The following is a 144,179-nucleotide window of genomic DNA, read 5'->3' on the forward strand; positions in this document are numbered from 1 at the left end:
TGCCCTTTGTCCCAGCCAGGAATTGACCTGCTAAGGCCCTGCAGCTTCTTTTATCTGATTCTGCTTGGCTCTGATGGGTTGGTTCCATGAGATCTCTGTAGGCAGGCCAGAAGGACACACTTTCACTGCTCCTTTCCTGTTACTTCACTGTTTCCTGGGGCAGGATATAGTAGGATTATGGGACCTCCTGTAGGGAGATGCTGAGGATAGGTACATCCCTCATAACTGCCTTCAGTGGATATGGACAACAGCTGATCACAGTCAGCTTGTAACTTTCTGAAATTACCCATTTGAGCCTGAAAATTTCAATTTGATATTTACCAAAGGTGATTTCTTTCACTGAATGCGATTTCACTGAATGCATGTTTTGTGTCCATTGATAGAGCAGGGGTTGGGGCATGGGATGGGGTGAGGCGGCCTCAGAGCGGCACTTACCTGGGGGGGCTCCCCAGAAGTAGCGACATCCCCCTCGCTCAGCTGCTAGGTGAAGGTGTGACCAGGCAGCTCTGCATGCTGCCTCCTCCCAAAGAGCTGGCTTCACAGCTCCCATTGGCCAGGAACCTGGGAGACCACTTGAAAGCTTTAGTTTGTGCAAATTTAAATGTCATCCTGTGTAGTGAATTGGGTACCCAAGAGCACAATACACAGCTGTTGTATATTCTCCTCTGGGTTTTCTTTTGCTTTTGGATGCAATTCAAGTTGTTAGTTATGTTCTTTAAAACCATACATTATCTGGGACCTGTGGAGCTGGATGGATGCAAAGCATATTACATCATACTAAGGTGGAAGGAAGACAATTCTGAGAAAGCGGCATGATCAGGGCAGCGAGGGATGCATCGATGGAGTGCGATTGTTTAAGGCCTTTTCTAGAGCACTGATCACGTCACAGGTGCTCTACAGAACACTGAGAGAATGTGTTGGTACAAACATTGTCTGCCATCTCCTTTTGGGATGAAGGGGGTGCAATTTGCTTACACACACACATGCACAAACACTTCACCACCACCATGGGTGAATGGAGCTCATTATGTTTTTCAACAAATATAGTTTGCCTTGATTACACTCTAACAAAGTATGAAGTGGTTATGACTTCAGACTGCATTATTTTATGACAATGTAAACATTTTTGATGCTGTGAACTAGATACATGTCTTCTCAAGTATGTGTGAGAAAATAGCTATTGGAAGACTGCCAACAAAATAATGAATGTTTGATAGCTACCACACAAAGGCTTTGAATGCTGTAATATATTTATTGCACCTATTTTAGAAGTTTCATTTAGCTCTAGCTGTATTATAGATCTGCCTGGTTAAGTGTGATGTAATTTTATTTACTGTGCTATTATTTGCTTAACCTTGATTTTTTTTTATAGACGATTACATCACCCCAGGCCTCATAATTCAGATATACCCAATCAGCTCTGAACAAAAATATGGTTACTCTTGTATGTTAGGAGATTTTGAACTTTAGCCATACATGGATTGCACTTTTTGGTTAATGTCCCTTATCTCTTTTGAACAGCATCATGTGAGCTTCATTAAAATGTTCAGTTTTATTTTACCATGCTCCATGGAACAGATTATACTGCTCTTGATGTTGAAATGTTATAGTTAGATCTGTGACACTTATTTATGCATATTGCCCATATATCATGCAAGCAAAATATGAGAACGTGTGATCTATTACTGCGTAATTACCCTTTTTAATTATCTTCTTGAACTTACCTTCTTTTAGCAGTGGAGACTTGAAAAGTCTGAAGGAGATTTGGTGAAAAATTATATTCAAAGCCATAAAAAAAAGATACTCTTTAGCCTGCTGGCAGACTGTTATTCATACATGGAGGTTGGGTGTCTTCTATAGATACTAATCTACGTGAGAACATCAAAATATATTCTAAGGGTTGCAACCCAAACACTGTCTACCTTTTAGCATTCACATTGTTCTGTCATTTTCAGAGCACAGTTAAACATTCAGGTGTTATGTACATTTATGATGCACATCTAGAATCATAGAGTTATAGGTTAGAAGGGACCTCAAGGGTCATCTAGTCTAGGATTTGTTGTGTCTAAACCATCCAAGGCAGATGGCTATCCAGCCTCCTTTTGAAAGCCTCCAGTGAAGGAGCTTTCACAACTCCCTAGACAGTTTGTTCCATTTTCCTACTGTTCTTACAGTTAGGAAGTTTTTCCTAGGATTTAATCTAAATCTGCTATGCTGCAATTTGAACCCATTGCCTCTTGTCCTGCCCTCTGTGTCAAGAGAGAACAACTTTTCTCCATCTTTTTTATGGCAGTCTTTCAAGTGTTTAAAGACAGCTATCGTGTCCCCCCTCAATCTTTTCCAAACTAAACATACCCAGTTCCTTCAGCCTTTGCTCATATGGCTTGCATTCCATTCCTCTGATTATCCTTGTCATTCGCCTCTGGACCTTTTCCAATTTCTCCACATCCTTTTTATACATTGGTGACCAAAATTAGACACACTACTCCAGCTGAGGCCTAATCAGCACCACGGAGAGCAGTACTATCACTTCCCGTGACCTGTATGCTATGCCTCTGTTAATGTGACCCAAAATTGCATTTGCTTTTTTTCCACAGACTCTACAATGTATCCTGCTCTTTTGTTGTGTGTGTTTGTTTTGGGGTGTTTTTTATTAAAATCCTAGGCTGTGGGTCCTTGTGCAATATAGATTTTAAGATACATTGAAGGGCAATTTCTGTTTTGTGTTGAGTTAGATTTGATTCTAGCTAGCGAACAGGAGTGGCTAATGGGAGTTTTGCGAGGGACTTCTCCAGGTGAAGGAGGAGCATGACCCGTGGGGTAAGTTTGTTGTCTGTTGTCTGTGTGATTGTGTTTGTTGTGGTGTGCTTACTGCTGGACTGAAATATACCATGTGGTCTGTTTGTTTGGGGGACTGTGTGCTGACCGTGTGGGTGCTGAGCCTAGCAACCTGCTAGGCAAGGCTGAGAGCTGAGAGCTTCTTAACAAGGCTTTGATCCCTGAGCCTTTTAGCACCCATCAACCCTTAACCAAGGGGCGGGGCTACTCAGGAAGGTCAGGGCTTTAAAAAGACCACGCCTAAGCAACCAGAGGAACTAGCAAACAGGAGTGGCTAATGGGAGTTTTGCGAGGGAGTTTACAGGGGAAGTGGGATTGTGGGAGGCTAAACACACATAACATTCCTTAAATTTCTTTAAACTTAAGCCAAAAACACCTCCTGATAAAAACGAAACCTCAACAAAGGAGCTAACTTCAGGAGTAAAAAGAGAATGCAGGCAGAAGTCCAGCAACAGAGTGGGGACTATCCAGTTTATTGCACCCAATCTCAGCATGTATGATTACCTGCCCTATGGGCAGGTGACGTATGTGTGCATTGGGTTCAAGGAACTCCTGGCCCTCAGAGACCATGTACGGGCTTTGGAGACCAGAGTGGCTGAACCAGAGGAGCTAAAGGAGACAGAGAGGTACATAGATGAGACTGTCCGGGACATAGTAGAACAGTTCCACCCCTGGTCTGACAGCCTCTGTGTTGTTGAAGAGGATGAAAGTCTCAGGGAAGGAGAACATCAAACTGGAGCATAGGGAAATGATCCCATAGTTGGGACCCTCCTTCCAGATGATGATGTGGTATCCTCTCGCACTGAGGATACCTCTCCGGGGAGGGAACTCCAGTTATTAGGAAGAGACAGGTATCAGTAATGGGCAATTTGATCATAAGAAACATAGATAGCTGGGTTTGTGATGACCGGGAGAACCATGTGGTGACTTGCCTGCCTGGTGAGAAGGTTGCAGATCTCTCAAGACATCTAGATAGACCTATGTGTAGTACTGGGGAGGAGCCAGTGGTCATGGTACATGTAGGTACCAATGACATAGGGAAGGATAGGAGAGAGGTCCTTGAGGCCAAATTTAGGCTGCTAGGTAAGAGATTGAAGTCCAGGATCTCCATGGTAGCATTCTCTGAAATGCTTCCAGTTCCACATGCAGGACCAGTTAGACAGGCAGAATGTCAGAGTCTCAATGCATGGATGAGACGAATGTGTAGGGAAGAGAGGTTAAAATTTATTAGGATCTTGGGAAATTTTTGGGAAAGGAGGAGCCTATACAGGAAGGATGGGCTCCACCTAAACCAAAATGGAATCAGATTACTGGCACTTAAAATTAAAAAGGTCATAGAGCAGTTTTTAAACTAAGGGCTGGGGGAAAGCTGACAGGTGCGGAGGAGTATGTGGTTCGGACAGAGACATCCCTTAGGGGAGGATCTATTAATGGAGATTGACTATGTCCTAGTAAGGAGGAGAATATGGAAGATGATAAAATACAGGTAGGATCTGATGAGAAACAGTCAAATGAAAAAAACTCTCATTCAATTAAATCATGTAATGGGAGACAACTAAAAAGTGACAAGTTTTTAAAGGGCTTATATACCAATGTTAGAAGTCTAAATAATAAGATGGGTGAACTAGAGTTCCTCGTATTAAATGAGGATATTGATATAATAGGCATCACAGAAACTTGGTAGAATGAGGATAATAAATGGGACACAGTAATACCAGGGTACAAAATATATCGGAAGGACAGAACAGGTCATGCTGGTGTGGGAGTGGCACTATATGTGAAAGAAAGCATAGAATTAAATGAAGTAAAAATCTTAAATGAACCAAACTGCACCATAGAATCTCTGCGGATAGTAATTCCATGCTCTAATAATGAGAATATAGCAGTAGGGCTATATTAGCAACCACCTGACCAGGATAGTGATAATGACCGTGAAATGCTCAGGAAGATTAGAGAGGCTATTAAAATAAAAAACTCAATAATAATAATGGGGCATTTCAACTATCCCCATATTGACTGGGTACATATCACCTCAGGACAGGATGCAGAGATAAATTTCTTTACACCTTAAATGACTGCTTCTTGGAGCAGCTAGTCCTGGAACCCACAAGAGGAGAGGCAATTCTTGATTTAGTCCTAAGTGGAGCACAGGATCAGGTCCAAGAGGTGAATATAGCTGGACCACTTGGTAATAGTGACCATAATGTAATTAAATTTAACATCCCTGTGGCGGGGAAAACACCACAGTGGCCCAAGACTGTAGTACTTAATTTCAGAAAGGGGAACTACACAAAAATGAGGAGGTTAGTTAAACAGAAATTAAAAGGTACAGCACCAAAAGTCAAATCCCTGTAAGCTGCATGGAAACTTTTTATAGACACCATAATAGAGGCTCAACTTAAATGTATACCCCAAATTAAAAAACAGAGTAAGAGAACCAAAAAATTGCCACTGGGGCTAAACAACAAAGTAAAAGAAGCAATGAGAGGCAAAAAGGCATCCTTTAAAAAGTGGAAGTTAAATCCTAGTGAGGAAAATAGAAAGGAGCATAAACTCTGGCAAATGAAGTGTAAAAATATAATTACGAAGGCCAAAAGAGAATTTGAAGAACAGCTAGCCAAAGACTCAAAAAGTAATAGCAAATTTTTTTTAAGTATATCAGAAGCAGGAAGCCTGCTAAACAACCAGTGGGACCACAGGACAATTGAGATGCTAAAGGAGCACTCAAGGATGATAAGGTCATTGTGGAGAAATTAAATGAATTCTTTGCATTGGTCTTCATGGTTGAGGATGTGAGGGAGATTCCCAAACTTGAGCCATTCTTTTTAGGTGACAAATCTGAAGAACTGTCCCAGATTGAGGTGCCATTAGAGAAGGTTTTGGAACAAATTGATAAACTAAACAGTAATAAGTCACCAGGACCAGATGGTATTCACCCAAGAGTTCTGAAGGAACTCAAATGTGAAATTACAGGACTACTAACTGTAGTCTGTAACCTATCATTTAAATCAGCTTCTGTACCAAATGACTGGAGGCTAGCTAATGTGATGCCAATTTTTAAAAAGGGCCCCAGAGGTGACCCTCGGCAATTACAGGTCGTTAAGCCTGACTTCAGTACCGGGCAAACTGGTGAAACTATAGTAAAGAACAAAATTGTCAGACACATAGATGAACATAACTTGTTGGGGAATAGTCAACATGTTTTTTGTAAAGGGAAATCATTCCTCACTAATCTACTAGAGTTCTTTGAGGGGGTCAACAAGCATGTGGACAAAGGGAATCCAGTAGATATAGTGTATTTAGATTTTCAGAAAGCCTTCGACAAGGTCCCTCACCAAAGGCTCTTTAGCAAAGTAAGCTGTGGTGGGATAAGAGGGAAGGTCCTCTCATGGATTGGTAACTGGTTAAAAAATAGGAAACAAGGGTAGGAATAAATGGCAAGTTTTCAGAATGGAGAGAGGTAAATAGTGGTGTTCCCCCCCCCTACACCCGCCCCTAGAGACTGTACTGGGCCCAATACTATTCAACCTCATATTCATAAATGATCTGGAAAAAGGGGTAAACAGTGAAGTGGCAAAATTTGCAGATGATAGAAAACTACTCAAGATAGTTAAGTCCCAGGCAGACTGCGAAGAGCTACAAAAGGATCTTTCAAAACTGGGTGACTGGGCAACAAAATGGTAGATGAAATTCAATGTTGATAAATGCAAAGTAATGCACATTGGAAAACATAATCCCATCTATACATATAAAATGATGGGGTCTAAATTTGCTGTTACCACTCAAGAAAGAGATCTTTGAGCCATTGTGGATAGTCCTCTGAAAACATCCACTCAATGTGCAGTGGCAGTCAAAAAAGCAAACAGAATGTTGTGAATCATTAAGAAAGGGATAAATTAAAAGACAGAAAATATCATATTGCCTCTATATAAATCTCCATCTCTAAAATTGGAATTGGAAAAGGTTCAGAAAAGTGCAACAAAAATGATTAGGGGTATGGAGCGTCTGCCATATGAGGAGAGATTAGTAAGACTGGGACTTTTCAGCTTGGAAAAAAGACGACTAAGGGGAGATATGATAGAGGTCTATAAAATCATGACTGGTGTGGAGAAAGTAAATAAGGAAGTATTATTTACTCCTCATAATACAAGAACTTGGGGTCACTAAATGAAATTGATAGGCAGCAGGTTTAAAACAAACAAAAGGAAATATTTTTTCACACAACGCACAGTCAACCTGTGGAACTCCTTGCCAGAGGATGTGAAAGCCAAGACTATAACAGGGTTCAAAAAAGAACTAGATACATTCATGGAGGATAGGTCCATCAATGGCTATTAGCCAGGATGGGCAGGGATGGTGTCTCTAGCCTCTGTTTGCCAGAAGCTGGGAATGGGTAACGGGATGGATCACTTGATGATTACTTGTTCTGTTCATTCCCTTTGGGGCACCTGGGATTAGCCCCTATCGGAAGAAAGGATACTGGGCTAGATGGACCTTTGGTCTGACCCAGTATGGCCGTTCTTATGCTCTTATTCGTATTCAGCCATGAAAATTAACTGAAGATGAGATAACTTTCCTGAAAATCTGGTAGAGGAAACATTTTAGGATTTATTTGCAATTACACTCAACTGCTAAGCACAACCATAACAGATTTAGTGTCAATTAGTGTACTTAGAGTAAATATTTTTTCAGGTCTCATTATTTGAATTTGGGTTAGAATGTTGGGTGAAATAATTTAATAGCAATTTTGGGTTATTTTAGATTTAAATTTTTGTTTGTTTGTTTAGTGAATGCTTTTTAGTTAAATGCAATGATTTGATCAGAATAACAAAAATAAGCAAATGAAGTACAACAAAGAATTGAGTTAATATAGTGACTGAGGCATTTAGTTTATTTTATAGGGGACTGCATTGAAATATTTTATGTGCTTAATAAGAAAGTTGTGATCCATAAGTTTCTGTCTCTTAGTAAACGGGATACATGTTTGTGTTGTGACAAAAGAGTCAGAGCTAAAGCACCTAGGATCTGGGCACATTAACTACATTAGTGATGCAGCCAAATGCTCTCCTCTCAATTTGTCAAAGTTATGTATTTAAAAAGGATTATACCCAATGGATACCCATTTTAGCGGTATGGGCAAGGTGGTGCTATAACTTTACTGGAAGAAAAGCTACACGAGGAGATGGGACTAGAAATGCACACCAAATAGTCTTGTCAGAGCTTCCTTGTGAAACTACAAATAATAAAAAAGGTTCTATCTCAATTACATTTAAAACTCCCTAGTTTGACTGTGAGAATTGTAAGTTTCCCTGTCCTCAACTCCCAATTTACTACCCCAACGCCCTCAAAAACAGTCCCTATAGTAGGCAGGCAACCATTGCCACAAAAGATAGCTTGGGTCATTCAGTTTGGCCTGCTACCTTCTCGGAGTCGGTGTTTAGGGCCAGATGGGACCACCCGGTCATCTAGTCTGATCTTCCGTATATCTTAGGCCACCAAAACCACCCAGCACCTGCACACTAAATCCAACAACCAAAATTACACCAAAGTATTACAGCTAACAGGAGACTAGGTTATTATGTGCCATAGACAGCAAATAGGAGGAGCAAAGGTACACCAGTGCCCGAGGCCCCCACAGTGGCAGATAAATGATTGTTAGATATACCCAGATAATCCTGGTATGTGACCCCACCCATGCACTGCAGAGGAAGGCGAAAGGAGCGTGTGAACAAGAACCAGCCAGCCAAGAACCAAAGAGGGAGAATGCTCGGTACCCCTTAGAGCCCTGGCCCTCCCCATCCAATGTCCCATCTTCAGCCATGGCCATTCCCAATGCTTTAGAGGAAGGAGATTAAGGGCTTCTCTTCACTACAGGGAGATCAATGCTGCTGCAATCAGTGCAGCGGGGGCAATTTAGCGGGTCTAGTGAAGACCCACTAAATTGACAGCAGAGCGCTCTCCAGTCAACCCCGGTACTGCAGCACTCCGAGAAGAGTAAGGTAAGTCGACCGAAGAGCGTCTCCTGTCGATGCAGCACAATGAAGACACTGTGGTAAGTCAACCTAAGTTACTTTGACTCCAGCTACGTTATTCACGTAGCTAGAGTAGAGTTACTTAGGTCAACTTACCCCGGTAACGAAGATAAGCTCTAAAAATAACATCCAGAATACATTAGAAGGGGGAAAAATCCTTTCCTGACCCCTGAGTTGGCCAGCTGAAACCTTAAACATAAGCTTTTAGGAACGTAAGACATACATTGGAAGTGAGCCCCAGAGTAGCTCTGCCCCCTACCATCACAAACAAATCCGAAATACAATCACACCCATAAATTTGTCTAGTTCTGTCATAAAACTAATTAAGTTGTTTGCCCCCACAACTCCTATTGGGCCCAGCACCAAAAAAGACAGCGAGGATAACTTCTGTCCATCAACATATAGATTATTCCCATTGTGCCACTCTGCCTTGTTGTTCCAATAACCGTGCATATATCTTAGTGACTGGGAGTCAGGAACCCCTTAGTTCTAACCCTGGCTGTGACAACGAGTTGCTGTGGCCTTTGATATGTGACTTCTAACCAAATTTTCAAACTTGAGTAGCTAAAGATAGGTGCCTAAATCCATATTTTAGCAACAAAATCAGCACTCAAAATGTTAAAATATTCGCTTAGAAGCCTCACACGGGCATTGTGTGGATTTATTAGCCAATATTTGTAAGGTAATTTGTAAAGGTAAAGACTTATATTAGTACTACATATGTATATAGTATTATTATTATAGAATGGTATCAAAAATTAGAGATGGAAAATAGAACATTAGCTCATCCAGTCCATCTCCCTTCTGTGGATAGATTGTTCCTTATACAGTATTGCCCCATGCTATCTGCAGTACTGCCCTTCATTCCCAAGCATTTTAACCATAGGTATTTCCAATTGTAAAGACTAGGAAAGGGAAAGTGCAGTCAGCATAAAATGTGCATATAGCATATGCTAGGGAACATGTAAAAGCAAACATACAAAACCATTAGTATTGGTGCATCAACATTTATTCCCGTACAGTGGAATGTTGAATGATCTTATAATATGAAGGAATGGTGCAAATTCTATGTAGCAAATAATTTTTACACTTTTTCTTTAATATCAAAAAAGCTATGGATAAAAGTTTGATTTTAACAGATGTAAAATAATATGTAATGCTGCTATAATTTCTAAATAGCAGTGTTTTATTCAACAAACACACTTATGCTCACAATATTGTATGCTCACAACAAAGCTTGTTAAAGTGAAGTATCACAGCTACAGTGCTGGTTTAACAATGCCATGTTAAGAATGTTGATCCTTTTTTAATAATTATACTTACATGTATTCACCAGCTTTCTTTTAGGGGTTAACTTGAGATTGATATGAAAACAAAGCATTAGAATTTCCACAATGCTCTAAAAGCATACTATTTTAGAAGCTTTTTAAAAATATTGAATTTTTTGCTTATGCTTGATTAGGTCAGTATTTTCAAACTTGGGTGTCTAATTTAGGCACCTCAAGGGAAATCCTGGCTCCACTGAAGCCAATGGGAGTTTTACTATTGACTTCAATGGAAAGAGGATTTCATCCATAATTTTTATTTAGGCACCTAACTATGTGGCCTGAGTTTCAGAGAAGCTGATCATCCCCCATTTCACTGTAATCAATGGGAACTATGGGTGCTCATCACTTCTGAAAATTAGTCCACTTGGGTGTCTAAACATAGATCTGGGACCCAATTCTGCAAGGTTGAATTCCTGCATCTGCACAAAGACAATGGCTGGAGGTGCCTAGCTTAGGATGCCCACATTTGGACATTTTGGCTGGATCTTTTTGTCACTTTGTTCTTCTAGTTGTGTAAATACACAAAGCACACATTTATTGCCACTCAGGGGTCTCGCAGCTAGAAATTGCACACATGAAAAGTTCATAGCTTGCACGCCAGCGAGCTAGCAGATTGTGCTGCACAGGTATGAGCATGGCTAACGAAAGTAATATTTTTGCTGGGTGCTATTTGGATTTATTTGTGCATCTTTTGTTTCTTGTGCTAGAACATTTTGTTATCAAGTCAGGGTGACAAATTATGCCCTCAGATAAAATGCATGCAACCTTCATTAGGATTCCTACACTAACTTAGATCAGCATACTAATTTGTTGACACGATAAATTGGTAGACATGCAAAGGATTTTTTTAAACTTGGGTTTGTTTTTGGTTTTTTTCTCCTTCTTATTTAAGATGGGTAAAGAAGGCAGGAAAGCTTGTCTGCTTGCTTGTTTTTAAGAATGGTATTTTGCCCCTTAAAAAATAGAAAATATCAGCGGTGTTAAGTCTAGTATTTTTTGGTTTTGCTGGAAGATTTTGGGGGTTCTCTGAGACATTTGTTATGAGCTCTAACACCTTAATTAAAGCTCAGAGGCACTAAAACTTTAACAGCCAAATGTTTAGTATGCAATGGCATTAAATAGGTGTTAGCAAAAAGCAGAGCACCCCCGTAGCAATGACTTGAGCCAGGTAGAGTGCAGTCAGGAGCAGTGTAAACTGCACCCCAGAGTTGTGCCAATGTACCTCATATTTAAGTTACCTCACCTTTGCGATTTTAAATCCTGACCCAGCAAAGCATTTAAGCACATGCTTATCCTTAAGCACATGAGTAGCTGCATCAGCGTTGTCCTGGTCCTTGTTCAATACAACGAGTGCCTTCCAGTTGTGCCAAACTGTGTGGTAGTTTAGAGGAGTTTATGAACAGGGAGTAGCAATCTCTTTTCCTTGTGTGATCTAAGCAAAATTTAAAATCAGGTCTCCAGTGGTAAAATGGCTAATTGCCCACTTTACTCCTGAGATACACTAGTCCCTCTCTTGAATATTTTAACATCTGCACTACAGAGTAACTTAAGGGCATGTTTACAGTAACAGAATAATATGTTTTCCCTCCAGTTGTTTTAAATCACTTTTCATAACAAAGCCATATTTCAGCAAATGGCAAACCTGTAAATTTTACTGTTATGCACTCTATAGGTTTGTTTCACTTTAATTTGTTCCTTTTAAAAACATTGATTTTTTTCATCTAAATGTTTAAATATATTTAAAGTTATAACAACAGAAGCCAGCCTGAAGTACAATAAAAAATTAAATGTTTCCTTTTGATGTGTTTTTGCTACACAAACACACACAGTTCAAACACTAATAATGTAAGCATATTTATGGCACACACATAAAAAAAACTGGATAATGCATATCCAGATGTTTATTGGTAAACTATGCATTCGACTGCTCTGAATATGATAAGCGCCATCAATCAGCTTTAATATGCCTACCACACATCGGTGCAAACCTACAATCTATGGTTTGCAGTGGCTTAAAATAAAAAGCAAACATTTAAAAGTAAAGTGCTACAAAAAAAGTCTATGCAGAATACCGCAGTTGATGAGTTCTGGAGTAATACACATACCACTCAAGCCAGCTTGTGACCCTCATCATGCAAGAAAGTCTTTCCTTAAGGAAATTCATAACTCATACTTTTTTGGGGGTTGTTTGTTTCTGGTCATTTCTTATTTTAGTGGTCTTTTTGGGGGTCCCCAGCACTTGGCTGGTGTTCTTAGTGTTCAATTTTGGTGCACCACTCCGACCAGTGCGTCCAACGTTTTGATTTTTATCATGGGCTGTTCGCACCTTTTCTTGCAGTCTCTGTTCCCACCTCTAGGGAAATAATGTCAAAACAAAACACTTAGAGATGTTACCACATTCTGAGTTAATTAGTAAAAGCTAACAAACTGTGAACTCTAGTGCAGCTCTCAGTAGCTTAATATTTTACTCTACTTACTGTCAATATGTCACCAATGTCTACAGTAACAGCCTGGTCCTGTATTCTTTGTGCAGTCAATTCCCATTGATTCAGTGATATTGTCAGTGAAATTGGCGCAATAGATAGCGACATACTATGGCCCTTACCCTGCAAAGGGACCTACACATGCAAAACCTAACAACTTCTTGGGACTTCAGTGAAGTCAGTAGGCATAAGGGTCTGTATGTGCACACACCTTTGCAGGACCACTACTAAATGACTTACATAACATGCCTACTTGGCCTATTGTTTCAGCTAAGTGGAGAGCAGCCTATCCTTTAAAAGTATATATATATACACATGATATATGTAAACATATCACCATATAGGAAAGTTGTATTTAATTTATGGATTAATCTTTTCACTAGACTAGAAATAACAGGGCTGATGTTAGCAATAAGCCAGCTAGATGACCACCTAAGCCACTAAATTTTTAGGGGTACAATGTGACACCTCTGAAGGACAATGTGTGTGCAGTTTTGCCTAGCGTTGACGAAATATCTAACATCAGCCCTGTGAAGTGTTGCAGAGTGACAGAGTCTTGTGTTATTCAAGAAGAACCACATACAACCATTAAACAACATCAAAAGTACCAGTTGGTACTTAGGGTTATCATATTCAAAAGCAACAGGTTTAAATGGTGATTATTACCTGTACTCTGGACAAAAATATACTAATCTCTGAAAAAAATACAGTGAATAAGCACCACAACTTGTAAGATATCCATGAAACATTTAGTGGTCTAAATTATTGTTTAAGCAGGTTTTGAGATGTCTAATTATGTATTCAGACATGACAAGGTGCTATCTGAAGGCCATTAAATTACACCATGGGTCAGAGAGGAGGCATGAGGTTAAAGGCTAAGTGTTTTCAAATGCCCAAGTCATATGTTAATATTTCCATAAATCACAGCCTGTGCTGCCTTATTGCTATTATAATCTAGTTTTACTTTTTTCTCATTTCCTTTTCTTTAAGACTCTTTTTAAAGTGTGTTTCCCCATTTCATAGGTAGTCAAAGGACTGGAGAAAAAGAATAATAAAACGTAGCAGACACACAGCTGCCTCAAAGAGTTGATTGGTAACTTAAAAGCTGCTTTAGTGAAAAATGAGCCTTCTTTCTCTCCTCCCTGGCATTCTCCAGCCAGCCAATAATTAAAAGCAAAAAAAAAATGTATGATCTCAGCCCATTATTTAATTCTTTGTAAACTTTTTTCAGAACTAAGAGGCAAATCCTGCCTCCAATTTCTAATGTGCTCAGGCTCCATGTTGAGCACAGCTGAATCAGGATTCCATAACACCCTAACACCATGGTGGATCTCTGCACTGGGACTTACAGGAAGATTTGTGAGCAGGCCGGGGGTGGTGGTCAGTGACCTTGTAAAGTCAGGGAAAAGTGCGCTATGTCTACTCCTCCTCCCCATGCTGAAGGAGGTACATTGTAGCTGCACAGGCATCCAGGCCAGTTAAGGTCAAGTCCCCAGCGCATTGAAATCAATGGGGCGACTCCCAATGAGTTCAGTAGACTTTGGGTAGGGACCTTGGTGCGTAGGAGTCCATGCCTCAGTCCTGCAATGTTTCTAAATGGATCAAAGCCTGTTTACATTGGCTTTATTCAGTGCAACAGGATTTGGCCTTACTCTCATATTCACTTTTTAATGAGCACTGTATACTTAACAATGATAGGTTATCATTCATAGGTTAATGCATTAGCAACTATATGAAAATAATTCACAATTTCATTGTTGTAACAAATCAGTGTTTAAGAAAAGAACACTAACAAAACATTTATATATTTGAAATAGTTTAGATTTTTATTAAATGTTTATAGATTAAATGTTTATAGATGTTTGTTATAAAAATTGTTTTTGTCTAAGAAAATTATAAACATATAAATGTCTCACCATGAGAGACCCTCTCCAAAATTTAAGGCCAAAATAGTCAAACTTACACACTTAAGTTTAGTCATCTAAATAGTCATCTAAATAGAAGTCCTGACTCACAGTGGTGCTAAACACCTTCACTGAAGACAGTAGTAGCTGCCACTGCTCAATATCTCTGAAATTCAGGTCATTTATTTAGGTGCTCAAATAGATTTTGATGGCTGACTTTCTATTAAGAATGTAAGAATTACTTTAATTGGTTATACTTACCTTATATCTTTTATCTAGCTGATCCTTCCATTTTTCAACTAAACATCCATCAAGAAGCATCAACCTAAAATTTTTAAAAGATGAAAATGTGAGCTATAGCTAGTTTCATATATACGAGGTAACTAAAAGATATGATCCCTGATTTTGTATGCTTAGTCATCATTCCAGTTGATTTACCGTAGACAAGAAATATTTTCCAAAATGACCCCAAATTTAAGTTTTCTACAAATAAACTTTTACAAAACCTAAGACCAACAGAAATGTTTCCATATATTAATTTTTAAATTCGAATGAAAACATTGTTTTAAAAAATATCAACGTTTCCCTGACATGTTTACAACCCATACAACATAGGCATTGTGCTGGTGCCTATGAAACACTGGGCTGTAGTCCACGAAAGCTTATGCTCTAGTAAATTTGTTAGTCTCTAAGGTGTCACAAGTACTTCAGGATCTGTGTCCTTACCTGCAATAGTGCTGTAGGTGAAAGATACCCCAGCTTCACCAGGTATAAGGAAGAACGATGGGTTGGGTAGCATGTCCCATGACACTCCATTTAATTTATCTCTCTCTCTCTAACTATATCTGTATTGTGAAGGACAGCACAAGGCCCAATCATTTTAGTTTCTCACTGGGACATTTGCTGGGCAGAAACTGAATGCCTCCATACCCCCACTGCCAGACAGAGAGGGTCTCTATGCTGGTCCAACACAGGCTGCAGCCGAGGACCATGGTGGGTTGGGCTAGAGGAAAGGCAGTCAGATCTGAACTTATGTGGCTCCAGTGGCTCTATCAGACAGTGACAGAGAGGGGCTTCTGCTGTAACTCCAGCTGGGAAATGTCACCAGGAGAAAAAGTACATATGATTATACACTGTGGTATAACGATTTCATTGGCACTTATTTATGACAATTGTATTACTCATGAGAAACATAATCCTCTGAAGCAGCTGGTAAAGACCACTATCAGACACAGAATAATAGTTTAGATGGGCCACTGGTTTGATCCAGTAGGACAATGTTAATACTCCCATGTCCCTAACCACAAATGAGTCATGCAGGTATAATAATTTTATACCACACTTTCCAATCTTACATTTTGTTTGTCTTGCATAACTGCATGTCACTCTGCAGCCTAGAATGTCTGTTGAGTCAGTCTGAAGTAATGGAAACAGCTACAAGCATGGTTGACAGCTCTTTTTCAGAATATCTCCAGCAGGGCTTAAATTCTTATAGAGTATTTCCAGGAGCCCCCCAACCCCAGCTCAACATGCAATAAACACTCCAGGGGAGTTGAAAACATTTACCAGCATTCTGCTCCAGACAGCTCCAACTGAATTTAAGCCCTGATCTCCAGGTTCAATCATCACTGGGATTTGCTGTCTGTTACCATTCAGTTTTTAAGCTCTCAGCCATGTTGATTTTATGAATTACACCCACTTAGTGTACAGCCATAGTAAGGCATGTATTTACGCCAGGCTAAGAATCCTAGAGTATTGTGATATCAGAGATAACTCAATCAATTACCAGCTGCTAATTTGCATGCAAGAATTTCATTGGTTGTATGAGGGAGACTGCACAGATGGTGGACTACTTGACCCAAATGCCACACCCATGCAACAGCACAGTCTTTCAGCTACTAGTATTTGAATTTTTTTTCCCCTGTAAAGCTGGCTGGCCATAATACAAGAGTGCTATAGTACAGGACTCAGAATGAGAAAAATAAAATTGTAACTACAGAATGCTGGAAGCGTCTAACAAAAGCTTAAAATAATTTTATCTAAAAATCATAATGTCACAGTTTTAAGGTCTGACATCTCACAAACTAGAAACGTGTTGTTGTCTCACTCGGAGACTGGGATTTCCAAACCTCCATGCTATAAAGCACACATTTCAGACCCTCATTGATCATGAGATATCGGACCTTAAATCAATTGACTGGTCGAGGCACTGCAATAATTTTCCAGACTTTGCAGATATCAATTAAGATGCACGCACTAATCAGCCGAAGAAAGCAAAACACTGATATAAATACACCTGATTCCATATGACATTTAACTGCCAATTGGGGATCTGCACTACCTAATATAGGGCCTGAGTCTGCACTGCCTTGCACCCTAGGTAGTCATGTACACAGTGCAAAGTGAGTATAAAATGGTACCATGCGGAGTTGGTAGCATTTTACACCCACTTTGCAGAGATGTAAATGACTACACAGATAGCAATGCAGTGGAGAATCTGGCCAGTATTATAGACCACTCCTTCCCTCCTCCAGTATTGACTATAGAAAAAATAGTAGCATTAAACTGAAGGGGAAATCATTATAAATGAAATCACAATGTGATATTTCCTTCAGTGCTGATGTCACTTTGGCTCAAAACTAGTTATTGGGTGAAATCCTGGTTCCAATTAAATCAGGTGTTTGCCATCAACTTCAATGGAGACAGGATTTTACCAGTTGTGATTTCTGACATTTTAAAAAGCCACTGTAATGCAAAACCTTCTGTTTACATACAACTGAGTTCAACAGGAAACATATAACAGTTTTTTTCGAATCCATTTTAGTAGAGCATATGAAAATAAAAACCTCAATGAACTTTCCAAATCATTCACAGCATATTTGGTAATTAGCTTGGTTTTCCACAGTAATAAAAAAGCAGATGGTGACCTTTCACTGTTTTTCTCTAACTAGTTCCTGCCGGGTAGTTTGGGGTGGTTAGCCCAGTGGGGCAATAACTTCAGATAAAGTTGCAGTGGCCACATTTTACCATGCTACATGTCTGAGTCTCGTTTCCATGTACACATCAAAGTTTGTAAGTATGTGTTGTAGATCAGAGTTCAGGTTGCTTATGAAATGTGTAAGTGAATTTTGAAATGTTAATGTTGCTACCTGAAGCCATGGACTTGTAAAAGTAATAGAATATTTATATATATTCCCCTGAACTGTGTATGGGATACTAATCAGGGGAATTAAACTCGGCACTAGGTTCACATTTGCTTCTGAACAGAGAAAATGGCCTTTACTTTCTTGCTTGCTTGCCTGCTTTCTATTAAATTTGACTACAGTAAATTTCTGCACTGCATTGTAATTGCTTACCTTGAATGCCTTTCATAACACATAATGAGAACATCTTGATTTGGGAGAAGATGTGGACACTGGCAGGATGAATTAGTAAGAAGAGGCACTTGAGACCGAGGAATGGGTATTGAAGATTTAAGTATCTCTTTCACGTCAACCACTGTAGTTATTTCATTGCAGCTACCTCTCTCTACACCCTTTACTTTAGCATGAATAACTGCAAGTAGGAAAATATATATGCAAGGACAATTATAATATAAATTAATAAGAACTATTCATATGAGTAAAAGTTGTTTTTTCAGTCCCTACATGTTATTATTTATGATTAGCTAAAAATATTTGTCATAAAGATTTACCATGAAATCCACACTGTTTTAAATAATAAACCATTTAAACTACTGATGTCTAGATGTAATCTAGACACTGAATACATTTTCCAGGTGTAAATTAATTACATCAAACACACTGAAAAAACTATGATTTTAAATGAAAAGCTGAAAAATTAATAGGATAAGGTTTTCACAATGTATATAGTTTATACTGTCTTCCTTCAAATAAAAGTCTTTGAGAAACTGGTTTAAAAGTGGTATCTCAACTGTGGATTTTACACAGAATAGAGATCCAGATACAATATCCATTGACTCTTGTTACCTAACTATATAAAGGAGAAATTAAGATTGTATTTGGGCTCTGGAGTGCTAAACATCCTGAAGAAAACTATACACCTACGTGGATTTAAGAAAGGGCCACTCATTACTCTCAAAGGACACACCTGATCAGCGGCACATCCTATACCTGAGCTGTGTCTACAATTTCTTTTTTAACATTTTTAATTCCATCTTCAATAAACAACATTAGTAACTAGCAAATTCTAGAAATATAGTAAGGTTTCACATATAGAAGGAATAATATCTATTGAGAACAGTAGCTATAACACAATCTGTGCTATCTGTGTTAACAGTAACTATATCAAAATCTGTAGCATCCACATAGTGTTTTAGGGATATTGGTGACATTATCAAAAGCATTTAAGTGACTTAACAGTCTATGTCCCATTTTCGAAAGTTACTGAAACATTATGGGATTTAGGGTCCTATGCAACTTAGATGCTTTTGAAAATGTCTACCCATAATCTTTACATGAATTTTTAGTTGGAAATTTGCTTTACAATTAAAAAGGTGAAGACTTCATATAGACTTACTATAAAACATGATTGTTGTTGGGAACTGTTTACAAAATAAGCTATAATATCATAGCTAAACCCAGATAACCATCAGTGATTCTTTTGTATTTACAGCTGAACAGTACCCACAATCAACTGGAAGAATGAGTTAGTTGCAGTGCTTAATTTGTGCCAGGACTTGCCAGCACTGAGTCCCAGCACCTCTAGGCTTGGCAGTTCACAGCTCTGGCACCTCTGGCTTACTGCATCAGTTATTAATTTAAAAATATTGCTTGAGTCCCTGCACCTCTTTCATTACAAATTATTGGTTAACTGCATATATTATTTAAAGGGGATTTCTAGCAAAACTGGATTTGTACTTCAACTTTTCTCCCATATTATCTCCCCATCCAACTTCAAATGGTAACTCTCCTATTGATTTCACTGAGGGCAGAATAAGGCCCTGCATCCCAAAGCTAAAATCCTGAATACAAACGTAGCCAATCGAATGCAGTGTTTTCAGGTCTTTTAATTGTAGGACCAGTACCAGCAGTCTTTCTTCACGCAACACTCCTGTTGAAGTCAATGGAAACAGGATTGGGCCAAACATGATTTTAAAAATTCTATTTCAGTTCAGAATATAAGTTACCATACATATTTATATACACTCACAGAGTATAGATGTATGTATATATTACACAATGCAGAATCTCAATGTTCCATCAAATGGTAGTGTGTGTTGCAGAGAGATAGATTAGGAAATTAGATATTAGAAAATATTAATGTTTCATAAAAGTGCATCAAAATGCAACAATTTAAAACAAATGTATTTACAGTTTGCTTTATAAAGTTAATGTCACAACTGTCTTGCTAATAGCAAACTGAATTTGAATTAAACGATTATTTAACAACAAAGACTTAAGCATGTACCCAAACATTTTTGTTTTAATTTGATATTGAATATAATACATTTTTAAACTGCCTATTGTGTGATATCCATAGTTTAAAATAACCAAATTAAAATAATATCCCTCCCAGAAACAGTCACTGTAAACTTGCAGTAAATCATAATATTACATATTAAATTAATAGCTCACTTTGCATTCACTGTTAATCATGCAGATTTGTTATTGAAAGAAAAACTAAATTATAAATAAATATTTTGAGTTCCTCTGGTCAGAAATCCTTTTTGTGGCTGGGCACTTGTATTGTCAAAATTTCATACACTGTATAATAAAACCCATGGGCCAGATCTCAGCTGGTGTAAGTTGTCACGGCTCCATGGACTTCAATAGAGCTATGAAAATTTACATAAGTTAAGTATCAGAGGGGTAGCCATGTTAGTCTGGATCTGTAAAAAGCAACATGTGTCTGACGAAGTGGGTATTCACCCACAAAAGCTTTTGCTCCAATACATCTGTTAGTCTATAAGGTGCCACAGGACTCTATGTTGCTTTTTACATAAGATAAGGATCTGGCCATTGGTCTCTAATGGCTAGTATGCAAAATATAGTAAATATTCTATGACTTAATTTGTGACTAAATAAAACAAAAAAGTTGCTTTTCAACCTTTTCATGTCTCTCCAATTTCATTGTTTTCACATGAACTCATTTCATGGAGTGAGAACAGCACAATAGTGCTTACTTGATCAATCAAGATTCCAATTTATTCCAGCTGAAATGGCAAAATAAAAATTGCAATTCATAGGATCTCTGGCTATTTTGTTACTTGTCACTAGACTGAGTTGCATTAAACAACGTCAGGAAAATTTAGAAACGGCTCACATGGCCCTCTCCATTTTTGTTAAACACTCTGTCCCACTACGTTTTGTTAGACCGGTCTGTATTCTAAAAATACTACAACAATTTAGCGATTTTAATGACCATTTTAGTTCTAGATATTTGTTTCTTGTTTTTCGGGAAAATAAGGTTTCAGGCGCAACATCTTTTAAAGTGCCAGATAAAAGTGATTCTTTATGATTCATTTATTGATTTAATCTTAAAACCTACGATGCGGCTTGTCATGGATTACAAGTAAGAGGAGCTATAATAATTTGATAATATCAAAAGAACCAGGGGGAGGGAACCAGAAGATAGTGCGATTCTAGGGAAATTTTACCAAGAGTTGAAAATGAAATTATTTCACTGGTTGACTTACTGTAGCTGTAGTTTTTGGTCAGGTATGTTGTTAGGGTAGGCTTTATCTTCCGGCACTTGCATCGAGCTTCAAAAAAAAATCATAAGGAAAAATTACAAATTAATGTCAATTACAGAATTATTTTCGAGAGAAATAAAGGGGAACCTTTAGGAAGACGCACCCTGGTTTAGATTCTTGCAGTTAGACTCTTGAGGTTTTTCTTGCACCATTACATCTTGAGTAAAATCCATCCACTTCACATCTATTTAAAAACATACACAATAAAATTTGCACAGAATTTGGTTTATGCTACCGAAAAGAAATGAACACAAGAAGATAAACGAAAAAAATCATCTCTGATATTTCCGGAATCACTTCACTAGCATACACATCTTGGGGAGCATTTAAAATAGTTAATCTTTCCTAAAAAACATTGATTCACTATATTTTCGAAAATATGTCTGCATCAGGTCTTATACTTGGTTTTTTTTAACAGCACTGTAAATTGTTTAAAAGAAAGGAATAAAATCTGCAATATATCATTGTATGGCTGCTAGTTCGATTCGTGGACAAAAGCCTGGTGTGTAGTTTTGTGTATTGCACTGCCAATTTGACATTTAAATTTGAAAGGCGTACTTAAACATCACTATTCAATGTTCACTTATGCCTAACTCTGAATCATCTCTCGTTTTGACTGGTAACACCAGTGAGATTTGGAGAGGATATTGGAGTCCTTCTGCCCAGATTGGCTTTTCAGTGTTCTCAGAAAAGCTGCCTGCCCATAGGAAATTCAATCTCTTCTTGTTTGGGTTTGTTTGTTTGTTGCTGAGAAGTCTTTTTTTTTTTAAAGACAAACATTTACCCGAGAGACTAGTTGCAGTCCTCGCCAAAACCTGTCCCTCTGTGTTATATTTGAGAGATAGATTGCCCGACACAGTGCTGGAGCTTCTGGAGCTCTGTGCTTTTGGAACCCATTTAACTAAAGCTTTCTGCTTTCCAGAGACTTGGTGAAGAAGGGCACAAATCTGAATTCAAAATTGCCATCTTATAATCAAGGTTCTCTACCCAATGAGCCCTGCCTTAGTGTACCCCCCCCCCCCACCACACACACACACACAAACACTGATCCCTCCTCACCTTCAGGGACATCGGTGACTATGGCTTCAGGGGATATGCAGACCCCTCGGTCGTACACAGGCAGGTCATCGCAAGCCAGGCTTTCGGGCCAGCTGTGGTTGTACCTCTTCATGATGGGCTCGCATCCATCTCGGGCTCTTTGGCACACCGATTTGCAGGGCTTGATTGGGTCGTGGAGGAACTCCAGGGTGCAGATAGGGGCATACATGGCGCACAGGAAGAAGCTGAGCACCTGGCTGCAGCTGATGTCCACCAGCTCCTGATACTGCTCGATGGCCAGGATGGCATTCTCCTGGGTACTGTGGTGCAGGTGATTGGGCATCCTGGTGATGTTCCAGGGCATGGTCTTGCACATGGGGATGCGCACAGCCTCGCAGGGGGCACCATGCACCCCCATGCTGACCCTGAGCCACAGGAAGAACGCTGCCAAGGTTGCTAGCATTTTCCCAGCCTTTAGCGGCGGGACTAACGTTTGGCGCTCCGGAGATTCTCTGCTTCCTCTCACGAAGTCTTGGGTAATCAGTCTCACAGGCTGATCCTGTCGCTCATTCAGCTTTCAGTGGAAAGAGCTAAAGAGATGCTGGTCTATCCCCGTTCCCTATCACTTTGGCACATAAAAACCACTGGCAAAGATGAACTTCTAGATTTCCTTGTGCCTCAGTGCTAAAAAGACACAGAGCTTCTCTCTTGTTCCAAAGTTCAAGCTATCTGAGACTTACAGACAGCCATGGAAATTGTAGGGCCATATTTATACGAGTGCCACAAGTGACGTGGGGGTTGAACTTTCTTCTTGGCAGCATCGTTCACTTGGTGTGTGTGTTTGTTTTTCTTTTCAGACAGGGTGACATCACCTCCACTCGGTTTAATCCCAGGGCGACATCACTAAATTTCTCATTGCGTCTCAAGATAAATTTCAACAAGCCATTCAGTGTTGATCTGTGCAATAAATTCTTTCAAGACGAGAGAGAGAAAAAAGCGCTTCCCTCATCTACCTCGGGTCTGCAAATTCAGTCGCAGAATTAAGAGAGAGGGAGGGGAAGTTCAATAGGAGCAAGGACGATACTCTTTTATGCCCTTTTCCTACATTTTCAAAGAGACAAAGCACAGAAACTTTTGCCGCTTTGAAAAAAGGTTGCTATTATTTCTGTCTATTCTAACTATTACGCAGTTACTGCAATGGCTCCAGAGGTAGATACGGCATGTGAAACTTAGACTTCACAAAACAAACATGAAATATACAAACTGGTCAATTACTTTTTTCTGGAAACGAACTTGGCTGGGACAGCAGCAGCAGCCGATCCGAGCCTGGAGTGAACCTCAGTGCACAGCTCCAATTGTCGTGTTGCACCTGCTGTTGCTGCTATGAGAAATCCCATTAGCTACCCACTTCGCCCTAGTAAAATCTCCACCCCACCCCCCCCATAAACCGGATCAGCAAAGGAATAGGTGGGAGGGAAAGATACGATATTATTTAAAGTTTTTCAAAAGCACTTTGTGTCACAAACCAGCAGCCGCCAGGGTTTTAGAAAACAGTGCAGACCGTTCACATTCGAGTCGTTTTGTCCCTTTCATTAGTCTGAACCCAGAGGCTTTCATTTGACTAAATTCTACGGTTACATCGGTGTAATTTAGGAGTAGCCCCATAGCGTTCACTGGAATTGCTCCGGATTTACAGCTATTTAAAACAGCTGAATTTCGTCCTTGATTAAGAGGGACCAAATTCTCCCCAGTTCAACTGTGCAACTCCGATGAGAGCAATGGCATATTGCAGTCTCTGGCATAGCGAGGATGTAACTGAAGGCAGACTGTGGTCCTCCTAGCGTAGCAATTTCCCATCCCCTCTCATTAAGATTATTTTGTAGGGTGCATTTTCAGTTGATGTGCTTTCCTGTTTGTAGTAGCAGCAGCAGCGCCCTGACCTCTAGTTCCGTGTGTGCTTTAGTAACCCATGTTGCCTCCCACCACCCTCTTTCCTAGGAAACTGCTCAGAAGACGATAAACCTAGGTCAAGGAATCTCCAAAGCAAATGGAGGAAGAACGGATATGTTTGAGGGAAAGGGGATGCTCGTATTAGTGACTGGAGAGCAAGTGTCAGGGAAAGTGAAATGTTTTCCCTCAAAAGTAACATTATAGAGAGGTCTCTCTAAGCAGATCATTCTTCAACTCCCTCCCTCCATGAGCCCCAAACACACAACAATACGACACGAATATATGTCGATATGATAAAATTGGTCTGCAGCGTCCAGTCCTTCAGGTAGTCGCTTTGCTTTGAGACTAGTAGGAGTTTGGGGTGCAGGCAAAATTGTATGCTCAAATGTGTGCGTTCACTGCCTTATACGAACCCTTGATCAGACACACGCACAAAACATAGTGCGCTGTAGCCCACGAAAGCTTATGCTCAAATAAATTCGTTAGTCTCTAAGGTGCAACAAGTACTCCTGTTCTTTTTTTTTTTAGAGGAAAAAGCGATCAGATTTGCTCACAATCAAATTCTATATCACAGATGCTCTTGCCAAAGACAAACCAAAAATATAAGGCCCAAATGGAAAGCAAGCAAACAAGAGACTTCCCAAACAAGTGGCCATTTTGCTCCTTGCTGAAAAGTGTCTACTTTCCTATTCTGGTTTATATATGGAACACGAGCATGAACGTATTTTAAACCACGTATTGTCCCCCCCCCCTTTTTTTTGCTGAATAAGAAATATGTGATCATTATAAACTGAGCAATGGCATTAACATATATATTGTTTGCTTCCCTTTTATCTTAATTAAGCCTTCAAGGAGAAAACTCACAGGGCTGAACAGAAAGAGGTATATGAAATAGCTATCAATAAAGGCTTTAAAAAGTATTTCTAGTCAGAGTCCTACTTCAGGTGCAGCGCTCCTAGCTGTGGCATTGGTATCATATGCTGCTACCCAACTATGACACTGGCATCAGATGATGTCTCCCCTCCTATTGCACTGGTATTAAATGATGTTCATCCAGCTACAGAATCGGGGCTATACCATACGCAATGCCTGTGGCAGGAAACGTATAAGGGAAGAGGTGAAATGAACGGGGAGAGAACACGAGGGAGCTGGTGGAAGGAGGCGTGTGTATCCTTGCCCATCGTGTCTGTTGTTTAAATAATTGATGCCCGGCGGGCTGCAGGCGGCACTCCGCCTCCGCAGTCCCTGCTGGCCGGAGAGAGAGAGAGAGGGAGATCAAACAGCCGCCGCCCTTGCTCAGCGTTGCACCCGCTCCTGTCTCTCTCTGCAGAATTTGCTGGGCCCTGGCTCCGCGCCTGCCGCTGCCGCAGTCAGCCAGACCCGCCTTCGCCTCCCCAGTCCGCGACGCAGAAGGGGCCAGAGAGCGAGCGGCTGCAGCTCCAGCGCCTCAGCAGCACCCGGCTTGCTCCCCTCCCCCTTCACCCCACCAGCGCCTCCGGACAGGGGCTCAGGGCGCCGGGCTCGCGCTGACAGAGGAGACACCGAGGATGGCGCGAGGCGGCGATTGCTTGGGGCAACCCCGGCTGCTGCTGCTGCTGGGCGGCCTCCTGTGCCTGCATGGCGGGGCTCTGCTGGCGGGCGCCCCGCAGGGCCGCGCTGGGCGGGGGCAGCCGCCCACCCCGTGCCAGGCGCCGCTGCAGTGGGAAGGGCGCACGGTGGCCTACGACCACAGCAGCGGCAGGAACACCAGGGCGGTGGTGTCTTACGACGGCCCCAACCAGCGCCTCCGGCTCCTGGAGGAGAGAAAGGGGCTCATCCCCTGCAAGAAGTAGGTGCTGCTGGGGCGCGCGTGCGAGCTCCACGGGATGGCTTCGCGCGGCCCCTCCTTCGGGGGGAGGGGAGAGCAGCCTTGCAGCCAGTCACTTCTGGGGAAGGGGCGGCTTGGGGCTGGAACTCCCCCTCCCTCCCTCCCTCCCTTTAGACAGTCAGTGACCTGCTGCCTCTGCAAACCTGCCCTAAACTCCTCCTCCCCCAGCCGGGCGGTGCTGGCGTTGGCGGGACAGGGAGGACCTCTCCGGAGAGTGCTGGAGCAGGGATTGGGTTGGTAAAGCTTTCAGCTGCACCCAGGGCCTGAGTCAGAGCCCATTGAAGTCAATGGGAGTATTTCCACTGACTTCAGTGGGCACTGAGACACGCCCCAAATGCCTACACAAATCTACTGGGGGGCACAATCCCAGAGACCCCCCCCCTATTCAAGGGCTTTAGCCCCACTCCCCTTCTTCCCCCCCTTCACACACCTACCAAGTGGTATAAACGCCCAGAGAGAAAGAGATTCCATTCCACTCCTCCCACCAGCAGCACATTACTCAGTTTGCAACCAGGGGATGCATTTTTTATTCCCTCCTCTCTTAGTTTCCCCAGGGTTTGTTCATCACTCTGTTGCTGCATGCTTATTATATCATTTATGCATCCCAGGCCACCGCTTTACCATTGTGCTGTGAGCCTGCCCAAAGAATGTCACAAAAATCATCTATTTCAGCCACAGTAATTTGGCAGATTTTGTAGCTCACTTTACAGCCACTCCCAAAAATTGGACTCCCACAGGTTGGTGGACATCCTGGAGCAGATTCTGCCCTGATCATTTAAATCAGATTCAGATCATTTACCGCAGTGTAAATCAGAAGTAACTTAGTTTAAGTCAGTGAAATTTCTCTGACTTTACACTGACCTAGTTGAGAGCAAGATTTGGCCTCCTGTTTTTATACTGATCTGATCAGTGATGGGTGTATGTAGTACAGTGAGATGAGGTGATTTCTGGTGGATGGTGACAAAGGGCTTCCCTTCCCCTTTCCCCCCACATTATATTTTTTTTCCTGAGGAGAGGGAGGTGATAGGGTTAAAAGCAAAGCCAGAAAGAGCCTTTTAAGTGAACTTAGCTGTCTTATCATGGTGATAGATACTTATGCAACAAGTGCCAGGAAAAGATCCATTAGGGACTTGACTGATGTCCATGCTCAATAAATATATTTTATTATATTTATCAGTGGCAGCTTGTGAATCTTACTGGGTGATTTTTCCCCTAACTAAAGAATTTTGTTTTGTTATGGAATTTAAACAGATTCCATAATAAAATAATAATAATTAATAAACGTGAGACTAGTGCAGGGGTCGGCAACCTTTCAGAAGTGGTGTGCCAAGTCTTCATTTATTCACTCTATTTTAAGGTTTCGCGTGCCAGTAATACATTTTAACGTTTTTAGAAGGTCTCTTTCAATAAGTCTATAATATATAACTAAACTATTGTTGTATGTAAAATAAGGTTTTTAAAATGTTGAAGAAGCTTCATTTAAAATTAAATTAAAATGCAGAGCCCCCTGGACCGGTGACCAGGACTCCTGGCATTGTGAGTGCCACTGAAAATCAGCTCGTGTGCCGCCTTTGGCACGTGTGCCACCTAGGTTGCCTACCCTGGACTAGTGTCTCAGGATTTTTAATACGGGGGTTTGTTAGTAAGTTTTGCCTGTATTTTAGAAGTTCTCTGGCTGTGCCTGTTTATGCAATTAAGCATAAATACTGTATTGTTAAATGGTAGTAATACGTTGCACTTATTTATCTGTATATTCATCTATATTCCACATACTGCCTTGGCATACAGGGAGTTTATTATGCTTAAAGAAAACAAAGAGTGTGTAAGTCAAGCCATTCACTGACCTAACAAAGTCACTGCCTCACCATCTTAGTTTGGTGAAAAAATAAATTTAGAAAAGGCTTGTTGGAACAAATCTTCTTCTCATGCTCTTCCACCACAATCTTAGGTTTTCCAGTGTCGGACACATGATATGGCCTGGTCTGTAGCCCTGCTGAGATCTTTCATAGTGCATAGTTCTTCCAGGAGCTGGTAAACCAACAGATGTTCCAGGGTTTGTGTTGTCAGGTGTCTGGGGGTTGCACCACTTCTGCCTATTGACTTTTGACATGCTAACTCTTGTTCAGAGGTGGTTTAAATATCTCCAGGTTGACCAATCCTTCTCCATGCCTGCAGGAAGGTGTTCAGCAATGTAGATGTGCATTTTGATGTCCTCCAAGTATTTCGAGATGAGTGTGCCATTTTCCTGTCGTGTAGCTATCGGTGATTTTTTAAGCAGTACTGTTGCAGCTATGAAGCTTTTCCGCAATTTCAGGTGTCTCACTGCCATGGTGTGGCCATTAAGGATGTTTGATATCTTTGACCTATCATAATCATTCCATTTTGCTTGTGACCATTCTCCCAATATCTGGTGGAGCGATTCTGGCAAGCACATAAAGGCTGTTCACATTTGTTGGTTTTAGGCATCCTGTGATATAGGGCAGCTGTTATTCAGCACAGGGTACACTTCTTTGCATGACCCAGTCTTTCCCACACCAGACATGCACATTCATCCGTTGAATAGCAAAGTGCAAGTGTGAGGGCTCTAAGTGTTCCTGGGTTGGTTCCCCATTCTGAATTTGCAAGCTTCCTGAATACACCTCTACCCCGATATAACTCGATCCAATGCAACACGAATTCGGATATAACGCAGTAAAGCAGCGCTCTGGGGGGCGGGGGGCTGTGCACTCCGGTGGATCAAATCAAGTTCAATATAACGCGGTTTCACCTATAACACGGTAAGATTTTTTGGCTTCAGAGGACAGCGTTATATCGGGGTAGAGGTGTATGTTGTTCCAGGTGCTAACTTTGCCTTATGTCTTCTCCACATGTGCCTTGAAGGAGAGAGCGCGGTTTAACATAATGCCATGGTAGACAGGCCAGCAGTGGGCAAGTGATACCCCATTCCAGATGATGTTGAGTTGTCTACAGGCCTCATGATTCTGAAGATGGAAGAGACTCACTAGCACAGCGGTTCTCAAACGTTAGCAACCCGAGTACCCCCATTTCGATTTAAAAATTTTCACAGACTCCCCAAGCCGGCTTCTAATTTTCCCTGCGCAACCCCCATTCAGTCCCAGGCCCTGCCCTCACTCCACCCCTTCCCCCAACACCCACCCCACCTCTTCCTGCCCCTACTCCACCCCTGCCCTCCTCTTTCCCATCTCTTTCTGCCCACTCCCCCAAGCATGCCCCGTCTCGCTCCTCCACCTCCCTCCCCAGCGCCTCCTGCACGCTGCTGAACAGCTATTCTGTGGAGTGCAGGAGGCACTGGGAGGAGCGGGGCCAGCATCCCTGGACATGACTTGAGGATCCCCTGGAGCTGGACATGACTCATGGACGCCCTGGAGTATCCTCGTGGACCCTAGTTTGAGAACCGCTGCACTGGTGTTTTGGCTGGGTTTGGCGCACAATTGGTTCTTGTTGTAATAGACTGAGAGACCAGAAAGTGCCAATGTTAATGCAGTTTCTGTCTGGGCAAGATCCTTGGCTTGGACAGCGACACAGAGGTTGTTGGCAGAGATAAAACTTCTTGTGTCAAGATAGATTAGTTGATCATTTGCAGGGCTTTGGAGCGGAGCCCAGAGCTGGAGCACGGAGGAGTGGAGCTGCAGGTTTTTGCCCGGAGCTGGAGTGGAGCCGGAGCACAGAAAATCTTGACTGCTCCACTGCTCCAGTTTTTTTTTTTTTCATTTTCAATCCAAAATGAATGATATTTAGCGAGAAAGTCCTAAAGGTGCCAAAAAGTTTCAGATTGTATAACAATTGATATTAACATCTACTTTACCACTTTACATAATATGTCACAATTATTCTCACTTCGGCTAAAATCAAGATTTAATGTACAGATACAAAATTACAAAGTTTTTTGGAGATATGTTTTATTAAAGAATCAGATAATTATCAGACATCTGGAAAAACTAACTTGCAATTTATAAATACAATTTTATATTAATGATGTATATTAAAATACTTCTTACTTCATTAAAACTGCAAGAAACATGTTAAAATATTAAAATATACTTTAATAATAATTTTGTGTAAAAAGAAAATGCGATCATTTTTGTACAGAAAATCCAAAATAAATTCGAAGTACTCAAGTGGTTAAGATATCACAAGCAGGTACATTATAAAAAAATGTAATGCTTTTGTTCATTGCTTTTCGAAGATAATAACAAAAAACATTTGGATGCGGTAGCAGGACAAGAAGATTTGGCCATGGCTTCAACAAAAAAATCAAATCTGCCCCCCATGATTGATAGCCGATTTACGGAAAAGAATCTCAACGACGTCTTTAGTTTTGAATTTGAAAAGCCCAAATTTGGGCTTTTGGGAAAAGCAAAGAAGAAATCGGCAATGTGCAAGGTGGAAAAGGAAGTGAATGGCGAGCTCAAACCATGTAGCTTCAAGACAAGTGAAGCAAGTGCTGTGAAAAGTTTCAACCTTTGGCGGCATGTAAAACGTAACCATCCTGAAAACTATGCGGCTCTGGTTACAAAAAAGGACCAGGAAGATGAGGCAAAACAGAAAGCTGATGCAGCTAGACAATGTTCATGTGGTTCTTTGAAAACTCCTGGAGAAAATATTTTTTGTGGAGATTCATCTGAAAAGAAACCCAAAATTGAGCAAACAAAACTTGACTCATATTTGAAGTCCTCAAAGGTTACGGTCACCATGGATGCCAATACTTTCCGTGAAAGGCTGATGGAAATGGTTTGCTTGAGTTCAACACCGCTCACTACCTTCAGGCTAAAGAACAAAGGATTCCAAAAAATTGCAGGTGAAATGGGTCAGCAGCTTGGCGATTCGACGGGGCATGATGCAGTTCGTCATTTAGTTGTTAGCACAGCTGAGTCTGGTCGTGAAGAGCTCAAGAAAGCTTTGGAGCAAAAATTGTGCTACCTGAAAATGGATGCGGCAACCCATGGAAACAGAAATTTCCTTGCAATCAATGTTCAGTACTACGAAGAAGGAAAAGATAAAGCTGTGGTAAAAACCTTGGACATAATCGACACTGAAGGGCGTCACAATTCTTTGTACGTGAAAAGTCAAGTAAAAGTTATTTTAGAAAAATTTGGGATCAGTGAAATGCAAGTGCTGAGCATCTGCAATGCAGCAAACATGATGTGTGCCATCAAAAATTTCAGCAAGGACAATGAAACCATTTCTACCTCTGAGAACAGGGATGGGGACAGAACTGAAGGTATTTTGCCTGAGGAAGGAACTAAAGGAATGGATGAAATTGAGCATGGATGCTGCTGTGCTGTGGGTTAATGAACCTAGTCTCATACTTCCAACATGGCTTCCTGAGGACGACTCAAAAGTCCAACTGATGAGGTATGGTATTCACACTCTTCAGTTGTCAATCTGGGATGGACTGAACAAAGAACATGCGAAGAAATTTTTGGCAAAAATTCGACAAGTCATTGTCAAACTATGAACCCCAAGTATTCAAAGTGTTCTGCTTGATCTACATGGGGTAACTCAATCATTGGATACTGTGACTCGCTGGGGTTCAACATTTGCGATGATTGATTGGCTTCTCGTTTTTCAATCTTACTGTGAACAAGTGGCTGCTGCTGGAACAAGAGAACTCAAGTTAACAAAAGCTGAATGGGACAAAGTGAAGAACGTGCGAGACCTCTTGGCAAAGCCAAACCAAACAACTGTGAATCTTCAAGCTGTCGATGTAACCCCAGGAGTTTTAATGAAGGAATGGTGAAAACTGTCAAAATTCTTGCAAGAAAATGGTGGACAAATTGCAGAAGGAATTCTATCCTCCATGCAGAAATGCGAAGGGAAGCTTTTTGATAATATTCATTTCCTTGCTGGAGTTTATGTTAACCCACGGTATCAGATTCTTCTTACCTCAAGGGAAATACCAAAGGCAAAGGAAGGGCTCCTTGATATTGCTCGACGACTTGAAAAACAAAATCTATTGCTACATTTGAACTCGGCGAAAGAGGTTGAAGAAAACGAAACACAACAAAAGGAGTCATCAACAATCAAATTTGCAGTTTTGGAAACTTCACATCCTTCAGAAATAGCAGGCTGTTCTCAAACGTCCATTTCCACTCTGAACTTGTTTGAGTGTCCATCCCTGAGACATCTTCAACCATCATGGGGAAATGGAGATAATTCAAGCATCAATTCTTCAGAAGGTGACTTCAAAAAGAAATTGGATAAACAAGAAAGACCCCAGCGAGTTTCTGTGATTCATAATTGTAATAAAGCATTATTCAAGAGAAACTTCCGGGAAGATTGTAAGGCGATTGAGTCTATTGGTAGGCTAAAAGTTAAGTCTGTTTTTGAGGCCATTCACAGCTACCCACACCACATTCAGGCTGCCTGTAGAATTGCTTCGAGCATGCCAACAACTCAAGCTAGTGTAGAGCGACTGTTTTCGGCTTTAAAGTTCATTTTAAATTTTGCGGCTGGCTATGAAAGATGACTTGATTGCTGCAATAATTTTTTACAGAATGAATTATGAATGATTCTAGTTTGTATCATTGTTGATGACATTTAAATTGTTTTAAAAGTCTGAATAAAAATAATGTTTTTTCAAAATTACAGTATGCACTTTTTTATTTAGTTAAAAATTAATTTGAGTCAGAGCGCAGAGCGGAGTCGGAGCTGGAACAGTCACTATTGCTGCTGGAGTGGAGCAATTCAAAAATTTGATTGCTGCAAATCCCTGATCATTTGTGTAGATGTTAAAGAATATGATGAGAATCCACTTGTGATAGGCTGTTTTACTATTGCCATCATTGGCTCTGCTTCCCACATAGTTTGACGTGAAAACATTGGTTCTCTAATAGAGATTGTATCAGTCGTAGGAGGTGGTGATATTTCATCACATATGTTTTAGTAGGGAGCCTTAAGTGATTCACTGTGTCGTATGGTGCTGATAGGTCAACAGACATGATGCCTGCTACCACACCATTTTCAAAACCATCTTTAGTGTATTGGGTGATGTTCAGCACTTGACTGGTGCATGACTTGCCTGGATGGAATCCATCTTGCTCTGGAATTAGGTGCTTTTCAGTGAGTGGCGATAGGCCTCTCATTATTTTCCAATTTGCCAACTGAGACTCAGGAAGACCTCTAGGGAAAACTGATTCCTGAGGTGAGGCCTTCAATTGAGAATGCCTTGTCACCACAATTGCCAACTTTCACTTGGTAAATAAGCACCCTGAGTTTCACAATAAGCCAAAAATCAAGCTAATCCCGTTTCAAAACAAGGCCAAAACAAGCCAGTCCCTAAGATCCCCAACACCCTATGTGCCTAGATCCCCCCAGCGTGCAGTATGGGACTGTGGTGGGCCCACTGTGCACCTGACTCTCTCTTCCCACCTTGCCCCTGCTTGCCCCCCCTTGCCCCTGCTTGCTGGGAGCCGATCAAAAAAAAAAAAAAAAGAAGCAACAAGCTGCAAGCCAAACAAACAACAAGCTATAAGCCAAAACGTAGCCAACAAGCAACTCACAAGCCAATTAAACCAAAAACAAGCCCAATTTTTGCGTTTTTTTTCATGGGTTTGGCATGTCTGCTTGTCACTGGTCCAGTGGAACATAATTCTAGGTATCAAAACAAGAGATTTCAGTCACCACGTCAAGACATATGAGGAAATATAAAAGTACCAAAGCTGTTCATTCCCCCTGGTACTTCCAACTGACATTTGTTTCTGTTATTTCTTATTTGTCTGGTGGTAGTGCCTGGAATGTATGAGGTGCTGTACACTCATAAAGGAAGATGAAGTCTTTGCCTCAATGAACTTACAATTTACTCTTCCAAACTAAGTGTAATCAGTTTTGCTCTCATCCTGCGTCAAATCCTGGGAAGGAAGAGAGAGGATTCTATATTGCCCTTTGTGGCAGATAGTCTAGTCTTCAAACGGCCCAGAGACATTTCTTCTGGTAAAATATCTCATGCAACGTATTTACAGTGTTCTATTCCACCACCTTTACAGATGATGCAGCCACATACCAACAGTACCATGGAGTTCTCAGCTCCTGAGGTGAGGAGCGGAGAGATCGTTTATGGTTCTGACTCTACAAGGCAACCTCTCTCTCTCCCACTCACTGTCTTCCTCCCTTCACACTTCCTTCCTGTGCCTTTTGTACCCTCTGGGCTAAAGAGTTAATTAGCCTTTTAACTCGAACAGTCCATTCCAGTCTATCAACTGGGCACTGTTCTCATAGTCAGGTGTGCACTGGGGCAACTAATTGGAGTTGCAGTGATCAGAGTGCTGGCTCAGCTGGTGTTGCCCAGCACTCCATCACACACCTCCCTGCCTTACCTGACCATCAGATTTTTCTTTTCCTGTCATCTTCCGCACTTACTGGAGGTGCCACCCTGCGGGGGTCTCTCTTGGTCCCTAGGCTGATCATCTAGATCATCTTTGTGGTGCCCACTCATTTTCCACCCATTGAAATCACACTTGGTGTGGGGAAGATACCTCCACAGTTCTATTTCAGCCCACAATTCACCACATCATGGGCACCCTAGGGGAGTGCTTTCCCCCTCTGTATCTGGCCGTGAATTGAGAGCACTTCCCTCATTCCCCTGATTGCTCAGGGTCTCAGACTCTCCCAGCCCTCTGAACTGCACCTGGACAGCTTTTCCTTGGCACTGTGGTGTGGTGGGCTCCATGGGTCCCTCAACTTCCACTATGGAGCTTGGATTGTCTTTCTCCACTATTTCTACTTCCTTAATTCCTATCCCCTCCCCATCAATTTTTGGGAGGACTCTCTTTTTCTCCTCTTTCACCTGAGTTATGCTCTGTTATATAGGGGTTGTTCCCTTTCACTTGGGCTCCATTTCGTCCCTCTCAGGTTTTCTGTTTCCCTGCCTGTGGCCCCCTAACAACACCTTCTTTTCTTAATGGGAACAGGTTCCAATTGATGCCCAACACAACAGGGTCAGGTAGTCTGTCCACTCCCCCAACTCGCTTCCAATTATTCCTCTCCCCGACTTCCAGGGTTACCTCTGCCACAGGGCAGAATTTTTTCATGTGTTCCTGATGCCTGCACTGGAAACATGTCATGTCGATCCCCAGCTGAAGCTCTTAGTTCTGGGCTCTTCCTTCTTCATCTCCACACCCTTGGTAGCTGTGGGTTCTCCAAATTTCCTTCCTAGTTCCAGTCCTTTATAGAGTTGACCCTCTTTCCTTGATAGGTCCACCTCCTCAAACTTCTCCATCAGTTTTATAGCTGCATCAAAAGAGATCAGTTGAAGCCATCTAACCCATTCCAATATATTCTTGGGGAGGCCCTGAAGGAATTGTGCCAACACCAGAGCATCCATTACCTCGCCCATCATTTGGGTGTCTGGCCTCAGCCAATGGGTAGCCAAATCCATCAACTTTTGAATGAATACCTGTTGCTGCACACACACACACCCAGTTCATCTCACGCCTCTGAATTTTTGGCAGTATTTCTCAGTGGAGAAACTGACTTGATCCATGATGGCTACCTTGACCCCCTCATAATCCCTGGCCTGCTCATCATTCAGGACCATAAAGGCCACTTGAGCTCTAGATAAATTCATGGAGGTTAAGTCCATTAATGGCTATTAGCCAGGATGGGTAAGGAATGGTGTCCCTAGCCTCTGTCTGTCAGAGGGTGGAGATGGATGGCAGGAGAGAGATCACTTGATCATTACCGGTTAGGTTCACTCCCTCTGGGATACCTGGCATAGGTCACTGTTGGTAGACAGGATACTGGGCTGGGTGGACATTTGGTCTGACCCAGTATGGCCATTCTTATGTTCTTATGTACCCAGTCAAATAAGGGGCTAGCTGGACAGCCTGGGTTTCCCTGTACCAGCCTACACACATGGCCACCCTCTGGAAGGTGCCCAGGAATGCATCAGGGTTGTCGGCAGGGCCCATCTTACAGAGCCCCAGGGCCAGTGCCCAATTGCTGTTCACCGCTGCAGAACTCACCACCTGCAGTAAAAAGCTGCATCTGCTTGTTGGCTTATTCTCTTATAAAATCCTGCAGGCTCATCTGTTTGTTGCTCAGCACGTAAGGCTTGCCTCTCCAGATAGTGGAACTGCTGGAAGCTTTGCAGCATCTTCTGCATCTCTGCCTGTTGTTTTACCAGTCATTGCAGGGTCTCCTCCACTGTCCAGGCCACTGAACCCTTGCACCAGCTAATATCCTGGACAAGTGTGCTGGCTCAGCTGCTGTTGCCCAGTACTCTGTCACATCCTTCATCCAGGTATCTCAAATACTTATTCTCACTGCACCTCATTTTACAGATGGGTAAAATGAATCACAGAGGTTAAGTGACTTGCTGTAGATCACACAGAACCAATGGCAGAGCTAGAAATATGGGTGAAATCCTGCCTCCATTGAAGTCAATAGCAAAACTCCCATTGACTTCACCGGGGTCAGGATTTTCCCCCAGGAGATCTGATCCCCATCCTGTGGCCACCCAAACTTCAGATCAATCAATTCAAAATTATTGACATTTACAAACTGTACTGTTTGCTTGCATGAATTGACAGATACTTCAACTATTAACACAGTTCATAGTGCACTAAAATGTAACATAAATAATATTTTTGCTATCTTTTTGTTAATTTCCATTCTTTCCAGCATCATATAATCATTTTTAAAATCTTTCTAAACTGCATGCCCCTGAATTCTTTTTCTGTGTCAGAATGGTTGTCACAACATTCTTATTCTGTATCCTGTTTTAAATCTAAATTTTCTTCCTCCTTTCTAAATTGTGGGTTTTTCTTTTAGTGATATTTTGAAAAGGAACAGTTTTAACAGTGTTAAATATAAGATAGGTCGAACGTGAAAGGTGGTAATTCATTCCTGGGATCTATTCCTTGTCATACATGTCTTAAATTGATCTCAGGAGGTCTATGAGGTACAAGTTTCTTCATATATCAGTTCTAGGTTGATTTTCAAAATAGAAACAAGTGTAAAACTGCATTAGAAAATCTGATGTTGTATTGTATTCTGATATGCAAATTATAACACATATTCCCATGTTTGCATAAACATATTTCTGTATTATTTGAAGATTCTGGTTTTAATTTTTTTTTTAATATTTTGAGTACTTTAAATATTTGAACTGGATTCAACTATGTCTAGGCTGATAGAGCTGGGCACAGGGCAGGCAGGTGCAGTCGAAGCCTCCCTACATTAGTGCTACCCATTCTATTCCTGGGGGCATTCTGCACCAAAAAATAAAAAATTCTTCACCAACAAATAAAAAATTCTGCACACAATAATTTAAAATTCTGTAAATTCTGCAAATTTTATTTGTCAAAATAACACTACATAATCACACCAGTTTCAATTATTTTGGTAATTTATTTCAAAATACCTATCAGCAAGTATGTCTGTAACAATACAAACACACACACAAATTCCCCCAGGAGTAGAGAGTTAAAGAAACCCCTGTGACAATCCAGTTCCTGTTTCTCTGCCCCCTTCCAACCTCCCAAGCCCAGTTGGGGGGCCAGACACCCACAACCCCTTCTTCCCAGGGTCCAGCCATGCCTCCCCAGCCAATAACCTGAACCCCCTCCCTCCAAGAACCCAGCCACGGGGACCTGCCGGCCCAGATACCCACATCCCCTCTCCCCCAGAGCCCAGCCACAGGGCCCTGCAGCCCATTTCTGTGGGGGAAAAGAAATTCTGCACATACATTAATTTCTGCAACATTTTGCATTCAGAATTCCCCCAGGAGTATACATTATGATGAGCCTTAGGGGACAGAGCCTGCCCTACTTCTACCTCCTCAGAAACACCCCGAAGCCCTGCTCCTTCATGCCGAGCAAGCCGCAATAACGAGCGAGAGGGACAGCATCACTCTGTCTCACATGCACAACCTCCTATCTCCCCCGGCAGTGATTTACATTTCTAACAGCTGCTCCAGGCGCCCAGATTGACCAGCCTGCGCTGCCTGTGACTGCTCTTGTGGCTTACCTTTGCTTCCCCATCAGAAGTAATTTTTCTGCAGGGAAGCAAAGAAATCTGCGGGGGACATGAATTCTGCGCACGTGCAGTGACGCAGAATTCTCCCAGGACTACCATTCATTTATTGCAGACAATCCTCTGACCTTCACTGTCTCTGGTGGGCAGATTTCCTGTCATACAAAATTGTAGGGAGGTTTTATCACGTGTGCAAATAGTGTCCACTAAAGGCCTGATCCAACTCCCATTGAAGTCAATCGAAAGACTTCCATGGATTTCAATAGGTGTTGGATCAGGCCTCAAGTTGTGATCACAACTTCATTTTACTTTGGACATAATGAGTCGTATCCTGAAGGCATCAGAAATTAAAATCAAAAGGAATTGTCCAGACTTTTGAAAAAAATAGTTCTGTCTCCCAACTTCTGTTTTGTTATTGTCAAGAGAAAGATAATTAGGCCAAGGCGCTGACTACAAAAACAAACAAAACTGCTATGCAACCCTCTAGAGAACTGTTAGTAACACTCAGAGCCGGCGCAACCCATTAGGCGACCTAGGCGGTCGCCTAGGGCACTACAATTTGGGGGGGGGGGCGGTGACCGCGGCAGTATTTTGGCGGCGGGACCTTCCACTGCCTCTATGGGGGGCGGCATTTCGGGGCGGGACCTTCCGCTGCCTAGGGCAGCAGAAAAGCTGGCGGCGCTCCTGGTAACACTTCCCATGATCAGCAATATACAAACTTTACTCACATCAAATGTAACTAAGATGCAGTAATCAGTGCTAACCAAAGATTTAATTAAATTGTAAATAACAAAATGTTTTTTAAATCCTACAAATATGGGCCCTAATCCTGCAAACTATTCCATGCTGTGGGACTCTTGTGCCAATGCCCAGCCCCACTGAAGTTGGGTGATATCAGTGGGACCCACAGGGGTACAAGGGTCTGCCCGCTTGCAGGATGGTAGCCATAGTAAGGACTATACTGATTAAGGCTTTCCATGTAGGCATATCAGTGGTGGGCAATCTGCGGCCCTTCAGGGTAATCTGCTGGCAGGTCGCGAGACAATTTGTTTACATTGACCGTCCACAGGCACGGCTGCCCGCAGCTCCCAGTGGACTTTGGTGGGCATGGGCTGCAGGGACGTGATGGCTGCCGCTTCCCGCAGCTCCCATTGGCCAGTAACAGCGAACCGCAGCCACTGGGAGCTGCGGGCGGCCGTGCCTGCGGACAGTCAATTTAAACAAATTGTCTCGTCACCTGCCAGTGGATTACCCTGATGGGTCGCAGGTTGCCCACCACTGAGGTATATGTTTAAAAATGAAATTAACAAATCATGTGGTATTTTCATACCCACTTCAGCCCTGATGCCTACAGTGAACTGCTTAAAGATAATAGCCAGGTAGGTGGCTTCTTAGGGTATGTGTACACTGCAATTAAAAACCCACAGCTGGCTCGTGTCAGCTGACCCTGACTCAGGCTCGCAGGGCTTGGGCTGTGGAGCTGTTTAATTATAGTGTAGACTTCTGGGCTTGGGCTGCAGCCTGAGCTCTGGAACCCTCACTCCCAGGGTCCTAGACAGAGCCGGCGGTAGGCATAAGCAAACTAAGTAATTGCTTAGGGCCCCGAGCAGCTCAAGGGTGGGGGGGGCTATTATTAGTATGTGTTGTGTGTTGGGGAGAGCAAAAATATTCCTGCTTAGGGTCCCCAGTGGGCTAGCACCACTTCTGGTCCTAGTGCCCAGGCTTCTGTCCAAGCCTGTAAGTGCACACTGCCATTAAACAGTGCTGCAGCCTGACTCCGTGAGCCCGAGTCAAGTGGCAAGGGCTAGCCACACGTGTCTAATTGCAGTGTAGACATATTCTTAGTGTTTCATTAATATCTTTTCTTCACTTACCTTATTTAAGAACAAACAAACTTTGAAGTCTGTGAATTGTGCAATTAGGCTGAGATTTACAAAGGATATTGAATTCAAATGGGAGCTCGGTGCCTAACTTCTTTGAAAATCCCAGTTTTAGTTAATAAATGCAACCCTGTATTCCTATTTCACTCACTCTTGTCTTTTGCCATTCTCCACTGCATTGTGTTCTTCAGATTATTGTAGATTATAAAATTCTTGGGGCAGGGACTGTCTTATTTTACATTTGTGCATCGCCCAGCACAATAGAGCCCCAATTCTGGCTGGAACCTCTGGGTTCTACCATAATACAAATAATAAATAAAACAATAATTTCCATTTACTAGATTGTGCCATCTCATGGTGTATTACATTATTCCATAATTCACTCCTGTAGTGCTGTCATATCATGTTCACTGAGCATGCTTAAAAAGTTCATCCTGGTTCTAGAGATATTACCAGTTATTGTGGTATTCCCTTTTTTAAAAATAGGAAATATCTCTTAAATCTTTACTGTCTAATGCTGGAAGGAACTTTAGTGTGCCAATAGTATATAGTAACAGTAATACGGTTCTTGTAAAGTGCTTTGAGATCCATGGATGAAAAGCACTATATAAATGTGGTAAGTATCATTATCCCTATTTTACACATTGGGGTCTGAGGCATTTGTTTCATTTGAATGTGATCTCTTTCAAAGGTAATAGGGTGAGTCAGTGAGGCATTGGAGAAGAAGCTCAGGTGCTATTTTACCTTCATGCTATATTTTGCAAGCTTCAACTTAGCGTGAGTGCATAGGTCTTTTTTGATACCTTTTGGATTCAGTTGAAAGGAGAACAATAGCTGCAAGACTCATACAATTTCACTCCTGGTCCCTCACAGCTTTTACATGCACATACAGAGATATACACAAAAAGGAATCCACATTGGTGTTAGCTTCTACTCTATAAGGAATACAAGAAAAATATTAAATTCACTGAATGGTCAGCACCATCAAGAGAGGAAGAAATTTCATTTTCAACCTTCTATAAGTGTATCATGAACAATAAACTCTTTGGGACAGGAACTGAAATGTACAGTATGTTTGTATAGTGCCTAGCATAATCGGACCCCAATACGGTCAATGTTTTTTGGCACCTATCATAATGGCAATAATAATGGAGAGTAAAAAAACTGAACTATTAAAAAGATTATAGTATTTATTTAATAACAAAAGCGGTTATTGATAATTTCTCTAGTCTCAGTGGTATTTGCAAGGGACAGACCCAAATTATGAATCTGCTTAACTCTTTGACTTGAGAACAAAAAGCTGCTGGTGCTGTACAGGAGGCACAATTCTATGATTAGGCAAGTGCATCTTGCATTCCTGTAGCCTGTCTGCATGCTTGTGTCAATCCTTCTCCCAGACTGATAAGAAGAACCATATGGTCAGGTGCAAATATAGCAGCATCTGTCCAGAGATGAGGTGCTCACTTTTCAAAATAAACAAGAGTGTGGGCAGGTGTCTCTGATTTATCTTGAGCCAATTCTTAATTGTTTAAGGATGTGCAGTTGTAAAGAGAAAAACAGTGGTGTCTGACCTATTAAAATAATGTACCATAATTCTTTTTGTTTCTGTGGCCATTATGATGACTTAACAGGCTAAGTCATTGAGCTCACAACAGTGAGTGACTGAAAGCTTGTTTCTCAGACTTGGATTTGAGAGTGGTTTTTGCTACTCAACATTTAGGAAAATAAAATGTGCCTATGAAAGAAATCTTTTTATTCATGATCTTATATTAGGTTCTAGTTCAACTTGAGGTTTGATGTAATTAAGATGGCACAGACTGGCAACATTACATTTATCTTCAGAGGGCCAAGTACTATATGTCAGAATTACCTTTATTCAAGCATGGGTTATAAACACCTCACGTAGGACCCATAATTGACCCCCCAATGCAGCTTCACCATTGGTAGCACTGGCAGAGGCTATAGTGTGGACAGGGCTCAGGTGTTTTCAGCACCATGTCATCTAACCCTGAACAGAGGAGGATTAGATCAGTGGTTCTCAAAGTCGGTCCGCCGCTTGTTCAGGGAAAGCCCCTGGCGGGCCGGGCCGGTTTGTGTACCTGTCCCATCCGCAGGTCTGGCCAATCGCGGCTCCCACTGGCTGCGGTTCACCGCTCCAGGCCAATGGGGGCGGTGGGAAGCAGCAGCCAGCACATCCCTTGGCCCGTGCCGCTTCCCACAGCCCCCATTGGCCTGGAGCGGTGAACTGCGGCCAGTGGGAGCTGCGATCGGCCGAACCTGCGGATGGGGCAGGTACACAAACCTACCCGGCCCACCAGGGGCTTTCCCTGAACAAGCGGTCGACCAGTTTTGAGAACCACTGGATTAGATGACAATGGCAAAAACTTGAGCCTCCCTGAGCACTGTTTACACGACAGCCTCTGTCATTACTTTCCCAGGTCAGGATTGGTGGTGAATTACAGGTCATTAAAATGAGAAGAGGTGCACAGGGAAGAAGGCAGGACTCCTTAAGTACATAAGTGAGGCTGTGTAAGGAACCTTATCTCTTTCCAGTTGATAATAAGGGTGTGAATGGAAGAAGGCAGTACATAGAAGGAAACCTACACCTTTCCATATGATAGGAGAAGGTTGAAAATAGACGGGTCACATGAAAACGAGTGTATTAATATGGACAGTATACACCTCTACCTCGATATAACGCTGTCCTCGGGAGCCAAAAAATCTTACTGTGTGATAGGTGAAACTGCGTTGAACTTGCTTTGATCCACCAGAGTGCGCAGCCCTGCCCCCCCGGAGCACTGTTTTACCGCGTTATATCCGAATTCATGTTATATTGGGTCACGTTCTGGCGAGGTAGCAGTGTACATAGTGTCACCTAGATTTAAAGTTGCCTAAGCTTTTAAAAAATCAGTAGTTTATAACAACCTCAAAGTTTGATTTTTGTCTAAAATTTGGTATGCTTGCTCTCAGTCAGGAAGCATTGTTTTCTGAGATTTTCATCAAAACCATCAGAGCCATTTTGTGGCATATAAGGAGTGAAATGTAGGGTGGTTTTTTCTTTTTGGTTAAGAGTGTATTTTTTTCTTCCAAGAAAAGTGTTGCAGCCTTTTTTGAGCAGCCTAGTGCTTCAGCAGTAGGTGGTGGGAACTTGAAATTTGACAAGGACTTAAGCGTTTGATTATAGAAGCGTTATTATCCCTATTTTGCAGAGGCGGAATTGTAGCTCAGAGTTATTTACCCAAGATAACACAAGAAGTTTGAGGCAGAGGCAGGAATAAAACCCAAGTCTCCTTTGTTTCACTCAAGTCCCTTAACCATAAGACCATCCTTCTTTTTCAAGTGGATCCCCTTCCTTATTTACAACACACAATACAATTAGAGCTAGATAACGTCCACCAAAGTCAGTAGAAATCTTTCTGTTGACTTCAGTGTACTTTAGATCTGGCCCTTAATGCAGTGACTAAGATAGAGGTGCACTGGAGCTCAAAAGAATTCACTACACAACTTTGCATCATACACTGTCCAATAGTGTATGGAGTAGTGTTCCTATGGGCAAAAGTGTGAAGTCATGTAAGTATTGTGTCATAAGGCATATATAAAGGGGGTAGAGTTAAGGTTGTACAGGCAACCTTAACTTTGTCATTTCCTGATTTTTTTGAGTGCTTCACTTTGCAGCCTCTGTGTTCTTTAATATAGATTCTTGTTATTGCTGATTCTTATGTGGACTATACATAAAATGAAAGAGGACACATGATAATATCACAAAGGATTTATCCACCTGAGATTGGGTGGACATATAATACACAACCAACGAAGCCCCGACTGAATTATTCCATTCTTTGGAGGCTGCCATTCTTGTAGTCTTCTTTGATCATGATAAGGTGACCATACTTGACACAGCCCAAACGGAAGGAGAGAGACATGAAGACATTGTATAAATAAATGTATTAAATCAGATTAGATCTTTAGATTGTGTTAGAAGAAGACTGGTGAACAAGTTAATACAGAGATAAATGCAGTAGAAAATAACTTAGAAACACTGGGCTGGAGACCCCAATACTCATGAGTCCGATACATACCATATTTATATTAGGGCCAAAGTTCTCTCTTTTATAGAAAACCAAGTAAATATGCCTTGTGCAGTAGAATTCTTTGGGGATTGAAGGAGAGAATCCTCCCCTAGCCCCACTGCTCTAGGGCTACTACTGGAGCAACTGGGTTGCAGCAGCCTCTGTGGCCACTAAGCCCTCTATGCACAGAACTTTGGTTGTGTATCTGTGAAGTTGCCGCTATGCTGATCATGATCATCACCCTTTTGCTGACCTTCCCCTTCCGCATCCCTACCCCCCCCCCCCACACACACACTTTATAGGGCTGCTGTGGAGGTCCTCTTAGGAAATATATCTGCAGCTCCTCTTTCCACAGCACTGGTCCTGCTGCATTCAGAACCATCAGCACCCTTTATCCGGCGTGTAGGATTTCCTCCTTAACATGTACCCATTAAATGAGTTCACATTTTTAGCATAATTTATACTTGACTGAAAGTAGCATTGGGGAATGTACCATTCGTGATATATATTCAATGAACCTAAATATCTCAGCTATTTACACCCACAAGGTCAGATTTGTAACCAGGATGGTAGAATGTGTACGTATAATATTTACATTAAAACTTAGATCCTGTAGGAAATTTTGTGGTGTTCCCCCCCCCAAAAAAATTGCTTTTCACTCACCTACTGGTTATGAGCCAAAACCTGAGAGCTACAGATCTAGAACAATCTTTTTCTGCTAAGAGTTATTTCCATGCATGAGTGTCCCATAGTAGCAGTTCCATAAAATAATTCTTGTGGCCAGTGTTCTATTGATTTCTTAATTTGGCTCCTTTACAATAAAATCATTTTCTCATGATTACTACACCTCTACTCTGATATAACGCGACCCGATATAACACAAATTGGGATATAACATGGTAAAGCAGCGCTCTGGGGGGGTGGGGTTGCACGCTCTGGCGGATCAAAGCAAGTTCAATATAACGCGGTTTCACCTATAACTCGGTAAAATTTTTTGGCTCCCGAGGACAGCGTTCTATCAGGGTAGAGGTGTACCAAGGGAATTTCTACATCAGCACAGCTGTCTTTGCCCAGGGAGACTAATTTCTGACAGCTGGCAAATAAAATAAAATAAGTTTATTGTTTCGAACACCCCAAACTGTTTTTCATGAAGATGTAATTTCTATATGTAAAGCACAAGCATAAAAGTAAATAAATAAATAAAATCTTTCTATAGCAACATAAGTTAGAGAATCTTGAGAATCAGGAACATAAACCTCAAATAAGCTTATTAACAAGTAATAGTGTCTTTAGTATATTGTATTTTTAAAAGGTAAAACACACATGCATATGTTTTGCTCCATGGCCAACCTTGACTGATGAAAGATTTGTTAATCTGCCTTACTATGAGTTATGGGTAATATTCAGTAGATTTAGAAGTGATTGAAGTTGATGCTGGCAAGAATATCATAATAATATTGTCCTTCAATCAATATAAAAACATAGGAACGTCCATACTGGGTTAGGCCAGTGGTCCATCTAGCCCAGTGTCCTGTCTCTGACATTGACCAGTACCAGAGCTTCACAGGGAGAGTACAGAACAAGACAATTTTGGAGAGATCCACCTGTCTTCCCCTCTTAGCTTCTGGCAGTCAGAGGTTTAGGATTGCCCTAAGCATGGGGTTATATCCCTGTCCATCTTGGCTAATAGCTGTTGATGGACTATCCTCCATGAACTTATCCAGTTCTTTTTTGAACTCTGTCATATTTTTGTCTATCACAGCATCCCATGGCAGTGAATCCCACAAATTAATTGTGTGTTATGTGAAAAAGTAATTCCTCTTGTTTGTATTAAAACCTATTAATTTCATTGGGTGAGCCCTTGTTTCTGTATTGGGGAAAAGTGTAAATAACACTTCTCTATTCACCTTTTCCACACCATTCATGATTTTATAGACCTGTATCCTATCCCCCCTTAATTGTCTATTTTCTAAGATGAACAGCCCATATTTTTTCAGTCTTTCTTCGTATGGAAGCCATTCTATACCCTTGATCATCTTTATTGCTCTTTTCTGAACCTTTTAAAGTTCCACTATATCATTTTTGAGATGGGGTAACTAGAACTGCATGCAGTGTTCAAGGTATGGGCACACCAGGGATTTATATAGTGGGACTGTGATAGAAAATAGGACAGAATATATCTGTTTCCTAACAGTTAGCCTGTTTCACCGCTGTTATGCATTGAGCTGAAGTTTTCAGAGAACTATCCATGATGATTCCAATACTTTCTTGAGTATAGTTTAGAAATTATCATTATATATGTGTAGTTAAGATTATTTTTTCCAGTGTGCATTACTTTGCACTTATCAATGTTGAATTTCATCTGTTATTTTGTTGCCCAGTCACCCAATTTTGTGAGATGCCCTTGTAACTCTTTGCAATCAGCTTTGGACTTAACTATCTTGAGTAGTTTTGTATTATTTGCAGATTTGTCCACCTCACTGTTCACCCCTTTTCTGAGATTATTTATGACAAACTGCACCAGTTCCAGTACAGATCCTTGGGGGACACTAGTGTTTACCTCTCTCCATTGTGAAAACTGACCATTTGTTATTACCCTTTGTTTCCTATCTTTTAATCAGTTACTGATCCATGAGTATACCATGACTACTTAGTTTCCTTAAGAGTCTTTGGTGAGGAACCATGTCCAAGGCTTTCTGAAAATCCAAATGTGCTATATCGACTGGATCACCCTTATCCACATGCTTGTTGACACTCTTAAAGAATTCTAATAGATTGGTGAGCCATGACTTCCCTTTACAAAAGCCATGTTGACTTTCCCCCCAACAAATCATATGCCTCAGTGGTCTTAGCTATGGCCATGTCTTTTTCCTTTTTTTAATTTTTGTTTTCTAATCAAAATGCACTTTCAAATGTACTTGTCTTGTGTGTGATGCATGAGAATAAGAAACTGTCATACACTCATTCTTGATAAGTATCTACATGATTAGGGATGTATTTATTAAGAATTCCAGGTTCAAGCTGGCAAGATTTTGTGAAATTCATCAACTACTCAGCCACTCTCTGAGTCGAACTCATTTTTCACTTCTTATGCCATGAGATGAAGACTGGCCTTTTAGGCAGGGAATTGATCATGTGGGATGCAACTTCAGGTGATCCTTAGTCAGAGCTCTATGAAAGGATTACGAAAAAACTGCAAAGTCTCTACCAGTGTGGTAGAGGAAAGGGAATGCTACTCCAAACCACATTGGTAATCAGGTCAAACTTGCACACATGCTATGTTCCAAAAGAAAATTTAATTAGCTAACACAACACAAAATGTAGAAGAAGGAAATCCATACTAATTGCACATGCACACACATGCGCCTGTGCATGTACACACACACACATACACACATATATTTCTTTTGCATATAACGCTACTTGTATCTGAGTTATCTTGGATACTGCTAATTTCATGTCTGTCAAAAAACTGTAAGATTAAACATTGGGACAGTCAGATACAAAATATTTGAAATTTGCATCCCTATAATTGGACGTTTTGTAGATTAAAAATGGATTCTTTTCCTTCTGTCATATATTGAAAATATAAATGGAATTGCATAATTGTCTAAAATCAACTGTTATGTCCCCAAGGAGCAAAATAACTGGTATTCAGTTCAGTATACAAAAGATCTACATTATGCTACAATTTTGGAAGGGCAGTATAGATTGGGTTTTCTTTTTTTTGATCTCAGATAAATTTAATCCCTACAAACAGTTTTGCTCAAGGTCTCAAATTGTAAATAGGAGCAATCTTAGTATGGTGTTTAAATTAAAAAAAAATCAGTGGAAGTGCAGTATTGTTCTTTAAAATGGAGTTATTTTCTCTTTGAGAGCAAATGTAGCTTGCATCTCAAACTGGGTATTATATTTTCTCTATGTATTATATACAGTGAAAGCCACTTTTACTAAACTCTGATACTGTGACTCTTACGGTGAAATAATATAAAGTCCAAAATTACCTCAGTGAAGTGTAATGTAAACATTTTAATAATGGCTATAGTGAACTTTTTCTTATAGTAAAGTTGATCTGTTAGAAAAATTTTCTCTGTAAAAAGGTTCCACTCTCCATTGATTTATTTACCTTACAATGGGCCAAATTCTTCTGTACTTACTCCAATTGAAATATTAAATTTCTCCATAAATAGTCCCTCTGAAGTCAATGCTTATGGCGTAAGGGGGTATTCAGAACAGAGGCAACTCCAGAAATTTATCACATAGTATGCACAACTGAACCACTCTCACGTTCAGGGCCGGCTCCAGGCACCAGCCGATCGCGATCATGGGTTTTTGTTTTTTTTCCCGCCGCTTGGGGCGGCAAAAACCCTAGAGCCGGCCCTGCTCACTTTAACTTAAAATGCCATGAGGGAGGAGCTGCTGGACCAAATTTCATGGAGTGGTGTTGCAACCCATTCCACAGAGTCACCGCACTACTCAGCTTTGGCCCAGCACTGGTCTGTCAAGGAGCCACTGGGGCAAACCTGAGTGGTGTGGCGAGCTCATACGCCATGTCACAACGTCACTTGGTTTGGTGGCCTTCTCAAATGGGGAGGCCTAGGGAAAACCGATCCTCACCCTGGGCAACCCTGCCTCACCCTCCCCTTCCCCCCGTTGGTCCCCTGGCCTATGATATAGCCAGTGGGTACCATGCATACAGCTTTGGGCACTAATGATTCAGAATAAGTAAGGGTATCATAATCTGGTCCTGTGTAACTAATTTCAAATGTTATCACAAATCCTTGCATATCTGTTTAAAGCACACTGTTGTGGGGTTTATTCAAGATGAAATGTTTTTAAAAGTCTATAGCTAATAGCCAAAGTGGCTACTATGATTTAAATGATGATTTCTTATGGAAGTTGTTCAGAGAACTAATGTAATTCTCCTTGAGGTTTTCATCATAAAATGCCACATCATTAAATAGCACCACTTCCCAACAGGAACAGAACAAAATAATTCTGTTTATTTTTTTGCTGCGTTCTTGTTCTAAACCTGTGGCTAATTACAGAAAGAAAACAATATAGAATGTCCACTCAGGTTTCAGGCATTAATCTTGTCCATCTGTTTCTCTGTAAGTTCTTGAACTTCCATATTTAGCATAGCAAAATCTATCAGCTTCCTTCTGTCATCTTCTTGCAGTTCAAGATAAGGTTGATACTTCATCTAGAATCAGGGAGATCTGCATATACGAGTGCACAAAAATGTAGCACTCTTTGCTTTTCTCAGTTCTTTAAAACATTTTGAATGGAATTCACTCCTAACATGAATTCTGTCCACCTCTTCAGTTCCACTTTAGTCCTCAAAATAAGGGGGAAGGTGGTGCATAGACTTTGTGCCAGGCTTCTGCAAAGTGGTAGCTTTCACGCTCTCTCACTAGGAAATATATACCTACCTGTGTCATATAAAACTTGGTTTTGAGGGGGAGAAGCTAGATTTCACCTGAAGAGTATAAAAGTGTAATGATGCACACGACCGTGCTACAACTTTTGAATGCTCAGGTGGAGAACAGTTCCATTTGTTTAGAAGTGCGAGGAAAGACATTTTGTTGTATTCAGTTTCATTACTTCCTTATATCATTAGCATCTGTGGTTTCTATGATCTTCAGATGCTTTTCTTGCCAGGAAACTTGTGTTTCTGTTACACTTTTAGGCAGACAGTACTGGAAAGTTTACTCATTCTGCGTGGATATGACTCTTTCTCAAGGGATTGTATATTTGGAAAACCTGTTTCCATAAAGTATCAGGCATTGTTGTTATAATTTAACTTAATCCAGATTCATTATCCCATACCTACTGTTGTAGATACATATTCGTTGTTTCTTACACTGTGACTCATGGAGACGTGTGAGTTTCCTGATGTGTTCACGGGCACAAACGCATGACCCACCCTCCCCCCCCCACCCACCCACCCAATCAGGCATGGTCTACACTAGGAGGTTATGTTGAATTTAGCAGCGTTAAATCGAATTAACCCTGCACCCGTCCACACAACAAAGCTATTTAGTTTGACATAGAGGTCTCTTTAAATCGATTTCTGTACTCCTCCCCGACGAGGGGAGTAGCGCTAAATTCGACCTGGCCATGTCGAATTAGGGTAGATGTGGATGGAATTCGACGCTAATAGCTCCGGAAGCTATTCCACAGTGCACCACTCTGTTGACGCTCTGGACAGCAGTCCGAGCTCGGATGCTCTGACCAGCCACACAGGAAAAGCCCCGGGAAAATTTGAATTCCTTTTCCTGTCTGGGCAGTTTGAATCTCATTTCCTGTTTGGACATTGTGGTGAGCTCAGGAGCACTGGCAACAATGCAGAGCTCTCCAACAGAGGTGACCATGCAATCGCAGAATAGAAAGAGGGCCCCAGCATGGAGTGATCGGGAAGTCTTGGATCTGATCGCTGTGTGGGGCGATGAGTCCATGCTTTCGGAGCTGCGATTGAAAAAACGGAATGCAAAGATCTATGAGAAGATCTCCAAAGCCATGACGGAGAGAGGATACAGCTGGGATGCAACGCAGTGCCGCGTGAAAATCAAGGACCTGAGACAAGGCTACCAGAAGACCAAAGTAGCAAATGGACGCTCCGGATCCCAGCCCCAGACATGCTGTTTCTACGAGGCACTGCATTCCATTCTAGGTGCGGCCTCCACCACTACCCCGCCAGTGACCGTGGACTCTGACGATGGGGTATTGTCGACGGCCGCTTCCTCGGAGATGTTCGCGGACGGGGAAGATGAGGAAGGAGATGAGGAGGACGAGGCAGTCGACAGCGCTTACAACGTTGATTTCCCCGACAGCCAGGATCTCTTCATCACCCTCACGGAGATCCCTTACCAACCCTCCCAAGGTGTTAACCCTGACCCTGAATCAGGGGAAGGATCAGTCGGTAAGTGTTTTAAACATGTAAACATTTATTTTGATCAGAACAGGAATGGAATATTAACAATGGGTTTTTCCATGATTATTTTGCCCTAGGCGCTTTACTTTTTAGTCCTTGCCAGTGCAACTACTGCAAAAGTATCTCCAAATGTCCAGTTTTGCATGATTACTTTGCCCTAGGTGCTCTACTTTTTAGTCCTTGCCAGTGCAGCTATTGGAAAATTGTGTCAATATGTCCGGGGATAGAGCAGAAATCCTCCTGGGACATCTCCACGAAGCTCTCCTGGAGGTAATTTGAAAGCCTTTGCATTAGGTTCCTGGGGAGAGCGGCCTTATTACGTCCTCCATGGTAGGAAACTTTTCTGCGCCAGGCTAGCAGCAAGTACTCTGGGATCAGTGCCTCGCACAGCATGGCCGCATACGGCTCCGGTTTTTGCTGGCATTCACGCTGCATGCAGTCTTTCTCTGTGTCCGAGATCCTCATCAGAGTGATATTACTCATGGTGACCTGCTTTAAATTAGGGGAATGTTAGTATTGGGACTGATTGCCTGTTCCTTTCCATAACTGTAACCGGCGGTTTACAGCCACACGGTGGAGGCAGGACAGGGGCAGCATACAGGGATCTTTCCCGGGGACAGCCACGAGGGGGGTGGAACAGGGGCAGAGTTCATGCTGGCCGGATTGCCGGCAGCAGGAACTGGCCAACGCTAGGGGCACTGCTTTGAACGTGAAAGGAGGGCACTGCTATAAATTAAGCTTTCAGCAGCCAAAAGTCTACGGCTTACCATGTCCACCTGCTAGCCGAATTCTGCTGTCCTGCCCTGCTTGTGTGATCTGTACTCCAAGACCCCAGGCACTGAATGCAAAGGCCGAAAATTCGACCTTGTCCTGAGTGCGCATGTTATAAGTGCTGTGCATGGTCTTGTTCACAGAGAAAGACTATGTTCATTGTTCACAAAAATGTATCTTTGTGAGGAATTCACTCCCTTTTTCCCATCCCACAGCTGCGAGTGTCTCCCAACCTACCCCGGCATCCCCCTCCCAGAGGCTGGCGCAGATTAGGCGCCGAAAGAGAAGGACACGGGACGAGATGTTCTCCGAACTTATGGGCTGCTCCTGAGCAGAGGCGGCACAGCAGACCCAGTGGAGGGAGAACATGTCACAATACCAGCCATCACACAGCGAACGGGAGGACAGGTGGTGGCAGGAAGACCAGCAGGCGACTTAAACGCTCCTTGGACTAATGAGGGAGCAAACGGACACGCTCCGGCGCCTTGTAGATGTTCTGCAGGACCGGAGGGAGGACAGAGCCCTGCTGCAGTCTAACCGCCCTCCCCCGCCACAGAGTCCCATCCCTCCCTCACCCAAAGTCCCAAGAAGGAGGGGCGGCAGGGGCCGTGAAAACAGTCACTCCACCCCTGCAGACTGCTCAAGTACCAGACGGCTCTCATTCCGAAAGTTTTGATAAGTCCTTTCCTTCACTCCAAAAGCACCTCCCCAAGCCCCCGTCCCAGTGTCATCCCCTAACTGTGTAGTTGTTAATAAAAAATACGTTTCTGTTCATTACTGTTTCCGTCATGTTCTTTTAGAGGAGAGTGTGTTTGAAGGGGGGAAAGGGGGCTGGTAATTGGAGAGGACAGTCATCTTTACCAGGGTTCAGACACGGGGGCAGGTTCAGCATCAGGTCACACACACATTGCAGTCACAAGGCACCCTGGTCAGTCTGGGAGGTGGTTTTCATGTTCTGTGTGGGGGGGCTATGTGAGTTTGTGGCGGGGGAGGGTGGTTACAGATCTTATGCAGCGGTCCTTAGCCTGGATGACAGAGCCACGCAGCAGGGGATCTGTAACCGTCCTCCCCTGCCACAAAGTCACATAGCCCCCACACACAGAGTCCCGAAAAGCAGGGGTGGCAGGTTCCGTTGAAACAACCAGTCCACCACTGTGGACCACTCTAGGAGCAGGAGCCTGTCATTCCTCGAGTTTAGAAGCATCCTTTCCATCACTACACCCGCTCCCCACCATAGTCTGCGTCCCAGTTTCAACCCTTTACCACGAAACCCTTAATAAAGAAAACGGTGTTAATGAACAAAGTTCCATTTATTTTATTTTTAAAGGTGTGTTGGAAGGGGGGCAACGGGGTGAAAGGGGTATGTAACTGGAGAGGATAGTCAACATTAAGTGGGTAAAGAAACGGGGGCAGGTTCAGCTTCTCTTTAAACAAACGTAATAGTCACAGGTTACCCTGCTCACTGTGGAACCTAGCTTTCAAAGCCTCCCAGATGTACAGCGCATCCCGCTGGGCTCTTCTAATCGCCTGGCTGTCTGGCTGGGCATAATCAGCAGCCAGGCAATGTGCCTCAACCTCCCACCCCGCCATAAACCTCTCCCCCTTGCTCTCACAGAGATTGTGGAGCACACAGCAAGCTGCAATAACAGTGGGGATATTGGTTTCGCTGAGATCAGAGGAGTCAGTAAGCTTCTCCATCTCCCCTTGAGACGTCCAAAAGCACACTCCACCACCATTCTGCACTTGCTCAGCCGGTAGTTGAGTTCTTTTTCAATGTCCAGGGCGCCTGCATAGGGCTTCATGAGCCAGGGCATTAGCGGGTAGGTTGGGTCCCCGAGGATCACTATAGGCATCTCCACATCCCTGACAGTTATTTTGTGGTCCAGGAAGTAAATACCTTCCTGCAGCCATCTAAACAGACCAGAGTTCCTGAAAACACGAGCGTCATGAACCTTGTCGGGCCATCTGACGTTGATGTTGGTAAAACGTCCCCTATGGTCCACCAGTGCTTGCAGCACCATTGAAAAGTAGCCCTTTCTGTTAATGTACTGGCTGGCCTGGTGCTCCGGTCCCAGGATAGGGATGTGAGTTCCATCTATAGCCCCACCGCAGTTTGGGAATCCCATCGCAGTGAAGCCATCTATGATCACTTCACGTTTCCCAGGGTCACTACCTTTGAGAGCAGTAGCTCAACAATTGCATTGGCTACTTGCATCACAGCAACCCCCACAGTAGATTTGCCCACGCCAAAGTGGTTCACGACTGACCGGTAGCTGTCTGGCGTTGCAAGCTTCCAGAGGGCTATGGCCACTCGCTTCTGGACAGTCAGGGCTGCTCGCATCCAGGTGTCCTTGCGCTTCAGGGCAGGGGACAGCAACTCACAAAGTTCCAGGAAAGTTCCCTTACGCATGCGAAAGTTTCGCAGCCACTGTGATTCATCCCAGACCCGCAACACTATGCGGTCCCACCAGTCTGTGCTTGTTTCCCGGGCCCAGAATCGCCATTCCACAGCATCAACATGACCGATTGCCACCATGATGTCCACGGTGCGGGGTCCCGTGCTTTGCGAGAGGTCTGTGCCACTCTTAGACTTAATGTCCTGACTGTGCTGCCATAGCCTCCTCGCCTGATTTCTCAGCATCTGCCTCTGAAAAAGGTGGATGATAAGGTGCGAGGTGTTGACAACGGCCATAACTGCAGCGATGGTCGCAGCGGGCTCCATGCTCACAGTGCTGTGGCATCCACGTTGTCACTCATCAGAAAAGTGCGCGAACTGATTGCCCGCCAGCGCTTTCAGGGAAGGAGGGCGGGAGTGACGGCTGAATGATGACAGTTATCCAAAACCACCCTCGACACATTTTTTTTCCCAGCAGGCATTGGGGGCTCGACCCAGAATTCCAATGGGCAGCGGGGACTGCGGGAACTGTGGGATAGCTGCCCACAGTGCACAGCTTCCAATGTCGACGCTTGCCCCATTAGTGTGGACTCACAAAATCGAATTACTGTTCTTAGTGTGGATACACATGTTCGACTTTGTAATATCGGTTCCACTAATTCGATTTAAGTAAAATCAAACTACTCTCATAGTGTAGACATACCCTCAGTCTGTTATGTTATTCTACATGCCTTACAAAAGAGAGAAAAGGAACCTTGATTATATAATTGACCAGGTGGTAAAAGAGTCAAGATGTTTCTTGTGTCTCTTGCACTTTTTGTAGCAATGAGGAGGAAATTAGGATGGATGGGAGACATAAAAGGAGTGAAGGAAAGATGAGACCAAGTGACTAGGTTCATTCATCCAGTTGTTCACATTGTATGAGGCTACCATCTTAGCATCAGGTGAGATGTGCAGATGAGATGCTTCCTTTTTCTTCACCCTGTGCTTGAACTGTCTGTGTCTACAATCATGTGTGAACATGCACAAACACAAACATCTTGACTCTCTCTATAAAGACTAATTTTGCAATATGTATTTTATTAATTAATGTTTACTCATATATTTGTTTCGATACTCTTTATTTGTTTATCTACAGATTTGTTTTTGTTTGTTACACTGTATTTAAGCTATAATGATTTGTAATATAGAACACTCATGGATGTGAAACCTATGACTGCAAACACAAAGTGTGACAGCATATAGGTTTCTGAAATGAAACAAAACGGCAAACTTGGAAGCACCACTTAGATACAAATCATGCATTAGGTGATAAAATTATATTATACAGTACTTTTATATATCCCACTGTTGTTAGAAGTGGTGACCTCCTTCTCTATTTCTAGGACTACTAGTATGGATTTAAAACACTGTTTGTTTGAATTTACTTTAAGTGCCTATTTGTGTTTTGGCTGAAATAAAAAAAAATCCTTCAAAACTATGTAAAGTTTGGATTATGACATTGCAGAATATACGTTGTAATTGAGATGCTTATATTCCATAGCAATAGGCACTATAAATGTAAAAAATGTTTTGGGGATTTAAAAAAAAAACAGCTGATCTGATTTTAAATTTGTAGTCTTTTGCTCTGGGGTCAAATTAGGCCAGCTCGCCCATGCTTAATTACCCATTCGTTTTAATGACTACCTACTTTTAACATCAACCTGGTCTTCATATTAATTCCCCCAAAAACTTATTCAAGTGTAATTTGGCTTTCCATGGGAAGTGCAATATAAACTGAGTTGTCTCTAAAAAGAAGAACAGGAGTACTTGTGGCACCTTAGAGACTAACAAATTAGTCTCTAAGGTGCCACAAGTACTCCTGTTCTTCTTTTTGCGGATACAGACTAACACGGCTGTTACTCTGAAACCTGAGTTCTCTCTGTCTTTATGTTCAGAAATATTACTAGAATTTTTGTTTAAAAATAGCAGATCATCATTACCATATTTATATGATGTCTATTATAATAGAGTATTAATAAACACAGAATATAAAGAACATATGTGTAAATCTGTGTCAGCCAGAACTCTATCTATTGAAACAGCAAACAGCATAGCAAACAACAAACATACATATTTAGCTCCATTAGCCATAATTACCTTTAAAATATCAATATATGCACATCAGTATAATTGTAAGATATATGTTATCACTATAATTCATTCCATTATAATGAGTGGGGGATAGGCAGTACATCAATGTAACTAAAAACAAAATTTGATCCAGTTTACACATAGGTGTCCATCTGTTTCTGTTTACCAGGTTAATAAATATACAGTTTGCTGAATCTACAACTCTGATGAAGCAGCCAGTAGTGTCTTACAATAGCAGCATAAAATCCTGCAGTTTACTTTGCATAGGTGCACCGCTGGTCCCACATGGAGTCCCATTGACTTTAGTGGGGTTCTCCATGCACACAGACCTACACAGGTGCAGCAGTGCACCCATGCATAATGAATTGCAGGTGTAACTCTCACCTCAAGTATGACAGCCATAACAAGCTGTTGGAGCTTAGGGCAACGGTTTCCCATCTGTGCCCCTCCAGCAGCACAAAGAAGGTCTTAACTAGCTACCCAGGAATTTTCCCAGCATAGGGGAAATCTCCATATGATGCAGTGTCATTTAGTGTAGAGGACAATCTGGCCTTCTGTTTTTAGATCCTACTCTTGGCCTCTGCCATATTCACACACAAACACTTCCTGCCAGAAGAGATGAGCCATAGCAGGATCTTCACCCCTCATATGCAATGAATTCCCCTCAGATCCTTGCTCTTTGATTCACTAACTCCTTATAAGCCCATCTCTGAGAAACTCTCAGTAGCCCCTATTACTCTCTGAAGAACTTCTACTACCTCGCTCCTCTTCAGGGTCAGCCTCGAGTCGTACAGAAATATGGAGTTTCTCTAGACCATGGCATCTTTGAGATATGGATTTATAATAAAATGCTACAAGAAGCAAAAAAGTCTCTTACTCTCCTAAATCTCATATCTCTAAGACATTGGTTTTCAACCTTTTTTCATTTGAGGACCCTTAAAAAGTTTTGAGTGGCAGTGCGGACCCCTTTGGAAATCTTAGACATAGTCCACAGACCACAGGTTGAAAACCACTGCCCTAAGAAGTTATCCAGTTAACTTTAAAGATTGAGGATAAAAAGGGGCGGGGGTGTCCCCAAAACCAGCACAGTTCTTTTATGACAGGGAATGTGCACCAGATAATTCAGGTGGCTATAATCAAGGATGTAAAGATATATTCTATTAGTTATTATTTTGCCTAAAATAAATTCTAGAACATTAAAACCAGAAAATTCAAAAGTTACCTTAAATTTGTGAAAAATAATTTTTTAGAAATTAAGATTTTACAAACAACGTTCTCTCTGCCCCCATTCCAGACTCCAGCATGCACCATGTAATCTGCATTATCCACTTGATAGACATTGGCATATGTGCTAAGTATTTCAAATGCCTTTTTTAGATTTTTTTTTCAACTACTCTTTGTTCTCCACATGTAACAGGTAATAAGGACCTGATTTAAAAGTCTATTGAATTCAAGTGACTTCATTCCACTGACTTCATTGGACTTTAGATCAGGCCCTAAATTTGTTTTGGAAAATGAGTTACAGGTCATTGTAGTCTATGCTGGTATTTGTACAGTAGCTGGAATGATAGTGATTATCTGGTTGCATTGGGATGGCTGGGTCTCATGCTCACACTGTGATGGAAAATGAGATAAGTATGTTGGTGTATATATTTTGCATAGAGAAGGTGCTGGAAACAGATCTGTAAATAGTAGCAGGTGTTTGGGGACCTGATGTAGATGATGAGATGTGAAAAGGCTCTTGATAGCCATTGTGGGAGGTTGGAGGTACAGGTCTCAAGTGTATTGGTGAATAAGTGGTTAATGCTGATGTATCTCTTTCTGAAGAGTCACCTACACCATCACAGATGCAAGAGTATAGCCTTTGAGAAAAGAATCCCAAAGGGTTGGATATACAGCCTCAAGAATGTGTGTGTAAAGAGGTAGGGGTGTGCCAGAAAAGCCTAAGCTTTGGAAGTCCTGAAAATGTAAGCCAGAGACATAAGACCTCCTCAGTAGGAAGGTTGATCTTCTGGTATATTAGGATAATAATTTAAGCAAACAATAGACAAGCAAGCAGCCCCTTGATCAAGATTTTCAAATTTAAGTAATGATTTTGGATGATTTTTGTCTTAATTTTTGGGTGTTCAACTTGAGACAACTTAAACAGACTTGATTCTCAGAAAATGCTGTGCATCCATGCTCATTTTCAGAAAACTCATTCTCTGAAAATCAGGCACCCCAAAAATGAGGTAGTCAAAATCACTAGTCACTTTTGAAAATCTTGGCCTTTACTTCTTATTAAATGTATCTGAAATTGGAAATACAAGAAAATTACAATATGCACACTTTGGATGATTATTAATAATAATTATAATTTGTCCACTTCAAAAGATAAGTTACCTTGGTAAGAATATTTGTTTTGATGGTGGAGGAAATGTTTCTTAGAAGGAAAAAGTAAATCACTATTGCACATATAAGAAAAGTTCTCAGTTCTTGTTGATGAAAAAAGTTCGAAGTGAACTGCAGCTCTTTTTTCCAGCTGATACCTGCCACAGATACTTTTATTTCAGGAAAGTTAGACAGTCTTACCTGTTTGCCAGAGACTTTGGTTTTGTATTTATGTCAGATGCCAAATGGTAAACCTATTTCTGTCATGTTTTAATCAGCATGGGGTAATCTAAACATATTCAATAGGTCTACTGACCTTTTCCTGAGCAATGGAAAACTTTCAGCAGTGCCAGTGCTGTATTTTTATACCACTATTATTTACAGGTCTTGTCTTCCTTGCTACTATTTCTTAGAACTGTCCTTGAATAAAAAATAAATGTGTCAGTCAGGCTTTTAGTCACACCTGTTTTTTAATAGAATTAAAATGGACATAACTTTCTTAAAAATAGAAATGTGTGTTTAGCCAATTTGTTTTATCTGAAAGTCATGTCTCTAGGAACAGTTGTTTAACAATGATGGTCAATTTCTGCAGTATATTAACAGGTAATATATGAAATAATTCTGAATCAAATACACTTTTATCAATTTACCTTAGAGCAAACACTAGACATTTTGAAAAAGTTTTAAAAACATATTTAAAAATTCTTATTTACTTAATTAAATATTTACACCTTTAAAGTCAACATTAGTTTCAACAACAAAGATTAGTATTCATTAATTTATCAACAATTATACAGTAGCAGCTAGATACCTATTGTCATTACAAATCTTAATGTAATAGAGGTGAAATTTAAAAACTGCTGTCCTTTTGACAGAAATAAAATCAAACAAATAAAAAAGCACAAATGGTCTGAAAGATACTTAACCAAATGTTGTTGCCTTACATTGTGCACTCACTAGACTCAGATTTTGGAAGACCTGTAAAGAAAGTAAATTCTCTAGGCAAGAGCCCTTTACGGAGAAAGCCCTGCAGTTGATTGTGCAGTGTTTAACCTCAAGAATAAACAGGAAAGAGCCTTCCAGCTGATCTAAATGTCACAGAGGGAAAGAGTGAGAGGAAACCTCATCTAAGATGGCTGGGTTACAGACTATTCAGGACTTTAAAGGTTAGGATGCACACCTTGAACTGACTCGGAAATGACCATGAAGCCAATGGGAAGACTTGAGTACAGAGTTATGTATTCACAGTGGCCCATTCCAGAGGTAGCCAGCTGTATTCTCCACAAGTGGGATATTCCAGGCGGTATACTTCAAAGAACTCCCTCCCAAAGCCTCATTTCTTTTGTAGCACCTAATAATGCTAGCCTCTGTTGAATGCCTCTTCCACACAATATTACATTATAGGAGATGAGAGTGAGATCAATGAAACAAAACAAAATAAATTATCTAATCCTGCATTCTAATCTGGCTCCCTCAGTGCATCTTGTTTTATCTGTGTGTATCTTTTAAACGGTAAGATTAGGGATCAGGATCTGTCCTTATATTTATCTCCACTTCAGCAGCAAGTAACAGTGATGGAGGTGACAAATGTGTGGGTGACAGTGGAAAGATCTCCCAATCAGAGGAATAGTTGCAGGTTTCCGGCCAGTTGTAGTTAATGAACAGTACAACAGATTCAATAGAAAACAAAGACTTGGAACCATTTTGGTGAAAAGCAGCCACATGTCTCCCAGTGCCAAGAAGCATCAATTCCATTGTAGCTATACAGAGCTCTCGCCAGGCTACTTTTGTCCAGGCCTTTAACTCATTCAGGCACTGTGTAATGATGTAATCTGGGTTAATTGAAAAAGACACATACAGCTGAGTATCCTCAGTATACAGGAGCCGCTGCAGTCGCCCATATTTCACAATCTCCCTCAATGTACATGGAATAAGAGTAACAAAATGGCTCCGAATGAATTGCCATGAGAGGACCCTCAAAGAGAATGAGCAGTTGCCCAGTGCTACTCTCTGGGAGCTCTCAGAAAAGCCATTTGGTCCACTCTGGCAAGATTCTGCAGATCGCAATACCTTGGTATCAAAAGCTGCAGATAGAGCTGATAACAACAACACTGACATCTAAACCTTGTCCATTTCAAGAAGGAGATTATTAACCACTGATATCCGTGCAGTCTCATTTTCATACCATTTGAACCAAGACTTAAGTGGGATCTAAGACACTGAAGGAATTCAGGGGCAGCTGAAGTTGGCCCATAACTACTTTCTTAATAGCCTTCCTTAAAATTAGGAGAATTGAGACAGGACAACAACTGGCAGGGTTATTCATGTCTAAAAATGGTTTCTTGAGTGAGATTGACACCTCTTGGATTATCTGATGAACCTATTGTCTCTTCACTACCTTTAAGGCAGTATAGGACTGCGATGGATTTGGAACTGCTGAATGTAAGTGTCACAAACTGATACATAATTACGAACCTACATTGTTTAAACCCTTGTTATATATTGTACCACACTTGCTTATTGCAATGATTGTCCTATGAATGCTTAATTATTTCTCTCTGTGTTGCTGCCTGTCTGTCTCTCACTCACATGCTGCCTCTTATCTCCCACGATACTCTTTGTTTTTCACATCTAATCAATGTTAATTCCACCCAGGGTGTAAATTTATCAAATTATGTGTGTTTGAGCCCATCCACTGGTGTATAAACTAAGCTTCGTAGGATGCACACAATATTCTCTTTGTTCTGTAGCAAGGAGAGACAGAGAGAGAGAGACCTGCACAAAGAATTCTAGATGAGGCAAAGGAAAGTTATTTTTAGGTTGTGAAGGAAAGTTGATGAAAGAGCTAGAACTTCAGGTTGCATTTATTTTCAATGAAGTGAATCTTCATCATGCATAGAGCTTATTTAAAAATAAACTATACTCAAAGCTTTGAATAAAGATGTTGAAAGTTAAAATGTATGTAACTTCCTTACTATGATGTCTGATTACTCAAAATGGCCTGTCTTCCAAAGTTCCTTAAAGATACAGTGCTAGTGTTTCTTAGTTTTTAACATTAGAATGATAATTACAACTGCCTGCATTGCCCCTCTCCCATGGAAATACCTGAAGGAGGAATCTTGGGCAAATAAACAGCTATAAGAGGATTTTTCCTGAGATAATTCCATTATGAAAGCATATTTTGCCCTACTAGAATGGGTGATCTGGGGATCCACAAGAGCTTATTGCACTCCCTTGGACTTTTCTCAAACTCCTGTGCTGTGCAGGTCCACTGGAGAGTTCATGTAATGTTTGTTTCACACACAGAAATGTATACACAAGATTTTCAAAACAAAAATGTCAAATACCATACAGGGTCTGTGGGACAGGTTCTCTGTGTAAATCAGTACAGTCCCATTGACTTCAATAGAATAATGCCGATTTACACCAGCTGAGAATCTGGCCCTATGTATGTACTGAAGTTAAGTTGTGTATGAAGCTACAGTCCACAGTCCCAGTTTAAAATGCGTATTTATTGTCAACTGTTCTGAAATAGCTTTCTGTAAAAACGAGATTTCGTGTGTAGTGTATGGGCCGCATTTTGCATTGCCTTTCTCACATGGAACATAAGGATTGCCATACTGGATGAAATCCAAGGTCCATCTAATCCAATATCATGTCTCCAACTGTAGCTAGTACCAAATGCTTCAGAGGCAAGTGTAAGAATCCCACAGTAGGCAAATGCAGGTTAATCTCTCCACAAAGATCTCATCCTAGTCTCTGAAAGTTAGAGATAATGAGGACAAGGTTTTAAGATTAATTTTGATAACTCTGGATACTCTTGATAGCCACATAAATATCCAGTCCCTTTTGGAATCTTGCCAACTTCAGTGAATTCCTCAGTTTAATCACCTGTTGTGTGAAAAAGTATTTCCTTTTCTCAGTTTTGAATTTCCATTTCATTGAATGTCCCCTTGTTCTTCTATTATAAGACAAGAAGAAGAGAAGTTCCCCATTTCCCTTCCCTATTATTCATTATTTTCTGTACTTTTATCATCATGCCCTTCTTATTCATCTCCTTTATAAGATAAATATAAACTATCCCAGTGTGATAGGGCCTTCAGTGGCCGAGCAGCCTAGTGGCTAGATCATTGGTTAGGGAGGGTCCTGGCCCAGGGTGCTGTGTCGCTCACCCCTAAGCAGAGGAGATGGACCTTCCTCCCAGCCGTGAGGAGGGCTTCGGGGCCTGTTTTCCTGGACTGCTTCCTATGCGAGTCCTTTTAGTTTGGCATGTGGCCCTGCTAGTCCAGTTTTCCCGCAGTTGGGGCTTGTTTGCAGGTTCCCATTGGCAGGGGAAGACTTACTTGCCTCCAGTGTCTGCATTGGCAGGCAGGTTGCTGACCTGTGCCTTCAGGCAGGCATACAGAGAGCTCCTGCCTCTTTGCCAATCAGCCCCTGACTGAGCCAAGCTCCCTTCTTTTCTCCCCCCTCCAGGCCTGGCATTGGGTGCAGGTATAACGGGGCGGGGCTAGCTGAACCCACAGGTGTTCTTTAACCCCTGCTGTGCCTGGATGCACAGGATTCAGTCTCTCTGCTCCTTCACACATCCCCTGCCCCTATGACCGCATTTGGGGTCTGCCCCCTCTAACTGCTCTCCACCATCCTGTGAAAAGAAGTCTGCATTCAGATGGGCTCTGGCTCTCCTGGCCTGGTGCTGAATGCGGAAGGAAAAGGGCTGGAGAGAAAGGTACCACCTCATGATTCGGGAATTTGTGTCCTTCGTGGCGTGGAGCCAGCGGAGGGGGGCATGGTCGGTAACAAGGGTGAAGTGGACACCCAGAAAATAATAATGGAGCAAGTTCATGGCTTATTTTACCACTAGGGCGTCTTTCTTGATTACTGAATAGGTCTTTTCTCACAGGAATAGCTTCCTGCTAATATATAGGATAGGGTGTTTGTCACCCCCTACTACCTGCGATAGAACAGTTCCTAGGCCCACGTCTGAGGCATCTGTTTGTAACAAGAACTACTTGGCGAAGTCAGGCTGTACAAGACAGGTTCCTGAGAGAGTCAGGCCTTCAGAGTTTGAAATGCCTCCTCACAGCCTCTGGTCCACAGGATCCTTTTAGGACTCTCGTTCTTGAGGAGATCAGAAAGGGGGGCCGCAATGGAGGAGAATCTTGGGATAAAGTGGCGGTAATACCCGGCTAGTCCCAGGAATCGGCATAAATGCTTCTTTGAAGACGGCATGGGCACAGCTGGAGGGCCTGGACTTTGTCAACCAAGGGTCAGATCAAGCCCTTTCCTAATGTGTACCCGAGCTAGTGTGGTGTTTAGATGCTGCATGTGATTATTAGAACTGGGAGCACTGGCTGTTGGGAGTCTGAAAGGACAGGAAACAGGAAGGAAGAGGGAGGAGTGAGGAGGCTGAGTGAGAGTTACAGAGCGTGCAGTTACAGCTTGATAAAGAGATTTCCACTGTAAATAAAGTTCTGTTCAAGTTTGTTAATACCTTGCCTGGGTGATACAACAGGTAGGTGGTCTCACTCTTCCCCAGGTGACATATGGTGGGGTTTGCTGTCAGGTCGGTCTCCCGGAGGAACTGCAGGATCGATGTCACATTTCTCCTAGGGAGGAAGATGCCGGCGTCCCTCACAATCCTAGGGTCCGTAGGTGGTTCCATCTTTTAGGGACATTGGACTCTTGGTTGCAGCCAACCCCAAAGGGGGTGTCATTATGAGGGATTTGCCGGCTAGATAGTTCTCCATGAGCTGGATGGCATCCGTCATGGTGTCAGCGTGATGCCGCAACACCCACTCTCTTCCCCCAGGGGGCAGACAAACTGCTCAAGTAGGACCTGCTTAGCAACCTGCGTCCCCATCTTTGCTTCTGGTTTGAGCCGTCTCCAGCATGAGTCATGCAGTTTCTGGGCGACCAGGTGGGGTTGGGCCCCCCAGTGGGTACCGCTCCCCCCGGAAGTGTTGCAGGAAGGTTTCCTCCGAGATATCTAGGGTGTTGAGGATCGCTGCCTTAACTTGGACAGCAGTAGGGTCTAAAGCACAGTATGCGGACTGTACTACCCCGGTTAAGTATGGAGCAGCACTGCAGCCCATTGGTCTCTAGGCCACTGGGCTACTGTGGCCACTTGCTCGAAAGTCTCTAAGAAAGTCTCAGGATCATCGTCAGGCCCTATTTTGGCAAGCCCGATGGGGCGGGGTTAGGCAGCTCTGCTGGAGCACCAGGTCGCAAAATGGATGCCACCTGTTGGACCAGCTGCTGTTGTTGGGCTGCCAATTCGCGAACTAGCTGCTGCTGCTGCATGACCATCTGCTGCCAGAGTTGTTGTTTCTGTTGATGGTGGGTGTTTTGCTCTGTCATCCATTTCAGCAGCTGCTCCATCTCCATTCATGTGTTTGTCCTCGGGACTTTCTCTCTCTCTCCCCCCCCCCCCCTTTCTCTTTTTTTTTTAAATTCCCTTCAGCAGGGACTAGGGCGATGTCCCCACTCTCCACCATTTGTGATAGGCCCTTCAGTGGCCAGGCAGCCTAGTGGCTAGATCGTTCGTTAGTGGGGCTGAAGGGGGACCTGAGCTCTCCTTCTCCCTCAGGTCCTGGCCCAGAGTCCTGTGTTGCTTACCCCTAAGCAGGGGAGATAGACCTTCCTCCCAGCCGTGAGGAGGGCTTTGGGGCCTGTTTTCCTGGGCTGCTCCCTATTCAAGTCCTTTTAGTTCAGGGTGTGGCCCTGCTAATCCAGTTCTCCCGCAGTTGGGGCTTGTCTGCAGGTTCCCCTTAGCAGGGGAAGACTTATTTGCCTCCAGTGTCTGCATTGGCAGGCAGGTTGCTGACCTGTGCCTTCAGGCAGGCATACAGAGAGCTCCTGCCTCTTTGCCAGTCAGCCCCTGACTGAGCCAAGCTCCCTTCTTTTCTCCCCCTCCAGGCCTGGCATTGGGTGCAGGTATAATGGGGTGGGGCTAGCTGAACGCACAAGTGTTCTTTAACCCCTGCTGTGCCCAGCTGCAATCTCTCTGCTTCTTCACACCCAGTCTTTTCAGACTCTCAATAGAAGACTTTTTCCTGACTTTCTGAACCCCCTCTAGTTCTGCAATATCCTTTTATTATTTCTATTTGTATACTGTATGCCCTAGGAGCCCCAACTGTGCAAGTTGCTGTACAAACTCAAAGATAGGGTGGCCAGTACTGTACACAGTATTGCAGATGAGGCCACACCATTGATTTATATGAAGGTATTATGATATTTTTGTTACTATTTTCCATCTCATTTCTTATGAGTAACTCCATTGTCTTTAAGAGGACTATTAAAGGCCCCAGTTCAGGAAAACATCCCTATTCAGGAAATCACTTAAAGATTTGCTCAAATCCATCCCTATTTAGGACAGAACATAAGCACATGCCTGAGTCCCATTGAAACACAAGACAGTGGGCTGTAAGCTTGTGTTTAAAGTTCAGAATGTGCTTTAAGTGCTATCCTAAATAGGAATCAATTTAAGCATGTTTTAAGTGTTTTCCTGAATCACATCTTAAATTAGAATGGATTATTAAAGTTTGCTAGATTAGGCTCTATATTATGGAACATCAAATGGCCCACAAAAAAACAACAAAGAAAACAATATAAATTTTTTCTTACTGAAGAACTCAGTTTCCTGTCATTTTTGGCAAAGTCATTAATCTAACTTATGTTAAAATCAAAAGAATAAAAGGCGGTATAACTTTTTATGAGTTTTGTAAGAAATATGTAATCCCCTTAGTTGATTTAACTTTGACTTTTCAGGTTTAGATGCTTTTCTTATATTTAAAATTTTCTTTTTACCTGAACTTCATCACTAACTGGAATAAAGCTGCCTATTTCTTCCAGTTCAAAACTCCTATTGTCAAAGTTCTGTTTATAACTTGTTAATTAGATACCCGATACAGAAGGCTCATGCTTCTTGGAAAAGAAAATCTAGTAAAATCTAAGAACATTTTTGGTCAGTCTAAAAAATACTGCATTGACACAATATTAGATTACATGTACTGCCACATGTAGATGTACAATACTGTATTTGTACAATATATTATAATCCTGCATCTTTGCCAAACATGTGAGATCAAAGATAGTAATTACTGTTGTTGAAGTCAGATACACCAGAAGAAAAACACAAGTCTGAAATTACTGAAACATCATGGTAAAGAGGAACGGAGTTCCCAGAAATATACCAAAAAAATGAATGCTTCACAGTTAGGAAATGAGTTGGCCAGAGATATCCAAAAGCAGATGAAGTCTTCTTGACCTGAAGAAAGTATTTATCATCTGTCTGAATGTCTACCCAACAACTTTTTTTCTCCTCTACAATATTCTTATTTAAAATAAAAATGTTGCAGAGATTAGCTGTTGCCGTCATCATTTAATGAACTAGGCTTGTGAAATACACTGATCTATATTTTGTTTAGACAACTGATTTGTAAAAAGAAGCAATATTTCTATGAAAGCTGTGGTATGCATTATCAAACAGGGCATTAGAAAGCCAAAGAATTAAGGATTTAGAGCTACCTGTAGGTTTTGGTATATTCATCAGCATAGAAGTATTTGTTTTTTAAAAAGTTAAATTTCTATCACTTCTAGTTGTGAAGAAGGCTTTTACAATGTTTTTAAATCAATTGCACCAATGATCTTTTTGAAAATGCAGCTAGACAAATCTAAACAATAACATCAAGGCAGAGATAGATTATCCACACTTCCAGTTATCTCAGTGGAGGTGAAAAAAATTAACTTTGAATTCATTTGCAACAATTTAAAATGACGTTCACATCTGAACAACACATCAGCAATAATGACAATAATACATAACATTCTGCCTTTCACCTTCCAAATGCTTTGTAAACATTATTAGCTAATATAAAGCCTGATTGAAGTGAGAGGGAGTTTTATGTTCACAAAAGGAGAAGTAAGCACTACATACATGCCATAATCTACTGGATTTTATTAATTTTAAGTCATATAAAAAGGGACCGTAAAGGCTGTTAACAGAGTCCCTTTAAGTCCATAGCATAAAGTAGGGGAGAGGAAGGGAAGTCTAAACCAGAAAGATAGTAACTGGACCAAGTAGCTCCTTATAAATTATATTTGAAGGTGAAGTATAAAGGATTTTGAGGGTTGTCTTAAGAAACTGTTTAAGAAATGAAATTATTAACAGAATAATAGTAATTGTAGATAAAGATTCCAACTACATTTACTCTTTAAAAATCAAAATATTTGAAAAATCAGTTTTTATTTATCTGCAAAAACCTACTTTCAGGAATCCATGCTTCCCTTTAAAAAGCCGGTGACATCTCAAGCACCTAAAACAACTACAGGGAGTACCTTTAGGACTTGGCAGGTAAATAAAGGAGGAAATAGTTTTCAAATATTTTGTTTTAAAATATCCCAGGTTGTCATTTTTAAATCTATGCACATTTTGTTATTAATGTTGACTGGTAAACAGTTCTTTTTGTAAAATAACAACTTAGCAGTTCACCTTCAATAATGTGTAATGAAATACAAGTCCTGCAAAATTGCAAAGTACCTTATATTCATTGTGTGGAGGCATATCGACATACACAATCCTCACTGTAAAAATTAGGATAAAAGGTATGTCTGATTTTTTTGTAAGAGCTAAGGAGAGTATATATATTTACAGTATAAACTTGTTCACTTGCTTCATTATCAAAGATTATCACTCACACCTCTGCAAGTAACCCCTATGACTTCACTGTGAGCATAGTAGTCTATTCTGTTCTATTTAGAGTCTTAGTCTGTGCTCATCACTTTAGTATCAGAGTGCCCTCCAGTTGTGTATTAAGCGACATTACTAACATCTGTCATGAGTTTTTCTCATCCTCTCTCCAGGGTGAGAAGTATGTGCAGTGGACTATCTTGTGGTGTTAGGGTTTTTTATTTTGTTTTTTTAATATACACGTTGCTAGGTATTTATGTTTGAGAAAGCAAAGTCAACAAAATGTATCCACAGGGTTTGGCTCCAATGCTGCACATAGCTATACGCACACTTAACTTTAAACATGCAAGTAGTCCCACTGAAGTTAGATTGACTACTCACGTGCTTAAGGTTGAGTACATCATAAGCATGTGGAGGATTGAAGCCTAAGGTACTCTCTGCTTGAGTAAGGGTGGCAGAATATATCTCTTATGTAATATCAATAATATATTATTTGATTTTACAAAATACAGAGTAAAACATATTCCCTTCCCCCAAATACCTTATAATATATGAGAGACAAGACGGAGAAGGCAAGACACTGGGTAACAGTTCAGGGAAAGGAAGGTGTGAAGAGATTATTGCTAGGGGAAATAAAGTAGGAAGAATTTCCACAGAAAATTGGTTTTGAGGAGGGATTTGAAGGAAAAAATAGAAGTGAAATCCTTTAGAACCAGATAGGATATAATGTGTATGTCACATCATTTTAAAAGATAAATCAGCATTTTTATCTTTGGTTAATTTGCAAATTTCCCAGATGATAATTCAAGGTCAAAAATTATTGCTATGCCATGAGACTCAGCTGCATGTGTGCAGCTCACTTTCCCAAAGGCATTCTCTCTCTCTGAATCTCAAGAAACCACTGCTGAACTTGTGCAAACAGAGGAGGAAGCTGAGCTGGAGTTAAACCCTTAAAACCTGATCCTGCAAACACTTAAGCATATGCATAATTGTACTCACATGAGTAGCTCCATTGAATTTAGTGGAACAGAAGTTACGCACATGCTTAAGTGTTCACAAATTCAGCATTTTACTGACCAGATACTAGGCAGTTCTCCTGACCCTTGTCACAATGGTGTGAACTTTTCTTTCAACAAAGAGAATGTAAATTGACTTTAGGCCAGTAATGATTCTGTGGCAATTTTCGCAAGAATCAGGGTGTCTTAATCCACTTCCAGTTGGTTTAATTACATTTTACTTACCTACATTTTCCCCTGTTTTCGGATACACTATTCTTCACTTTCTCTCTTGAGCTGCTATGAGTGTTGCTAAATGGCTTTTAATCACTGTTAAATGTTTTAACTTTTAAATAACTTCACCTGAGCAGTGGGTGAAATGATTCCTACCTATGTATATTTTATATGGTGAATTAGTAAAATTTTGAATTGCATTGACTTCTACCTGGTCTTATGTAATATTACATAAAAAATTACATTACAAGAATGTTCAGGTTGAAAAGTCAAGCACTCAAAAGTTAGGAAATGCCAGAGTTAAGCTTCCCCATATGTATTATGATACAGTCTTTATTACATAATCACATCCTATTTTTTCCACAGGACCCCTACATCATTCAGTGCAGGGGATAGATGGTGCTCTGAGAATGAATCAAGGTTGTATAGTGAGTAAGGCTGTTGTTTGTAGGAGCTGTGCCTCATTTGTTACAAGTGTTGTGAACGAGGCAGGTGATTCCAGGAAGAGAAGAAATGGTTTTCTGGTTAAGGAAGTTGAATGCCACCCTGGAGAATTGGATTCTATCCTTTCTTGTATTTCAGAGTTGTGAGCTGGCTTAATTATTTAAGCCAAATACTTACATTAAAATGTTCACAGATGGCCATTAACTTTGTGTTCAATTTCTACACTTGACACCAGATTTGCAGAAGTGCTGAGTGCTTACAACTGCAACTAGACTGAAAAATCTGACTGGAGCTGTGCTTTGAATATGTAATATGCTGTACATGTGCTAAGTACTCTGGAAAACTGGGCCCTAGGTGTTTCAAATTGGGCACCCAAAATTAGAGGATGTTTTGAAATTTTTGGCTTTAATTGCCTTGAGCCAGTTCCCTTGTGTGTCAGTTCATGTGGTAAGAGCTGTGCAGGGACTGGGCATGCTCACTGAGGACGGAATCTTCAGGGAATTTAACCACTAAAGTCAAACAAGTTGAGTGTATGAAAACTGAAATTTTTCAAAGGCTTATACCTTGTCCAATTTCACAGGGATGCAAATGATATAACCCTGACACAAAGGCCATCCTCCTGCCAAATGTCAAGCCATTGCTCCACAAAACTGGCAGGTGCTAGGGTTTCTAAACTAAAATGTTGTTTAAAAAAATGTAACAAGGGCAAAACATATTTTCCCCTCATCTCATTCTCAGAAATGGCTGAAGAACTTTAGCTGAAACTTTAAAAAAAAAAACAAAAAAACCCCAAAACAAAAAAAAAAAACCCCTCATACTGAGGCTGATACTCACTGTGGAAAATTTTACCCAAAATAGTTAAAATTTGACAAAGTTATAAGTGACTAAAAGCAGGGTATTATAAAGAGAAGTCTCAGGCAATGTTAACTACAGGGAGTTCTACCAGTTGTAAAACCATCATTAACATTAACTGTTTTTTTTAATGTTTCAGATTCTTTGAATATATATTTCTCTATAAAGATGCAGTGATGTTTCAGATTGAACAAGTCACAAAGCTGTGCTCAAAGATTGCTTTGACTGAGCCTTGGGATCCTTATGATATTCCTGACAACTCCACTTATGAAGATCAGTACTACATCGGGGGGCCTGGAGATGAAATTATGGTACAAGAATGGTCTGATAGAAAACCAGCCAGGAAATGTAAGTATTTGGTTTTGTTTTGTTAAAAAATGTCTGCATTTTCTTTACCCAAGATATAATTTTCCAACTGACTGTTAGTATTGGCTTTCATATTACCACAAAATTTGCAGGAAGAAATAACATGTAATAAATATCCAGCACATACTGTATATCATATTAGTGCTGTATTGTATTAAAGAAAATGTCCCCATTATTTAAGAGTTAAATATCTGAAGAGCATATAATGGAGTTGTTTGCATGTCTCAGACAAAGTTTGGGATGAAACCACACCATTTTCCCATTAGAGTCCAGTAATCTGAGCCCAGAATTATTCATAAGAAAATCTATAATATAGAGAAACTCTTTCACAATTTCAGGAGTAACTGCACGTGACCTGTGTGGCTTGGAGATTATCCAGTGACACAAGGATTTCTTGGAGCCAACTAACAGAGGGCACCGGGGCTGCATAGGGTTTTACAGGGCTCCCTTGGGTCAAACATATGCACAATAATCACTGAAGGGTAGCATGTGAGGTCTCTGCTGAGAGCCAGTAGTCCACTGGTAATCCTAATAATTTCAAAATGTATGCATGGATAATATTTGAGGAGTTATGTATCTACACTGGAAATTATGTTCTTAATGTCCTGGTGTTAAGGCAGATCACCAGGAGGTGACGTACCTTGGACGGGTTCCTTTCAGGCAGGGAGTAACAGGTGCCTATCTCCCTGTATGGTCATTTGGGAATTGTGTATTGTATGCCTCACAATGTAGACCTATTTGCATATTGAGCCAGTTGTTGATTAAGAGATTGCAAAGTCTACAAGAAAGGAGTATATAAGCATCCTGTTTATGAATAAGGACAATGGATTGTTCTGATATTTCTATGGATGCAAACACCCTGGATCCTTTGCTGAAAAGGCAAATTGACACCATGTTTTGCCTCATGAAAATTGGGTCACAACCAACCTGGCTGAAAAACATTGGAAGGACTTTGGGTGAGCATTGCTCTACAAGACAAGTATCTAGTTAATTAAGTCGGGTTCTAAAATATGTTATGATTTTATTTGATATGTGACCATTTGTTTCCAATACTTCTACCTGCTATTACTTGAATCACTGTGCTTTGTTAAATAAACTTATACTTGGTTTCACTATAAACATATCTAAGTGCTGTGTGTTAAGCAGAGCCGTGATCTTAAGTGGAACTGGTAAGCTGGGGTGTACTGTTCCTTTGGAAACAGCGAATCTGTGAATACTACCAAAGTCCAGTGTATCAGAGACTGGACACTCCAGGGAGAGGTTGAAGAGGTCGTAGGTTAGAGTGTGCCTGTCGCTAACCTGTAGAGAGACAGTGGGGCCTACATAGACCTAGAGGTGGTGCTTGGTTTGCCTCTGACTGATAGAACTGGGGAGCTGTCCCATGGCAGGCATAGACAAAGCTTCTTCGCGCTAAGAGTAGGTAGTAGCAAGATGCCTCACAACCCTGGGTACCCCTGGGAAGCATCACACCGAGACCCTAACTATAAAAAAGAGTTCTTAAACCCCCCTGAATTTAAACTGAATTTACAGCATTATCCAGTTGATGTAACACTTATGGTTATGACCAACAAACTATATGGCTGGTTATGAACCTTAATAATCAGCCAAGGGAAAATATTTCTTTAATAAAAACATTAAAAATAAAACAAAGAAAAAGATTGTTAGAACTCTAACTAGACTGGATGCATCCTCCAACATTCCACAAGAGACACATCACCACCCATGCCAGGAAAATTTTTATTCAGATCCAGTATTGTTGGCAGATTTATGGAACTTAATATCCAGATAGTATCAATTTGCACTCTTGAAGTCATTTGAATATGCCCGGCTATATTGTACACCCACAATTATTTTTGTGTGTTTTATATGATAATATTGAAAGAAAACAATGTCTTGTTCATATCCATCCATCCATCCATCCATCCCTCCCTCACAACTAATTTGGCTTGGATTCTTATGGTAAGGTTATTCTGGTTTCAGTGGAAATACATTGTACTTTAATAGCATTTTATTTTGCATTCATTTTTATATGAAATTCACTAAAACCATCACAAGCAGGTCCGAAAAGGATCCTGTAGACTGTTTATTTATATATGTTCACTAATGTATTATGACTTTCTGAGAAGTGTTTTGAATTATTGCTCATCTTATCAGCCTTTATTTAGATGTTCTGTATGTATATCACCACTCAAATTGTTTTGTTAATGTGGACTGAATTTTAAAATGGTAGAATAAGTGTGCATGACCACTCTTTGGATAAGAGAAGGCAGGGTCCACTAAAGGGCTGGAAGAAAGAAAATATTTGTCACTAATAGGAATTACTGAAATGCGGATGTCACTACATCCAGCACGATGGTGTATATTTTTCATCCCTTAGGGGCTGGAATCAGAGTTTCTGTAATAAGAAATACTAATTAGTAGAAAGATCTCTGGACTTGGTAGCATCTAGGCTTTAAAGCTTAAAAAGTATCAAGTGGTTATATTCAGATGTATTCTTCCTCTCCATATCTTAGAATTTAATTTGTAATGTATGTTAACCTCCCTGTGATTGAGCAAGGAGACACATGGGAATTGGTGCACTGGCCAATTTTGAAATTTCTGTGCAGACTCTAGCTTATGCAAGGATACAATGCTGGAATAATATACACATGCAAATTCAAGAAGTATAACATTTTTTAAAAAGCCAAGATAGAATCAACAGCATTAAAGTGCCTTAAATTCTTCACCTTTAGTCTTACTGTTAGAAACTCAGTTTTTTCAAATTATTTGTTAGACAGTAACCAATTTTATATCAACCTTTATAATCCCAAAAGAGCCTTCCACAGAAGAAACCCCTTAATTATTACACCAAAGGAAAGATATCTGCTCTGCCAGTGTCTAATTATGGCACCTTTTAAAATCTGTATAATAAAATACAATACAATTCAGCTTTGAATTGCCTCTTTCATACAAACTGTATCCCAAATGCTGTGAAAAAGTAGGCTCTAGTTCAGCCAGGTGTTTGAGCACATCCCTAAAACTATACAGTCACCAAGTTAAAAAGGGGGAAGAGAAAAGTTAAGGGGTGCAGACAAGAGAGAAAATAAATGCTCTGAGGTGAGATTTAAAAAAGGATGGTGAGTCAATGAAGCCCTTCTAGATGGCAGAAGCTGCAGAGAGAGAAATTCTTGCATGAACAGTGGCAAAATTACATGAGGTGAAAAAGGGGAAACTAGTGGTGGAGGACCAGAGAGAGAGAGAGAGAGGAGGTTGGAGAGTTAGTCTGGACTAAATCCATGATGTATTCTCCATCTCAGGATACAAATTTTGTGTTCTTGACTTGTATCTTGCAGTGGAGAATAGGGTCCAAGGAATGCAGTTTTGAATAGGACTTCAAATGAATGGAGACTAGGGGAGATGCTTAGGGAGGTGGAAGTTGCACTAATGAAGATATGGATGAAGATTTCCACAATGGGGCCAGGCAACGGGAAGGCTTATATGGGCAATACTGTGGAGAGGATGATGGGCAGATTTGCAGACAAAGGGCTGTGGGAGAAGTAAAATTTAGGGAATAGGATGATGTCAAGGGTTTACAGAGAGAGGGGAAGAATGAGTCAAGGAAAGAGGTAGAGGAGTTGGAATTGAGTTTGGAAATGCTCCTTCTTTTCCAGAATGAACACTTCTGTGTCTGAGATAGTTAGCTAGAAGAAAATGAAAAGAAGCCATGTATATTTTCATTAAAGATGTGACAAAAGGCAAAATATATACAGCTGAAGTTCATCAGTTTAAAATTGGCAGTTAGGAATTAAGATAACTATAAAGAATGAAGGTAGAAGGTTGTGGGTCTCCACAGAGGAGGAGTCCTGGTGAAGAGAAGGAATTCCCACCAAAATGGAGAATGAGTGACTTCATAGGTAAGAGGGAATCAGATATCCTACATAGCTCTGGAAACTGAGTATAGCACAGTGTCAAAGGTGGCTCTGAGGCCCAGCAGTATTGAGAAAGAGCCTTCAGTAGCAGAAGGACGAAATACATTTGGCAATGTGTTAACTACGGGAAAGAGAGAGGTTTCCAAGCTATGGGCAGTGTGAAGACCATCAAGGATACTGACCTCTTAATCTACATAGGACCAAATGTGGGATGCAGTGTTTGATGTTTATTAGAAATGTGGGACACAAAACATTTTTTATGCAGGAAACACAAAATGCCCCGGAGTTCCTCCCTTTAGTGTAAATGACTCCTTCTAGAACTTCAATTTCATGGTTCTTTATTTGTGAGGTAAATAATTTTTGAGAATAAAAAGGAGATGTCAAATTTGTGTGGAAGGTAGGTAAATTTAGGACTAAAATAAGTCATGTCCCTCCAAGTGAGGGACACGTGGGAACTATGAGAGTCAGATGGACAGGTAAGAGAAATCTACTTTTTTGATTACATTGATGAGAAATGGATATTTACATGTAGTGCTGCAGATTTGCCATGGCACTTTGTGATCAAAATCATTGGCAAATTTAGTAAAAGTCATAGGTTTAGGGGAAAACAGTGTGTAGAGTCATGGATATGAAAATTCAACTATACCTCTTTAAATACAATATACATAAATGCCTCCTTCTTCACTGCCCTTACCTCAATGCGGGGCAGGAGGAGGCACTGACCTTGCAGCAGTACCCTCTGCCTCAGCACAGCAGCCCTAATCCCAGCTCAGTGTAGAGGGAAGGCCATGGGGTGAAGGGCTGGAGAGCAAGCCTATCCCGCACTCACTTCACAGCAGCAGCTCCTGTCCCACGGGACTGGGCCCGGCTCCCTGCACTGGGCATTGCCACCTGGCATGTGGGTCACAGTGCAACTCACTCAAATTTGGCCTTGTCGCCAATCCATCATGATGTGAGGGAGCCAGGCCCAGTCTTGCAGGACAGAAGCTGCCACCATGGGATGTTCTCCAGCTCCTCCCACTGGGGCCTCGCCTCTCCACCAGGTTGGCGACCCACGTAGATGCTTCTCACGACCCACTGATGTGTCATAACCCAGGGTTTGGAATATAACTGCTTTATTAAAATGATGGGCACAAAGAAAGGTCTCAGACAAACAGAAAAGTCAGAGCATCCATGACATTTTTACCACCCTGACAAATTTACAGCCCTACTTATAGGTCATCACTTGTTTTAGGTGAATATAAAGGCAAAGGAAGCATGATGTCAGAAGGGTCCAAAGAGAGAAGAGAGAGAGAGAGAGAGAGTTGAGGAAGGGAAAGTAATGGAAGAGAGTAACAGGGGGGAGTTAGGGAGGGAGTATTGCCACAAATTAGGGCAATATTAGATTGAGAGAGGGAAGTCTGCAAACATGATTCTCTAATCAGAACAATTTCCTTGTAATTAGGGATTAACCCCTATTGGATTAACCCAATCCTAAATTGATTGCTGCTCTCCATTAGACTAGCAGATATCAACCCAGCTCATGACTTGCTTAAGATATGTGTACAGTACACAGAGTTTTCAAAAACTGCTCCAGAAATTAATATTCATCTCATGACTAAACATTTTATCTTGAAACAGCATGACAAACATTTTTCTTTTAATTTCTCCATTAAGGCTGGGATTTTCGAAGTTCTAGGTGCCCAAAATCTCCTGGGGCTCTTTTGAAAGTTGTCACTGAAGTCAGGAAAATATACAAATGTTCTCTTGTCTCTTTAATAACAATTTTAAAACAATTCATGCTTGTCCCATAAATTAGTCACACTTTGTGCTTCATTATAGTTGAGTCCTGGGTTGGCGTTTACACAGTCAAGGATTGTTACCCAGTGCAGGAAACCTACACCAAGAACTACAGCGTGACAACCTCCACCCGCTTTTTTGATCTACAGCTGGGTATCACTGACCCCTCTGTGTTTACCCCACCCAGCACCTGTCAGGAAGCCCAGCCAATAAAGATGAAAGATGAATGCTGATTGTGGACAATGGATTGCCACGTGCAAATAAATAATGACATGGAAGATAATTATTAATAATCAGCAACTGACGTATAACCTGATTTTCAATCTGAGTTTTATCTTTTTGGAATTGTGACTTTTCATTTGAAAGGGAACACAATATTTAATTGAACAGGAAGGTAAGATGTGTAACAAAAAGGATATCTTTATTTCAGTGTTTAACTAAATTAAACTCTGTTCAACCATGCACTTGGTGTGTTTGTTACTGATTATAAGCACTATTTTCGCTGTGAATATTTTTTGAAAGTTTCATTATTTAATATTTCAAAATGTCAACACGAATGTATATTGTGTTCCTATTAACATAAAAGAAAAGTTGGATATCGTTTATTACTTCTGGAGGGATTTATGGGATTGATAAAATATATTCTGTGTAAGAGCTCAACTGTAACCATAAAATGGCATAGCTTAAGCAGACTACACCAGAGTGATTAAATGCATTCTCTTGGGTTTTTTTATCCTTGCTCCTCAAAAAGCTTTCAGTCAAGTGTATGGGGGTTTGAGGTTGTTGGGTTTTTTGCAAAGAAACCAGAGTAACTATTCATATAATACTACGTGACTTATGTAATACTTTAATGGGGGTGGGGGGAATAAAAAATTAAGCCAAAGTTTTCTTGCATTTGCTAATCCTTCCCTGAAGCCTTTCTACAGAGTCTGATTAGACATATTTCTGTTTTCTTCATTTCTAATTCATGCTTTGTCAAGGCATTTTTGCTTTTAATCTATGCAAGGAAATTAATAGATACTGCATGCTGAATTGCTATAATTGTCTTATTTTCAGAAGTCTTTCTTTTTTCAGAGAGTATGAAAGGCCTTTACAATTTCAGGTAGAAGTAAAAAGCACCTGCTCCTGTCATCTAACTAGTCAAAAATAGATTAATGCACATACGGCTCCTCACATTGCAATTCAAATGAAAGACCTAAATGTGTGACAAAAGGGAAAATGGCCTTTTGCATGGTATGATTACAATGCACTATGATCCAAACACGAATGACAATCCTGCTTTTGTTTGCACCCATTCCTTTGATCACTGAACATGTTCATTGTTAAATCAGCATTCCAAAACATTATCATTCACATACAACTATTTGCTGGTGGAAGGAATAAGAGCTTAGTTATAAATAAATAAACAAAACCCCAAAAGCCCCAGGTAATGTACATTTTTAGCAGTATAAGCAGTACAGGACATTCAAGTGATATGGACTATATAACTGTCCCATCTTAGTGTTTCTGAAATGATAGTAAATGCTTTCATCTTCCATAAGTCTAGGATTTTATTTCAATTGTTACTTGATAATCTATGTAGGCCCAGATTCTGATCCCCTGACTTATATTGGGTAGTACTTTACTTTATGAGTAATCCTGCTGAGGTCAACGGGACAACTTGTAGAGGAAGGTGCTATTCAGCATCAGTAAGGGGATCACATTCTGGCCCTTAAAGATAGTTGTTTGAAAATATCCCACAAGACTTCCTCTTCTAGGACAGTCTTCATAAAGACAAAATGATGTAGGGTGACAGCAATGGTGGAGGATTATATACAGTGTATAATTTACTCACCAATAGTACCTTAGTTAACAAAAACCAAAGGCCAGAACCACCTTTGGAAGAGAATGGACCTAGGTACATTATTAGTTTCTTTACACCTTACTAGCTTTTATCACTTAGACACTGTGCTATAGAGTGTATTTTCCTTTCAGAGCTGGAGTCATGAAGGAATTTTCTTCAGTGGAGCCCTTCCTGCAAGTACACATGTGAAGTAGCTGAAATATAATTAATTAATGATATTTTCCCAAACATTAAAAGTTGATTGAGATGTGCTAATGGAAACTTGGATTTCCTATCAATTTAGTATGCATTTAGTCTGTGATTCCTCTATATTTTTGTGACAACTTAAATACTAATTGTATATTGTTTTCATTAGGGCTTCTTGTTGAAAGCTGGAAAATATAATAAACTTGGCTAGCAAACATGGAACTGTGACTCCACATCATTAGGAAAGACTTTCTTGTGGTTTAACAGATAACTATGTATTCTCTCTGTGTGCGGGTGTAATGCCATGTCTATAATTATATTGGTTCTAACAATAATATTAGATGGGCTTTTAATATTCATTTGCAGAAGTCTGTAACACAAAGTGCTTTTTAAAATGTCGCAGTGACATCCAAGTTAATTTTCTATGGCAAAATATATACGGTTTAAAACAATGCTGGTTTTGAATTTTTTAGTTCTGCTCTACATATTCAATAAAGGGACTTGTCAAAGAAAGAATAAAGAGCCTTGGGTTTGTTTTCTCATTGTTTTTAATGAGTGTGTCATTAAACAAAAAGTTTGCTTAGTTTGTGATCATTGTCTTCAACAGAGGCACATAAGGCCCTTAATATTGCTTATTGGCCCTTTTACACTACTCTGGCAGTGTTAAGTGCTTTATAGTGGAAGTAAATTACATTTATGCCCACTTTAAGGTCCGTTTCCACTGCCCGAGTGATGTAAAGGGGCTTTCATGTAAATGAGACTCTGGGACAGTAATTTCTTCACAACAACTATCCTGGGTGTAATACAATGATCAAACATTTTCTTTTCCCATTAAAATCAGTGAGGGCTTCAGGTTAGGGAGCACTTGTGAAAATCAGGCCATTTATTTAGGTGCCTCAATATAGATGTGAGGGTAAAATTTGCAGAAAAGTCTAAGTGAATTAAGAGCCTCAGTGGCTAAAAAGCCTAAGTCCCATTGACATTCAGTTAGGCACTTTTGAAAATTTTACCCACTGAAATTAAGTAGCAGCAAACTAATTGTCAGTGGGACTTAGACTCGTAAGTCATTTAGGCGTTTTTTAAAATTTTACCTCAGATGCCTAAATTTAGGCACCAATTCTCATTTGCAGAAGTCCTGAACATCCCCAATTCCATTTGACGTAATGCTTACACCATTGTTGCTTATATGAAATTGTAGTTTCTCTTGCAAGGTTTAGATGGAAACTGGCACTGCTACCGAACTTGAGATTGATCTAAAACTGGCAGCTAAATTCTAGCACTCGGTGATTAACTTGTGTTCAATGTGCGGCATTTTTGGTTCTCCACTTGGTGGGAAAATATTTGTACCCTTGTTTTGTGTAGAAAAAAACATCAGAATGCGTTGAACTTTAAAAGGGGAAAAGACAATTTGTACTAGTGGACTGGAATGCAGTACTACAAAGAGATTGTTTCACTAAAATTAACCTTGACATTGGGTTGTGATCCTCCTCCAGGACTGATCCCACTGGAACTCCATTGTAAATGGGACTAGTTAGCCACTCATGAATTAAACTGCAGAGCAATACCAGCAAGCTCTCTAGTGCCAAGATTTTCCCACCAAAATGTGAATATTGTGCTGTCCAACACACTGCTGAACAATGCAAGCTCATATAAAGTCTGTCATTTCATCAATGGAAAATGATATGCTCCAGCCTTGTTATCCCAAATGGAGTTTCCCATACACTTTAATCCACACTGGTTAAGATAAAACAATAAGATAGGTTTATTAACTACAGAAAGAAAAGAAAGTTTTTAAGTGGCTACAGGTAATGAGGCATAAAAGTTAGGATTGGTTACAAAAGAAATAAGATAAAACACACACTAATTGCCTAACTTAACAAGCTAAGTGAACTTAAAAGCAAAAGGGTTTTCTCACCATAAACTTACAGCAGTCTGTACTGGCTGAAAAGTCCCCCCCCCCATTCAGTTCTTTATGCATCATTGATGTCATGAGCAGAGATGAAGAAGGAGAGGAGTGAGGTCAAGCATTTTTCTCCCCTCTTTCTAATTCAATTTCTTGAGCTAGAAATATCTTTGCTGAGTCATGGTAACCAAACAGTCTCTTGTGGACATGAGGTTTCAACTGTCCTTGTGATGAAATGTAAATTTCTTGTTCATGCCTTCCCCCTGCCAGAAAATGGCTTCTTAACTAAGTGATAGCCCACTTGACTTTGGTGATACCTATCTTGAGGTGCCAGTGTTCTTTGTCTCCGAAGAATTGGCTTAGGCCTGCCTTTCTAACTCTGGAACATGTGATAGCAATGTTATACAGTAGAAATTTATAACTTTACATACAATGTTGATGCACATATTTTGCCAGGACAATAATGTTCAGCAGATTATGAGTTTTCAAATGATACTTCACAAGGCATGCTTTGTACAAACGGTGAACATGGGGTACAGACTGTCACAACATCATTCTGGTGACAAGATTAACACATAGGTAAGATATACAATATACTTCTCTTTATCTGAATGGCCTGGAAACATCTGAAACTTTCAGATAACCGGATGTTCGGCAAAACAGAAGTGCTATTTTGAGCTGCAGTTTTGCTGATATAGAAATACAGGGAACAAAAGGAGTAATGCTGATGTTTGCCTAATAGTTGGTTCTTTAGTAATGAGTAAAAATCCAACTTTATTGACTTTATTAAAACTCCAAAATGATATCAAACCATTCTAGACATAATTTGATTCTGAATTATTTAGCTTTTTTAAAAAATACTGACTAATCACAGTCTGTAGTTTGTGAGCATTTCTTTTTTGTTCGGCCTTCTAATGTAGGTATGCAACAGTAGAATCTGTAAGCTTTCTGCATCAGTCACTGAGAGGTTAGCTGAGAAGTTACTAACGGGTGATTACTAACATAGGGGTATATGGAGGGGACACTGTGGATTCAAATAACTAGGATTTTCAGATAAAAGGAATTCAGACACATGGAATTATACTGAATGTGGTTATCATAGAGGTAGTGTCACCCCTGTAGCTTTTCTACAGTACAACATTGCTTTTTTCCTTAATATATATAATTTTAAAAGGCTTTAGTATAAAGATTCATATGGATTGATACAGCCATTTCTGGAAGCAGATCAAAATGAAGGCCCAAAATACTTATTAAACAAAACAAGGTACCAGATTACTTAACACAAAACTCTCTACTATGAAAGAAAAGTAGGAGTACTGTTGTAGCCGTGTCAGTCCCAGGCTATTAGAGAGACAAAGTGCATAAGGTAATACATTTTATTGGTCCAGCTTCTGTTGGTGAGAGAGACAAGCTTTTGAGCTTACAATTACACTGACTCAGGCTGGTCTCAGAGCCTGGGTTCCAGCCTGTGCCTGAATGTCTACACTGCAATTTTTGGCCCTACAAGCCCAAGTTGGTTTACCCAGACTCTGAGATTTGCTGCGGTGGGCCTTTTTTTTTTTTACAGTGTAGACATACCCTTAGTCTCTCTGTGTCTTGCTACCCCATCATGTAACATGGTGATAATAGCATTTCTTTTCACCCCACTTTTTTGTCTGTCTTATCTATGTAGATTATAAACTCTCTGGAGCAGGGACTGTCAGGGTCTTCCTCCTGATGCGCGCACACAAAAAAATCTGTGCTTTATACATGTATTTCTACAGACGCCCTCTGACTGCACCCATATGTGCTAGCTGAGTACAATGATTGTGAATCGTGCCCTCTCCAAAAGCCAGTTAGTGCTAACTGAGCTCACCTCAGGCTCGAGTCAAACATGGCTAAGCTGGAAAAAGAAAAGAAAAGCTTACTGGACTCACATGCCATAGGTTTTTTGCAAGCTTGACAGCTCTAACAAACAAACAGTTCTGATGTCCTTGAAACGGCACCAGGTCAGTTGTCATTTTTATGTTGCAATCTACGTCACTAAGAGAGGTTTGAGTTTTGTCCTCGACAATAAAATTATCCTTCACTCAGAGTTACAAACTCAGTATCATTTTCAGTGAAAGAAGTGTTCTCTCAGTAGGCAAACAAGTTCATTTCAGTGCTGGTTTCTGTTCTTGTATTGGACTGGATTTGGGCATGTAGCTAGAGGCAGATTGTGCTACCCTCTGCCTCCCAGCAGTCCCTGGTTGCACAATCTGTGATACCCCTTTAGGGTACAGAACAATTCCCCCCCCCCAGTTCACTCTCCAACCAACTTGCTACAGCTAGTTCCCTCTTCCTTTCCAGTGACTTGCTGCTCGGGTGAGCAACTGAGTAGCAGCCTTTGCACTCCTTCAAGCACAGGGACACCAATTCTGGGCGACCTTTATGTGGGTTACGCAAGGATGGAAAGACTCTTGACTCCCTCCCCGCCACTGCACAGCTGCATTCCAGGGAGCCCTCGTCTAGTCATAAATCGAAATAGAAATTGAAAGCAGATGTCAAGCGGTAAGAGATAGTGTAATACATAAATAATCTAAGCCCTAGATGCCTGAATAATCATTGCATGGCCTGGGGTATATTTATGGCCAGCAAGCATGAGTCAGCTCTCCGTTGTCTTTCTTGGGCCAGGGACCTGTGTTGGAGAACTCTCTCCCACATGTGATACTTCATGGGTTGCTTCTAGGGCCTGGTTATTGAATCAGGATTACCCCGACTCTTTTTGATTTGGACCCTCTCCTTTGTTTTGATTTGATTTCCTTTTTGGTATCTTAACTCCTTGTCTTTCCTGGTTTTTGTTTTAATAGAGAGTTGCTCTCTTTTGTTTGGTGAGTGGTTTGCCTTAATGATACGGGGGCTTGCTCTTTTGCCATTTCCTTTTTCGGCTGGCTGGTGGTCTTTCCAGGTGGTTCTTATTTATTTATTTATTTATTATTGTAATAGTGTTAATTTACTGTACTGTCACTTTGTGCATATTCACACAGTAGGCACCTTCTACATGCATTCAATTAACTAAGTACATTTAACTGTGGCTCTGGGTACTCAGATATTAGTGATGACAAGTATGGCATAAATACAAAGGTACTGGAGGTTACTTTAAAGGGAAAAATTACAGTTTTACAAAAGGACATACATGTCTTAAAACTAAATCAAACCTTTTCACAAAGGATTATTTATGTTTCACACGTGTTCCTTAGCACATAGAGATGTTTTTCTCAACAGGAGGGAATTGTGTCTCAGTGTCGTCTGCTCTCTGTCCATACGCATGTATATATATATATATATCCCATTTTGCTGCTGTCAGGCAAAATACACCGTCATTGTTCCAGGTACGTCATGAAGTTCCATTGTGATTCCTGTGGAATGTCAGAATGAGAACAGAAGTAGAGGCAGCTCAGAAGCTGGACCAGAAAAACAGCTATGAAGGGTTGAATAGGAGTTATGCATTGCCCATGGGCAAATGAATAAAACATTCTGTTCCCATTAAAGCTAATTGGATTTATGCTGACACAACCAAGGGACAATGCACTCCCAACTGGTAGAAACTATATGCTCACAAAAAACTTATGCCGACAAACATTTTTTAACGTTTTTTTCTTTTAAAACTATACAGTCAGCTTATGAACAGCCACGTCTTGGGGTTTCTACCCATAAATATGAGAGTAGTGACTAAAAAACCAAAAGGACTCTTCTAATACCATGTGGAAATAGATATAAGCAAGGTTCTGTTGTATATCATCTGTGCTCTAGTAAAATACTAGCTAATGTTATCAGTATAGAAGCCTGTTAATGCCATTGCAGCCACACATCTCAGTCTGTGACCCCGCAAGTACAGCTGGCTGGAAAAATGGGGGTTTCCCCCTAGAAAATGTGAATGAAAATATTTTTGGTTTTCACTGTAATAGCAGAAAATTTTGATTTTTCAATTAAAAAACCAAACAAACCAAAAACAAAATCTGCACCCAAAGAATAAATAAATAAATTAAATTAAATTAGCCAAAACCTGCCAAAAGCCTAAAAAAGATTTTGCTTTCCGACAAAAAAAAATTCAGTTTGGGGGGTTTTGGTTTTCTAATGAAACATTTCCCAGAAGTTTTGTCAAATTTGTATTTAAAGAGTATGTGTAATAAAGTAACATCCCCTACTCACGTCAGAGACACTCACAATTAGGGATGAGCAAACTCATTTTGCCTAATTTCCAACCTACTCAAACATTCTGAGTTGTAATTTTCATCTCAGACTTGGACATTAAATGGCTCATGCTCTGCTTAGGAGAGGACCTGTGAAAGGAGCAGAGAGAGGAAACAAAACACCAAGAAAACAGGGTGAAAAGCGGAGCAGAGAGTGGGCAGAATGAGAGTGCACTGTAAGGAGATTGAAAAAAGGAGCAATATGAGAGAGAAAACTCTAATGAAGGAAGAGATACCTAATACACCAGAGAGGATTGGCTCCTTGGCCCCTTCTTTGGTTGCTTTGTAGGGAGTGGGGGTTTCTGGGATTGATCTAAGGGACACAGGGTCAAATTGGCCCCCGAAACCTGGGGGGATTGGTGGATGCCAAAGGTGCTTAAAGCCAACATTGCCCTGCTCTCCTCAACTGTGGCAAGTGGAGCTCTGGTGCAGATGAAGATCTAGTCCAGAGCATACTAAACAGACCATAGGCTGCCCTTTAATTTAAAAAAATATATTTAATCTTTCTTGAAAAAGTACACATCTGGATTTAAAGTAAGATGTTTTTGAGAACACCACAAACCCCCGAAGTATATTGCAGATTCACAAAATATCAAACACCACAAGGCTTTCTCATCTCTTCCTACAGTACACTTACTGCCTCTCACTAAGGAGATGTCAACACTGCTTAGGGGCTGTTTAACTGCAGTGTAGATGTTTGGGCTTGGGTTGCAACCCAGGCTCTGGGACCCAGGATCCTAAAGCTGGGGCTGCAGTTCAAGCTCAGATGTCTACACTCCAGTTAAACAGCCCCTTAGTCCGAGCCCTTTAGTCTGAGTCAGCCACAGGTTTTTAATTGCAGTGTAGACACATCCTGACAGACCCCTGGCCTGTGGAGATTGGTGTTAAACCTTTAACCCAGGGCTTTAGTATGGTTCAAGTGGTGCATGGGGCTTTGTGTGGACTCTGCTATAGGGTGAATTTGACCTTTAGGGCTTGATTCTGAGACATGCCAACTACTTGCAACTCCCAATTAAATAGGTAAGTAGTTAAGTAGGTAGGTAGATATTACTGGAAAGCAAAATCCTATCCAGTGGAAATTAACAGTCATCATGTATGACCCTTTCTTTTTCTTTCCAAGAAAAGCTTTCTTAACTGAGCTGCTGAAGTTGGAAATTAAATGCTCCTTACTCCTTTCCATGTAATTTCCATCTTGTGCTCTTTGTTTTCTAGCACACTGCCAAAACTATATTGCCCTTAGGATTATTTTTTTTCCAGTGATTTTACTCTTACAGATGTGAATGAAAACGACAAATTGGCCTGGTGGGAAATGTTCTGAGAAATAATCAAAGGGAGGAGTCTAAAAAGAAACAAGGCATGGTGATCTGTTCCCATGCACCTGCTGCTTTCCCACCACGTGAGCCACTTGAGCTGGAATTGCAAAACAGGCAAATGAGAAAATGAAGCCGCAGAAAGCAAAGAACTATGATACTTCAGAGATTGCTGGTAATATTGTATATATTATAGAGTACTTGCGTGACACATCGAAAGTGTTGCTCACAAATGAAATTACCGTCTCTGGAGGTTCTCTTTAAGAGCAGTAGTAAATGTTGGATAATATCCTAACAGCAAGTTGCATCTCAGCCAGCCAAAAACACCAGAGAAGGTTGGCCAAAGACAATACATTTTGTCCTGCAAAGATTCTTCTTTATTTACATGGCAGCTGCTGGAGGCATTGGCTCTTAATGGGCTTTGAGATGCATATAATAGGTACCAAGTGTTTGGTCAGGTGTTTCAAACGGTGTAAAGAACTTAGGTTCACCTGTTTCACAATATGTTTGTAGAAGTACTGTGCTCAGTGGTAAACAGCACTTATTTTATACTGAAAAATGTCACACTAAAATGTTCCATTGACTAATATTAGTTCCCACAAAAATTATGGGGACAGGTTGTAAACCCAAGACCTGGCCAACTTTTGACATTTTTATTTAGAAGAAAATTGAGTAGCACCTGGTCCCCCAAAAGTTTTCCATCCACATTGGCTATTAGATAAGACCTTTCCATTTGGATGTGGACTTCATTGCAGTTATGTAGCACTTTGTCACTAGTTTACTCTGATGTACACTACAGACAGTACAGTCTATAACTGAAGACAATTTAGAAATTGTACCTAGTTGAGAATGGGCTAGTTCATCAGTGTGACGTTGTGCAGTCTATATGGTTTTATAAAAACTTGATAATAAGTCAATATAATGTAACTGAGATAGTTTTAGAGAAAATACGGTAATAAGTGAATGTAAGTAACTGGGATATGCCTCATGCAAAAGGTCTCTTGTAAGGTATCATTCCAAAGCTTATAATCTACTGAGTGTGATCATCTGATTTGTATAAATGTACCACTCTTGTATCTAAAACTAGAAATATAAAATGTAACTCTGAGGGCCTATTGTAATTGTGTAAAGTGTGGACCATTAATGATGGTTTGGAATCTTGATGACTCCCATTGTCTGCAGATGGCTGTATTTACCTGTGAGTCTTCCTGTATATGTGTGTGCTGGCAAGTGAGTAATGAAGTCTTGCAGTGACATGTGATCATGTCACCTGAACTGGAATCCATCTTTAACCTGGTGCTTTTCCAGTGAGGGGGGGTGGAAACCCAGAGAGACAAAGAGTTCCCGCCTTATGCAAAAGATATATAAAGGGGGGAAGAGAACAGAGAGTGAGAGAAGCCATCATGAAGAATCCCCTAGCTACCACCTGAGCTGCAACAAGAGCTGTACCAGGGGTAGGGTGACCAGACAGCAAGTGTGAAAAATCGGGACAGAGAGTGGGGGGTAATAGGAGTCTATATAAGAAAAAGACCCCAAAATCGGGACTGTCCCTATAAAATCGGGACATCTGGTCACCCTAACCAGGGGAAAGAATTGTGCCCAGGCCTGGAAGGTGTCCAGTCTGAGAAAAACTTACTGAAACATCTCTGAGGGTGAGATTATCTGTATTTAGTTTGATTAGGCATAGATTTGCGCATTTTATTTTATTTTGCTTGGTGACTTACTTTGTTCTGTCTGTTACTACTTTGAACCACTTAAATGCTACTGTCTGTATTTAATAAAATCACTTTTTATTTAGTAATTTACTCAGAGTATGTATTAATACCTGGGGGAGCAAACAACTGTGCATATCTCTCTATCAGTGTTATAGAGGGCGAACAATTTATGAGTTTGCCCTGCATAAGCTTTATGCAGGGTAAAACGGATTTATCTGGGTTTAGACCCCATTGGGAGTTGGGCATCTGAGTGCTAAAGACAAGCACACTACTGTGAGCTGTTTTCAGGTAAACTTGCAGCTTTGGGACAAGTGATTCAGACCCTGGGTCAGTGTTGGCGCCAGACGGGAGTGTCTGGCTCAGCAAGTCAGGGTGCTGGAGTCCTGAGCTGGCAGGGAAAACAGGAGCAGGGGTAGTCTTTGCACATCGGGTGGCAGCTCCCAAGGGGGTTTCTGTGATCCAACCCGTCACAATCAGCCCATTTGCTTTGTGGAGCTCTTCACTAAGAGTAAATTGTACTTGGTTTCTATGATCTGCAATGGCTACCAGTATAACTCAAAATGTAGGTTTTGGCCTATAAAACTGTATAGCTTAGGTCCTCACTACCTAAAAGATTGTGTTGTTCCTTGGTGATATCACCACAGTTGTAATTAGCTTAAGTACTTGAACTAACAGCAACTTGGTGGCAGGACATTTTTAGGGAGGGCATTTGACTCTAGCTTTACTCCCCCAGCTGATGTATCAGAGCCAGATTTGTTGACTTCATGGCACATTGCTTGGCCTATGTTTACACAGGCTTTTTAACTGATGGGATATAAGAGGGGTTGCATTTCTTTTATTTATGTGGACAGAGTTTGGTGGTCTTCTGCTTGCACTGCACCAATTTTCCAAATCACTGTTTAACTATTGTTTTAATTATTAGGCATCCACTAAGAGATTGTTTTTATTAGCAAATTTATTAACTGAAATAAATTAAGAGTCACGGTATCAGGACACTTGATCCACATATTCTGGCCAAATTCCAGCACAGGTAATTACATTATACCTACCTAAATTCCCCCTGCACTTTCAATTGGACAAAGAAAGAACAGGGGTAATTATGATTTATGTGGCAATTCTTGAACCAGACTATTATTTAGCATTGCTATATATTCTTTAATATTGTTTGCTTTTCACAGCGGGGACAGACAGACTGATCAATCATCTGGATGAAAGGTGCTAGATAATGTATTTTTATTGTTATTATCATCATCATCAACCACCTTCTCTTCATTAAACAACTGAAGTGTTTATGAAAAGTACTATATGTTCACAGCCCTGGATACTGAAATCCTCTACTGACATCCTCTGTAAAGTGCTTCACAATTTACTGATGAAAAGCACTGAAGAAGAGCTAACTAGTACTATTATTACTTATTCACAGGATAGTACAGCACAGGCAGCATTAGCGCAAACTCCTCCACGCTACCCCACCAATGTGTCTCAACCCTGACAACTACTTCATTATCCATGCCCATTTAGTCCTTTGACCCTTTAACTCAAGTGCCGAAATGGAGGACCAGTTACCACCAGCTGTGATTATATTTTTCTGTGATGTGAACATATGTCTTTAAGTAGCTAGACTGACAACACTAACTCATTTTACATAGCCTATCACACAGCCATCAATATAATATATGGGTGAAAGCCTCCATATCTCATTACCAATCACTAATGTTCCAGTCTTCATATGTAAATCATAGGATCACATCTAGCATAACATACAGCTCAAGTTTATGAATGGCATTTTTGATCTCTCTTTTTTTTTTAACCCAGACTACAGTGAATTGTCATTTTTAGATATGATCACAAGTTAAGGAAGGGGCTGTCCGCCCTCTCTAAGAGAGATGTTCATGATGTGCACCAGCAATGGACTTCCTGGGCTTCACCAACCAGGAAGAACATGGGTCAAGTCACACGTTGTAGCCCGAAGTTCTCTCAACACCTCCAGCATCTCAGTGAGTGATACCAACTGAAGCTCTAACACAGGGCTGGCTGCAGGGCTGGGCAATCATGGCAGTTGCCCTGGATGTCAACTTCTGGGGGTGCCAAATCAGCCTCTGGGAGAACATCACCTCACTCAACTGTTTTGGTTTGGTTTTTTGCTCAGCTGAAAACATTTTCCACCTTGGGTGACAAAATGCCTAGGGCCAGCCCTTCGCTAACAAAGTTTTCACCTACATCCCATAACCTTACTCCTTCTACATGGAAGCAGATAGTTTGCCCCTCATCCAATCAATGTTATCCACAAAATAACACAACATTTCTGCACAGTAGAAGAGCCTCACAATACTTGCTGAGCAAAGGCAATCTGGATTAATCAGACTATGTGCAATCTGGAGCTGATCTACTCGCTGAATTTTTGTGGAAACTGTGGTAGAGAAAAAAGAAACCTCTTCCTTGACTCCCACACAGCCACAGCATAAAATAATCTCCATCCATCCATCCATATATACACACACACACACACTTTATAAACATATTTATTTACAATTCAATATGAAATTAATATGAATTTTGGCATACAAGAATGATGAGACAAGACGGGTACCTCACCTACCACTTCCAGTTGCCTATTTAGGTTATTTGCAGCTATAAGTTCTAAATCATTCAGAAATGAAAGATGTTTTGTAGGTTTATATAGGCTCTGAACTTCTTCCCACAAAGTGAGGTGGAGAAATAACTCTCCAAGGGGAAAGTCACAAATGAGCTATGAAAGTTACACATGGTCAGGGATACGTTTTGTATCTCATACAAACACGCATCAGGCCTGTTTAATAAAGGATTTGTGCAGTTGGAAAAGGTGATGTAACACCTATAGAAGAAATGGTCTATTTTTACAGTTTGGAACAGTTGTAATTTACCTCACCACACTCATAGCATTAATTCAATTGTTCAAGGTTTCAAAATTGCCAAAGTCTCAGCCACAGGGCTCTCAGTTCCATTCACATTTAAAAAAAAAACTGACATTGATTTCACATAGTCTGCTAGCACTGGCCATCCCAACCTGAACGAGCAAAGTACAGCAAGCATGTTAATGATTAACTTATATTAACTGCATTTGAATATATCTTCCTATATCAGGTCAAAAAGGTGCCACCTGTGGGTCATTCCTGCTCAAATATACTAACGTCCTCTGGTGAATACATCACCCCACTGTATTGAGCCATACACATTTGTCTTTGAATGGCTTCAGTGAGCCATGTATTGCTGACCTTGCTGACTCTACCCCCATGATCTGGGCTCTACCGAAGGTGTTTGCCTGTGTGGCCACACAGTCTTGCCTGGTGGCCCAGTGCTGTCCTCAGCAAGTACTGCTCAACAGAGCCTGTGTATCTGCAGAGCAAGAACACTGATCTGAGGTCTCTGCTGCAGTCTCAGACCAAAGAGGTGCCAAGGAAGCCCAGATCAGCATGACAGCTCCCTCTCTGCATAAAACTTCAAACGTAGTAGGCAGAACCCTCCGTCTCACAGCCTGACCTGAGAGAGGGAGGAAGATGAAGATAGAGGATATAAGAAGTTTTCACTTGAAATTAGATGACGCTTTCTAACCATTGGAGTGAAGTTCTAGAACAGCCTTCCAAGGGGAGCGGTGGGAGCAAAAAAACCTAACTGGATTCAAGACTGAGCTTGATAAGTTTATGGAGGGGATGATAAGACAAGACCGCCCACAATGGCATGTAGCCAATCTGCAACTGCTAGTAGCAAATATCGTCAATGGCCAGTGATGGGACCTAGATGGGGAGGGCTCTGAGCTATTACAGAGAAGTCTTTCCCAGGTGTCTGGCTGGTGGGTCATGCTGATGTGCTCAAGGTCCAACTGTATTTTTGGGGTCGGGAAGGAATTTTCCCCGATGATTTGGGGACAAAAATCCCCAACTGCTGGAGACAGGACACTAGCTGGGGAGGGCTCTGAGTTACTACAGATAATTTTTTCCCAAATATCTGCCTGGCGGGTCTTGCCCACATGCTCAGGGTCTAACTGATCGCCACATTTGGGGTTGGGAAGGAATTTTCTCCCAAGCCAGATTGGCAGAGACCATGGGGGTTTTTCGCCTTCCTCTGCAGGATGGGGCACTTGCAGGTTTAAATTAAATGGTGGATTTGCTGTAACCTGAAATCTTTAAATCATGATTTGGGGACTTCAGTAACTCAGCCAGAGGTTAGGGGTCCATTACTGGAGTGGTTGGGCGAAGTTCTGTGGCTGGAGATGTACAGGAGATCAGATTAGATGGTCATGATGGGCCGTTCTGGCCTTAAAGTCTCTGAGTCTTTGAGCTAATCTCCTAGGCTTGAGGTAGTGGGGTGCAAGGATTCTGGCACAGCTCCCCCTCTTCAGGGTTTGTCTGAGTGAAAATCCCCCTAGGGCTGAGGGGAGGAGTCTGTGTGAACAAATAAACATAGAAATTACATGACGCCTGTTGCACTATTTTAGCATAGTAAAATGCAGTTTTTCCATATACCATAACACAAACATATGTAAGGTTCTGATCTTCTACAAAGTTAGCAGTTGGATGAGCTGTGATTTTACACTTTTTCAAACAGCAAAGTATTATTGTCATGTTTACATATAATAGCTTTGAAAATATAACACAGCACATTCCATCTCCAGGTTTTCTTCTGAGTATTGTCCATATCGATCCCCCATCTTGTGACAAGCGTACACCATTGGTTTCAAGTCGGAATTCAAGAATGCAGTGTTAATACTCAGCGAACTCTCAATGCCTTCTTGTCAGCAAAGAGCTAGAGCTGGTTAAAATAGTGGACAGGAAAAAATCTTGGAAATATTTTTTTTTAAACTTGAGTGAAAACTTTTTTTAGGAAAATAAACAACAAATCTGTGAAACTTTTGACTAGCTCAAGGAAGAACCTTCTTTTATGCATTGGTCAGCTGTTAGCTAGTTTGTTCCTATTTTAGTGGCTGTTAGGATTTGTTGTCTTAATATTGGTTATGTATTGGTATCACTAGTCTGTGGGTTGAACTGGTTCCCCTATCTGGTTCAAAGAAAGCTGAGTTCAGCTAGCAGCCATTCTTTTGGCTCCAGCTCGTCCTATTGTCTAGGCTGTTACATATGGCAGACTGCAGTAAGGAACTGTAGTTGAAATAAAGTACATTATATGTTGGAAAGATACTGTTTACAGATTGGCAGGCTCAGTTTCTGCAGTGCTTGGGTGAAGACCACCCACCAAGATATATCTCCTGTGGCTGGATAAATCCTTACAGGCTAAACTGCCTATAACTGTAGGGCACAGCTGGGTTTCATAAGAGCTGTTTTGGATACCAACTCTGCAGTTACTTACCTGTCAAATGACAAAATTTAAGAGATTCATAGATCAGGATTCTCTGTGCAATCTCAATGTCAAAAGAGGATAAGGTTCTTCTTTAGGGGTATGGAAGTCATGGCTTCCTGTACCTACATGACAATGTTTGCCAGACATCAAAGTAAATCATTTCAAGCTTGATTAAGGATCGTGTACAGTCCTCAGCATGACTGCATGGAGTCTCTGTGATCGTGCCTCAGAAGATTCAGGACCTTAGTTGTGTGCATAAAGCTCAAGAATGCCTGCAAGGGAGTACCATTTATCTCTTCTTCACCATCAGCTGTGATAGGAATAGATACTTCCAACATAGCTTTCTGGGGAGTGCACCTCAGCAATTGTATGATCCAGGGTCTCTACAAACCCAAAGAACTAATGCTTCACATAAATGTCTGGGGGGCTGAGGACAATTTCATTGACTTTCAACACTCTCTTCCCTCATAACAAGAGAGGACTTTGCAGACAAATCCATGGAGAAATCTTTTGTATTATGTTAACCAACAGGAGAAAGTCAGTCTCAACCACTCTGTAGGAGGATGTCAGGTACCAGGAATAATGTAATCAGCTTCAAATCATTCCTCTGGTCCTTCATTTTCCCAATAAGGATGACATGCTGGCAGACAATTCATGCTGGAAATATAATACCCAGCATGAGTGGCCTTCAAGGACTTTGTGCTCCAAATATGGGCGTGAAAGAGGCCATGAAATAGGACCATGAAAGAGAATATAAGGTACCTTCAGTTCTGCTCCTGATATGGCAGAGATCTGGGCTCCCTAATGCATATCTTCCTTCTGAACCAGAGTCAAGAATTTTACTCTCCCTACCACGCTTCTTTTAGGGTCACCATGAGGACCAACAGGAGAAAGTTCAGGTGACATAAAATAGCTCCAACTTTGGGCACTTCAGTTTTGATTCTCAGATGTCCTTGCCTCAGCACTGGAACCTCCAGCAATACTTTCAATTCTGCCAGATCAGTGGTTCCCAGACTTGGTTCACGGCTTGTCCAGGGTAAGCCCCTGGCAGGCCGCGAGATGCTTTGTTTACCTGAGTGTCCACAGGTATGGCCGCTCGCAGCTCCCAGTGGCCCCGGGTCACCATTCCCAGCCAATGGGAGCTTACAGCAAGAGCAGGCATAGATTCTCCATCCAGACCTGAAATCACTGAAACTGGTATATTGATACTGGCTCACTGATCAGTTCAGATTATGATGATTCCCTGAAAATTCAACAAATATTTCTGGAGGGCTTGAAGACTCCAACAACAAAGACCACTGGAAGAGGTTTTCATTGTGGAATTCTCAGAAGGTCAGGGGCCCATTGGCTTCACATTTTCTTAAAATGTGGACTATTTGTTAGCTTTCAAACAATCCAGGTATCTCAGTGCCAGCACAGTTCATCTGCCAACCATATCAGTTTATCATCCTCATGTACAAAGTTCTTCATTCAGCATACATCCTACTTCCAACTTCCAGTCACAGTTGCCATCTTTCACGTGGTAAATAAGCACCCCGACTTTCACAATAAGCCAAAAATGAAGCTAACTCCGTTTCAAAACAAGGCCAAAACAAGCCAGTCCCTAAGAACCCCAACACTCTGTGACTAGATCCCCCAGTGTGCAGTCTGGGACTGTGGTGGGCCCACTGTGCACCCCTGACTCTTTCCCCCACTTACCCCTGCTTGCTGGGAGCCGATCAAAAAAAAGAAGCAACAAGCTACAAGCCAAACAAGCAACAAGCTACAAGCCAAAACTAGCCAACAAGCAACTCACAAGCCAATTAAGCCAAAAACAAGCCCAGTTTCTGTGTTTTTTCCCCCGCAGGTTTGGCATGTCTGCTTTCAATCCCAGTTCTGATATTGATTCTTTCTGGTGCCTTGGGCAAGTCACCCGTTTCACTGCTTCTGTTTTTCCATTGGAGGCATGGGGATAATAAGATTTACATCTTACTTCACAAGCAGATTGTGAAGACTCATTAGCTTAGGTAATTTAAATGCTTTGAAGATTCAATATGCATATAAGTGCTAAGTATGAATGTACTTATCATTGTAATTATTATGCTTCTATATGTATGACTGTTATCAAAAAGCATGATCATGTTATATATAATGAACGTAATGCCATATTTGGAAATGTTTCAACCACTACACTTTTGCTGGCTATAATAAACCTCTCCTAGCCTCATTCTGTAGTTTCCATTTCAATATGATGCTTTGTTTTAACCTAGCATTTTAAAAAGTCTGACATCTGCTCATGAAGCTAATTTCTATTTTAGTCTTTCCCTGTAATGAATCCTGGAACGAATATCAGCTAGTGTAACATTTTGTATCGCCATAAACACCATTTAAAATGCACTTGTTTTAGGAGGCTTTTTATTTGAACTGCTGCTGCTCACATGGGGGTCTTCCTTAGTTAAACACTTCATGACCCAAGAAGTCTTTGCAGATGGTGTGAGCTCATTCCCATTCTGTGTTTGGGTTTGGTGTTGTTTCCATAGGATCTAAAGATGAACTGATGTTAAGAAGCAAGTGTCATGCTCAAACCTTTGGGAAGTTGGAAAGGAAGATTTTCGTGATATTTATAAATCTTTCAGAAACATTCTGAAGTTATACATAACTGCCTTGGCCGCATTTGGTGCTAATAGGAAATTAATCACTAATTAGTTCAGCTAATTTCAATTTTTAATGGAACCAAGAATGGGTTTATTTTTTCACTACGGGTCTGAATGAATCACAACAATCAGGAAACCTAACAGAACTTGGGCCAGATGGTGTGACTTGGTGTAGCTCCACTAAATCCAGCAGAACGACACCGGTTTACACAGGGTGAGGATCTGATCCCTGATCTATAATTTGCCATTTGTAAAATCCATGCCTACCATTAATGGGAGCGAAAGATATGAAAGAACTGGTAGGCCAACCAGGATCCTCCCATAGTGTAGGCTAAGGTGTTCCATCCATCTAATTTTAACTGACCCACACAATGATGTCTCAAAAAGAAGAACAGGAGTACTTGTGGCACCTTAGAGACTAACAAATTTATTAGAGCATAAGCTTTCGTGGACTACAGCCCACTTCCACGGCTGTTACTCTGAATGATGTCTCAGTCACTCCCCTTTTGAGACAATACCACAGTCTAATATGTCTCACTACTTCTGTCAGTGTAACTGCCTCCCAAAGTGCCAGTGACTCTACAGAGGAAGATACAGGTGACATTACCTCATAATTTCTAATAACACCTATCTGGTGTTATGGAAGCTGAACATTTTAGTATAACTCATGGATGAGAGTGTTCTTGAATTGACTGCCATTTCTTTTTCACTTTGCAGGGCACAGCAGGTATCAGAATTCTCCAAGGCTGTATAAACATATGCCACTGAAGAGTTGGAGACAAACATACTGGCATACTACAGAGGCAACACTTCTATTCTTGTAATTAATTAACTCTTAGCATGGGGTTGTCGTGAATTCAGTATTATATAAATCTTGCAGGCAGTACCAATTAATGGTGACACATTTTACTTTTACCAATGAATGGTGTCACTTTTTCAAGTGACAGCTCTAGTGAAATGTGAAATGCAAGCAAATAGCAACATTTCTGCAGTGCAGTCACAGCATTCTAGAAGGCTGAGTAACCACATCTTCTATATTTACATTTTGCTTAAAATTTAACTTTCTTTTAGTTGTGCTTGGCTTTTCTTGTTAATTATCATTACTAGTCATTAGTATTGTGGTAGTGTCTTGAAGTCCCAGGCACGCACCATTGTTCTAGACTCTGTGCACACATATATTAATAAAAGGCAGTCCCTGTCCCCAAACAGCTTACAATCTAACCTGTTTGTTTTTGTGAGTGAGTGTATATTCACATATGTATGGATATTGGGGTGATCCTTATCTAATCAGCTAGCCACCCAATACAGTTTGGTGGACCTATTCAATTTGTTATTACTGTTCTTTTCAACAAACCCATTCCGCCGAGGTAGGGGAAAACATAAAAAAAGAGAAAATATATTTACAAAGTCTCATAGACTCATAGACTCATAGAATTTAAGGTCAGAAGGGACCATTATGATCATCTGGTCTGACCCCCTGCATGCTGCAGGCCGCAAGACCCTTCCCTGGACTCTGCCGTTGAAGTCCCCAATCCTGTGTTTTAGTGACTTCAATCGGCTGAGACCCTCCTGCTAGTGATCCCTGCCCCATGCTGCGGAGGAAGGCGAAAAACCTCCAGAGGCTCAGCCAATCTACCCTGGAGGAAAATTCCTTCCCGACCCCAAATATGGCGATCAGTAATACCCCGAGCATATAGGCAAGAGTCTCTAGCCTGACCCTTGTTGGCCATTATGCTATTCACGTACTATTGCTTGGTTTTCCTTGGCTACTATGTTTTACCATTAAACCATTCCCTCCATAAACTTATCCAACTTAATCTTAAAACCAGACAGGTCCGTCGCTCCCACCGTTTCCCTCGGAAGGCCGTTCCAATATTTCACCCCTCTGACGGTCAGAAACCTTCGTCTAATTTCAAGCCTGAACTTCCCCCCGGCCAGTTTATATCCATTCGTTCTCGTGTCCACATTAGTACTAAGCTGGAATAATTCCTCTCCCTCCCTTGTATTAACCCCTCTGATATATTTGAAGATAGCAATCATATCCCCCCTCAGCCTTCGCTTTGTCAGACTAAACAACCCAAGCTCCTCTAATCTCTTTTCATACGACAGGTTTTCCATTCCTCTGATCATCTTAGTCGCCCTTCTCTGCACCCGTTCCAGTTTGAGTTCATCTTTTTTAAACATGGGAGACCAGAACTGCACACAGTACTCCAAATGAGGTCTCACCAGCGCCTTATACAACGGAAGCAGGACCTCCCTATCCCTACTAGATATACCTCGCCTAATACATCCCAAGACCGCATTGGCTTTTTTCACCGCCACATCACATTGTCGACTCATAGTCATCCTGCGGTCCACAAGGACCCCTAGGTCCTTCTCCTCTTCCATTACTTCTAACCAATGCATCCCCATCTTGTAACTAAAATTGTTATTATTCATCCCCAAGTGCATCACCTTACACTTTTCACTATTAAATTTCATCCTATTTCTGATACTCCAATTCACAAGCTCATTCAAGTCTCCCTGCAGAATATCCCTATCCTCCTCCGAGTTTGCAACTCCTCCCACCTTCGTATCATCCGCAAACTTTATCAGCCCACTCTTGCAATCGGTCCCGAGGTCAGTTATAAATAGATTAAATAAAATGGGTCCCAAAACCGAACCTTGAGGCACTCCACTAGTAACCTCCCTCCAACCCGACAATTCACCCTTTAATACGACCCGCTGCATTCTCCCCATTAACCAATTCCTTGTCCACCTCTGGATTTTCATATCGATCCCCATGTTTTTCATTTTAACCAATAATTCCTCATGGGGTACTGTATCAAACGCTTTACTGAAATCCAGGTATATTAGGTCCACCGCATTTCCCTTATCTAATAAGTCTGTTACTTTCTCAAAGAAGGAGATCAGATTCGTTTGGCACGATCTGCCCTTCGTAAAACCATGCTGTAATTTATCGCATTTGCCATTAACCTCAAGGTCCTCAACTAGTTTCTCTTTCAGAATCTTCTCCAGCACCTTGCACACTACTGATGTTAAACTAACAGGCCTATAGTTACCCGGGTCATTTTTTTTCCCTTTCTTGAAAATAGGAACCACATTGGCTATTCTCCAGTCTAATGGGACCACCCCCGACTTTACAGATTCATTAAATATAGTCGCTAATGGGCCTGCTATTTCCCGCGCCAATTCCTTCAATATTCTCGGATGAAGATCGTCCGGTCCACCCGACTTAGTCCCATTAAGGCGTTCTAGTTTTGTTTCTACCTCGGATGCTGTAATCCCCCATCCTGTATGCCCCTCTGTAACGGTGCTAGTATCCCTAATACCTTCACTGGCCTCATTAAACACCGATGCAAAATATTCATTGAGATATTGCGCCATGCCTAGATTATCTTTAATCTCCTCTCCGACTATAGTCTTCAGCGGTCCCACTTCTTCTTTCTTTGCTTTCTTCCTATTTATATGGCTGTAAAACCTCTTGCTATTGCTTTTAATTCCCCTTGCTAAGTCCAACTCTACACGGCCTTTGGCCTTTCTCACTCTATCTCTACATTCTCTGACTTCACTAAGATAAGTTTCCTTACTGATCCCTCCCCTCTTCCACTCTTTGTACACTTTCTGTTTTTTCCTAATCGCCCCTTTCAGTCGGTCGCTCATCCAGCTCAGTCTAAATCTCTTGCTTAGTAATCTTTTTCCCTTTTTGGGGATACAGGCCTCTGACAGCTCATGCATCTTTAATTTAGAGTAATCCCAGGCTTCTTCTGCCTTTAGATCCCTTAATACGTTTGCCCAATCCACTTCCCTTACCAGTCCCCTTAATTTGTTAAAATTGGCCTTTTTAAAATTATAAACCATAGTCTTTGACTTAATTCTGGTACTCCTTCCATTTAGTTTAAACCGAATTAGCTCATGATCACTGGAGCCCAAGTTGTCCCCCACTACCACTTCCTCAACAAGGTCCTCACTACTTACCAGAATCAAATCTAAAATGGCCTCCCCCCTCGTCGGCTCAGCTACCGCTTGATAAAGGAATTGATCAGCAAGGACATCTAGGAACATCTGAGTCCTATTATTGCTACTAGCGTTTGTTCCCCAATCTATATCCGGGAAGTTAAAGTCCCCCATAATTACACAGTTTCTATTAGTATTTACTTCCCTTAATACATTAAATAGTTCCTTATCCATATCCTGGGTCGATCCCGGCGGTCTATAGCACACCCCAAGCACTATCCCCGGAGAGGCTCTAGTAGTCCTTTTACCCAGCTTGAGTATTGCCCAGACGGACTCCGTGTTATCTATTCCATCCACTATTATTTCTTTACAGCTTATTTCACTATTGACATACAATGCCACCCCCCCACCTTTACCTTTATCCCGGTCTTTCCTAAACAGCGCATACCCCTCCATACCTGCGTTCCAGTCGTGACCGCCATTCCACCACGTTTCAGTTATTCCTACGATATCCGGTTTCAATTCTCGGACCAAGAGCTCCAATTCCTCCATTTTATTACCTAGGCTTCTCGCATTGGTGTACAAACACCCTAATGTATGTCGTTTAGCCTGTCTCCCATTAGTAGCACTGTATGTTGCGGGCCTCTTTGTGTTCGTCCCCCCTGTCCTTCCTATGTCCAATCTCATCTCCCTGGCTATGTCTCCTCTTATTACACTCAGCTTTTCAATACTGGAAACTGGCGTGGAGATTAACTGTGCATCTCCCAACCAACTCCCCAAACTTCCTAGTTTAAAGCTCTTTTGATAAGATGAGCCAGCCTCCCTCCCAGAAGTCTATTTCCTTCTCTACTCAGGTGAAGCCCATCCCGCGAGAACAGGTGTCTGTCCCCGAAAGCCTCCCAGTGGCCATACATCCCAAAGCCCTCCTTATAGCACCACTCCCTTAGCCAACTATTTATCCTCACAATCCTATCAGCCCTTTGCTGCCCTTCCCTCGGAACAGGCAGAATCCCACTAAAGATAACCTGAGCCTCTATCTCCTTGAGAGTCTTCCCCAACCTGGCATAATCTCCCTTGATTCTCTCTAACGAGAACCTAGCCGTGTCATTCGTTCCTACATGAAGGATTATCAAGGGGTTCTTACCTGCTCCTTTTAGGATCCTTTTCAACCGCAGGTCCACATCGCGTATCTTTGCGCCCGGTAGACAGCACACCCTTCTGTTCTCCGGGTCCGCCCTGGTCACAGGCCTGTCCAATCTCCTCAGTAAAGAGTCTCCAATTACATACACCTGCCGTTGCCTGGCAACAGTGCGATCTAGTAATCTAGTCTCTGATCCCTCTAGTCCTGACCTGTGTCTGTTCCTATCTTCTCTTATGCTCCCCCTTATGCCTTCCTCTATCCTCTGGTGGCCCATAATTGGTGCTGTCTCCATCAACTCCTCCCCCCTCTCTCTCGGACTAGCCGCTCTTCTCTTCTTCCTCACCCTCCCAGCTTCAGTCACCACCTGCTGCCCCTCTACCTCGTTATCCAAACACTCAAACCTATTCCTGAGTTCTATTCCCCCCTCACTGGCCCTCCTTTTCCTTGGCCTGCTTCTCACAGTCACATGCTTCCACTTCCCTTGTTCTCCCCCTTCCATTCCCCTCTCGCTGTCATCTACTACTGCCTCCTTCTGCACCCTAGAGCCTTCCCCTTCAGCCCTGCCTTGCATATCCTCCATCAGCTGCTCAAACCCCCGCCTAAAATCCACCAGGGTCTCTACCTGCATCTCCAGCCCCTTAATCTTTTCCTCCAGTAACACTATAAGGCGACACTTCATACACACATACCTTTGTTCCTGGTCTCCTGCTAGGACTATATACATACCACAGCTTCCGCATGCAGCCATCTGCATTCTGTCTGCTGCTGCTGCTGCTTGGCTCATGGCTGCTGCAGTCTCTGCCCACAGCACCTGGGGAAACAGGGCACACACCACACCACACCCCACCCTCCTGCCTCCCCCTTTACCTCCCCCTGCAAACTCCCTCTCAAACTCCCCTGTTAGCCGCCCTGTTTGCTGCCTCCGGTGCCGCTTCAACATTTTTCCTTCTCTCATCCTTTCCCTCTCTCTATATTTTGCATTAAGGGGTAAGGAGAAACCTACAATATACAGTATCTACATTTTTCCTGGGTTGGCAAAAAAAAAAATGCACTGCATATTAGATGCACGTACTGAATAGAAAACGGTCAGCCCTCAGTTTGGAGGGAGGTGAACTGATTTTAAAGTTCTGCCTACATGTAAAGTTTGGGTGGTGGCATTCACTCAACAATGGTTAAAGCACAATAGTTACACATCTCTGTTTTCTGTGGAAAAGTGCATATGCAAGCGTATCAGCATTTAACTCAATGACTTGTCCAGACTGCTTCCATTCATCAATAACAACACTGAGCCAAAAGTTTCAGGTCCATGGGAGTTGTTCGAGCTTAGTACATCTGAAAATAAGGCCAATTATTTGGGTTCCCAAGTAAAGATTTAGGGCTGAGATTTTCAAAGCTGCACATGGGATCTGAATGCCCCGTTCCCATGAATGTTAATCCCTAGGCACTCAACCTTAGGCACCAATGTTTGAAAATGTGTATAATCATATTATTGCAAGCCTTTCTTGTATTTCATCTGATTGCAGTAGCCTTATGCTGTATATTTCAACAAGAGTTGCCATGGTTTATCCCCTATGGATAATGATACACATTATTGCACTGTGATTATATTTTATGATTCCTATAGATTGCATTTTCTATACAATTCTCTTGCTCTTACTTTCCTTCCGTTTTATGATGTGCAAACAGACTTAAAAGTTTAAATCTCATCCATAACCTCTTTACGGTCTGAACAAAGATCTCTACTTTTCAGTGTGTAGTCAACTTGTTATTTATTTAAAAATAAGAAAAAAGGTAATTACTTCTGCTCCCACTGAGGACTGACTTCGGTGGGGGCATCACTGGGCCCTTTAATATCAATATAAAGAGAAAGAACACAAGTGTTATCCTATAAACATTAGTAAATATATAGAATCATAGAAGATCAGGGTTATATATTATATCAAAATGCAAGGGGGGAAATATATATATATTAACCCTGCTCAGTGATCAATTTACAGTTCTACATCTTGTGACCCTGAAGAATTAGGTATGAAGGCCAAAAATTTAAATAATGGGGGTGAAATCATGGTCCCATTGCAGACAATGGTAGTTTTGCCATTGACTTCAATGGGGTCAGGATTTCACCCTGAGTGTCTAAAGTTAAGTTACTAAGTCAGTGTTTCGCAAACTGGGGACACTGCTTCTGTAGGGAAAGCCCCTGGCGGGCCGGGCTGGTTTGTTAACCTGCCCCGTCCGCAGGTCCGGCCGATCGCGGCTCCCACTGGCTGCGGTTCGCCGCTGCAGGCCAATGGGGGCTGCTGGAAGCGGTGGCCAATAAGTCCCTGGGCCCGTGCCAATTCCATTGGCTTGGAGCAGCAAACCATGGCCAGTGGGAGCCGCGATTGGCGGGACCTGCGGACGGGACAGGTAAACAAACCGGCCCGGCCTGCCAGGGGCTTTCCCTGAACAAGCGGCAACCCCAGTTTGAGAAACACTGTACTAAGTTCATATTTAGGCACTGAAATAAGTGGGCTGATTTTCAAACTGGCCAGTGGGCTGATTTTCAAACTGACTTCAGTAGGAGTTGTGAGTACTTAGCTCTCCTGAAAAAAAGCAAACCTTATTAAGTATTATTATTTAAAATGCCTAAATATGGACTTAGAAACCTAACTTTAGACACCATTTAAAAAAAAATCTACCATTGCTGAGTGGTGCTGCCAGGAGCAATGAACTAGCAGACTGTCTGAGTCACGGCAGGAGTGACAGGGTCAGGGCAGCGGGGGTGAGGACTGTTGAACGCTGTTTTTTCCTGAGAGACTTGGAAAATATCATACCCCAGAAGGGGAAACCACTTAGTGATCTGGCCGGAGGACTGAGTCATGAACAGAAAGCAGCAGCTCCTGGAGTAAGAGAGAAATGGAGAGTGACAGAGTGCAAACACTGGAAAGGGGTGTCAGCTGGGCAGAGCTAATCCCCAAAACAGCCAGGAGGAGGCGTCATTGAGCAGTGAGTAGAGCAGTTGAACTCAGTGTAAATAACTAAGAGAATCTGTATCTTTAGATGGAAAATTGGGGGAAAAAATTGTCATAAAAATTGTAAAACTCCCTAAAATATTTTAAAGATGGTTTTGTATGCAAGAGAGGTGACATAGAAAAGTGATATTGGTGCTCATTTGGGAGGACCCACTTATGCAAACAAAACCTTTATTTCACAGCACATCGTTGTATATTTTATATTATAGGTATAATTTACATTGGGAAAAAGATAGCTGTAGATCACAAACATGCACAAACACCAAAAGCAGCAACACAATTAAAAACACAAAAGTCAAATGAGCATATTGGAATCCATATTGGAATATAAAGTTTTACACACTATGTATGGTACAGATTAGGGTGCAAGAAGGCATTAAAGGGTGGGAAAGAGAAGAGAAAAATGGAAGAGAAAGAACAGATGGCTGGGACTGACTACACATTATGGTCACTAGTTTAAATTTCTCCCGCACTCAGAATGTTCTTTATTTCTAGAAATTCTTCTTTTAGTGCAAGTCTCGAAATGTTGCCAGATCGTTATTAAGCAATATAGCAACTCCTCAATGGAAACTATGTCTCCCCTGCACTGAAACCTGTTATCTAGCATGTGCATCTCTGCACTTACCTAATATTGCCAACTCAATCTACTGAAAAAAGACCCTGATCCAAAGCCTACTGAAGTCAATGGAAAGAGTCCAAGCCACTGAAGTAAACGGGAACAAGTTCTGAATTAAAAAATCATGTCCATGGTTACATTCAAAGAACATCTGTTCTGTGGGACAGTGCACTCCAATCACTGATATAAGAATCAACCGCATATAGTGATCAAAACCACTGGGACAAAATCATTCCTAAAGTACTAAGATACTCCACTTGTAAGAATCAACTGTTTATAAGAAACAAATCATCCAGGACAGAGGTGATTCTTATAAAAGGAGTGCACCGTACCAGGAAAATTGCAAGCCCTGCTAGGGTAATACTGACTGGCAAATACACACCCAGTCCTGTATTATTGTTTACTTAGAAGAATTCATTCCTTCTAAGTCTGTCTTGACTCATTATCCCCTCACATTACATCGTATTAACGTTCCTCCGACATCCATTTCTGACAGTCCTACAGTTTGATTTATTCCTGGCACTGTGTCCTTCATTTTCTCAGCCAAATTCCCAGTTATTCCTTATCAGTTATCACCCACGCCTATAGACATTGACAAGAGCCTCAACTGCAGAGCTGCGTCAAGAATGCTTTCAGAACACCACTTTGTCCTTAGAGAATGTGTGACTGTGTTCTGAAGAATTTTAATCTCTGGTGTTGCAGCAATGATTGGCTTTAGTCTCAGTAACTTTGGGGTGGGAAGTTGGCTGTCTACACTAGCCTGGTCCTGCTTGCTTCTGTTGTTGCTACCTTTCCCCAAGTCTTCGCAGTCTGTATCTTTTATTGGTACATGCTACAGTAGGTAATTTGCCAAGAACAGGTAGCGTTTTAGAGGTTAGAACTGGAAAAGACCTATTAAAACACTGCAGCCAATTCTCCATGCAAGTGCAGGATCTAGCCCTGATTAAAGGACGTATTACACGGATTTAAAGCATCAATACATATTTTACTATTCACACCTTGTTTTTCTGTTAGATGCTGTAGGCCCTCCTTTCTTTTACAGCTGCAGTACCTCTCGCCTGCATTGTAGTAACCCTCCCTCTGCCCAAGGGAAGCTGAGGGGCTGAGTGGGCTGCGTGCACAGTGCTCCCAGCCCCTGCTGGCTCAGGGAATGATACATCTTGAACTGATTGTTAAAACTGAGTTCATTTAAAGCAACATATTTTCCAAACTGATTTTTAAATGTAGGTCCAATTAAAAAAAAAATTTTGTCAGAGGAAAGAATTCTCTGCAGGGCCCTGAACAATGGACAGCGAGAGCAGCCAAAAAACATCAACAGAAACTTCCAACCACTTCCGGAAGGCAGGATACGGTCAGATGCGCCTTTGCAAGACAACTCCTCCACAAGCAGTGCTCTCTGCCACACCCAGCAGGGGGAGCCAAGGACATTGGTATCAACCACTGTCCACCGCTGCCGCCAGATGCCTATGCTCCCCTTTCCTGTGATGTGGACCATAGGCAGCTGGGGAAGACAAAAATCAGCGGTCGCAATTGCTGTCCTCTTCCACATAAATGTTGCCAGTGACTGGGACCCTCACTATTAGCGGTGGGGCTAGCAGGGACCAGCAGAGACTGCGGCATATTTACCGACTGTCATCAGCTGGAGGACAGCTACAAATCTGCCCAGAGTATCTCTCTATCACTCGTCAGAGCTAAACTGCACTTGTACACAGGGCTGCAGGTAGTGATCAAGGTTTCTTTTGCAGTTGGACAGGTAAACAGGCAGTCAAGGCTTACTACTACTCCCTCTCCCCTTCTCGATGCTCCCCCCCCCCACTCCCTTGCACCTAATATGCCAGTGCAGGGGGGAGGAGGAGTTGACCAGCTCCAGCTGTCTCAGGCTCATTTGCCCACCTTACATGGAAAGTACTGCCTAAGCACCAAATACGATAATTAATTCAGTATTGCCAACCCCAAGCAATCAAAACCATGACTCAGGCTCCCCAAACATCATGAAGTTGGCTTAAAAAAATCATCAAATACAATGTGAGAACTTGGTAGCTCCTAGGCAACCACCAGCATCCTACCAACAGCTAAGAGCATGGCCAGACATCTCCACTGCTCCTGTTCTCTACAATGGAAGCAACGTTTTCGAAAGAAAGTTTGTTTCCCCCACGGCGCCTGACCTGGGATGGCAGGGGGAGGTGATGATGGAGTTTATTGTAAGATGTCCTTTACCTCCTGCTCTGAGGGTCTCTATTTGCACTCTCAGCCCTAGGAGCCAGGTCTGTCCTAGGACCACATACATAGCGGTCCAGAAAGTAGGTTAACACTGTTGGGAGGTGGGGATTTGGCAGGCTGAGGGTGGGACTGGTTATGGGTACATGGACTCTTTAGTCCCTGTAATGATGGATCTGGAGAGACAATACAGTTATGATCAACTGAGCTAGATCTGCTCTTAGTCCTTAGATTTAGACTAGACCAGAGTGGATCTAAGACTTTCTCAGTCAGAGTCCCTTGCTGTGGAACTCTTTCACAGACAATGTCTGCCAGTGTGCCTCTTTGGCTACCCATTTTATTTCAGCAGCCGTGTCATCGACTGTTTTTTAAGCTCCTTTCCCTGTTCTCTTAGGTTTGAAATTTAAGAACTCTGAATGAAAATGCTTTTCAACCACTGGACCACTCTTTCCTGGCCCTTTAGGATATTGTGATCACCTTTTGTTCTTGGGCATTGATATAATAACCCCTAAATGTGTTGTGCTTCACACTGTCTTCCTAGCTCACCTCATTATACTGAGATCACCCAAGACCAGTAAGAGGCAGAGCGAGACAAGCAAGTTAGTGATGGAAACCTCCGTCCAAAGCCAACTGATTGCACCACAGAGTTTGTATATTCTTTTCCCATGACTGCGGTTAAGATTTTTTCCCCCCTTCCTTCATGACTAATGTCTGAAGTGTTCTGGAGGGTGAATCCAGATTCTTTTCACTCGTTCATAGCTTCAAGCATTTATCACTGTGTGGAATTTTCCATCTACTTCATGGATAAGCTAATTTGGCTCTAGACTTCTTTGACTGCTATCATGGGACCGGTGAGGAATGCTTCCCAACAGCATAATGGCTGATTGCTGGGTTTTGTTTCCCCCAAATAGTGTTAATATGTCCAACAATGGTTAATTTACATTGTCATAGATACTTGAAGTCCTTTAAGTCTTCCTGGAAAGTCAGTGGCAGAGATAATATTGTGACAGGTAGCAGGGATAGGCCAGAAATAGAACATGTTTGGCCAGTCCCCAGAGTAGAAGCTGCCAGAGGATGAGCTCTTTGAACTTGGCAATGGGTGGAAGGAGACAAATAAGGGGGCCTCAGGCAGATAGAAGTCTGCAGCAGAGCTCTACTTTAGAGAGACAGAGCTGGTCAAAAGACAGGAAGAAACCTGCATGGCAAATTTCAAAATATTTTTTCATCTTTTTGAAACTTTTAGTGATGTTTTTGCCAAAATTGTTATAGAAAGTTTACCAATATTCTGATAGACATATTTTGTTTGCTAAAACCAGCGTTTTCTTATTGAAACCAAGTTTTCTATAGTAAAAAATGTCAGAAAGGATTTAAATTTTTGGAAAAAAAGTCACAGAAAAATGGAAACATTCTATATTGTTGACAAATTTTTTTTTACAAAAAGTTTTATTGTCACAAAAGGGGTCATTTTCTTTTAAAAAAATGTGCAAAATATTTTTACCAGATCTTGAGACAGCAAAGTAGTATCCGTTGCTGGGGCAACCAGACTTTGGAGGGTTTGTCCACCAGCACTACCTGCTTAATGTCTTGGTTATTTCCAGCTGGTCAAATCTAATGAAGTTTTGACCACACAATTTTCCACACAAAACTCATCTCTGTCTTTCCCCATAGCACTGACACTCAGCAAAGCTAGCCTGTAAAACAAAACATCTCCCCCTTTCAATAATTCATTAAACACATTATATTGTTTTAAATATATTGGTATTAATCAAAATGATATTTTCACACTGTGAAATGATGTAATTATAGACGCATTTGCATTTTTCATCCTGATCTGCCCACAGACAAAAAATCTGTAATGGTCTGGATTTTTTTTCTTTTTTCAAGAGGGTGGGGGAAAAGAGGAAAGTAAGTTTACTACAACCTTCAACCACGTTGCAACTGAGCAACTAGACCTAGGCTTCCCATGGATATCTTACTTATAGTAAAGAATGCAAAACCTCAGAATGAGCTAGTCTGGGATTTACAGTTATATTTAGAGATCATGCAGATCAGATCTTCTGTATCAAAACTCGTCTGTAACTTTGTGTGTGTATGTTAGAGTGACCAGACAGCAAGTGTGAAAAATCGGGATGGGGTGGGGGGTAATAGGAGCCTATATAAGAAAAAGACCCAAAAATCGGGACTGTCCCTATAAAATCGGGACATCTGGTCACCCTAGTATATGTATATGCACACTGGGGACCTTGATTTGGCTGCACTCAGTCCATGGTTAAGGCTTGAGAGCCAAAAGGAGAAGATGAGCCAAGTCAACAGTTTTGCATTAAGAACGGGGGAAAAGGTTGTCATGCAAGACAAACTACAATTAGCTCAGTATCATATAGCAATGAGGGTTTAGACTTAAGCTGTGTCTGTCTAATAAATGTACAAGATTAGGTGAATGTGTGTTGTTGCATAGTTAATCTCTTCACAGCAGATATTGATATCAGTTATTCAGCCACATAAGGACATCTACAGCCAAGATTCAGAACTTGATCTAAATCTCCAGTAATCTGTTTAGAAACATTATCACGCTCATTATTAGTAAGAGATACATAAACAGGAGCAAAGTTTGAAAAATACATTTTGGACGGGGTTATAGGATGTAGATTTTCCAACATTTCCTGTTAAGAAAAGCTAAATCAACCTAGGGATGATTTAGATTTGCAGAGATTACCAGATGCAAGAGCTTTGACAGCACAGTTTGTAAATTCCCAGGTAACTAGTTTTACATGAATGCTCAATGCATTGAAGTAGACAGCTTGGGCTCGATCCTGCTCAGCGCAGATGCGGAATGTTGCATATGTATATGGACAGTAAAAAAAAAAAAGAGATGAGCAGAAGAAATGCAGGAGAAATTGGTCCTGCATAGCCAAAACTGCTATGTGGCTGCCAAGATACTCCTGCCCAGTAGCAGGAATAAGGATAAAAGGGAGCAGGGGGACTGTAGCTCAAGCAGAGCTAGTATGTATCTGTCTACCCGGACTGGGAGGTTCACTCGCAGATGCAGTGTTGACATATCCACCCTGACACCGTCCACTGACATCACTTGAGTATTGGATCAGGATCTAGTTGTATAGGAGGCTTGAGATTTACTACTCGTGCTGCGGAGAACTATGCCTCCCCATACCCAACTATAGCTTCTATTTGTGCTTTCACTAGAATGCAACAGTTCAGGCCACCTGTGGGGTACAGCAGAAATACTTGCAAAATGAAGGCCTACATTTATGGCTTAAAACACAGCATGTACAGTATGGTTGGCTGAGTTATTGTTGCTATTACCATTTGCAATTGCTAACTTCTTAGGACTTTAGCTATGCAAAATTAACATTGTATTAATGCAGGTTTATAGTTCACTTATTAAAATTATTACAAAACTGGCCAATTCTCATATAATAAAAATCAGTGTCTATACAGAAAATGTATATAACAATAAAAAGAATACTTTGGATTTGCTACAGCCCTTTGCTTGCAAAGATATCAAAGCTCTCTGCAAATGTGGGTAATATCCACATTTTACAGATGGGGTAGTGAAGGACAAAGAGGCTAGTTAGGTGCCTAAATACCCTTGAGTATCTGGGCCCAAATGACTTGCTCAGGATCATAGTACAAACCAGTGTTTAGAACACAGATCTGTTCTCAATTCTAACCACTATGATACATTGCCTCCCATATAAAGTATACAGATTATAGACAGTGTTTGTATGAATATGTGTGAAATATTTAGATTATAATACCTTAAATGGGATTCTTAACATGTTCCACATGTTGCCAACCAACCTTCCCCCATCAGATTCTTTCTGTCTTTGCTTGTACTATCTGAGGAGAGGATTTTAAAAAGATAAAATCTTTTTTTACTGGAAAGACTCCCACTGCATTCAACTGGTCTTGGATCATTCAATGGGAAGATAGAAACTGTGATTTGCATAATCTACTGTCTGTCTCCTTGAATTGGTTTGAGAAACTAATTTTTAATTTAATATTTAAAAGGTTTTAACCACTGGTGCTAAGGAATTTAAAAATGGTATATATGAAAAATATATATGTTGTTACTCAGATAAGCTTTTACAAGGTGGCTTTTTTGGCATATAATCAATAATTGTTTTCAGCTTGGTTTCCTTCTGTAGGCAGGCCTTTTAATTTAAATGATTATTCATATCTGATTGGCTAATAATGTGGGTGGAATTCAGCAGCTGATGTTGATAAAAGACTTAAGGTAGCATAAATCTAGTTTTAGGGAAAGAAGAAATAACTAGAGATAGCATAGGTTAGTTGCTTAGAGTGATAGGAGTTCATGCCAAGCTATTGTAATATTTTATTTAGGAACTTAAAACAGAAACATGTCTAGAAAATACTAGTTTTCAAGTCAGGCTCTGTGCTAGAATATTAGATACTGTTCTGTAGATGAGCTAAACTGTTTTCCAGCTCTTCTTGTATACTGATGTGAAGATTGCAGAACGATTAATGCATTTGGGGAAATTTACTTAAGGAAAAATTGAGGAAAAGCCTTTTTTTTTTTTTTACAAGGTATTTTCAATTCTGTAAAGAGCATCAGCTAACCTATGCGTAGCTTTCTCTCTTCCTATCTCATTCCACTATTTTTCCATGGATGGAAAGTTTAAGGGCACTATGAAGTACATTTTGGTAAAAAATCAAAAATACTGAGAATTTGGCAGAGTTTGTGTGTGAGTGAGGGAAATAACACATCGTTCAGGATTTTAGCAAACTACACCCATATTAAAACTCCTATTATTATAGCTACATTGAGTGTCTAGCAAATATTTAAATGAAAACTAGAAGAAAACCTCCATGTCATAAATGCCTGAGGCAAGAGAGAATCAGTGGTTACTTTCCAATAAGGCAATTAAACAGAAATAAACCCCAAAGATGCCATACAAAGAGCAAGAATTAATTAGCAAAGCTGTCCTGCTTAAAGCCTTATGAGACCCTCATCAGCATACATTTCTTTTTAAGATGAATAGTGCTATACTGCCATACCTGATACTCCTTAGTCATCTGCAGCAGCAAGTGCTGATTTCTTATTCCATGTGGGGGAAATGCACTCATGACAAAAGTGCTCCAGGGAAACCTAACATCCTAAGGGACTGTGATGCAGTTTTTCAATCAAATACAGAATGAATACTTATTCTTATATTTCCATGATGAGGATTATTTAGGGAAACTGCTTTTGTGACGGAACATGCCTTCAAATTGGTGTTATCTTACCTCTTTGCTAAGGTAACTCAATGAAAGATGTAAAAGTGTGACCCCTAGTGGGTGTGAGCAATAGATGCAATTAATGTGGCAACAGGAAATAAATAGGTCAGGAAAGAAAAGCCTGTAAAAAGGAAAGAGAGGACAAACTGCAGAATAGGGGCTGTCAAACTGGCCTACAGAGAGCTGGCTAGGCATTTAGGGGTGGCTCTCATTCTGAGCTGTTAAGACAGAAAAATATTTAGTGTATGTTCAGCTATCACTTTCTCCAGAAAGAAATTGCTGTGGTTAGGGATATTATACAATTATGAATGGAAGGAGAGAAGTGCTCAGCAAAGTACTTTAAGATGTGGCCCTCACAAATCAATTAAAGTCTGTTGATGATTCTAGATTTCATTGTCAAATAACATTTGTGTGGGAATGAAAAGTCTGTCCAGTGAAGTGAAACAAGCCTACATTAGCCAATCAGGGAATGAAGGGCAAAAACAGGCAAAGTTCTCAGCTGTGCCACTAAGTCATGTTACAAATCTCTTACAATAAATATTTTACTCCTTATATTAGTATAGTGCTAGTAATTAACCACAATGCTTGACAGAATAAGGAGGAATTTTAAAATTGTCACAATACAAATAAAGATTCAGCCCTTCTAAATTCAAATTACACTTTTCAAACAGCCCATAAAACAAAATTACAAAAGTTAAAGTAGATCCATTTTAGACCATAAAGAGAAACTTCACATAATTCTTGCTTTTGCTGCCACCTAGGTAAATAGAACAACTGACCATATGACGGAACCATCTATCTATAACAAATATTCTAATTTAAACCAATGAGCCAAAAGGCTTCTGGGCTAAGACTGAAAATTATTGTTTCAGGGGAAAATGGCTGCTGATTTAAAAAAAAATTGTAACAAATCTTCAACCTGGCTATCTTGCATGGGCATCAGGGGTGTCTTTCAGTGCTAATATACCTGCTTTTCAAATAAGCTGACTGCATTGTTTTGAAAGCAGTACTCTGAAGGCCTGCCTTAGTTTATTTTACTCTAAATTTCTCAAATGTATAGATGGCCTTCAAGGGAGACCTTTGTTTTGTTTAACATCTGCTATGTCTAATTGTTTACAAATATCTTAAACTCTAAGCGTAATTTTTTTTACAGTTAAAATGCTGACCAAACCTGTTGCTCAAAACCACACACAATGCAGATATAGATGTACTTGCAAAAGCCAGGGAAACTTAAAGTTTGAGACCTATTAAGCTGTTTCTCCAAATACAACATTGTCATCAGATATAAATTCTTATGCTGAATTAATAACCAATTAGAGAGGCATTGTGCTTCAGTTGAAATGGAGCACTCTCTCACCTCTACACTAAGTAAAGCAGTAGGGGTATAAGTAGGCAGACCAAGCATTCTGCTAAAACTGATTTTGCATCATCTCTAATGACACAAGTTCTTTCCCATCCCAAATTTCCACACCATATAATATCTGAGCATAAATGTTAGCATTAAACACTGATACCCAGTGTGTGCAATTAAACTACCCCATGCACATGGGAAACTAAGAGCTGCTTGCATGGCCCTTAAGCCTTCTGTATATGTTTGTCTCATACACCCCTGTATAAAAAACAAATACCCAGATAAGAAAAGGACTCAACCTGTTCAGTACAGTGGGCAATTATCCACTTTTATGCAATTTTGGTCTATGGCTGAAGGTAACTACTTTAGTTTTCTGATAAGTGAATCATACACTCCTGCTGACCAAAAAAAAAAAAAAAAAAAAAAATGTAATCTTTAAGCACATGCTTCAGACTAAAGGAGTTTGGGACAACAAAACCGTATCTGCATACAGGAGGACTGACATTGGTCTGTTCAAAATTCTAGGGGTAGAATAATGCTCCCCTTCTAATTGTGCCACTACCTCATTTAATATAAAAATTAAAATGGGGACACGTAAACAACCCTGACTCTTACTCTTCCTGATGAAAATAAGATGTTAGCTCACCCTTCTTCCCTATTCTAACTCTAGATGCCATCTGGCCAGAAAAGGCTTTCTCTAAAGATATCCCAGCCCTTGTGGATTAAGTATTCTGTTCCTCTTTCCCCCCTCCCCCACCCCCCCAAAGACTGCCTCTATCAACAGCATCATAGGCAGATTTCAAATTTAAGGTCACATTGCTCCTCCAAAGGGGAGAGAATTGTATATGTATAGGTCCAATATGAGCACAAACGTTATCTATAGTTGAGGGGCTTTTTCTAAAGTCAGCTTGTTCCTCTGCAAAAAAGTTTCAGCTCTCAGACCAGTCTTCTAATATCCCCAGGAGGTATCTGGAAGAGATCTGAAAGGCTTACTGGATGATAATTCTCAGAGTAACTTTATTTCCTCTATAATAGAGGAACAATAATACCAGTAGATGCACTGGCAGGGAAAGTCCCTGTTGTTCTTATTGGTAAATTTGCTAAAAGAGGAGTCTTCCAATTGATATGATCCTTACATTTCTGTGGTAATAATACCTTCACGAAGAGCTTGATGATGATGACTGATTTAAATTTAAAATTTCCCTAAAGGAAAATATGGCTGTTCCAGAAGAACACAATAGGTAACGTCCATCAGGACAGACAATGCCAGAAGTTTAGTGGATTGGATATCACTAAAGAACGGGGGGTCGGAAGAACCTCTCACAAGAATATATAAGGATAAGAGCTTCAGTATTTACATTAACTTTACAATTGCCACCAATGTCTATATAAATAAATTTGTCTTGATGGTAGTAAATTCAAATTCCTTCCACAGGGTCCTTTGATCAAACTTTTTTTTTTTTAATATTGCTGCAGTCCCTATTTTTAACAGCCCTAGCCATAATCTGAAGCTGTTGTATATAACCAAAATAATCCAAATCATACAAGATTTTCTTTTGTGGGATGAAAATATCCCTTCTTCACAGTTAAAATTACTGGATAATTTGGCTATCAGTAAATACCATATGGACCTGTAATGCACCCTTCAGGCTGAGTATTTTGGTTTTTTGAAGTTAAGCTATTAAATGCAAGTTTCTCTAATTTTTAAGCTTAAGTAAAGGGATTCAAAGACTAATAATAACTTGGTATGTTCCAGACGGGCAATGTCAATACTCAAACCACTCCTGTTATTTCCTCTCACATTTGAGGTTAGAGAGCAGCCTCATATTTACCCATGACTTATTCCAACCTCTCAGCTTTGTTTTATTGAAAGTATTTCAGATTCAAGATTAAGAAATAAAAGCGTAGCTAGGCCGAGTCCCTGGTGTTTATATTTCTGGGGGAAAGGATGAGTCAGAGGTCCAATTGCAACACAGTGTATGCACATTTTGGAGCAAGTAGTGTGTTCTCTACCCAGATATCAAAGTCAGAAGGTTTTTTTCTCATGTAGAACCACAAGCATGGAGATGGAATTTTAAGGACTGCTGAGTCTTTTTTTAAGTCTGAGAGCGCTTCTTAGCTACAGAGGCTACCTCATAGAAAAGGTTAAAGGGAAACAGTCTAAAAGTGTTCAGTCAAAGAGAATTTCAGCTCTAGGTAACAAAATGAATGGTCAAATTATTTGAGTAAACTCTACCTATATCCTACTACTCAAGTGAAATCAAATGGTCCAGATTTAGGCACTACTGCTCAATCCCATGAGTTAATCATAGAATTACAGTCTTTAACCCTGAGAGAAATAGGTCTATTTATAAAGCCAATGGAGCGTTTACCAACACCATCTTTTAATCGAGGCTGTAGAAAAGGAGGTAGAATGACTGGGAGATGGGTCTGAGCAAGACATTAAAATATCGCATGAAGATTGCCTCCTGGAAAATTGGTGGTATCAAAAGCAAATCTCAGGATATGGAACATAGAAATCATTTTATCCCAATCCGATGTACTTTTCCTTCAAGAAATTTTGCTATCTAAGGGTGAGATCTGTTGTCTTCCAGGCTTTGAATCTCTTTTTATAAGGGAGTGTTAAGCATGCTAAGAGGGGTAGACATGCCCTCCGGCCTTCTGTTTCCGTTAAAACAAATATCATATCTATTAAGCTCAGATAGCCCCTATTTCCTGGCCTTCAGTTTTCTTTTCAGATACATTTGTTTTTATTAGCCATGAATATTTAACCTCCCCTGCCTGCAACCTTCTTGGTTTCTCTTTCTGCAATGAGTCTTTCTGGGGACAGCTAGAATCTCTCATTGATTCATTTATAGGAAAGTACCCATATAGCAAGCAACTTTGTTCTTTGGGGAGATTTCCATACTCTACTCAGTCCTGAGAATGGGGCAATTCCTAATCTCTCCACTGACTCTGTATAGAGAGCTTTTCCTCTTTAAATCCCTCTGGCCTAGATAATCTATGGACAAGGTGAGAAATACTTTAGACTGCAAATTATGATGGCGTCTAAACGAGACAGTGATCGTCAACCCCTTCTGGTGAATTTTTGTTCATCTATCACCTCCCTATTTGGAAATATAGGTTCAGGCAAAGAAGTACAGCCCTGAATTTGACGATGTAAATTTTTGAAGTGAATTATATGAAGTAAAATACATATAAGTTTATGGGCACATTCCATTAAAATGCATCCATCCTTTGCTCTAGATGCTCTTTGATTTATTTAAAAAATATTTATCTAAATAGATTAATCCAAGCACTTCCCTTTTGCCCAATCTTTAGTAAATAACACACCAGCAGCTAAAACAACTTATTTTTATGATCTCCCCAGTGTCTCTCAGTTCAGGAAAATGTGTTCCGTAGCATGGCCTGAGGGTTGATTAAAACAGGACTATTTCATATCAATGGAGCTTGGAATTTCTGAAGCTTAGGGGTAGTAACAAAGAATACTCTCCAGCTGTCTCTTCACGTGGGTGTGGTCAGCTCTGCTGACCGTGACTGTGGCAGCATCCCACAGGAAGAGGTGGGGTTTCAGAAATAGGTCCTAAGTCATTTAGGTCTTGTAGGTCAAACCCAATACCTTCAAATTCTGCGCAGTAGTAAGTAAAAGCAGTGGAGATCCAAAACCAGTGGTGTCAGGTACCATGCAACAATATACCTGTAACAAAGAAGTTACCAAATTCTACAGTCTATAACTTGAAACTTAAGATGTAGCCTTATGTAGAAAAAGTATTGTAGTCTAATCTGGAGATAAGAAATGTATAAGGTACAAAGATACCCTCATGGCTCATGCCAACAAACCGCGATCCAATCAGATGGTGACTGTAGACTTGAATATAATTAAAGGTTGACTTCAAATCTTTAGTCATAGCTTTAAAAGGCAGTCACTCCTTGGAGGGTATAAACACCTACTGAGTTGCATGGAAAGATGGTTGGCTAAATATATAATTGTATCGCAGACATCTTGGAGTATAGTACTAGACTTTTCCTCATAGTCGAGGCTGGTGATATTTGATAGTGGGTAGGGAAAAATGACAGGAGTGTTAGGAGTCTGTTTCCGGCACTAGGTAAAGATCCTACTGTGACAGACTGAAAACAGGGCAGACAAACCATACCCCCAACAAGTCTCTGCTGACTCATAGGTGTTAGTGGTATCAGACTTAACTAGGAACAAGGAACAATTGCAGACATGTGATGAATCATTCTTCCAATTTTATTCTGGGTCTTGATTCGTGACCAGAGCTTCGAAGTGCTACTGCAAAGCAAATTAATAATATACAGTACTGATTGTTAAATGTTAGGTTTTTCACACAAATGTGCATAAAACTAAATTTTAGAATTACTTGGAGACACTAGCTATAGCTCTCTTAAAAACTGGAGTTTAGATCAAGGAAGGAGCAAGTGACTAGGTCAGGAGACATGAGTTGTGTTCCCAATTCTGCCATTGACAGAGTTTAAGCAAATAATCTCTGCTTTGGTTTCCTATCTCTAAAATAAAGATTCTTTTGTGCAGTGCTATGAGTTGCTCTCTGGATGAAGAATTGCACTAGTGCAAAATATGACTTCAGATAGAACTGTGCCAAATGTACTTTGCAGACTAACACTTATCATTCTGGAACATCCATTCTTTGTAGTGTTCTGTGGAGGCCTGGCACACACTCTTCATACTTCAAAATTTAAGACTTGATGGAATCAATTTGCCCTGTAACAATCTTTTGGAGACTAAATGATGTGGCAGTCACTTAATATTTCCAAGACTTTGGAAGTTACAAATGCTGATAGTAAAGTTTAGAACGCATCCTAATCTATAGCAGTGTGCTATAGACTTTGAGGTTGTTCATCCCCCTTGTGCCAGTACCTGACCATCTTACATCAATGAATTAACCTGGAGACTGCTCCAGTTCAAAAGAGCAAACTTTGGTGCTAACTAACATTTGGACTTGAATTGAGGGTTTCACTTATTTATTTTACAGCTCAGTAAACTGAGGTGGTGTGTTTTGTCTTGGAGATGGTTCATGTGAAGAAGACACTGTGACCTAAAGAAATGGCCAGGATAGGGAGGGGGGGAATGAAATGGTTTTATGCGGTGGCTCCAGATTATCTGCTTTCATAGCTTTAGAAGAAAACCACTGTGCAGGGTCACAGATGAAGACACTTCTCCTTAATTAAGTAGCCAAAACTTTACCCACCAGACCAAGTTTCTGATCTCTCTACTGCAGTAATTGATCGGAGGTTTGTGTAATATATTAAACCAAAGAGAATGCTTTTTAAAAACAATTAACAAACTAGCCTAAGACCACACCACCACTGCAATGGAAACTGTTCTCTGCTCAGTGCTCCCAAGGAAGGTGGAAAGAACAAGGAACCATGTCCATAAGGTGTAGTGGGAGATGCCTAGCTCTGTGTGAGGGGGTGTTAAAGTTAAGTCTTCAAACACCCATGTAAAAAATAAATTTACACATCTTACCATGTTAATCATTATTAAACAATGTGAAATTACAATAATATCTAAAAACTGCCTGGTTGATACAAGAACTCTTACCCAGATTAACAGGAGACTATCTTCCTATCTTAATTTGAGATGCAAGAAGGGTTTTATAGCATAATATGCTTTGGCATGTTAAATAGCAGTTACTTGCTGTGGATAAAGGACTACTCCGTCTCTCCTAGAGGCCTTTTAAGTATGGATAAATAGAAGGAAATTAACATCTAGATGGCTGGTACCAGACTCTTCTTGGGGAGAACACAGGTTCCTTTTCTAACTTTTTTTTTTTTTTCCAGTGGACACTCCCTTGCCTTGTGTTCCACCTGGCTGCAATAAGAACATTCCAAAGATTTAAAATTTGTTATACTCCTATTATATCCAGACTTTTTTATGCTAGCTGCTGCTCAGTTATATGTTTACTTGAATCCTTTTGATGTTATTACACCTTCAAAGCTATTCAACCCAGGGATGGTTCCATGCTGGCTCACCAGGTAGTGGGGACAGTAAAAAAACCCTCAATCATCTAACCCCACAGAACGCTAATTAGATGGAAAGGTGTCCTGTTGCTTTTGTGCAGGTGCCTTTTCCTTGCTACTTTGCAGCCAGTCTGCACTATCATTTAGTGAGAACAGATAGAATAGACCAGACAGTGGCCTGCTAACTGCCCACTGCTGCCATCTGGTCAGATGCATTCTGCAACTGCTTTCCATCTGGGATTGCACTCCCTGCTTCCCCCTGTCCCCAACTCTCCCCAGTGAAGCTGTTATCTAACTCCGGGCAGACCTGAGGCTTTGGATTCTCTGAAGTGTTGTGCATTCACTATATAAAAGTGGCTTGCAAATTAGACTCCTCTATATTTCAGTGCTACTGGAGCTGGTAGTGAACTTCTAGTCCAGGTGACTCCAGAGTACTGGAATGCAGAAAAGTAAATGGATGGGGTCATGGCTACAGTAAGCAGAGCACTGTGGGACACCAGTGGGAGGACCACTTTCACTGGTATTTTAAATTGGAAGTCAGATACCTCTACCCTGCCAGTAAGCAGAGTTAAGTACCACTCATACCGAGTTGCTTTAATTATGAAGCCAACTGATTTCTATCAGAGGAAGGCCAGAGAGTCATTCGTGGGAGAACACCGAGGTAGAAAGCAAGTCATACAGCCACACACAGTTCATGCTGAAAAGAGGAGAGCTTTTATACTGGTGCAACTTCAGTGTGGAGCCAGGCCTAAAGGTGATAGGAGTGGTGACAAGTGTACCGCAATGTACCGTAACATTAAAATGCATGAGCTAAAATTAAATAGCAGATGTGTGCTGCATGCCAGTGGCAGCTGTGGTATGATCAACAGGTCAAATGAAATTTAAGACGTTCTAATATATTTAAAAATCAAGAGCAGTTTAAAATAACCAGTGAGGTAAGTAAGACGAAGGATAAAATCTGCCAGTCAGAACTGGTTTTTATCTAATATAGATAGTATTGGTATGGAAAACTTTTTTTTTACGGTGTTCTCTTGAAATGTCTTGCCACAATGAATGCCTAATTAGGCAAGGAGGGTGCTGTTCCTAGTGCTCCACTTTCCACAAGTGGGGGAAAAAAACATAAAAAAGACTGACTATTGGAAACACTTTTAAAGTCAACAAACACTGCTGAATGTTTGACCGAGCCTTCATGGCTTTGGGTATTACCTTCCCAACCAGCTGATTCTTCCTCATCCACTTGAGGGCACCGTTTTTCCTGTCCCCAAGGCATATCCTATTTATGAATTGGTTTTGCACTGCTAAAAATGTGTAGCTTTCTTAAACTAACCTTTTCTTGCCACAGAGGACCTACTCAGAAAGTCTGTCTCAGACCATGCTACCCGCTACAGCTTGGGCTCTGGGCCCCACATTAATTTGTTGCTGCTCCTAACTGACCTCCCCTGCATCCCATTGCACCCTAGCCAGGCACTGATTCATTGAAATGAGTAGGGAAAGCCACAAGGGTTGTGCTGGATCTTGCAATTGCTAAGTATTTAAGCAATGTCTGAGTCAGTGAAGCAAGTGCTGTAGTCATGATGGTCCCAGAATGGGGGAGAGATAAGGTAGGTGAGGTAATATCTTTATTGGACAAACTTCTGTGGGTGAAACAGACAAGTTTTCAAGTTTACACAGAATTTTTTGATATTGCCTCTCCCACCTTTTTTTTCAATGAAGCAATCCATTCCAGGTGAATGCTTTATCTTCCAGGACAATCAGTCACTTCAGTGTGTCTCAGAAATTCATCTAGGTTGGCTCTTAAAATTTCTGGGAAAGACAGGTTCCCTCCCACTGCCTTGGAAGTAGAACTCACTCTCACAGATGGACAATCCAAACCATGTTTGCCCCTGGTTTTGTGAATTTTTAAAAATATCCTATACAGGATTCATACTTCATATGCTAGTATGTCCCCGATATTCTAGCTTCTGGTTTAGGGTCCAGCATCATTCAGATTATCCTAAATTGTCATGGTCCCAACAAATAGTTTAAATCTCTTGGAGCAATAGGGAGAGCTGCAGGATCTGTACTGGGACTACAAACAGTGGATACTGGAAAAAGTGCAGTATGGTCTCTCACTGGGCATGGAACCGTATTAGTGGTATGTAGTTCACAGTGCAGTACCTAAAGGTAGGAGAATCTCTGCATGTTTCTCTTAGAGCACATAAGAGACCCTAAGTATGGCCCAAGAGGTCTACCATAACCTAACCATTCAGATGAGATTTCATAGGCTGAATCCAGAACCTTTCCTTGGTGTTGAGTGTGAAGAGGAAATTGCTGGCAGGAACACTCCCTGGTTAGTAGGAATCCCCATCATTCTCATTTATTCAGTAGCTGATAATGTCAGAGACTGGAAGTTTTGTGTAATGTCCAAGGTGATACATTTTTCCAGGGTCTTGCCTGCAAATAGTGTAGTGAAAAATATGGAAGTTGGTTCACTCCCCTGACAAACCGTGATGAGATCAGACTAACATGATTGACTGACCTGAGTTTATCAGTGGGAGTCATCAACAAGTAGTCTAATTCATGGCTAACTGGTTAGCACTTGCCATATGCAGAATTGCCACCTATTAGCAAATGACAAACACTGCTAAATGGGAACTTTGAGATGCAAGTTGGTAGGTAGCCCAACATTAACAATAAAGATAAAGCAGAGAGAGGCATGATTTTTGTAACCGCTTGCAGTAGTTTCAAGGCAGATACCAGATCTTAGAAAGCTTAATTTAGCCATGCTGCAGAATTGCGAAGAATGGGTTTCGCTGTGCCCTCTGGGTACCTGTTAAACAAAATATGCCTTCAGAGCCTCCCACCAAGACTTTGGCAGAGTTGCTTGTGGACAGCCATCTATTAGAAAATGATTGACTTCACTTTGACTCAACATCAGTGAAGCTTTGGAATTAGTCTGCATATGCTCAGCACTGGCTTCAAAGTATTAGGAAATGGAACATCGAATGCAAGTGTGTAATACTCAATTTTACAACTAATTACCCAAATGACAGATGTATACAATATAGAAAACCATCACCAGTGAATAATTTAAGATGGGAAAAGCAACTTTCCCTTTCATTATTACTGTTGTATGCTGCCAAGTACTGAAAGGAATATTTGAGTGACTCCAGATAACTCATCAAACGATTTCTTTGCACTTGAATGCTGCAGATGTAATCAAAAAACGTTTTAGATTGTTGCATAGATTAACAAATTAAACATGAGCACTGCTCTGCTAAGTTTCTAAAAGTCTGGTTGTGGACCTCAGTTTCATTGTTCTAATCTGGTGGATGGCACTTAAAGAATAAATGAATATCAATTGATCCTTTTTGTTATATCTTGTGCATTCAGATTCTTGAACTCAAATTCCTGAAGCTTGATATGCAGCACACTTAGTGGCCATTGTCTAAATAAAGAATTGACTAGTCAGCTACAATGCATTTCATTTGTAAAATGGTACATATATAACTGCTCAAGTGTTGTGGCCAGGCAGTCAGTCTCTCTCTCTCGCTCCCTCCCTCCTATTATGACAAGCTCAAGTTAGTATCTTTAACTAGAATAAGATCTTTGCCTATCAAAGGTTATTTCACACATTTTTGTCAATAATGCTACAGGAAACATACATGTTCAAGGCTGCACCATTTATCTCCACAAATAAATATATATGTGTACACACACATACACACACATTAAAACAGCGTTCAGAACTAGTGTCCCCTAAACCTGTAAAACACCATTGCATTTCTTCTGTATTTATAGAAAAGCCTCTGGAACATGCAATTTGGGAACTTTCATTGTAAGCTCCCTTGTCACCTGGAAGTAGAAATTTTTTATTTTGGCTCTTAACTTCTGACCCTACAAGACTGTTTATTCCTCATAACACTTGCATCAATTCAAGGGGTATTTACTTGCTGCAAAGTTCCCCTTTTTGGAGAGGAATAGCCTTTTTTTTCCATTCTGCCTCAGACTTCTTTACCTGAATCTCAGGTCCTGTAGTTCTGTTTTCAAACTTAAAGGCTATTTATGTTACATGCGTTCCAGCTCCAAATGTGCTTTGTATGTTTCCTGTTGATTAGAATAGCATTAGAGTACAGTGTGTCTGCAGCAGCTGTCCTCTTTGGCAGGATGTGGTTGCAGAGACCAAAGGCCACCCTTCATCTCGGAAAGTGCGGCTATGAAGTACCGTGCTCAGATTTATAGATTACAGTGACCAGGCGGTTGCTGGCTACACCATATTCTGGGAGTTAAATGTTTTAAACAAGTTTAATTGTTTTATAATTCAAGTGCTCTTGCTTCAATGCAAAAAAAAATATGTTGGTGCTTACTTCATTGCTGACTTCTTACATTCACATAGCTAGAATTGTACCTGTGTATTGGTGACAGGCTACTGTGCAAAAACAGCTTCCTGCTTCAAGGAAGACACGGACCGTTGGATTGCTTCAGTTTGATGATTATGGATATTATGTAATTAGTGCTTCTGAAAGTCCAATTTGGCCAGAGAGGCGCTATGCACAAGTCATCCTAGAAAAGCCATTTAATCAAGGTATTCCACTCAGAAGGAGAATAGCAAATTAGTATAGGTTCCTTGAAAAGAGATTGTGCCCCTTTCCAATTAAAATTCTGTAGTGTACAAGATATTACAGGAATGGTTTTGTCACCTATTTTGTCATTTTTCCCCTCTGCCCTCCCAAAGACATTTTGTCACAAGTCTTGTGATATTTGGTGTGGGTTTTTTTTCTTAAAACATCAAGCTTCTGGAAGCATGTGATGAGGTAAGAATCTCAGCCTTCATTAGTAAGTTTTTAGTCCTCATGGTTATGGAGAAAAGCCTCAAAATGTGACCTAAGTGCCCCCTAAATGTTCAAAAACAAACAAACAAAAAACCCCAAAAGGTAAATAACCCAAATTTTATTTGGCTTAAAAATCATGAGATTGACATTAGATTAGATTTTTGAATACTAGAGGCTGTACTGTTTACAAATACTGTAAACAACTTTTTAGAGAAGGTGGCCTTTTAGTAAAGATGGAGCAAAACTGTACCACTTCTTATGACGGGATTCAGCCCCCAGGCTCCTCACCCTGGGGCCACTTCTACCATGCCTGTTCCTAGTCAGGCTTTCTCAACTAGTCCTCTGCCAAAACCTGCCTTGGTTCCTTCCCGATTTCCACTTAACCAGAACAAACACCTTCCATGGTGCTCCAGTCCCAACTTCTTCAGAGAGTCCCCAGTCTACCACAGGGCTCTCCTGGCTAAGCTACTATTCCAGTCATCTCTCAAGCCCTCACTTTCTCCAATATGGAGAGACTCAACACTTCTTCCTACTCTAGATCAAACCCCAGTAGTCACATGCTTGTCACTCCATTAAGTGCGCAAGGGGCTGACAGCCATGTAATGGGTCATCTGTAAAAGCTCAGCTCTTTGTCCAATGGATACATAATCTAAAATTACTCTACTGAAATGCAATACAATACTATATAGTCTTTGATACCCTTGCAGCTCTGTCTTCGCAGTGTGTTTAGTTTGGTTGATTTCCAGGATGTATATAGATTGCAGCTGCAAAATAAATTCTGTAAGTATTGAACATTGCATCGTTTCCTGGAATTATATTTTGAGATATATGCTGATTCTTCTATTTCAATCTTTCCCCTGCTTTCAGTAGTCCGTTTTGGCCAACAGCAAGCAATTTGAAGGGTCTGTTTGTAGAAGTGCTTTTTCTATGTGGTCTCTGGCAATAGAGGTGGTCTCTACAACCAAGTTAGTTGTATTAAGTGAGGGAAAAATACTTAAGACACCTCGCTGCCAAATTAGAAGGGTAGTCTCTTGCACAAATTTGTTTGTAGTTTTGTGTAGCACATGTATAGATTCTAGATATATGAATGGAGATGAAATATAGCATAACTACAAATGTAACCAGTTTCTCAACTTCAGGATACCATGTACAAATCCACTATTACCTACTCAGGATCGAGTACAGTAAATATAAATTTCACTATGTCCTGAAAGTCCGCTCCAATGGCAGTTTGGATCCTGGTTGCCTATGAAACACCCTCTGTCCCCAAATTTCACCACAACAGTAGAGTCAGGTGGGGCATTCTTGCTTAGTCTCTAAATTTAACTTTTATGGACCAGTGTGTTCTCAGCGAAAGGGCCTTCAATTCTGGAATACACTCAACACCATACAAATTAATGGCTAAAGAGTAATACCTTTTGAATTGCAGCTGACAGTGAACTCTTGGCTGGTTCCAGACTTCTCTGGAAGGGGATTAGATGCATTTCAGTCCCAGTCTCTCCTTCTCATGATCTGGGATGTTTTGCCTGATGTCTTCCATGAGCAGCGTTTGTCCTGACCCCTTTAATGCCCTACGTACTCAAAGCTGGGTATGGCTCCATCCCATTCAGGTTCTACTGAATACCCACCCCATTGCCTCAAACCTTCTCTAAACAGGGTCCCTAGAACGGGGGTGCTCCAATGGCTGTCTACTTGTGGTACTGCCCCTTTAAGTATTGTATGGTGGTAAGGTGGGCCCTTTAGCTGCTGCAATGTGGCTGCCTCTCTAGTCTGCTCTCCCTGCTCCTTAATTTGCCCCATGCTCTGGATACCCTGGCAGGTGCTTGCAATAGCAGCAGTTCCCCTGTGCCCATTCCCAGCTTCCTCACAGTACAATACAGGCAGCTTCTCTACCCCCCCCCCACATGGGTTTTTCACCTGGCTCCCACCTGCTCTTGTTCCTCACATGATCCATTCTTCCTGACCCTTCAAACTCACCCAGGCCAGTGGGACAATGGAATGAAGAGACTTGCCTCACTCTGACTTAGCTCCCACAGAGGGCAGGAGAAGTGTTCCCTGCCGTGAACTTGTGATGAGCTTATTCGTTGAGGTTTTCCATGCTAAATTTTAGCTCTAGGGAGAGGATCAGAAGTCTTATCAGCTCACTTTCATACAAAAGTTTTTTTAAATGGCTGGTTTTCATCTTGGTCTTTTTAAATACACACTACAGTGACCATAAGTGAATAATTTTTGTGTTGGTTTCTTCTGAAACTTTTCACAGAAAAGAAGCTGGACAAACTTTCCTCAGGGAGATTGCAAATTCACCCCTTCACACACACGTTCTTCATTTAAGTGCTATAAAATCCCTACCGTTCAATACCTCTGATAGCTTTGCTGCAGAGGAGACCATAAAATCACACAGTCTAACATCATGAAAATTGATCAGAATGAGCTATGGGAGTTCAATAGGAGTGTGGAGGTGTATTTCTTTTCTGTTCCCCTTCGGGGCTTGAATTCCTCCATTTGTGGCTGTGCAGGGATCTAACCAAGTTTTGGCTGTATTTCTTTCAGTGGTTGTGCTGTCTGCTGGACTTCATTACCTAATATTTTTAGTGTAATGGGTAAGGTTGTAAGTTACTTCAGTAATCTCCAAACATCACATAGACTCATAGACTTTAAGGTAGAAGGGACCATTGTGATCATCTAGTCTGACCTCCTGCACATTGCAGGCCACATAACTCACCTACCAACCCCTGTAATAGACCCATAACGTCTGGCTGAGTTACTGAAGTCCTCAAATCATGGTTTAAAGACTTCAAGTTACAGAGAATGAATATATTCTAGATCTTTAAATCTAAAAGATATCATGGAGGAGGTGAGGACTTTTGTTATAAAGGTTTATTTCCCACTTTAGGACAGAAAAAAAAGTAAAATTAACGTAGAGGTGGCAGAGAACTTTTTTGTCAGACTCCCAGTATACAGTAACGCAGAGTACAGGTGACCCACTCCCTAGTGGATTCTCTCTAGCTAGAAGGCAGTGTCTCCCTTTCCAGATGTTGGGATGAGGAGGAAAAGATGTGGAAGTTTTCTTAGGAGCTCCACAAGTACAGTGGAACCCCGCTACAACGCGATCATTGGGGTCCAAAAAATTCAATTGCGGTAAATGCGGTGTCGCGTTATAGAGGGATTCCACTACTTGTGTTCAGTTTGCAGCAGAGTGTGCACCCTGGCTAGTGGGAGGGAGGGAGTGGGGAAAGAGAGAGAAGCGGGGCGGCCAGCAGGGCCGGCTTTAGGCCGATTCGCCCCGGCGGTGGTCGTCTTCGGGGGCCCTGCTCCCCTGGCCAGAGCGCCGGCCGGAGAGCAGCAGCCCCGCTCTCCCGGCCGGACCGCAGCAGCCCCGCCGCCCCATGACCCCAGCCGGACTGCTGGCCAGAGCGCGGCAGCCTCGCCCCACGACCCCGGCCAGACCTCCGGCTGGACCGGGCAGCCCCACAGCCCCGCTCTCTCGGCCAGACCTGTGGCCGGAGCGCAGCAGCCCCACTCTCCCAGCCGGACTGCCGGCCTGAGCGCAGCAAGCCCTGCAGCCCCGCTCTCCCAGCCGGACCGCCCACCGCAGCCGCCGGGGCAGGCTGGAGCCGGACCTGCCGGGGACAGAGGTGAGAACCCCAGGGGCCCGCCGGGGCTGCAGGGAGAGTCGCTCCTGCTGCAGCCACCGGGGCCTGGATCCCAAACGCCCCGCACCCGCTGGACTCGCCCGGCGCCCGCTGCAGCCGCCGGGGCCCGAGTCACCCCACGTTATAACCGAATTTGCATTATCGCGGGGCGCGTTATAGCGGGGTTCCCCAGTACTTAGCCTTACTGTATAGCAACCTGGCAGATTTGAATTCTCTGCTCTTACACAAGAAGGCATTCCAACCTCTTGGATAAAGAGGATGGGGAAGACATCTCCATGTACAGCTCTGTGCAGCAATCTAGTGACCAAGATGAGGTGTTACAAAGCTACCATTGTGCACTGAGGTCTCAGTCCCTCCAGGATATTGTGTGATTCTTAGAAGTTTATAACAGGAAGTTGGTGAGGGAGAGATGGGTGACTATAAAACGCTATTTAATTTAGTTCCTATTATGTATGTTTGTCAGCTGGCTGGAATCTGCACAGCTAGGAAGAAGAAAGTGGTGTTCTCTAATGCATTTGGCTGTCAAAGTTAAGTTACTATAGCTTTAAAAATATTTAAAAAAACAAACAAAACTCTCTGACATACAGTACCTCCTGGCTAGTAGCACAAAACTCTTCAGACCTCAAGGATCCCTCAATAAATAAAAGTGTCAAATAAGAATGTTATACACCATTATTTTGTTGCCACATAGCAAAACAGAGAGGTGGTCCGTGGAAAAGCATGAGGCACTAATCAGACTGACAAATACCAAACCAACTGCCTGTGTAAATCAGGGTTTATGAATAAGTGATGAGACTTTATCAAATGTGGTTTTACTTGAAAAACTGGCAGTATTTCTGCTATAAAATAAAGCCATGACGTTATTTATGCTGGAAGCTTGCTTTATTCTGAAGCTGCTGACAACATATCCGCAGCAACATTATCTTCTGCATTTTTAAACAACCCCTTTCTTGAGATACATGGTCTGCAAAGTACGGAACAGGTTTTCTATCTTACACGCTAAGTGTTCCAAATACCATTTCCTTCCAATCTGCCACGGTTATGTAGTATATCCCTATTGCATTAAGGTAAGTCACCAAAAAGATTTCTGAACTTTTAACAGCCAGTTGAGAGCCATAAAAAAGGGGTGAGGAGTACACCATTGAACTTTCTACATCTCAGGGTGTCAAATGTAGAAAGAAATTGTCTATTGTCTCCTTGAAATTATTTTATTTACTTGTATCCTTATTACTGATGGGTGAATATCAGTAGCTTTTGTTAAAAGAACATAAATGTTCAAGTCCAGATCCTCTCTTCATTGGAGCTATGTGAATTTACCTCTGCTGAGATCCCAAAATTAATACTGAAGAAGCTAATTGAGAGGGAGGTTAGCCTATCAAAATTAGCCAGATTCTAAGATGCTCCTTTTGAGGTGTAAGTGACGTGGGATATATGGGACAGCTAGGTTATATCTGTCTTCCTAGCCAGCGGACCTTCTTCCTTCCTGACATGTCTGAGGAAGGAGAGGGGAAATTCATAAGTAGTCGGAGGCAGAGCAGAATGGGTTAGGAGACACAAGCAACTGCTTCCTTCTCCAACGCCTTATCTCAAAATACAGTCAGCTCATTTGGAGAAAATGGGGGGAAAGGACTCCTGACCACAGAAGTTACAACTTTTCAACAGCTGGAAAGTAGGAGAGATGGTGCAGTTTGCTTTGCCCTTTTCCTTTACTTCTGTTTTTGATTTATACACATTCCATAAAAAGGAACACTTATTCTTTCCTCTAGGCACATTCAAAAATAGAATACAACTAGAGTAGTCCAGTAACCTCCCGTCTCCCACTAATAAAAGCACGGTGGATGTGTATTCTTATCTTTCAAGATACCTATCTAGGTACTTTATATTCAATTCAATTTTATAGCCTTTAGCCCAAGCCTTGTGAGCCCAGCTGGGCTGACATGGGTCAGACGCAGGTGTTTTATTGCAGTGTAGACATACCCTAAGATGCTTATCCAGAACATTTTGGCCAAACTTGACCAAACTTTTGTAAGACTTCTGGTAATGCTGGTTCCAAATGAAAAAAATGTGAAAACAGCCCCATAGCCCTTTGTTTCTGATCTGGGTTGTCCTGAGAAATACAGAGATTAAGGAGGGAGGGATGTAATTAATATTTCTGAAATTCAAGAAAAGTTTTGGACTGAGGCTTCATTTGAAGAATTTTGCTGCTCACTGTTCTCTACATCACACAATTTGGGGTGCATTTGTTATATTGCATCACATTACGTGACATAATAAGACTGACCCACCCTGAAATGATGAATCGAGTGGGATGTTTGAAAAGGCTTTCTTTTTTACAACCATCAATTAGAGAAACCACATTTTCCAGGAGAAAACAGTAACTTTTAAATATGGTATTTTACGAAGAAGACTCTCCTGCCCACTAAAGAACTTGGTTAGTGGGTTTTTTAAACCTGTCATGAATCAACATGAATCATCTAATTTTAACCAGTGTCTGAACTTCATAGTTTGAAAATAATCAACTAACATTACATTAAGCATCCTTAGACTCCCTGCACTTTCCCATGCTGTTCAATATTTAGCAAAAATGGAGAATGGATTAAAAAACTTTTTTGCAAACATTGAAATGTTTAATGAAACTCCAGTTCATAGCACACGACGCTGGTGTTGCTGTTACTCCTAGTAAGACCCTTTGTATTGTGCTGCACTCAGTTTAGTTTATGAACCTTTAATATTTTTTGTTTCATGAGTGGTGTTTAAAAAAAAAAAGTCATTGTTTTTGCATCCTGTTTGACTTGGTGAGCTTAGAAGTGATAGTCTGATGGATCAGACGTTATTGACTCATAAGATATTTGCACATTTGAAACGCGTCAGATCCCCAAGTCTGGAGTATTTTTGATTGTTTATGGATTGGGTATTTCTAGTTTCCTTCCTGCCATTAAAGAAAGTGAATTCTCATTTAAAATTTACATAGCACTAAGAAGCACAAAATGATTTTTATTCTGTCATACAAACACATACAAAGATACAGTCCCTGCCCTGTAGATATTACAATCTATATAAGCATAATTAAAGGGAGAAGTGAACTGTTTCAGGCTGAGTGAAATCAACATTCTGATATCAAATATGTCCTTAAATCTGTGTGTTTGTGTGTGTTCTATATTACAAACTTAATTAAATCTTAAAGCATTCCTATGAGGCAGGTAAAGGATAGTAGAAATGCTGGGTCTCGGGTTGTAAGGATGGGGTGGGTGGAGGTGGGAATTCTATCTAGTAGCCAGCACACTGAAAACTCTAGGATGAAACACGTTGAGAGGCCCAACATTGCCCAGACACAATTCATAGCAGAATCGGGGAAACTTGGCCAAGACGTCCTTGAACAGATGTTGAATGCTGCAGATGGCCATCGTGGTTAGCGCCTTGATGAGAGAAGAGAGCCTTGTCCTACTGCTTCCATTCAAAAATAAAATTGGCTGCAGTTCCGGATTTGCAGCTGGTCTTTCACCAAGAAAAAGTGCAGGAAAACCCCCGACTTGAATGCTAAAGTTTGAGACAGTTGTAGGCAATGGGGGACAGGGAACAGGGGGCCAACATGGAGAAATCTATTGCTGCACACCACCCTGTGGTGGAGAACTATCCCAGTCCATCATTTGGCTGGACCATGGGATGCCCCTTGATGACCAGGGCAACAGGAGACCAGTACAGGTGTACAACACTTGGATGTGCAGCTCTATCCCAGAACCCAACAAGGAGAGTGAGCATATGGCAGTGCCCACCGCATGGCATGCCTCTGAGGAGCTGACTGTGTGCTGGCAGTGAGGGGGCATTTGACAGGACTAAACCAAGTGGGAGGGCTCGCCTGTTCCTCCCCCCACCTTCACAGGCTACTGTGCCTTTCCATTCCTGTAGCAGCTTGGGCTCCACTAGGCACACTAGATGGCATAAGCTGTTCTTTGTGCTCGAGGAGATTGTTGAGATTGACTGACTCCAGAGGTTGCCTTGCTGGGCTGGGAAGGCTTTGAGCCTGGGAACAGAGGGGCTAGGATTAGGGTCTGCTCGGTGTGGAGGGACCTCCCCCTTGCTCATCCCTCAGCACTCCCAAATTGATGTATGGATGACACAACGTGAGAAATTTGACTCACTTCTGTGTCTGCCTGTTTCTCCAGCGACCAGAAGCAAGGGAGTGGAGTGAATCTAGTGGCCTGGGGCCCTGAGAGTGTTAAGGGGCCCTCTTTTGAGTGAGTACAAATTTCACCCCTCCTTATATAGCATTGTGCTAGATAGTGGAAATGGCTTTATAAATGTAGGAGCTGCAGCAGTTGAAGATGATGAGGGACTGTAGAGCAATTGTTTCAAGCATACACCAGTACTAGGGGCTACACCAGTTCTAGGGGCTAACTAATGTCTCCACACTTCAAGGTTGCCTTGCTTGGGAATTTATGTCTACACAGGCGGGGCAGTGCTCACATCCTGGCATTCTGAAACTTCCATAGAGAAGTGCTTACTTGGCCCCCTGCATGGGGAGCTAGGCAGCAGCTGGCTTGAGTTTGAGCAGGGCAGCACCTAAATACCTTAAAAATCTGTCTCACTGTACAATGGATGCTTTCAGTTGAGATGAGAAATGAGGATCGCATTCTCTTTGATGATCAAGTACTACCTAAGAAGGAAGAGTTTCACTTCCTGCAGCACGTAGGTGCTCCTGGAAGGTCTCCTATCCAACTAATGATCTGGCCAACTCTGCCCTGCTTGCAAGCGGTCAGGATCACGGTACAGGTGATGTCTACAGTACTTATAAGTGAAAAAGTTAAACAAGATACACGAGCCTTCAGCTGACATACATAAGGCTGTGTATATAGATGAACCCATGTTTTCTAGAAAGTACCTCAAAGGCTGAAAATAAACAATTTTCTGGCAAACTTCATTAATTGACCATCCTCCCCATTAATTCCTCAAAATTGCCTCTGATCCCATATTTTACACGAACAAAAACTAACTCTGGAGTGAGATCTGCCCTCAGCTGCCCAAGGAATCTTTAATTTAGGTATTTAATCTCTCCTGTAACTATTCTCCTTTGGTTCACTACTTGTGTCTCTCTTGCTTCTCCCACTGTAGGAAACTATGTATGTTGCAACTCTGTGAAGGGCAAGGGAACAGTCAATAAAGGAGGGAGGAGGGCTCCAAATTTGATATCCTGGTCAGGTATATATTTTGAACTAGTAGAAGAGGCTTGTGGCTTTTAGCCTGTTGTAAACTGGTGGATTTGAGCCTACCTTCCGGGCTCTCGCAGGCAGGCTAAGAAAAACAAATCCTCCCTGGTGTGGCTGCCATTCAGGGTAGTCCCTAGGGTGTCTGGTCACAGTCCTCACTCCCGTAGTAACAAGCAAAGCAAAACAACTCAAGAATCAGCATACAAATTCATCCCTTCAGGTAAGGAGGTGATAGCAAGAGCAGTCCCCGAGGACTATCCTGGTAGGGTAAGAGAAACAAGTCAGCCTACCCTGCAAGGAAAATGTAAGAGCTGACCAGACAAGATAATAGAGAAGACCACTCATCTAAACCTGATGCTGAGGTATGTAGACCACTTTTTTTGATTCCTGAATTATGGTATCAAAATGGATCTGGAGAGGCTTGCCAAACCAGCTCTTTTTGGGAGCAGTACCCCACGGGCACACATTAGAGAGAAAATCTGTCTGTCTTCCCTTCTATTTTGGGACTCCCTTTCTCAAATTTTTCAAAGCAATTACATCTTTCAGGATGTTTTAGTTTCTAAGGAAGCAATAGGCAATATCCCCTCAACCTCTGGTACTTTATTAAAAGCACCTACCTTATAGGCATGTGATAGAAAACAGGTATGAATATGAACACAAACAAAAACTCTACTACCCAGAATACTTCACAATATAGCCCAATCTAATATCAGCCTGTTAAACAGGCTAGCCACCAAAGTGGAGTACACCCACAGTGTCAATCAATTCATCAATCTAGATGTTTCAACCTACTCTTCCTTAGAAATCCTGGTGAATTTTGGAGCATCACCTGAAAGTTAACAATTTGTCTTCAAGACTACGTATGGGTCCCCCACCCTTATTGCTTAATTTTATCATGAGGCTTTCACGAGTCTCTGCTTTAGAGTACCACATCCTGAATATTAGAGTTGGTTTAAAAACTACATTTTTCTGAGCTTGTCAAAATTGGACACACATCTGTGCTGGCTTTTCAATTCATGCTACACCACAAATTTCCTGTGGCTGTAAAGGCAAATACTAACTTGTATTTTTTTTCCATGGTTTTCATCTTTCAGTTACATTAACTGATTGGTTCTGGTGGCTTCCATGTCCCAGTTCATAGCCACATGCTTAAGTTCACTCATAAATATGGTTCTTGAGGGGAACCCTGTTCTGCTTTGGTAGATTAATGTTCCCTCCAGCTATTACGTGGCTGAATTCTGCTCCAGTTCCAGAGCTGGTGGCAGTTGCTGTATGTGCTTTCACAGTTGGAGTAACTGTCTCTTCAATACCCTCCAATCCCAGTCTTCCTAGAAGACACTCACTTAAGGTTTTGGGCTTCCTAGCTGTCACCTTTCTCGGGAGGAGACCTGTGTCACTCTCCCTCCAGATCAAAGGTTTAGGCTTGCAGTTGCTCTGCACCTCACTGTAATTTTCCCCAGCAGGTCTGACCTGTGTCCAGCATCTGTGGTTAGCCTTTTGCCAGGCACTACAACAGTGTACACTAGTTACCAAACAGCCTTCACACCGTAATGTAAATTTATTCTTGGGGCAAAAGTATTACAGAGAAAATATAAAAAGAAACCTACATGCATACTGAAAGCTTACCAGAGGTCAACCTCCCGCAACTCCCAGGCAAGGCTTTGATAGGTGTCAGTCTGGGTTTGCTCTTCCAGTTACCTGTTTGTGTCAGGTTTCAGATCAAGAATGAGAATAACCTTGGGACAGTTCAGCTGTTCCTTTATACAGTTTTGAGCCTTTTAATTTCTGACCTCCTGTAACAGGAAATCACCAGGCAGTTGCCTTCTCCTCAGGGGCTAAACTGCAAAAGGCTGTATTTGCATAACTGGTGTTATGGAATTTGCATTAATCACCCACCAGGGATTCCCCAGGGAACCCACTTACTATCACAAAAGTCCATGCTGTCTGGTACGTTTCAATTTAGTCGTTTGAACACCTTACACTTCCCAGGTCTCTCACTTGTCACATGCCCAACAAGGGTTTGGCCATCGCTCAGGATAGTGCAGAGCAGGCACTGAACACAGTAAGTCAATCAAAAACTTGCTAAGTGCCTATTCGCGCACAGGGGACAAAAGACACTATTAGACTGGCTTACCTCAGTGACAGGTAAATTAGGCATAAACCTGAGATAATGAAGAATTTCTTTTGCTATAACAGAACGGTGGAATCGTGGGACCCATTTAGCTTTTTTTATATCTTTTCTGTGTCATTGGATGTCTCTGGGCACTTGTATTCTGAGAAAGTAGATGGGGATCTGACTTGCTTTCTCTACCATTCATTTGATGTAGATTTAGTTTAGAGGAGACAAGATTAAGACTGTTTGTTTATCTCTTCATTTTCTCTGTCTGTAATCAGCTTGCTCCTATTACCCCCCACCCCCTGTCCTGATTTTTCACATTTGCTGTCTGGTCACCCTAAATCAGCTGTTGGTCATTCCTGGATCTCTTCCATTTGTTGCTCTGGGTTTGGGTGAAAGGCAGTGCCCAGGAAGCAAGTAATGGACCTCTTAGTGTCTTCCTTGACAGATGGACTTGGCCTGGTGCAGAGCAGGCTTGCTCTACGGCAAAGGGAAGAGTGAGGCTGACGGAGCCATGGTGGTAAAAATGACAGCAGGAAAGAGTCTGGGTGACACTGGGGCTTGAACACCACTGCAATGCACGATGCCTGAATTAGGCATCTAGACTCCCTATACAATGAATGGGGGAAGTTAGGTGCCTTAGAATGTGATGCTCAAAGGGCAACCCAGATGAGCTGGAAGGGGCCCAAGCTAGCCTGGAGACAGGCCGTTCCCACTCATGGCAGCCTTGAGGCTGACAGGCATAAGCAAGTGCCCCCCTCAGTCCTCGGTGTGTTGAGTAAAACAATAGGCCCAGTGAAAACTGGCTCTAATGAGATCCTTACATTGAAAGCGCATGGACATATACACTGTCTTAAATGTATTGCAAGGAGACTGGTTCAGAAGACACCCGCACCTCTCAATCCATCATTTCACTCCCCGCAAAGCTCCTAGGACTCAAAACACACAAGCAACAGACAGCACTGAAGGTGAGTTCAAAACTCCCATCCTCCCCCCCCCCAAAAAAAAACCTACCAGAGGGACGTGTGAGCCCATAAACCTGGAGAGTGGCGTAACCAAGGGGAAGGTAGGGGAGAGCAGCACCATCAGACACACACAAATGCCATGCGCCTTTTCCACAGGCTCAGCGACCTGCCAGACCCCAACCAAAGAACATTTGCCCCAAAGTCACCCTCGGTCACATCCAACACCTGGCATCTTATGGCTTTATTTCCTAGAGCCAGGCACGTAGATTCCCCTGCACCTCCCTCAAACTCCTGTACACGTGGAGGGGAACAGCCTTATAACCACAGGAGCTGAAACAGAGCTTCCCTGCCATTGGGCTTTGTCATGTCCTTAGAGGATGTGGTAATCCAAATGGTAAATCCTCTTGGACTATATCAGTGAGAACTGGGGACCTTTAAATTCACACTCACAGCATCCACACAGGGAAGGTTCAGCACAGCACACTGCTGTTTGCACCCCCTGTAGTCTGAACTGTGGGGAGAGTTGACGTACCCTAAGTCCTCTCATTACAGACTTGCTGCACGAAAGAGAAATTCGAGGGAGGTCAGAATTTTGCAAGCCAAACATGAAAGCATCAGACAAGAGAAACCGATGTCATCCAGGAGCAAGTGCCCACTGTTACACTATAAAGGTCTCCAAAATTCTGCCTCACATATTCTCGCCTGAGACATACGATGCCTTATCTGCAGGACTTTGATTGCTGGATGACTCGCACTAACTGGAATTAAAATGTCAGGTAAAATACGACTATTGGACCAAGTGATTTTTCTTCTCTCCCCACTCCTGCCTTACTTCCCTCTGGAGTCTAGGAAACTAGCTGATTGGAGACCGGTAGTGTCACGTATATCATTTTGACTGCTGATACAATAAGTTAAGATTTATAACACTGGTGTGAGCCAGCATCACTAACTCAATTTCTTGGTCTCATTATTTGCAATGAACCATAACTCAGCACCAGGGTCATGCAGCCCTTTTTATCCATAAATCTGTTGATGCTGAGGTACAGGGACCCTTGTCCTCCACCTGAATTTCCTTGTTTTAAGGCATGAGGGTGGTGCCCTCAGATGTCAACTGTGGGAAATATTAAAAAAACAGAGATAAAAATAGCCAAAACATCTGAAGTGTCTGCTGTAGGTTTCCCCTCTGCAACCTTTGTATGCCCACACCTCTTATGCTATTTAAGCGCCACTTTTCTTCACCAACATCCTTTTAAGTATCAAACACATTCTCCATAAACTACAGTGGTTTGCAGAGGCTTGTCACTTATATAGCTAGCCTATTTTACTGGTCCCTTAGCTTTTTTTTAAGCATATAAATCCGTAACAGATAAAAGCCCTAAGCATGCACTGGTTGGATTTTATCCTGCAATATTGTAAAGTAATTTCCATTTGTAACTGCTGAAACAGCTTTACAATACGAGAAAGCTGCACCGGTTAATTTCCGTTCTTGTGTGACAGGTGGAAGGTTACTAAAAGGAAAGGCTGAAGTGCCCAGAGGTGTTTTTTTTTTTTTTTTTTTTTTGTAAAAACACCAGGGTACAATGGAGCATGTGGTGATGATGATATTGTGGGGACAAAGCACAAACTACTTGTCATTAAAAACCCACATCCCAGACTATGCCACATAGCAGCATAGAAGTAAAACCAAACATTTCTTGCTTACACAAATGAATTACATTATTTTAGTTTTTACAAAAACAAAACACTGAAAAAAAATCCACTGCAGTCACTAAAATAGTGTGTTTCTAAAATTTAGTCTTTAAATCCTCTAAATAAACTACCTCCTTAAAAATTCCAAGTAACCATTCCAGTGTCTTGGTCTGTGAGCTAAACCAATGTAAAAATAATAATAATAAAAAAAGATGCAGAGCCTAAAGGCTAAAACCTCTTCCTCCGTTCACCCTGTTGTTGCCAAGTTATCAGCTTTATGTGTAGTTCCCCTTTTGGATATCTTGTATTATCCTAACTCAGTAGGGTGATCTAGAGAATTCTTTGAATTTCATCTCCTGTATGCTACCTTGACCAAGCAAAGTATATTGGGATTATGTCAGATCTTCTTGAATTTACAATCTTCATCCTCTATCACTGGCTTAATTCTAGTTATTCTTCCCTATATTTATAGCGTACAGACCAGTCCAATATATGGGCTTCTTTCCCGTTAGAACTCCATCCTGATCCCAAAGGTGTATTCCTTCAGATTCTACCTTACGACTTTTACCTGGAGATATTTAGGAGATTATTTAAAAAAAAAAAAAAAAAAGCATGTCTTTGATACCACCTGCAGACTGGGCACATCCATGCCTGCATTTGTTAGGCCCTCACTTAGACTGTTGGGCCATCACTTTCAAGCAGTTGTAGGTGAATTTGGGGCATTGGGATAGAAAAAAACAACCCACATTTTATTGTCTCCTAATGCCCCATTTATGTGCATGCTTAAATGTGGTGCTCTGTTATTGGCATCAGAGCACTGTGCCTACTCTATGACAATGCCTTCTAGGGGTACAGTTTCTCTAGATGGGGGTGGGGAAGGGAACCTTGGGAAAATAAGCTGTTGCATGAACCAGTGGTGATTATGAAAGAAAATAATGGTACTTTACCAAAACTGGATGTTTCTGCTTAATTTTTTTTTTTTTTAAAAGCAAGCAGTGAAATAGCAATTGCACTTCTGAGTTAATGCTCCAGTGGCCTTCATTCGTTTCACATTCAGAAAGTTGTTTAATGCAAGTTTCAAAGTTGACTGCTTCTTAAAATGAAAGCTTACATTCTGAAGAAACTGCAGTGGCTCAATCTCTCCTCTGCAGCTTGTCACAGAGGAGTGAGCAGGCCTGGGGAAACTTGAATTGCTGTTGTCCATGATTTACCTGCTCTATGTGTAGATGTTAGACTGGCGGCGCTCTATTTATCAGACATGCAGCATTCAGTCTTCTTTCTGACAAACTGATGGTTGCTGAATGAATTACTGACTTGGAATAAAACAGGTGTCTGGGTCGAACATGAGTTATGTCCATCCTTCCTTTCTTTTCCAGTGCTGACATCCTATGGTAGCCATTTAAAATTGATAATCTATTAAGTGCAGTTTTCCAGAACATTCCCACTCCTTCCCCTCTTTTTATTGGAAATTTGAGGTGGATGCTGTGGGAACTTAGGCAGAGCGGCATTCTAGTTCTCCTGCTTATCACTCGTCGCAGTGATGGCCTGTCGCAGCTCGCATGATAGGAACAATCCTTGTGCATGCTTTCATCTCACCTCCAAAAGTTCCAACATCATGGCCTCATTGTGATTTAGCAGAATCTCTGAATTTGTGAATTTTTTGCGTGGGCCTCCGTGTTTTTCTCTCATCCTTTCTCCCAGGGGAGATGTGTGTAGTGGAGTATCTTGTCTTGGATGAGGTTTTTAATGCATGTTACTATGTACTTATATTACAGAAGGCCAGGTTCAGGAAATGAGCCTTGCACTTGGAGAAAAAGGTGGTGAGGTTTGTGGTGATCCTTAGCTCCTGGAGGAGTTCATTTCATCGTCTGACTGGCCTAAAAACATTTGGGGGTGATTTTAGACACCCCGCCCCACCTCCTGTTTACAACATATTAGAGCAGTAACTCTGTCAGTTTTTTACTATCTGCCTTGGTCTGGGAGATTGCAGTCTTTCCTTTCAGATGCGGATCTTGCCACCATTAGTCATGCTTTTGTCACCTCAAGATTAGACTACTGCAGTGAACTCTACTTTAAAACCATTCTGAGAATGAAACTGGCACAGAATGCAGCGGCTCGCTTATTGAGCATGGCATCTCTCTGGGAGCATATGAACTGCTGCCTGGGGACCTGCACTGGCTGCCCATTGGTCTCTGGGAGGAGCTTACGGTATTGGTTAGCCTTATAGCTGTGCAATTAATGCTCATTTTAAAAAACGTTAATTTGAGTTAATTGCATGCATTAACTGTGATTAATTGACAGCCCTAATATCAACATTAATGGTCCAGAAAGCTCTTCACCCAGCTCTTTTAACACTCAAAGATGCAAGTTATCTGGACCCACTGATTTAAACTGTTGAACTTTAATAGCTGCTGTTTAAGATGCTCAATTACTGTTGGAATGGAAAATATTTCACAATCCTCATATAGTACGAATAAATCATCTGGATTTTTCCCAAATGCAGAACAAATATTTATTGACTACGTCTCTCTATTCTGCATCACTATTGACATTACTCCCATTTTCATCTAGTAATGAAACAGTACCAGTGTTGGGGTTCCCAATTTTCATTCACATTTTTGTCCCAGCTAATGTGTCTCAATTGTTTGCAGCTTTGTGAAAGTGCCCATTTTAAAGCACCAAGTGTATTAGTGGTTGGGACTCTATTCTCTTTGCACATAAATATAATCAAATCATGATCACTTGCACCTAAGCAACAACTAATTTTTAGTTCTGTGATCAATTTTTTTTTATGAAAATGAGGTCTAATATAGAATTCCCCCATGGGGGATGCAATATTTCAAGTTAGGAAACTCATCTAACTTTTTGAAATTCTAAGAATGTTTTAATACTGGCAGCATGAAACCCCTAGCCTGTAATTCAGATTGAAATTCTCCGTGATAAGGCAGCTTTTCTGTCCCTTATGATTCATAGATTCATAGATTCATAGATTCTAGGACTGGAAGGGACCTTGAGAGGTCATCGAATCCAGTCCCCTGATAGACATTTATCTAACCTACTCTTAAATATCTCCAGAGATGGAGATTCCACAACCTCCCTATGCAATTTATTCCAGTGTTTAACCACCCTGACAGTTAGGAACTTTTTCCTAATGTCCAACCTGGACCTCTCTTGCTGCAGTTTAAGCCCATTGCTTCTTGTTCTATCCTTAGAGGCTAAGGTGAACAAGTTTTCTCCCTCCTCCTTATGACAACCTTTTAGATACCTGAAAACTGCTATCATGTCCCCCCTCAGTCTTCTCTTTTCCAAACTAAACAAACCCAATTCTTTCAGCCTTCCTTCATAGGTCATGTTCTCAAGACCTTTAATCATTCTTGTTGCTCTTCTCTGGACCCTCTCCAATTTCTACACATCTTTCTTGAAATGCGGTGCCCAGAACTGGACACAATACTCCAGCTGAGGCCTAACCAGAGCAGAGTAGAGCGGAAGAATGACTTCTCGTATCTTGCTCACAACATACCTGTTAATACATCCCAGAATCATGTTTGCTTTTTTTTGCAACAGCATCACACTGTTGACTCATATTTAGCTTGTGGTCCACTATAACCCCTAGATCCCTTTCTGCCATACTCCTTCCTAGACAGTCTCTTCCCATTCTGTATGTGTGAAACTGATTTTTTCTTCCTAAGTGGAGCATTTTGCATTTGTCTTTGTTAAACTTCATCCTATTTAACTCAGACCATTTCTCCAATTTGTCCAGATCATTTTGAATTATGACCCTGTCCTCCAAAGCAGTTGCAATCCCTCCCAGTTTGGTATCATCCGCAAACTTAATAAGCGTACTTTCTATGCCAATATCTAAGTCGTTGATGAAGATATTGAACAGAGCCGGTCCCAAAACAGACCCCTGAGGAACCCCACTTGTTATGCCTTTCCAGCAGGATTAATAACAACTCTCTGAGTACGGTTATCCAGCCAGTTATGCACCCACCTTATAGTAGCCCCATCTAAATTGTATTTGCCTAGTTTATCGATAAGGATATCATGCGAGACCGTATCAAATGCCTTACTAAAGTCTAGGTATACCACATCCACAGCTTCTCCCTTATCCACAAGACTCGTTATCCTATCGAAGAAAGCTATCAGATTGGTTTGACATGATTTGTTCTTTACAAATCCATGCTGGCTGTTCCCTATCACCTTACCACCTTCCAAGTGTTGGCAGATGATTTCCTTAATTACTTGCTCCATTATTTTCCCTGGCACAGAAGTTAAACTAACTGGTCCGTAGTTTCCTGGGTTGTTTTTATTTCCCTTTTTATAGATGGGCACTATATTTGCCCTTTTCCAGTCTTCTGGAATCTCTCCCGTCTCCCATGATTTTCCAAAGATAATAGCTAGAGGCTCAGATACCTCCTCTATTAGCTCCTTGAGTATTCTAGGATGCATTTCATCAGGCCCTGGTGACTTGCAGGCATCTACCTTTTCTAAGTGATTTTTAACTTGTTCTTTTTTTATTTTATCCGCTAAACCTACCCCCTTCCCATTAGCATTCACTATGTTAGGCATTCCTTCAGACTTCTCGGTGAAGACCGAAACTAAGAAGTCATTAAGCATCTCTGCCATTTCCAAGTTTCCTGTTACTGTTTCTCCCTCTTCACTAAGCAGTGGGCCTACCCTGTCTTTGGTCTTCCTCTTGCTTCTAATGTATTGATAAAAAGTCTTCTTGTTTCCCTTTATTCCTGTAGCTAGTTTGAGCTCATTTTGTGCCTTTGCCTTTCTAGTCTTGCCTCTGCATTCCTGTGTTGTTTGCCTATATTCATCCTTTGTAATCTGTCTTAGTTTCCATTTTTTATATGACTCCTTTTTATTTTTTAGATCATGCAAGATCTCGTGGTTAAGCCAAGGTGGCCTTTTGCCACATTTTCTATCTTTCCTAACCAGCGGAATAGCTTGCTTTTGGGCCCTTAATAGTGTCCCTTTGAAAAACTGCCAACTCTTCTCAGTTGTTTTTCCCCTCAGTCTTGATTCCCATGGGACCTTACCTATCAGCTCTCTGAGCTTACCAAAATCTGCCTTCCTGAAATCCATTGTCTCTATTTTGCTGTTCTCCCTTCTACCCTTCCTTAGAATTGCAAACTCTATGATTTCATGATCACTTTCACCCAAGCTGCCTTCTACTTTCAAATTCTCAATGAGTTCCTCCCTATTTGTTAAAATCAAGTCTAGAACATCTTCCCCTCCAGTAGCTTTTTCAACCTTCTGAAATAAAAAGTTGTCTGCAATGCAGTCCAAGAATTTGTTTGTTAGTCTGTGCCCCGCTGTGTTATTTTCCCAACATATATCCGGATAGTTGAAGTCCCTCATCACCACCAAATCTTGGGCTTTGGATGATTTTGTTAGTTGTTTAAAAAAAGCCTCCTCCACCTCTTCCACCTGGTTAGGTGGCCTGTAGTAGACTCCTAGCATGACATCACCCTTGTTTTTTACCCCTTTTAGACTAACCCAGAGACTCTCAACACTTCCATCTCCTATGTCCATCTCTACCTCAGTCCAAGTGTGTACATTTTTAATATATAAGACAATACCTCCTCCCTTTTCCCCCTGTCTCGCATTTGTATATAGGCATCTAAGATACTGGTTTGATCTTTCCTCCCAGTTTTGTCCTGACCCTCCTTTCTCTCTGCCAATATAGCCCACACTCCCTCTCGTTTCTGACCCATCTCCCAGGTCTCCATGTTCCCCACTTACCAGTGGGCTTTGCTCACCTGTCCCCATCGAACCTAGTTTAAAGCCCTCCTCACTAGGTTAGCCAGTCTGTGTCCAAATAAGGTCTTTCCCCTCCTCGAAAGGTGTATGCCATCTCTGCCTAGCAGTCCTTCCTCGAATAGCATCCCGTGGTCTAGGAAGCCAAAGCCTTCCTGGCGACACCATCTTCGCAGCCAGGAATTCACCTCCATGATGAATCTGTCTCTGCCCGGGCCCCTACCTTTAACAGGAAGAATCGAAGAGAATATCACCTGCACTCCAAACTCCTTCACCCATACTCCCAGAGCCCTGTAGTCACTCTTGAGCCGCTCAGTGTCACACCGCGC

General features: G+C 41.4%; 2 protein-coding genes and 1 long non-coding RNA gene across 5 annotated transcripts; 1 reads left to right on the forward strand and 2 right to left on the reverse strand.

Annotated features, from left to right (window-relative positions):
* Positions 1-11,067: 11,067 nt before the first annotated feature.
* SFRP4 (secreted frizzled related protein 4) lies at positions 11,068-25,041 on the reverse strand. The gene is made up of 6 exons (XM_034761223.1): positions 22,360-25,041; positions 21,404-21,484; positions 21,244-21,309; positions 17,942-18,140; positions 14,847-14,910; positions 11,068-12,551 (listed from the first exon to the last, which is right to left on the reverse strand). Exons 1-6 carry the CDS (start codon positions 22,799-22,801, stop codon positions 12,366-12,368), a joined length of 1,038 nt encoding a protein of 345 aa, XP_034617114.1. The 5' UTR covers positions 22,802-25,041; the 3' UTR covers positions 11,068-12,365.
* A 494-nt stretch (positions 25,042-25,535) lies between these two features.
* On the forward strand, positions 25,536-79,513 carry EPDR1 (ependymin related 1). The gene is made up of 3 exons (XM_034761225.1): positions 25,536-26,116; positions 71,055-71,263; positions 77,011-79,513. The coding sequence occupies exons 1-3, from the start codon at positions 25,836-25,838 to the stop codon at positions 77,199-77,201; spliced, it is 681 nt and encodes a 226-aa protein (XP_034617116.1). The 5' UTR covers positions 25,536-25,835; the 3' UTR covers positions 77,202-79,513.
* Positions 79,514-82,319: 2,806 nt separating this feature from the next.
* LOC117872590 lies at positions 82,320-112,292 on the reverse strand. Of its 3 annotated transcripts, XR_004644526.1 has the most exons (4): positions 112,077-112,292; positions 85,086-85,201; positions 84,077-84,277; positions 82,320-82,782 (listed from the first exon to the last, which is right to left on the reverse strand). It is a non-coding gene; the product is annotated as an uncharacterized LOC117872590 (long non-coding RNA). The 3 variants fall into 3 exon arrangements; XR_004644524.1 differs by having other exon boundaries at positions 82,320-84,277; XR_004644525.1 differs by having other exon boundaries at positions 82,320-84,277; positions 85,071-85,201.
* Positions 112,293-144,179: the final 31,887 nt, after the last annotated feature.

The sequence above is a fragment of the Trachemys scripta genome, chromosome 2 (assembly GCF_013100865.1).
Source record: "Trachemys scripta elegans isolate TJP31775 chromosome 2, CAS_Tse_1.0, whole genome shotgun sequence".
Classification (NCBI taxonomy): domain Eukaryota; kingdom Metazoa; phylum Chordata; order Testudines; family Emydidae; genus Trachemys; species Trachemys scripta.

Bases quoted from the DNA above. Each gene is read 5' to 3' on its own strand.
- SFRP4 (XM_034761223.1), bottom strand. From the start codon at position 22,801: ATGCTAGCAACCTTGGCAGCGTTCTTCCTGTGGCTCAGGGTCAGCATG. The intron at 21,310-21,403 runs GTGCGTCTTCCT...TTTTTTTTGAAG, and splicing joins CTGCAAGAATCTAAACCAGG to CTCGATGCAAGTGCCGGAAG. The intron at 12,552-14,846 runs GTAAGTATAACC...TTATTTCCCTAG, and splicing joins AGCTAGATAAAAGATATAAG to AGGTGGGAACAGAGACTGCA.
- EPDR1 (XM_034761225.1), top strand. From the start codon at position 25,836: ATGGCGCGAGGCGGCGATTGCTTGGGGCAACCCCGGCTGCTGCTGCTG. The intron at 26,117-71,054 runs GTAGGTGCTGCT...TTAATGTTTCAG, and splicing joins GGGCTCATCCCCTGCAAGAA to ATTCTTTGAATATATATTTC. The intron at 71,264-77,010 runs GTAAGTATTTGG...GCTTCATTATAG, and splicing joins TAGAAAACCAGCCAGGAAAT to TTGAGTCCTGGGTTGGCGTT.